Source organism: Candoia aspera, chromosome 1 (assembly GCF_035149785.1).
Source record: "Candoia aspera isolate rCanAsp1 chromosome 1, rCanAsp1.hap2, whole genome shotgun sequence".
Lineage (NCBI taxonomy): Eukaryota > Metazoa > Chordata > Lepidosauria > Squamata > Boidae > Candoia > Candoia aspera.
The window spans coordinates 281,585,285-281,694,438 of record NC_086153.1 but is presented as its reverse complement, the minus strand read 5'-3'; the positions used below and the strand labels follow the sequence as shown (position 1 = coordinate 281,694,438).

General features: G+C 40.9%; 4 protein-coding genes across 9 annotated transcripts; 2 read left to right on the top strand and 2 right to left on the bottom strand.

The window, feature by feature from the left end:
- Window positions 1–10,933: 10,933 nt before the first annotated feature.
- LOC134487858 (protein-L-isoaspartate(D-aspartate) O-methyltransferase-like) lies at window positions 10,934–91,921 on the top strand. Of its 3 annotated transcripts, none has more exons than XM_063289956.1 (9): window positions 10,934–10,942; window positions 86,635–86,779; window positions 87,671–87,775; window positions 88,323–88,354; window positions 89,037–89,141; window positions 89,396–89,516; window positions 90,147–90,232; window positions 90,648–90,817; window positions 91,659–91,921. In XM_063289956.1, the coding sequence occupies exons 2-9, from the start codon at window positions 86,668–86,670 to the stop codon at window positions 91,669–91,671; spliced, it is 744 nt and encodes a 247-aa protein (XP_063146026.1). In that variant the 5' UTR covers window positions 10,934–10,942; window positions 86,635–86,667; the 3' UTR covers window positions 91,672–91,921. The 3 variants fall into 3 exon arrangements, with proteins under 3 accessions (XP_063146026.1, XP_063146023.1, XP_063146024.1); XM_063289953.1 differs by lacking the exon at window positions 10,934–10,942 and adding an exon at window positions 84,808–85,074; XM_063289954.1 differs by lacking the exon at window positions 10,934–10,942 and adding an exon at window positions 85,590–85,731.
- Window positions 30,887–32,921, bottom strand: LOC134490411 (prolactin-releasing peptide receptor-like). Its single transcript, XM_063293440.1, has one exon. It carries the CDS (start codon window positions 32,322–32,324, stop codon window positions 31,197–31,199), a length of 1,128 nt encoding a protein of 375 aa, XP_063149510.1. The 5' UTR covers window positions 32,325–32,921; the 3' UTR covers window positions 30,887–31,196.
- On the bottom strand, window positions 74,383–85,068 carry CCDC32 (coiled-coil domain containing 32). Of its 4 annotated transcripts, none has more exons than XM_063289957.1 (4): window positions 84,931–85,068; window positions 81,513–81,771; window positions 80,213–80,369; window positions 74,383–76,080 (listed from the first exon to the last, which is right to left on the bottom strand). In XM_063289957.1, exons 2-4 carry the CDS (start codon window positions 81,757–81,759, stop codon window positions 75,936–75,938), a joined length of 549 nt encoding a protein of 182 aa, XP_063146027.1. In that variant the 5' UTR covers window positions 81,760–81,771; window positions 84,931–85,068; the 3' UTR covers window positions 74,383–75,935. The 4 variants fall into 4 exon arrangements, with proteins under 4 accessions (XP_063146027.1, XP_063146028.1, XP_063146029.1 ...); XM_063289958.1 differs by lacking the exon at window positions 84,931–85,068 and adding an exon at window positions 84,432–84,573; XM_063289959.1 differs by lacking the exon at window positions 74,383–76,080 and adding an exon at window positions 76,224–77,096.
- Window positions 91,922–100,799: 8,878 nt separating the features above from the next.
- Window positions 100,800–104,415, top strand: RPUSD2 (RNA pseudouridine synthase domain containing 2). Its single transcript, XM_063289952.1, has 3 exons — window positions 100,800–101,309; window positions 101,986–102,282; window positions 103,379–104,415. The coding sequence occupies exons 1-3, from the start codon at window positions 100,800–100,802 to the stop codon at window positions 104,147–104,149; spliced, it is 1,578 nt and encodes a 525-aa protein (XP_063146022.1). The 3' UTR covers window positions 104,150–104,415.
- The last annotated feature ends 4,739 nt before the right edge of the window (window positions 104,416–109,154 follow it).

The following is a 109,154-nucleotide window of genomic DNA, read 5'->3' as shown; positions in this document are numbered from 1 at the left end:
ATATAGGGTTGAAAAACCAATTGGTCTTGGGCCCAGTGAAGTCTGTGATTCATCCAGTGGAGTTATCTATATCTGAATCTTTCCTTATTTATATCCAACCATGGTAGGAACATCTCCTGGCAATATCTTTACTCTGCTGTGTCCCCATGGTATTGCCGTCATTTCATTCTCAACCAACATGTAAGACAGCCTTAAAGTTTCCTTAGCTATACTGGTATTAAAGTAGTATTTTCCCTTAAGCTAATAGCAACCAACAACGAAGTGTGTCAAATCTGACATCATTTGTTATCCATGCCGTCAGTGGTGCAGTCTGGTGACAAGTATGGGGTGGGATCAGCCCAGTGTCTATTGGCCACTTCAGGCTGGTGTCTTTGGTCCCCAGGCACTCTCCTTTGATGCTTTTGGGGGCCAGGCACTCTCCTCTGCCATTGTCAGCCTTCTACAGTAGACCAGACAGGAAACACAACCAGATGAGATAATTCTACTTCATTGTAAGGTTACATTAACAGAATCTTGCAAGACTGAAAGTACTTCTCTCCCCTTATCCCCTTGACAGACCAAAGAACTAGGGAGGGTCTCTTCTGAGCCTCTTGCCCTGCCCATATTCCTGCTGCAGTCTAAGCTGCCTTTTATATGACTGTTCCCTTGGCTGCACCTCATTGCCCTGTCTCCCAAGGTCATTCCCACTTACCATTACAGCCATTCTATGTTAGCCTCTCTTTGCCAAAAGAACTAGGTGCCATTGCTGTGTTCAACAGGTTTGCAGAGGTGCCAGGTATTGAAAGACTCACACGCTCCTAACAGCACAGTAAAGGAGAAGAGTGCGGTTCTTTCAAATTCTGGCTAAAACTAAGCAACTGCACCACACCACTCAGTCAACTTGCACAGATGTTTTGAAAGAGCACTGAATCCACACTCTCCTGAGATCATAGAAAAGCAGGAGAAGGAGGTTGAGCCACCTGTAATTTATAGCTCAACACCTCCCCAAACCCATCCTCACATCACTTTTGTGATTGGCAAATGGTTTCACACCATCTGGTGACCTTCAGAAAAGGGATGGGCAGCAAAATCCAAGGGCTTAACCAACTGCTTTGCTCCACACAATCTAAATATATAAAATCAAAGCACCACTATTTGGGGCATGTCAAAACAGAAGCAATAGATGCAAGATAGGGATTGGCAAAGGGGTCAGCAAAAAGCTTTGTATAATGGAAATATAAGTTGTTTCTGCTTAGAATTATAGAATGTGTTTACATAATGGTCATATAGTTTGTCACCCTGGCCATCAATATAGGTATCTTCTTTTCACTCCACTCTTCGAATTCTCTTAGCTTTCTGCCCTTATTCCATAATAAACAAGTGAGTGACCAGTTAACATTTCCTTGCACACTATTACTGTAGCAGTCTAAACAAAAGCCATTTTCAGGAAGAGTGGGAAAGACACATTATGGAACAGTGGAAAAACCAAAAACAGGGCATGGTGGAATCTTTGGCTGAAACCTTGAATGTATATTCCAGAAGGAAAACATAGTAAGTTACAAAACAAAGCAGTGGTTGCTCATAGTGATCACTGTAAAGGATATAGAACTTGAGATCCAGTTACTAACAGAAGAACAGCTATTAACAGAATGAATGCTGATGAAAACATAAAAGGGACTATTATAAGTCTTCAAGAAATCTAAGTAGATTAGGAGAAAAATGAAGAAAACTGAAAATTAAACTTCAAGACAAATCCTTAAAGCAAGAGATTCCATTCAGCATGGACCCAGCTGAGAATCAAATTTAACCTAGCACAACTGACAATGCTGTGAATGAGAAATCAAGTGAATCTACAAAAGGAAGATGATCTTGCAAGTTATCTTAAGTTGCAAAGGCAAATAAGATAAATGAGTCAGTAGCTAGGGGAAAGATTTCAGCATTGCCTAAAGTAGAAGATTAGAAATAGACTGAAGCAGCTAACAAAAATACTTTGAATACTCCAAAAAAACTAAAATTAGAATACTCGCTAAGCTGGATATAAAATGGTTAGATGCATTTAAGTTAAATGTAATGCAAAAGGGGTTGCATAACAATATAAAGCTAGGATATTCCGGCAAAAGGATATTCTGAAAAGCATTATGATAAAATATTAACTTTGAATATAAAGTATTCTGTTATAAGAATATTTTGAAACGTAGTGGCTGTAAGAAGAATACAAATAAGGCATTTGGATGGTAAAACTGCTTTTTTACATGATGAAATTTAAAATGTAAAAAGATATAAATATGGAACAATCTCCTGGCTTGATGATTCAAATAATCAGAAGCTAGTATGTAAACTTCAAAAGAGCTTTGGAGATAAGTTAAGAGCTTTCATGCTGCTTGGGAGATTTTAAAGAAAAGAGTTAAGGAAGTCTTGTAAATGTTCCCAAAGGGCAAAGGTCTATGATTCTCCAGAAGTTTCTGAGCTACAGTTCCTAGCATCTCTTATCATTAGAAATACTGGCTGGAGAGTGCCTGAGTTGCCATTAAGATGCATCCTATTTTTCTCCATCACTGAATGTAACATTTTATGAATCATCTACAAAGAAGCAGCTATGCATCTTAAGTAGATAATTTAACCAGTGGAGGTTAATGAATATTAATAAATCAATGAATAATAACAAAGTGGAAAGCCAAGATTGAAAATGCCAATCATAAGCTGTCCTAAATATATTTATTTATTTTCTGCATTTCTATCTTTTCTCTGGGGACTCAAGGCAATATACATATTACCCCTACAAGAGCAACCCTGTGAGATAGGTTGGGCTGGAAGGGACTCAGTGGCGCATCCAGTGAATTCCCGAATTGAGAACCTTATTTAGGTTTCACTGATCCAAGTTCAAAAATGATACTGGCTTTCACAACATAGCATCACCATGGGATATATCCTAGTAAAGGGAAGTCCTTTTGTTGTTGGGTGAATTTGTTGTTGGGTTGCCATTCAGAGCTGGAACATCAGCCAGGATGATTTGTGCTTGTCCTTGTATTTCTGCATTTTGATCAGAAATTCCTAGGAATACTAATCACAGGATAACCAGTGTCAGGCTGCAGCTGGAGGCTGAATTTTTATTAAGAAAGTGTCAAAAGAATTTCAGCAATCAAAGTTAAACATGAACTAGTCCTATTTCTAAAAATAAGGTTCAAACTTCGTTATGTTGTGTTTTTTGTCCCACCCTGCCTCAAATTATCCTACTTCGGACACTTTATTTATTTATTTATTCATTCATTCATTCATTTATTCAGCAGATTTGTCACTGCCCATCTCCTCCCCCCAGAGGGACTCTGGGCGGTTTACAATAAAAGTAGTCAATTAAAATAATAAATATAAAATATAAATACAATATATAAAAATATAATTACAGTTAAATAAGAATATGCGAAGACTCAGCTCTCTGGAAAAGGCTCTAATGCTGGGAAAGGTGGAAGGAAAGAGAAGAAGAGGATGCCTAGCAGCAAGGTGGATGGACTCAGTTACAGTGGCAATGAGGGCGGCATTGGGAGACGTGAAGGACCAGGTTGGGGACAGGTCATCATGAAGAAGACCTATTTATGTGGTCACTAGGAGTCAACATCAATTTGATGGCACCTAATTAATAAGAGAAGAGCAATGGCAAATCTCGATAAAATAGTTAAGAGCAGAGACATCACACTGACAACAAAGGTCCGCATAGTTAAAGCAATGGTGTTCCCCGTAGTAACATATGGCTGCGAGAGCTGGACCATAAGGAAGGCTGAGAGAAGGAAGATCGATGTTTTTGAACTGTGGTGTTGGAGGAAAATTCTGAGAGTGCCTTGGACTGCAAGAAGATCAAACCAGTCCATCCTCCAGGAAATAAAGCCAGACTGCTCACTTGAGGGAACGATATTAAAGGCAAAACTGAAATACTTTGGCCACATCATGAGAAGACAGGACACCCTGGAGAAGATGCTGATGCTAGGGAGAGTGGAGGGCAAAAGGAAGAGGGGCCGACCAAGGGCAAGGTGGATGGATGATATTCTAGAGGTGACAGACTCGTCCCTGGGGGAGCTGGGGGTGTTGACGACCGACAGGAAGCTCTGGTGTGGGCTGGTCCATGAAGTCACGAAGAGTCGGAAGCGACTAAACGAATAAACAACAATTAATAATAATTAAAAAAAACCTAACAGAGAACTTTGCTCCCTCTTTTGGGCAGGCTGGCTTGTTTCAATCTGTCCTTTGTTTCTACAATGATCAGACTTGCTTTTACCTGGTTTCTCACTGACTGTGTGAGAAAACTCTCATACTCAGCATGATTTTAATCACTGTTTATCAACAATGCTACATGTTCTCCTTGGTTGTACCTCCAGTATTTGAAGTTTATCAAGGCATCAAGGATTATTATGAACCTTCTGTCAAATGAACTGTTCTGCAACACTGGGGAGATAATTGAACACCTGACTCCCTGGGTTGCCGTTTCGTCAAATCCAATTAGTCCTTTCTGACAGAAAAGCAAGGAAGAGGGCTTTTGAGCAACCTGAGTGGTTTTGTTGTGATATACATTCCCCCATGCATTTTGTAAAAACAAGATTCCTCCTATCCCACTTGTAAGCATTTAAATGCTGTATTGTATATGATACTTATACTGGTATTGGTTAGTTTAGACTTGGTTTGTTTGTTTGTTTAGACTTACATTCTGTCTGTTGCTCAGGACCTCAAGGCGGTGTGCAGTAGTGCTCCTGTTTTTCCCTGCAACAACAGTCCTGTGAGGCAGGCTGGGCTGATCGAGAATGACTGGCCCAAAGTCCCCCAGGGAGCTTCTGTGGCTGAGGATAGACCTGAACCGGGACCTTGGTGGGGGCAGTCCAACACCTTACAGGATTTGTATTTGTATTTTCTTGTTGCCTTCATGTTGATATGACATTGAAATTGTGCTTGTTTATAAAAGCAAAAAAAAAAAAAGGGTTTAGATTCCTGTAAACAGCTTCACTGGGATAGTCTCCCAATTCTTTAGTGACAACTGAATTTGAGTGCCAAAGAAAGTGAACAAACTAGTCTTTTTAAGTGTATTGTCATTATCATTATTTTTGTATTTTTACAGTGAAGGAGAAGAAGCTGTCTTTTTTTTTTACATAGCCAAGCTGTACCCCTTGATTTAGCAGGAAAGGAAGGTACCTTCTGCTTTACCTCAGGCTGAATCCTGTCAGTACTATTATCATAGCATTAAAAACCTTCCTAAAACTAAAATGATCTGGATTCATCTTCAAGCAAATAATGTTTCTCCTCCTATTTTCCATAGCGCCATCCTCTCTGGCGGAAGGATGCCGGCTGTTAGAAACAGAAAAAGGAGAATTTGAATATAAAATATTACTTCATCGTCTGCTCTTTTAATATACAGTCTTTCATGCTTCATATAATGTCTGTCAGTCAAGTGTACATTTGCTTATGAAGCTTCCATCCAGCTAATCGTACAGTCAACAAAATGAATACACGACATTTAAAAGCAACATACATTATATTCTGCTGCAGTTCACAGAGTAATTCTTTGATTTTATATACATTTTTACTTTTATGCATGTGATAACTGCTAGAATTATGTAGGGTTTTTCTTCCCCTGTCAAACAGAGTTATTCATATATTGCTTGTTGGCATATCCATCTTGGACTAAAATATATATAAACAGAAGGTGACCTAGCCTCCAATTTCATGGTAATAGCTTTGCCAGTTTCCAAACTGCTTGTGAATTTTATCTGAGTGTAGTATTAAACAGAAACAGCTTCACTGTGAAGTTGAGACAGCTTTTGAAACAGGTAACATAACAAGAACCCTGTATCCAAAGACTGGTCTAAGGGAATCCCACCATATGCAGCTGCACTAGATCCCAGAAACTTGCCGCCCTCCCTGCAAAGCAGCAAGTGAAATGGTGTAGGCATGAGAAACCTGAGACCTTGAAAGTAGAGAAGCTGTGGCTATGCCTTCCTCCATCACAAAATTCCTGACACGGTGTCAGTTCTTTGTCTTGGCCAAAGAAAGAATTGGGTGAGCAGGTCTACCTGTAGCCTAACATTGCTCTGTGAGCCAACTAATAGATGGGGTCGATAAGGTTTTCAAGTGGGCCAGGCTACCCCTTAACTAAGTCACCTCTGTGCTAGTTGACAGGCAGATCAAGCTGGTAGAGATTTTGAGAAGGCCAGATCTACTTATGGGTTTAGATAGTCACTAGCTGGATGGGTAGATAGAGCTTGACAAGTTCATTCTCCTAAATAGGGTTTTACTGCATGGTGAGTGTTGCTTTGGTTGTAGTCAGTACAGAATGTCTTAACAGAAAGAGGATAGAAGGATTTGTAGAACAGTCCAAAGACTTATCAAATTACCAATTGATGCGAATATTTGTAGTTCAGGGTTGAACTGTGGAGTCCTTGGTGCTCTCTGAGCCTTGTTGTTTTCTTGCAGACGTTTCATTGCCAGACTAGGCAACATCTTCAGTGCGAAGAGGGAGTGGGCCTTGCTCTTAGTTTATATACCGTGGCTTGCCCTGCTTGTGTTGGTAGGGGTGTTGTTCTCTCCTTGGGAGTTCTTTGAACCATCAAACGGCACAATACACCCTAATCAAGGAACTATTAACTCAGTCAATCAACCAAGCAGCAAACAACAGCCCAATCAAAGAACTCCCAAAGAGAGAACAACACCCCTACCAACACAAGCAGGGCAAGCCACAGTATATAAACTGAGAGCAAGGCCCACTCCCTCTTCGCACGGAAGATGTTGCCTAGTCTGGCAATGAAACATCTGCAAGAAAACAACTAGGCTCAGAGAGCACCAAGGACTCCACAGTTCAACCCTGAGCTACAAATATTTGCTTCGACTGGTACATAAACAGGTGCCATAGCAAAGATGGTCAAGAACTGTTTCCATAACCACAGAAACTAGGACCAGAAATAAGTGTCATTTACCTAGATTTCATTAAACTATGAGGAAACACCCCATTCCCATGGTAAGATATGTACAATAGTTGAACAGCTTACTTGCAGATACTGTGGGTTCTCCATCTCTGGAGGTTTTTAAGAAGAGGCTGGATAGTCATCTCTCAAGAATGGTTTAACTGGTTTTTCTGCACATTGCAGAGGGTTGGATTAGATTGTTTTCATGGTCATTTCCAACTCCACAGTTCTATGATCTGCTTTCATCAATCTCCTCTGTTTCTTTTTTGCCTTGCTGAAAGAAAATTCATCCCACCATATGCCCTCAGATTTGGAATACGTCTGATTACATTGAACACATGTTATAGCTTCTTAAATTTCATTTTGATTACCAAAATTGGAAGAGCTTCATCACAAATCCTTATTTCTCCTCCTTTCTACCTGTATTTGTTCTAGTCCCTGTGAATCCTTCAGCCATTTCCATGTATGGAAAAGAGCTGGCATGTACGGTATCTCACTTGGCAATGAATGAATCAGAAAACCTTCCTGCGTACCAGAGGAATACTTCATTTTAATTGGCCTATTTGTATACTCTTTTGTTGGTGGCCTGATCTGGTGTGCAGCAATCAGTGCTTCAGAAAGACCAGCCCAGCTGAAGAAGTACAAAGAGGTACAAGACGTACAATAAGAAGTGCTTATTTTGCCCTTGTTTGCTTGGACTGCCATTTGTGCTTGGAAGTGACCGGCCTCCAAAGTCGTCTCACAAAGAAGAGAAAATAAGAGCGCTTTGGGTATCTTTCATTCCCAGTAAAAGCCATCTCGTGTGGTGATAATGATGGTAGGGTCCCTGTAGTCCACAGGAGGCATATTGATTCTTCCAGCTACTCACTGTGAAACTCAAGAGAAAGAGCAGCTCTTCAAAGGTCTGGCCTTTCAGGACAACAGCTGTCCCTGCAGTAACAGCTTTGCTGTTTTTCTCTGCAGGGGGGAAAAGGATTATTTCCTCGATATGGTTAACATTCTCTCTGGGCTGCCCAGTAGTTGTGGTTGGTACCCACAAGGCAGAACTTCTGGCTTAGCAGGCTACAGTCTCACAGCTGCCCCAGCTGTTGCTTTGCTGTTATTTAATGGGAGCTGTCAATAGTAGCTCAGCAGGTAAACATCCCAGATCAGCTCCCCCATATTGTGTGAGGCTTTGATGCATACAAATTGAGTTGGAATTTTAAACCATAAGAATACTTAGGGCTAGGGAGGCACCTCTTAGTGCCAATGGACACCTTTGATTCTTTGAAAACATGCCATGGAAGTTCTCACAAAGGTTTGCCTTCAAGAGGGCAGTCATAAAATATCCATATAGAACCACAGATTCAAAAGGGGCCATTGAGGCCCCTGAATCCAGCTCTCTGCTCCATGCAGACAACACATGAGCTCTTCCCAGACAGATGGTTGTTCAGCCTCTGCTTGAACACATTCAATGAGGAGGAGGCTACCACCTCTTTGGGTAATTCATCCAATTGCCAAACTGCTCTTACTATAGGAAAGTGTGTTTTTCCCCCCGCTAACATTCAGTTGGCATCTGCTGACTTTTTACTGAGTTGGTGCTGCTGCATTTATCAGAAAGCAAACTAGATCATCCATTATAGTGTTCCAGAATATTCCTTGCTATTTCAGCTTTCTTTCATCATTTTTTCTCCAGTTGGTTGCAATTCCAACCTGTATCCCTACATTTTTTTTTTTTAAAAGCTAAGTTCAAACCTGCAATCTAATTAAAATTTAACATTTGAATGTTAGAGGCTGGTGCCTTGCTCTGCAGTCTGGCAGAGTCCCATTAATTTTTTTAATCTAAAAACCATAATGATTCATATATTAGGCAAAGGGAACCTGGCAGGCAACAAGAGAAGTATCCATGGACACCACATTGCTCACCCCTGACTTGGGATTTAATGGAATTCTGTGAAGCACGAAAGGGGATTAAGACACATTATTTCTGATTCCTATATTTTTAAAAAATGTTAAATGAAACCAAAGTGCTTAAACATAATAAATACAAAAATTAAAAAGTTGATTAGAAAAAAAAACAAAAAAGCAAAACAACAAGCAACTTTAAAGGCAATCTAGTCTTAGAAGAGTTGTTACTCCATAAATGCTTGGGTGAAAAGGCATGTCTGAAATTATTTTCCAAAAGAATACAGTGTAGGGGTTATCTCTCAGGAAACTGTTCCATGATTGAGGTGCTGCTGTCACCAAGAAGGGCATACTCCTGGCAACTCACAGTGAGTCAAACCTGTCACTAGGACTGTGAGCAAAGCCTTCCCAGCTGATCTTATTGGGGGAGGCATTTTTAAACTAACTGGGTCCTAAAGTGCTTAGAGCTTTACAGACTAAAGTCAACATCTTAAACTGGGCTTCATAATTCCTAAGCAGCCCATGCAGTCCTTTTAGGACTGTTTTGACATGATCCCCTTTAGCCACCCTACTTAACAATTGATAACTGTGTTCTAGCCTATCATGGTTAGATCCACATGGATTGCAGTAATCTAACTGAGTGATTATTAGGGTAAGTGAAGGCATCCTGTCCCTGTCCAGACGTGTGATAGCTGATGCACCAGCCAAAACTGGACATAGGGTTTCCTTCTTGCTAAAGCTTTATATGTACCTAGTAACAGATTACTATCAAGGAGAATTTCCAAACTACCTATTCCTTTAGAAGGAGTGATACCTTATCCAGAACAGGTTACCTTCAAAACACCCAGGCCTGAAAGCGCCTATCAACATCTATCTCTGTCTGAATTCACCTTCTCTCTATTTGAACCCTGATCACAGCCTCTAGGAAACTGTCAAGGAAAATATTTAAGCTAGCCTTTCCCGCATTAATGCTCCCCTAATTTTATCAGACTATAGCACCCAGAATTCCTTGCTAGCATGACCAACTGCTGAACTGTTTGAGAATTCTGGGAGTTGTAATCCAACACATCTAGAGGATCATGTTAATAAAGGTTGCTTTGCATTCACTGTTCTGTTTATTATATGTGGCTGAAGGAAAGGGAAGAGGAACTGAGCTATGAAAATAAATTCTGTCTAGAAAATAATTGTTTGAATGAGATGGCTAGCATCACAAAAATCTGTTACCATAGAAACTTCAAAAATTGTTCATTAAAAGCCATTATCCAAAAGCAAGGAACAAGATGAGAAAAAAGATGTTATTAGTGCAAATCACTCAATATAATCACTGATGCAGCTAGGAGTTTTCTTGGGGCTGGCACTCATAGTCCAGCAGTCAAGTGAATGCCCAAAAATTTCTTGTAGAGTGACAGATGATTGGTGTATCAGTTTTTAGGCATAAACACTGAGCTGGCATGGGCATGACCAAGGCTGACTTCACCTGATACAGGACCCTTGTATCTTGATTTTTAACATATTTTCAGACAAGCAGTGGCAGGCCAGATGTGTGCGTGTTACAAATGCTCAGTTAATTATTTTTAATTTTAAAATGTGATCTCCCACAACAAAATGGTGTTTACTCACAAGTGAATGTGTTTAGACACACATGTTGATGCTAAATCATCTCCATTTTAGTCCTGGAGTTGTTATTCAGTTGAATATAAAATGTGAAACTGGACATGCCCAGAGGATTCATTACATCAGGATAATATTCTTGCTATGGAAAGGAGTACTAAAGAGATTAAATAAAAATAAACTTTTTATTAAAATTGGCAAACCACTGTTTGTTCTAATATATTACAAATATGGTGGGAGGCAGAAAAAGAGAAATACCATCAGAACTGAAGTGATAAACACAACTGAAGACACCACCACCAGCCAGTAAAACCATTTAATCCAGGATCTAAAATTACATTCTGTCACCACTGACGAGAATTAAGTCATAATTTATGTTCCACTGATGTCAGCCCTTGAAAGTAGTCCAGACAAGAAGCACAAACCATGGTACCAACTCTACATTTATTATAAGGTTGCAGTAACAGAATCTTTCAAGGCTGAAAGCATTTCTCCCCTCCCTTAATTTTACTTTCCAGAAAACTAGCAGGGTCCCTTCTGAATCACTTCCCATGCCCCTTTTCCTTCTGTGAGCTGAAATACCTTTTGCACGATGGTTGTCTAGGCTGCAGCTCTTCCTCCTATCTCCCAAGGCCATTCCCACATACCATTACTTCTAATTTTGATGGAATCTGAGGGCAGCTGACAGTCTGGAGGGAAATCTGAGATGAATGTGATTAAAACAAATCCCATCTAGCTAAGTCCCTCTGCCACTGACCCATGTCCCTCTGTCAACACCAAATTATATTCCCATGAGATCATCATTCCACAATTCCTTCTGCTCCTGCCCTCCATTTACTGTAATATCCTGCACCCCAAGCAGTGGTCTGCTTTTCAAAATCAACTCTCCAGATTTGGTTATTTTGGTTTCATTGCTCAACCCAGTTCAATTAAGACTTCTAATGTGAATTATTCTGTTACACTGAAAAGGCATTGAGTCCAATTAAAAGGTACAGAACATAAACCACTGACTGATTATCACTATCGTCAATAGTGACAAACATGTTATACTGATATACAAGGTCTGAGGTAGATATCTATTGTTACACTTCTTCTGATGTATCTGGTATCTGTTGTTCAAGGACAGAGAACTAGAGCAGTCTTTTACTCATTGATGTCAACTTCTGATTTATCAGAGTGTGCCTTGGGGTTTTCCTACATCAAGTAAGAAAATAATGCACAGAAAATAATGGAGGCATTGAACTTGGGTTCTAGTGAGTAGTTGGTTTGGTTATGAAGTTTCAACGCTGTAAATCTTATGCTGCCTCATACTGCTACTCCTTTATTCAAATACCCAGAATTTATGCACAGAAACACCAGGGAATGAATACATCACAGTGACTTCCTGTTTTACAAGTGTTCACAAGGGACCGGTTCCCCTTTGCTAAATGTAACAAGTATATGAAGTATGAAAAGGGCAGAGAGCTCTATTTCTGAGCCGTCATCTGCTGTACAGCTCTCTTGCCAGTTTGTTCAAAATGGCATGAAATAACTTTTGGCCAAGACCTTGATTAGAAATAAAGGCACACATAACATGCAATTGATGCAGAAAAAACATGTAGGCTTTGGCTGCCTGAATGCCAGGTGACAGGGCCCAGGAAGCGTGTCTTTTCTGCCACAGTGCCTGCCCTATGGAATAGTCTCCCTCCAGATCAAGATGGCCCCGACTCTGCTAGCCTTTCATATGGCCCTAAAGACCTGGTCCTGTGCCCGGGCCTGGGGCCCCAAATATGTGAAGGGTCCTGTCTCCTGGTTGTGCTAATGGCTATTGATTGTGACATCTTCCTTGGCTGCTTTGTATTTCAATTTTTCTATTTATGATAGAAATTCGTTTTTAACTTATTTTAAGATTGTTCACTTCCCAGGGTCACTTGCTGAGATGGATGGCCATAAAAATTGAATAAATAAATAAATACTTTTGTGTGTTATACAACAAAACTTGTTATAGAACATACATAAGAAAGAAACTGAGAGGTATGCAAATAAGCTAGAGGAGGAAAAATGTTTATCCTGAATCTTGATGAGCACAACAATGTTCACAATGGTTGCATCCTATTGTCTGTGTGCCAACAAAATGACAGGTCTTTTCTTTGCTAATGCAATTAATACATGCACACTTCGCTAATCATTTACAAGAAATAGCATAAAAGCTGTAACAAACCATCAAAAGAATCTCAGATGCCTAGTATATACCTTTGTGATAAGTAATGCTGCAGGTAAAAATAAAAAGAAATGTAGAAGAAAACAAAGATGTTTTCAAACTAATGGCAAAGGCCTCAATGTTGATTTAATGTGTCTTATCAAAGTCTTTGATGTTTCAGAAAGAAAAGGTAAAATAATAGACATTGCAGAGTAAATTTACAATAACCACTTTTCAGTAGCTCTTCTGAAGAAAGCAGAAAGAACCAAATTAACTCTCCCACAAGATGCCTGATAGAACATATCCTGAAGTGTTTTATCAAGAATTGGCCTATTCTGATAGCAGTTTGTGAAAGTCAAAAAGAAATAGTTGGTTCTGTTAGGGCTAAAGTTCTCAAGATTAAAGATAAAACACTGAACCTTTAATATGTCATAAAATTGTTTTAAGACTCACATTAATGAGGATATTCCTTAAACTGGCATCAGCTTTATTTCAGACTTGTACTGCTTTATTGAATAACAGAAGGTCTTCCAGCTGAACTTGCAACGAGGTCCAAGTACTGGTTCTGAATCATTTTCAAAGCATGTACCACCCTAAATAACCATCCTAAAGTCTATTTCTGGGGCCCTGAACAGAGGAATAATGGGCAATTTCTGAAGCTGTCAAAAGTAGGAAAGAACAGAGTGTAAGGAACTGAAAGAAATGGGCAATGCCAGACTAAATTTAAAAAACCCAAATGAAAAAAAGTATTGTCTCCAGCTCATTTTCTTGCCAATGTGATCACTATTCTTTACTGGAGAAGACCTTAACTTCAAACAGTGCTGTGTATGACATGGATATCCCATAGTCATCCTTATGTAGCATCCACTACTACAAATTTCAGGGCAGAGTGATCTTTTCCAGAAATATATGTTTGCTGATGCTGTTCTAAAGAAAGTCACAACAGTGAGCTTGTAAAAGTCTCTTAAATATTTGGATTCAGAGATCACTGAAAAAAATAACCATACTCTTAACATTAATACCTTCTGCTCATGCAGAAAGAGTATTTTCGTCTTTTGAAGTAATTCTTTCAAAACTGAGAAATAATTTGCCAACAGTTATAATAAAGAGAAAGGTGTGTCTTTCTTTGCCAGACTTTGAAAAAAGACCCTGTTCAATATAGAATTATTTTACATTTTTTAAAAGAAACATGTTTATTATAAAACAGTTAATTCCAAAATTCATGTTCTTGTTTTTGAATAATGTATTAATATAATATGCTTTGCATTGTTTCTTGGAGAAAGCTTGTGAGAACAAACAAAATGAGTGATACAACTGAAAATCTTTTGGTGGTTTTCTCCTCACCTATTATGGCAAAAACATCCCTTAAGACTTAATGGAACTGGGCCTGATTTTGCTGCTAATACCAACTGTGTATCTTCTTCCGTGGTACAAAGATCATTACTCCATTTTTAAGGAGAATTAATCTGAAACAAATTGTAACTGAATAATTTATATCTGTTCCTTCCAAAATTGAAATCTATATCTCTGAGTTTCTGAAGGTAAGTATTGGATTATAGCAAACCACAAGACTCCCTGTTATTAGAAATTGTAATCGTAGAATCTTCCTGAGTAGTGATTTAAATCAAACTCACTATGCTTATTTTCAAACTGCGTGTGAAGATACAGAGTCTGAGGCCCATGGGTCTCATCCTGCAGCCTAAGGAGCCTTCTCAACCTTGGCAGCTTGAAGATGTGTGGACTTCAACTCCCAGAATTCCCCAGCCAGCCTTGCTGGCTGGGGAATTCTGGGAGTTGAAGTCCACACATCTTCAAGCTGCCAAGGTTGAGAAACAGTGGTCTAGAGGTTTAAGCCATCCCCCTGGGCTTGACGGTCCTCCCCTTTCCCCTACAGGTGTGGGCATGCCAACTGGAGAGAGGGCACCAACACTCATGCAGAGGAAGCATAACTCTCCAGTGCAGCGTTAGCATTCAAACACATCCATTATGTCTATCTGCTTGTTCCTCCCCCCCACGTACTGGTTTCTATAGCAACAGGTTACTAATGCCAGTTCCTACCTGAATATAATAATAATAATAATAATACACCTACTTTCTATTTTCTGAGATTAAGAGAGATGATTCTGGACAATATGATGCTTCTGGCATTGGATCAATACATCATTACGCTCAACACTGCTCCTGCCTGGGGGGAGGGACAGGGTGGGGGGGGGCATTTGCTTTTGCATTATTTTGAAGTATAATCAGAATAAAACATGAGTGATAAACACCTTTACTTCAAAAAGCACTGGTCCTGCCCTTCCTTTCTAAGCATGGCTCCCTCCCCAGCCATTACCTTTTTCTGACTTGCTCAAAAAAAAAAAATTCAGAAGCATCCAAGATGAGAAATTGATGGGCCAATGACAATTTCTTACTCCCCTTCTGCTTCTGGAATCTCATGAGCTCCCGAAAAATGCTCAGAAGAAGCTAGCATAAGGGTCTAAATCAGTGTTTCTCAACCTTGGCAACTTTAAGACGTGATAGTAGAGAATCACTTCTGTCCATCCACAAGACAGAAATCCTGCCTCTGAAACCAAACCAGGTAATACAGAAAAAGGGTGTAGTTTGGACTGCAGTTTGCCTCATGTGCACCTCCTTTATCCCACCCAAACTGACATCTCTGTCTGAATACAGCCAGCTTGGCTGCATCCTCCATTGCTGGGAACAGAAGGTTGGCCTTTGGACTCCTTATTTTGTGCTATCCAATCCTCAGCCTTGAGGGATACTACATAACACGAAAGAAAAGTCTCTGGTAACTGAATCTCCATTAGCATTACCAACCACATTAGACATGAATACCAAGCATTGCTAAAAGCCATATTTCATGTTTCCATGGAACTGGGAATCACCAGCAAAGAATTCAAAAGGCTCTTGATGCAATTGTTTCTTAAAGAAAAGAAACTCCATCCCAAAGTCTGGTGTGGGAGACTAAAAAGTGAGTAAAATGAACTGTAAATTAGGGTGTTCAGACCTTCATCAGTGTATTTTAGAAAGAAGATACATAATCAAAGCCAGTGAGATCTTCCCATCAGCCTTCTTGTTCTAATGAACAATAGCTATTATAGCACTCAGCTAACAGGATAAAAAATCCCCCACAAGGCATTAAGGTGCCCACTGGAGTAATTTTATCAGCATGCCACCCAGTTATATATTTCATAGGCCTCAAAGAAGATGTAAAATCTACTTCTTTGGGAACTAATCATTAGCTTATATCTTGCTTCTTCTCTACCTGCTCCTATACTACATTCAGGATACCTGAACATGCCTTATCCTTGAAAACTGCATTACGTCCTTGTTTAGTCTGTACTGATACTCTGATAGTTTGGAAAGCAAGATGAGAACTTATGGTGGACACCCATTGCTGAAGGCCTGAGACTGAGAGAACATGTATAGTTTTCCTGGCTGAAACTCCTTTCTTACAATGCAGGACTGGAAGAAGGAGAGGGTTTGCATGCTCATATAAACCACTCAGAAATGTTTGATGTGTCATATGAGAGAACCTAATGAAATAACTAGGTGATGTATGCCAAGTGTGAGTAGCCTGAGTCTCTCCAGACGTTTTTGAGCAACCCTCAGCCCCAGCCAGCTTGGCCAATGGGAAGAGCTGCTGAGAATTACAGTCCTGCAACATCTAGTTCCCTCTCTTCAAGATGTAATTTAGGCAGAAGTGAGACTTTCTTCTATGTATTTCTTAATAAATCTATCTCTTACTTCAAATAAACCAATTGGAGGGCAGGAAGGGCTCTTTCTCAGTTGATATTTTGGCCTCGTGGTATACCCTTCCCTTAGAATTACAGAAGAAGGAGGAGGAGGAGGAGGAGGAGAGGAGGAGGAGGAGGAGGAGAAGAAGAAGAGGAGGAGGAGGAGGAGGAGGAGGAGGAGGATCTGCCCTATCTAATGTTCAGGAAGCTACTGAAAAGAGAACATTTCCAAAGAGTATTTGGTTGAATAATCTGTTATTGCCATCTTTAATTTGTTTCACTTGGAATTTGTCATGAGTACTGATGGTGAGCAGGAGGGGGCCACTATCCAGGGGGAAAAACACATGCGTTTTCCCTCCTGGATAGGGGCCCCCTCCTGCTCACCATCAGTACTCATGACAGAATTACTTATATTGATGTAATAGTTGGCATTATTTTATTTGGCTCTGTTATTATTTATTTTATCACTGATACAATTTATCCTTGTATTATTATAATTTTGATCAGTTATTGGTTGTTTTAAAGTATTTATATTTACCATAGACATAACTTTTACAGAAGTTCTTGTCAATTATTTTATAAACCACCATTGAGTCTACATTGATTCAACAGTATACAGTAGAACAATCATAATAAATGTAATGAATTTCTGTTAGCATTCATTAATAGTGGGGCTAAGCCCATATTTTGTTCTGCTACTTAATTATACTGTATTTTTTTTGGCTCTCAGCTTATGCTCAGGAGCACATATTCTAACAAGGGCTGCTGCTGAATCCAAATAAACAAGTTCATATTTATGTATAAGGAAAAGGAGCAAAAGATCTCAGCTGCTTCCAGGCAGGGGGCTTGTAATGCACTCAGTCATTGTACAACTCTTCAGGTTTGGGACTTGCCCCTACATTCTTATCTTCTTTGATTTTGCACATAAAAAGCAGGCATTGTCATGGCTGCCATCTTGACTTTTTTGACCCTTCCCTGTGGACACCCCTGATGCCCCCAGAATGCCCAGCCAGGTCACGGCCTCCAGTTTACCATGGAACTGTCAATAAAAGTAGTTCAGCCCCATTGACACCTGCCAGTTTTTCCTGCCAATAGCTGATGGCACCCAACAGACAGATGGTTCTCCTCTGTTGAAGGCAGCAAGAAATCAGCAATCTTGAGCAGGAATGCAGATGGGAATTTTTACAGCAGGAAATCTGCCACCTGCAATTACATTTGCTGGAATGAAGGAAGCTCTCCCTTTCCTCCTAACAGTCTGGGAGGGAGAGGAAATGAATGTATGGCTCTGTCACCTGACGTAACACTTAGGGCTAAAACCCTTGACCGTCCAAGTCTTAGAATGCGTTGGCACTAGGCAGGGAATAAGCCTAGCTGCTGTCCTAGTTTCTGAATACACATCCGAGGCTTCTGGTTTTGGGGCAATTACGATAGGCCAGCTCTTGTATAATTCAAACGGAGGGTTATTAAGTACTATAGTAGGATTAGCCACTAAGCTAAAATCTGAGTGCTTGGATGTCTGAGTGCTCTGATAAGTCCAAAGCTCTGCCACCAACAGCAGACTGAAAGAAAGGAAGAAGCACAACTTGCTGTCCCTTGTTTATTATCCTTTGCAACCCAACTGAATTTGCAAAGAAATGACATAAACGGGCTTGGAACTCTGTCTTTCCATCCATCTGTGTATTTGTCCATCAGCAGGATAACTCTCTGAAAACGTAAGAGAGCAGGACCAAATTTGCTGCAAGGGAAAAAGTTGGCAAAAGAAAGATGAAGTTTGACAATGGACCAGATCCAGCTTGAAGCTGTGGAAAAAAACATTTCAGGAAAAAAAAGTCCCAATGCATCCCTAGGGGAGAGGCACTTGGAAAGTTCATGACTGTTCCAGTCACCTCTCCCTCCTGGTCGTGTGACCCAGCTGGGGTGTAGACAGCTTGCCCTGTGTATGAGCACAGACACACAGAGACAAAACACAAGATGAAAACAGAAGCACACAGAGAAAGACAAAGAAACATATATTACTCGTTACACAGAAGAAAATGAGGAGTCCTTGGTGCTCTCTGAGCCTTGTTGTTTTATTGCAGACGTTTCATTGCCAGACTAGGCAACATCTTCAGTGCAAAGGATGAGTGCAAAGAAACCTTTGCATCTTCAGTGCAAAGAAAATGAGGATGCCTCCAGCAGCCACTCCTGGTAAAAGTGTTGGAAAGAACTCCAGAAGCCATGTTCTGCAAGCTTTCCCTACCTTGATGGTCTTCCTGGATTACCAGTTGATATCACCAGCCAAGCACTTGCTCCTTCCTAGTGTAAAACTTACAGGTTTATCAGATACTTGCAAGGTAAATAGCAATCTGAGGAAAGGTGGATTTCAATTCAGAAAATGGGTGTGAGGAAAATACATTTGATAAAAGCAAGAACACTTAATACAGCACAATGTTTCTCAACCTTGGCAGCTTGAAGATGTGCGGACTTCAACTCCCAGAATTTCCCAGCCAGCATGCTGGCTGGGGAATTCTGGAAGTTGAAGTCCGCACATCTTCAAGTTGCCAAGGTTGAGAAACACTGACTTAATACCAACAACTGCGCCTACCTCCACCCCATTAGGTCCCACAGGCTCAGTGGAATAGCCAGGTTTTAAGAGAGTTCCCCAAGGCTGTGAGACTTGGGGCCTTGGAAGGCAAGCATTCCAGAGTGTGGGGTCAGCCAGAGAAGGCATATCACCAGCCCCCCAGTTCCTTTACTTCATGTGGAATGGACAGTCCCTTGTAACTCTCCCTGCAGAAATGTGTGGGGTGGGCAAAATCTTGCTGGGAGAGATGGTTCTGTAGGTATCTAAAATCAAAGCCATAATTTACACTATTACTGTTGTTTTTAAATTGTGTGTTCTTGTTGTTTTAACCAGGACTTGTTCCAGATCTATTTTTGATAACATGGCATTATAGAAATTTGGGAAAAAAACAAAACAAAAACAAAACTAAAGAAATATTTCATAGCCTCACCTCCCCCAACAATTATTTCTGCAGATGCTTTGAGACCATCAGTCTAGAAACATTCCAGGGAAGTTGTGGGTGGCAATGTTATAGATATCTTCAAATAATCAAGAGTAAGCGAGTAATTTGAGTTGTATCTCTGTAATAATGAGTCTATTTTTAAAGAAAAAAAATCACTTTGCAATAATGCTGCTGATTGCTTATAGAGGCACAGTTCTGAAAAGCTAGACCTTGTGAGTAATTGACCAGCTCAAACCAATCAGTTCTTGTTTTCCCTTGCACATCAAAGGACATCTGGTTTTGCTATATTTGTTTTGCTGAGGACAGTGATCTTCCCAGATGATTCTTTGCTATCTCCTGCTGAAGTACCTTAGGGCAATATCTAACCCAACCAGAAGAACCGTATTAAAAACATTAATTAGAAAACAATAAAAACAGAAGCAGCAATAAAAATAACAGATACAGACTTGTTGGCAGAACACCAAAACCTTACATCAACAACTCAAAGATCCCAACTGCTCTTTGAAACCAAGAATTACACTCTTTTACTAGGTGCCACCCAAAGAATAGAGCAAAGGAACAGATTGAAATCCCCCCAGGTGTCTGTTCCAGGGCTTTGTCATTGCCATGGAAAAGGCTCTGTATTAGATGACCCCTCCTATCACAGAACGGAACCAAACCTTGGGTCTCTGATACAGAATTTAATGAATGAATGGAATCTTTTGGGGAAAAGAAAACTTTAAACAACCCTGGGCCCAGCCCACTTCTCTCTTATTCTTGACTTCATTACTGTATTTAGGAAACCTTCCGGTCTCCAGCACTGTCTTCAAGCAAACCAGATGATCTCTCCAGTCCTTTCCAACTCTATGATTCCATGAAGTATTTTCACCTAAGTGATTCCTGGATTCACTTAGGAGAAGTGAAGAGAGGGAGCAAGCCATGCAGTTAGTGCTAAGGGTCCTAGTCCAAGGGACCTTCCAAAAAACAAGATATTTTTTGCATTATGCTCGCAACAAATTAATATTCTCTCTTTCTACATGTTACTTCCTGTGATGGCAGTACCCCAGGGCAGGCAGAACTTCCATTATTTTCCTTTGTCATTCTCCTCAACAGGATGAGTTCTGAGAGGCAAGGCTTAGCTCACAGATCAGTAAGTCTACTTTGACTTTCTTTAGGATTTAGCAGATGAGTGAGAGATGCCTTTTTATCTTGGCATTAAAAAATGAATCCTAGGAAAGCAAATTTTCTCTCCTCCACATGAAAACGTGCTTTTAAATGCTTTCAGGGGAAGAACAAGGTGCTAGCAGCTAAATGCAGGTTGTTGAGTGCATTATTTTCAGACATATCGTCTGCCGCTGATTCTACTTTTAGCTGCCAAAATAAGGCATTGATTCATTCTGTCAGGGAAGAGCCACCAGGGCAAGCAGGCAATCAAGGCCACATCTTGACTTTTTTTTAGCCAATCTTGTGAATGGTCTTGATAAGCCCTATGGGAGTGAATAGAAGGGAGAGCAAAACATTCCCTTCCACAACTTCTTACATCTTAGAAATCTTTTCTGGTGATTGTGCTGAAGAAGGCTATCTTAAAATTGCAAGAGGGGAGGAAAAGAAAAGGACAACACAAAATTAGTTCCCCTAAACATCAAGTCACTATTAGAAAGTACAGTTCGTCCTGAATAATACTAAATTATACATAGTATTATAGGGTTGGCTCTCTTATTATAGGAAGAGGGAGAGAGAGTAAAAAAGAAAAATCTCCCCCATATGGGCTGAAAACTCCCTTCCTTCAGTGATACCATCCCTCCAGTCATTTAAAAAGCCCACCCTGGAAAGATTGCTTGATTGGGGTTCTTCTGACATCATCCTGTCAATGCCTAAGGAAATTTAGTCTATGGTAGCCTTTGACAACATAGACCTTTTCAGAACTTGTTCTTGTAGATATTTTAGCAATAATCAGGGGTGTTTATCTAGCCAGTTCTGTCTGGCTCATGAGAACTAGTTGATGTTGATCTTTTTTCTAGCACAGGACATCTCTTTGCTTACCTTAAGTGAAATATGGCAGACAGGACAGGACATTCAGAAAGATGAAGGGGCACCACCCTGACAAAGATGCCTGATGATGCCCATCCAGAAGCCTACCTCTCCCAGTAAAGTGGAGAGTCAAACAGGAGGAAGGGTGATTTCCACACACTACAGAAGGACATGTCTCAGCACATTGGTCCCCTCAGTCCCACCTCCTACTTTTCAGCTTGCCCCACCCCTTACTTGTTTAAGAACAAGCTGCTGTTGAAACTGACATCCCTTGGAACAGCATGGAAATGGTTAGCCCTTGCCTTCTCTTGGGATGCTTTTACAACTTCCCAAACTAGTCTAAAACCCTGGAATTTCCTGGTGCTTCCTCTTCCAAATAGCACCAAGATTCCATTTCAAGTTTTTTCATGAACAAAATTATATACTTTCTTATCCAGATTGAACTGTTCTGACAATTGTGCATAGTTAAACCAGTGACAAGTATAACCTTCCAATTCTAGTTTTTCCCTTGTTTTAAGTTTAGGTATCCCTTCTTCAAAGTTCAGCAAATCTTCATTATCTCAGCCAGTGTGGTTTACCTGTCATCTCTCTTCTGAAAAAAGCTTCTTGCTTTTTTGTTTACATATTCCTGCACCGTTTTAGCCTTTCTTGTTTCTCTTTTAGACTTGTATTCTATCGGTCTTATATTCTGCATTATGTGTCTTAATTACATGCTGAAAAATTAATAATAAATTTTAAAAAACAAATAGCGCCAAGATTTGACCTTGCTACGTTTTTTGCAAGACCAGCCAAGGTTGCCTAGGGGCATTGTCTACTGTGACTAGCTGTGGCACAGGTTTTTGCTGACAGGCTGCCATTCAGTTGCTCACATATCTGTAGAAGTCTCCTTGGAGTCTTCACAGCTTCATCCCTCAAAATGGAACTTCCATATCACACCTTTTCCTCTCCCCTTGGAACTAACTCAAGACCCAGCCCTCTACGAGAGCAGGAATAAGCAGGTGCATCAGGTGGAGTTGCTTGCCAAGCACGGGGCTCCAGATGACTTTAGTGCCATTTCTTTGTCATTAAAACAAAAAATAATAAAGCCCACAGAGACGCAGTCGGTGATTTCAGTTCTTAGCTAAAATGAAAGCAATGTTCCCAGCCAGGATTATTTCTTTTTAAACAATGTCAATATGCAGCAGCAATTTGTTCTGTAAGAAAGAAGAAAGAAAGAAAGAAAGAAAGAAAGAAAGAAAGAAAGAAAGAAAGAAAGAAAGAAAGAAAGAAAGAAAGAAAGAAAGAGAGAGAGAGAGAGGGAGGGAGGGAGGGAGGGAGGGAGGGAAGGAAGGAAGGAAGGAAGGAAAAGAAGGAAAGGAAGGAAGGAAGGAAGGAAAGGAAGAAGCTGCACTTGCAGATGCAGAGGGTTATCTCTGGCCCAAAACAAAGCAATTTAACAAACGGAAAAGCTGTTAAGCAACAGACATGGCTTGTTCCTGCTGCCTGACTAGTTCTCACTTAATGGCACATTCCTCTGGGTACATATCAATTTCTGCTACATCTAAGGGTTTCTGGTGGATCTGACAACAAATCCATCTGTTTGAACCTGGATCCACCAGTCATGGAGAAAGTGTTGTTGCTGATAGTAATGGTGGAGATTTATCACAAGCTGGGAATTATGGGAACTGATATAGCTCTGGAGAGTACAACTTGTGCTCTGTGGCTGCATCATGTGTTGCCTAAACTCTCAAACCTATCTATAGCACATAGCCTAAGGATGCCGAATACAACATGTGCTGCCAAACACTTCCGTTATGATCTCGTAGAAAAAACGCAGCCTGATGATAGCCTTCAGCAGGGAGATCAAAACATTAATTTTATACTGAGAAATGACCAGCTTCAGACTGGCTGTCGAGGCTTAGCTTTTAATTATTCAAAATCATGTTATTGTATGCAGTCTATAATTTTCATACACAAACACGCATACACCAACTGGAAGTTTTCATCTGAATGCAGCTCCAGCATTGAATGAAATCACGCTGGCACTCATTAAAATGGCCAACTGCTATCAGCCATGCTTTGCAGTCACCTTGTGTTTCCCACAGCCAAAATTCAGTTTGGTGCTTCCCAAACAAGCATCCTTCAGTTATGATGAATTATGATTCCCATCACCCCTTGATAACAGGCCCTGATGATGGGCACTGAAGTTTGACATAGACCCATCAGATTGGGGAGTGACAGTGTAATATATTATTGATGTCTGCTCCTATACTGATCCCTCCAGTGTCTGGAAAAGAAACAGAAATAGTGTCCCTGCAATTGTTAAAATGCACGTACTCTTAATAACTGTACTTATTACAGGACATGGGGAAAATCTATCTATGTGGTCACTAAGAATCAACAAGACTTGATGGCAGGTAATCAATCAATCAATCAATTATAGGGTCCAGGGATAATTTGATATAAACTTACAACTTGGGCCTTCTCTTATACATATATGCCACAATTATTTCATCCTATGCATATGATCTCATCAGTGATGAAAGCAAATGTGTCTGCTTTAATCACAAAATTAATAAACTTGTAAATAAAACTGATAGTGGGGATTGATGTTTGCTTTGCAGCATACCAGCTCCCCCTTTCTTAAAATTAAACTTTTAAAAAATTAAAATCAGGTAATGTAGGAAGCCTGATGGATGCCAAAAGTAATGCCCATGGGCACCACACTGTGCCAAATACTAGCTGTGCTCAGTCTTAATAACTATATCAATGTTATACAAATACCGCTGAAATCCAGAACTCATTCTATTTTTTTTTAATTAATGCATGTTGATCTCTACTTCCTTTCCTGGTGCTCTATGTTAATATGTTTTCTACTACAGATTAAGGTTACTATGGTAACTAAACATTTTGGCCAGGTGAAGAGGTTGAATTTAATTGTCTTCTTTTCAGATGTTAATTTTTGCACCTGGGGAGAAGAATTTGCCTGGACTTGTTTTAGTTTCAGTTTCCCTTCTGTGTAGGCTTGCAGGGAGTATGCAGCTGAGAGAAATCTCTCCTCTCAGCAAACAGCCTTTAAATATGTTTGTTTTCTGTAAATAAAATTATTTTTATAGAAATGCCTGGTGTGTGACTTTTCTGATCTCTCCTGGGTCAAATGCTTTCCTAGCACTCTGCCAACACTCTATTCCTGGGTCCTAGAGGTCAGATCTTTAGTGACCTGGCTCTCAAGTTGCTGCTGGTAAACAACAGGTCCATCTGCAATAACACCACCTTCACTGTGGATGAATGGGCACATCTGGTATGTATTAAAGAAACCTGGTTGGGCAGGGGCAGGGACATAGCCCTTTCAGAAATCTGCTCTCCTAGGTGTTGGGTCCTGCAGGAATCTTGACACCCAAGCTGGGGAGAGGTAGTAGTTTTGATCTTAAGAGACCCTTTAATTGTGACCAGGGTCTTTGCTCTGGACATGACAGTGTCCAAATACCTGCATGTGGCTTGAGGCCATAGATGCAAGGTGGATATCCTTCTGGTGTACTGGCTGCCCTGCAGCCCAATTGGTTCCCTTCCTGAGCTTCTGGATCTGGTTTCTGTGCTGGTGCTGGACTCCTCTTGCCTTTTGGTGCTGGGATGGGAGAACCTCTCACATTCATAGGGCCCATGAAGAATATGAGCTTGTCCCAGATGATCTGTGGCCCAATACATGCAGGGAGACCTATGCTTAACTTCATATCTGCCTCCAAGCAGTTGCACTGTCATCTGAGTATGAAGATGTTGGACCTAGCATTTTCCCATAGTCAGAACACTACCTAGTCCAGATAAGATTGTTTGCCACCTGGGACATCTGGGGGACTGTTGAACCAATTAAAATGGTCCACCCCAAGTTCCTGATAGATCCAGAGGATTTCCAGTGGCACTTCCATTGATTGCCTACTCACCAGTAGGCAATAAGAGGCAGTAAGAGGCTATTTGGACAGGATTGCTCCCAAGCAGCCTCTCTCAAGGAGTTCCAAGAGATGAATCAGCAGAAGTGACACTGAAGCACCAGTCCAAAGGCAATTCTAACCAAGCACATATTAGAGCCTTTTTTTAAAAAAAAAATCTGTTCAATCGTGTCCAATTCTCAGAGACTGCCTGGACAAGTTCCCACAGTCTTCTCAGCAGATTTTTCAGAAGTGGTTTGCCATTGCCTTCTTCCTAGGGCTGAGAGAAAGTAACTGGCCCAAGGCAGGACTAGAACTCACAGTCTCCTGGTTTCTAGCCCGGTGCCTTAACCACTACACCAAACTAGCCTACCAGTTTAGAGCCTACCCTGAAACAATAAGGAATGTGAAGAGTTTTTACTTCTTCTTTCTTATTGGGACACTGTTAGACAGTGGCTTTGTTTAGGGTAGTAAATTCTCTCTTAGGGAGGGATGAGCTAGTAAATCTCCCACCTGCTCACTATGACTCTTGCACAACAATAAGGTCACTCAGATTCATTGAGGTCTTGATTTTACATGGATACGTGATGATATAAACTTATAACTTGCTGGGTGTCGTCTTGCTGGGTTATCTGTGATTCCTTTTGAACTGTAGGAATTTCCATCTTTAAGATTAGTCATGGCTACATTGACAAAGAATAGAGCTATATCCTGTGGAAACTGAAAGCTACTGTTCTGTTCTTTATTGATGGAATATGAGACAAAGGTCATCAGTCACAAGCTTTACAGGCATGGCTGTCAATTTGTATACAATGAATTAAGTTATTTATTAAGTCACCTTTGCAGGGTATCATGTATTGGGTCAGCTGTGAGTAAACAGATAAGAATCCATGTGATTCATTGTGCTCATCATTCTGAAAGGTGCTGGGGGGGGATGATGGGTGGTAGAATTGGTATCTTTGTCACTTGGCATCTGGAACATACTTTATCCCAAGCAGTTCTATTAATCCAGTACTGGCCCTGTCATACACAGTGAGAAAATGGATGCATGGGATAAAAAACAAATGGAAACATCCACACTGAAGACACAACTAATTAGTTCTGGTTCCCCTCCCCCAATAATTGCTCTGGGTTGGTGTGGGGAGGTGATTTTTATTGAAATCATGGTCAGGAAGGGAAGGTTTAATTTTTTCTTACCTTGCACTGCAGTGCTCCTAACCATTTCCCACCATATTGTAAGCAGTTTTGTGAGCCCCTCAGCAGCTTCTCACCCAGGTAGGGTTGGAGCTATTGGTAGCCATTACAGAAAGAGAAAGGCTTGGTCCTCCAATGCTCTGCAATATTCTTCTGGGCGGGTGACAGCTCAAGATGTACAGGTTTACCATTCTCAGCATTAGGTCTCAGGAGCCCGTGGTGTTCTTCAGACTGTGTGATCTTGTCTTGCTTGCAGAGGGATGAGCATTTCTCCCTAGACTCTATGTTGCATTGCACAATAATTCCTTGTCAGGGAAGGAGGAGACCTTTTGGGAGGTCTCAAACAAGGAAAGGAACTCTGTTTTGCTCTGTGTCCTGATCACATAAGTGCCATCTTCTAAACCTAAATCAAAACTATGGACTCCAGAATTCAAGTTGGAGAGAACTAAGGATTTAACTTAGTGATTAAATACATGTTTTGTATGCAGAAGATCTCAGGTCTAATCCTGGTAACTCTGGATAGGGAAGAAAAACTTTGCAATTGAAAAACCCTGGAAACCAGCTACTGTCAGTTTTTCAGGACTGACGATGGACAGTAATCTGACTAGGGCTAGCAACCATTTCCAGTTGGCAGAAATGGATGACACCACTCCCTATTAATCCTCCACTCACTGTCAGAGCCACTTTGGGCTGGGGGTTTTTTTGCTCCACTTTTGAAGTATACTTTCCTGTGTTATGTCACTCTAAGGCTACTCTCTATTTGGAACAGAACATTTCAGTTTGTTGCAGAATAATCTCAGCAGATCATTGGCTGGCTGGAGAATTCTGGGAGTTGAAGTCCACACATCTGAAAGTTCCCAAGGTTGAGAAACACTGTACTATGCTTTGATTTTGACAAATAAACCTTTCTGGGAAGTTGAAGTCCACACATCTTAAAGTTCCCAAGGTTGAGACACTGGCATATTATATGGGAGCATATTGCCATCGATTTGCTTAGAGATATCCCCACACAACATTGTGGTATTTCACTTACCACATTCACTTTTTAGACTAATTAGTACCACTATTTTTCAGACTAACTTTGCTAAGTGCAAAATCTGATCATTCATATCATAGGCAGTTTGCATTTAAATATATAGAAATTAGCTCTCTAGTTGGCTGTTGCAAAAGGGCACAGTCCTTTTAATCAAATTAATAGTCATGTTCGTTTGTAATATGCTGATGGTTTATTTAATAAAGTACTTAGGGTCACATTAAGTTTCTAATGAGGTTTCCAGACCAGCAAAGAAGCATTAGTATTCATTATCTTCCTATTAAGTCCTTTATTAATAATATTTAACCATGCAAAAGTTATGTTGTGCAGCTATCAAGTTACATTAAAATCTCTGCTACTTGCACATGAAAATGCTACATACTAAAATCTGTACTAACAGTTTGTGTTTCCTGTGAAATAAATGCATTATCTATTTTCACTTTTTAAAAACAAATCTAGGGCTTGATCTTTGGAAATCCATGAAGAATATTTCAAAATTGCAGAATTATAATACTAAGGCCCTCCTCCTCCTCCTCCTCCTCCTCCTCCTCCTCCTCCTCCTCCTCCTCCTCCTCTTTTTCAGTCATAGTTTATTTAAACGTGATTTATTGAGAAAGCTACAAATGGTTGAATTCACACAAGCTATTTCCAAACAATCATAGCTTGGTTCACACATTGTCCTTAACCCGGCCCAAACATATTACATTCTGGATTAGCATAATGTGTGAACTCAGCCTTATCATTTATCAGGATGTGTCATTTTAAAAGAGGGCTCCCTGAAACATAGTTTAGCTGTATTGGCACATCACATACAGCCAATATATGATTTGTTTGCTGTAGCTTAGTATTTTGCATGAATCCAGCCGTTGTAGTTTGTCATGGTAAAATAAATAATTAGGGCTACCATCTCTGAACTGCATAAATCCAGATGGCCACTAGATGGTTCATTTTCTATGCATCTGTGGCTATCTGCCCATTCTACAGAGTTTTGCATTCTATATATATGGTAGCTCTGTTCACAAAGCCCTAGCCATAAGCTTCTCAGAAAAAAGGCCAACTCTGTAATAGCTATTCTTTATGAAAAACAGCATTTTTCAATGGAACTTATTTCACAAGGACTAGCAAAAGGGAAGACACATCTCCATTCAGGGTGACAAATAATTTTTACTGTAGAAATTTCTACTTAAAAATATCCACTATGCCTAATCACACACACATTCAGACAACATCACGACTGAAATTAAAAGATGCTGATTTCTTTTTGTGAATTTTTGTGAACTATGCATACGTATATTCATCAGGTTCAGAACTGCTGGATAGAGTTGGTGTCATCCCTTTTTAAATTAACTGCAAACATCTTCTGTGAGACTGCTTTTAGGAAATGCTTGACCACAACTTATTACACAGCTTGTCATAATGGAGTCTTTACTTATAGAGACAGTAATTAGATCACAGAAAGGTCTTCCAAATTTGCAACCAGAATAGGTAAGAACTTCTGAAACAACTAACATTTTCTTGGGATAATCTTAGTCTCCTTAACTGAAACAAAAGGACAATTATTGCTTAACTTCAACCCTATCTCCTTGAAGTAGTTTTTATTATACAGTCCCTAATTCTGCCCAAGTCAGACCTTCTTCGAGTTCTTGATCCAGAACAAACTAGAATAGGTACAAGTAAGAGCAATGAGGCTGGTCAGCGGACTGGCCAGTAAGTGATATTACAAGTGATTGAGGGAGCCAGATATATTTAGGGGGGGAAAAACTGAACAAGAATATTATCACACTTTTCAGACTGGACAGAGATTAAGGCATCTGTTGTGAATGCCTGAATTTGGAGTTCTGTAGGTGGTCGGACTCAGTGACCTAAACTTGAGAAACATTCACACTGCTACATTTATGAAGAAGTAAATTTCATATTCTGTAAGATATGCTGGATCATAACTTCTATCCCATACCCTCCCATCCTCATTTTGCAACATCTGTTTGCTTCCTATACAGAACTGTTGACCATGGGATAACCCTAACCTTTAATGTATCAGTAATTATTAATGCAGAGCCAGTATGGTGTAGTGGTTAAGGCACCAGGCTAGAAACTGGGAGACCGTGAGTTCTAGTCCTGCCTTAGGCACAAAGCCAGCTGGGTGACCTTGGGCCAGTCACTCTCTCTCAGCCCTAGGAAGGAGGCAATGGCAAACCACTTCTGAAAATCTTGCCAAGAAAACTGCAAGGACTTGTTCAGGCAGTCTCCAAGAATTGGACACGATTGAACAGATTTAAAAAATATATTAATGATCCATAAGAAAACCTGTCATCTTATTCAAGGGTTGCTTTACTCAGGAGTCTTTAGTGAGGGACTTTGAAACATTTAGAATAAATCCACTTTTTAAACTGGTGTGTGTGTGTGTGTGTAGGATCAGATTGTTCATTGCTCTGCTGATTGCTTTTGAATGGATCTGAAAGGATGCTAATGAAAATGGCTCTTGTTTTCCTAACTTTATAAGATTGTGTCTTACTATATTTCTTATTTAATGCCAAATGTTGCCATTAGCTACTATTATCTTCATTTTGATGCTTTTGTGTATATCCAATACTGTGTACAGATATTTAGAAATATTTTCTACCACTGGTGCTGTAAGGACTGTGGGAATTCTATAAGATGCCTTCAGGGAAACCAACCAGTTAATCTATTGGTTTAATACCCTCCTCCTACTCCAACCCAGTTTTATTCCTCTTGATGTTTTTTTCTCTCTTTCTTCTCACCAGCCTCATGCTTACTGTTCTTTCTGTCCCCACTCTTTACCAGGGCATACCACAGGCATTTTTTGTTTCTCTTTCCTTTTTTTAAGAGTTTGGGTACCCTGTAAAGCAAATCTTCAGTGCCATGTTTTATTTTTCCAGATGGCCTTTAAAGGAAAAAGGATCAAGACAATATAATAGGGGCAAAGAATACCTGTGGCTCTATTTAGTGGTGGGGGCTCTAGGTTTAAGGAACCTGAACTTTGCCTGGTGATGTTGCCCTGATGATACCACTGTTTCCAAGCAATTATGAATGAAACAAAAACATTTCAAGTGAGGTCATACAGGGAAATCTGGTAGGTACATGCATTTAACCTTTTTCAACACTTGCTTTATATATGTTTATTCACATATCATCTTCTGATGTGTCTCAGAATACTAGAGTGATCACTTTCTTTTTGAATGATAACACAGGAGCACAATGTGAGTGGAACTTTAATTTTAATCATTCCCATTTTTATCACTTATTCCTGACAACAGTTTTGATGTATGAGTTATAATCATTGCCATCAAATATCAAAATATTCTGTGGGGAAGTGCAACATGTGCAGCCACTTCTAACTTTCAATTTGGGTGGACTAAGGCACCAGGAAAAACAGAAGTTATGGTTGATCTTAGCCAAAAGACAAAGAAAGAATACAGAACAAAGTAACTGAATACAAGCCAATTCTAACCTGACACTTACATTTGGTGTTCAAAATATATACTGTTCCACTACATAAATCAACATGCATGCAATATATCCAAATATTGATTTTGAATGAAGGTAGAAGACAGAACTGCTTATTTCTCAGTTGATGTCCTCAGGAAAAAAGTAGAGAAAACCTCTGCTGTCCTTCCTTTATCGTGCCTTTTGTCATGGATCATAGGATTATATGGGAAAAGCTGGGACCCAGTCTTCTGGTGGCGATGAGAAGACAGCCATGTTATAAGTTTCTTTGCATTGGCCCAAAGAAATGATGTTTGGGTTCTGTTTGCAGTGCAATTTTTTCTGAGACCCCAACAAGGTTATTGTCTGCCAAAATAGAGAAGGTATTTAGCCGTGAGGCCTTGTGGGATATGAGGCTTGATTTCTTTCTGTGATAAAAATAGTTCCCAATATGGAATCGGAATTTCTCATGGAGGGAAGCATAAATGAAAGGATTGAAACAGGCTGAACTCATGGCAGTTACATGGCATGAAACCTGGATGACGTTCACATATCGCTTGTTTAGGATAGCAAACTCTTCATCAATATCTCTAATCAAATTAACCACCTGTAGAGGGAGCCAGCAAAGAGCAAAACACAGGACCGAAATCACCAGGATCTGGAAGGTCTTTTCTTTTTTTTTAGTCCATGTTTCTTGGTTGTGGCGAATGGCTCCTGGGATGTTTCTCTTCTGGAGACGATAAGAAATGGCACAGTAAGAGACCAACACGGCAGAAAGTGGGAGCATGTAAGACAGGAGGAGCATTAGGCAAGAGTACAGCTGTCTCTCCATCTTACGGTGCAGCCAGATTTCTTCGCAGATGATCATGTCATGGCCAATGCTGTTAAGATCCAGGTAATGGGTATGTAAGTAGGTAGGTAGAGAGATCACAAGAGACAGGAGCCAAATAGCAGCCACAATATAGACACAGGACTTGCATCTCACCCTTTGGCGAATGGGGTACGCAATCACAATGTATCGATCAACGGCAATGGCTGTGAGTGACAGGACTGACACAAATACGGTAGCCCCTTGCATAAGGGTGACAAAGTAGCACATGAACACCCCAAAAAGCCACCCACGGCTTTCAAAGGCATACATGGCTGTCAGCGGAACACAGAAAATGCACATAATCAGATCAGCAGCTGCCAAGTTCCCAATAAGGAAATTAGTAGTGCTATGCAGCTTTTTGGTGAAGCTGATGAGAAAGAGGAGAAGGAGATTCCCAGTGCAGGCAACTATCACCAACAGGGCATACAGAGGAACGAAAAGGGGCTTCAGCTCAAAGAGGAGATCCAGGCCAGTGAATAAGGGATCTGAGCTATTAGAACAGGAGTCATTCAATGGCTGAGAATAGGCCACCATGTCAGAATTTGATTGTGAGGACGCTGGCAAAATCTTTTAAGTTAAAACAAAAAGGGGAAGTTGTTAGAAAGAAAAAATTAATTGCCTGGTAGAGGTTGGCATTGTTCATCCATGTGGAAATGCCTGACACTCCTGGTTCAATATGTTATTATCACCAGGACATGGGGAGATTAGAAATGTAGAGGGGAAACAGTTCCTTTGCACCTGGGGTTGCGTCCAAAATAATTTCTTGTCTGTTTTGAAGCTCTTGCAGCTTTCAATCTTCATCTCCTAGCACTCTTAGGAACACTTTAAAATTCATCCCTTGAAACTCCTTGACAGATCACATTTCATTACACTTCCTTTAAAGCTATTCTTTTTCCCAGAAGTATTTTCCATAAGCTCCTGTAAGTATTTTCATTTGCAGCTAGAAATATGCCCTTTTCCCCAGTTTCTCCCTCTGTGTTCCTTTGGCTTTTGCCTTTCCCTCTGATTAATCCTGGATGGCAAATCAATCTGAGTTTGACAATTATATTGAGCTATTCTTATGTCAAACTCTTCCTTAAAATGCACTTGTTCCATGAAGTTATGGGTTTCGCTCATCTTCATTTAAGCTTCTGTTTGTCCATACTGACCTGCATAAACATAAATAAATGGCAATAGGAAATAATTCCAAGAGCATTACCTCAAAAGATTTGGTAAGGATAAGACTGCATTTTTAAAGGTTCATTTTCCTAAAATGCTAGCTTCCATTTTCAGTTAATTTTAATTACTATTCTATTGTCTCCCCCTCAGTTAAGTGTGTGTATATATCTACATCTACGTCTACAATCACATGCAGCCCATTGACTGAAATTCTTACTTGCATAAATTGCATATTTTTCACCCATTCCGTGGTTCAGTTCCATACACAGCCATATCTCCAGTGAAGAAGAGATACCATTAGGAGGTTTTTTCTAATGTCAAACTTACAATTTGCATTCATTAACTGTTGTCATGACTCATTAATGCAATAGAAAACAAGTTTGTTCCTTCTTCTAATTCCCACTTATTTCCCTACGATTTAAGCTTTAATTGTCTGGCCACAGGAATTAGTCAGATTTCAATATGTTGCCTGGGAGCAGTAGGAAGCTTTACACATGTGGGTGATGGTGAGAAGAAGCTCTGCTAGAACCTGAATCAAATTACATTCTGATTAATGTCTTGTTTGGAAGGTGAAAAAGGCAGAATGCATTTTTCTCAAGTTAATGGTCTCTACTCTGGAAGTATTTTTTAAGTACTTCCTATTCTAAAAGTAGTGATGTATCGAAGGACTTGCATTGGATTCCTCCTCATTCCCAGACTACAGAGCAGGGTTTCTCAGCCTTAGCAACTTTAAGATGTGTGGATGTCAATTCCCAGGATTCTGGGAGTTGAAGTCCACACATCATAAAGTGCTAAGGTTGAGAAACCCTGCTATAGAGAATCTTAGCCTAGGTCTCTTTTCCATACCCTTGATTTTACCCTCTACATGAAGGCCTAGCTAAGGTCAAGTGGCCTCTTGCCCAAGTGGAGCCTGTCACTGCTGCATTGCTTTTTCAGATTGTGTCATACATTAAAAAAAACCTTAGTCTATAAACCACGTTTAAAGTACCAGTTCGACACAGCTCTAACTTCTTTTCTTCGTTTGCTTTTTTCATCATGATGAAAGCGTAATCCCATTAACCCCAGGAGATCTACTGGTTTTGCTGCTGCCACCAAATCCTTTCCTGATCTGGACATTATTTTCCTTCTCTATTCAAAGCTGTCTCTGTCTCCATCATCATCATCTCTATCTCTGTATCTGTGTTAATGTGCCTAGGGGGAAGATTGGAAAAATATAGACACAGTCTACAGTCACTTTATTAACGTTTAAACATGGAATCAGAGTATTTTTAAATAGCATAAAATACACTGTAAACAGATTATCTTAATATTACATGTATCTAAGAGATACCTAGAGAGCCAGTTTGGTCTAGTGGTTCAGGCACCAGGCTAGAAACCAGGAGACTGTGGGTTCTAGCCCTGCCTTAGGCACAAAGCCAGCTGGGTGACCTTGGACCAGTCACTCTCGCTCGGCCCTAGGAAGGACCAATTCTGAAATCTTGTCAAGGAAACTGCAGGGATGTGTCCAGGCAGTTGTCAGGAGTTAACAGTGACTCGAAGGCACCAAAACAAACAAACAAACAAAAAAAAACCCTATCTATCCTAGCCTTTCCTGGCATTAAATATAGACTCCAAAACCTGTCAGTTTGATGGTGGTTTTCCAAGGTTTAGGACTCTAAGCTTCCCTTAAACCAATCGTTCCCCCCATAATTCCAAATTCTTCTCCCCTTAGTTCCCCCCTCCCTCTGGAATATATACCAGGAGGACATAAAAGTACTTATACATGCACCAGAGCCATCAAAGCTATATACTAGAAAAACGAATGTAAAAAGAAAGTAGGCAAAACCCAACCATTCTTAAAGATAACACCCAAAAGAATCTAAAAATCATCAGACACAAGTAGATGACTGACAAAGAAACAACTTTGATGCTGATCTGAAGGTCAGTATAAATTGAAGAATCATGATCTCTCTTAGGAGGCAAATTTATGTTGTGGCACTACCTCTTTTCTTCACAAATACAAAGGCCTATCTTGTGTACCCAGCAACACTCAAAGGAATATTTGAAACAACAAAGCTGTAGTTCGGGTTATTCCATATCTTACCACAAAGAGGCAATTCCCCCTCCTTCCTATTATTATAAAATCTTTGCTGAGGGAAAATCTCTCAGTGTGAGCTAATACAATACTTCACATGTCGGGTTTTTTTTTCTGGGGGGAAAAAAGGCATAGAAATTATATAACTGAGTTTTTTGTTGTTTATGTATATATCAGGAATGATATGCATTCTGTTATGGATCTACTTGTTAGCTTCTGCAGTGTTACCCCCACTGTCCAGACTTGCTAACGTCCCTCTCCTCCTTTTGTGGTGCCAGCAACAGTGGAAACAACGGTGAAAACTAAGCCAGCTTGCCCAAGGAAAAGCACCAGGTTTGGTTGATTCAACCCTAATTTGATCTACATGAGAAATTAAAAATGTGAAGAGGGAATGCTATTTTTTGATTTGAGTATGTGATTCAAGATTTAAATGCAAACATAATGGAGTTGATCCACTTCAAAATGCAATATTTGATTCTTTAAAAAAATGGCCACAAGCTATTATGGGGAAGTATAAAGCCATCTGCTGCCAGTGTGAGGAGTAGACTAGGACTGGAGAGCAACAGTTCAAATTAACCTTTAATCATGGAAACACACCGGGTGACTTTGGACCATTTCTCTGTCTCAGCCCAACATATTTTACAGGGTTGCTATTGGGATAAAATAAATAAGATTCCCATCATCTGCCTTGAGGACTTGGCAGAAAAGTGGGATAGAAATCTAACAAATGAGTGGATAATTTGAGGTGGGGGCAGAATGGGCTGAGAATAGCAGGACTGTTAGTCACTTTAGAAAGCATTAAAGCTGCTAAGTTTAAGAGTTCCACCACTATATTTTGAAATACTCCTTTCCTCTTGCACCTCTTTTCAGGCAGAGATAACAGGCAGAGATAAGGAAAGGAAAGTATAGCAACTCCAAATTGTCTAGCAAGGAATGTAGAGAGGATTTCGTGGAGAACCAATGCAGAAAATTCCCTACACCGAGTTAAAAACAAAGATGTTCAACTACTGTTGGAAAAGTAAATACTTACTATTCTACTTACTTTTTGAGGCACCAGGTTTGGCATGACGTTGACAAATGCCCCCTGACTTGCCCTTGTAGTGCCTCTGATTGAGTTTCCAAAGAGTTGGCATAGTTGGTGACAACTTTAATCCCTCCTGGGAAAGGCCTTCCATACATGGCTTTGATGAGTGCCAGGCAGCCCACAACACATTTGCAAAGCTTGGCCTCATCTGGTTAGGGTTCAGTTGTGTGAGGATTTTGGCTTACTGGCAGGACTCTGTATTAGGTAGTGTGGAGAAGCCACCAAAAAAAGGCTGGCACTTTGAAATCCAATGCCCCTGAGATAGGCCACAAAGGAAGTGCCTGACACAGAGGAAGGGGCATTTGGAGCCCTACCATACTTCTTTTCTTAAACGTCTAAAATTTAGATTGACTGAATGCTAGCTTGATATCCATTTACTTATTACTGAAATACTTAAACCTTTCATGCAGAATTTAAAACTGTCTGATCCAGTGAGTGCATACTGAATTTGACCCAAGATTGGTCAAAGCTAAGCTGAATTTCCAATAGCACTGACAGAACCAGCACAGAAGCATACCAGCCCGTTATCACAAGAGACCAGCCACATTAAGGAAGCAAGGGACTTAGAAAGTGAATGAGGTCCAAGGCAGTGTTTGTGCTGTACTCCAAAGAGAGACAGACTTTTTCTGACAGGGAGAGAGTTTGTTGACGCAAAGACACCATATTGACTGTAACAACTCCAGAACAGCAGAAGAGACACTGAATCTGCAAAGTAGCCCACAAAACTGTAAAGCTCTTTGCAATTACCTGATTGGATTTGCTATGTTAACGCAGGTTGCTGCTTCCATTTACAGATCCTCTTCAGTGGGGCATTTCAGTCAAAGCTTTGTTAACTCAAAGCAGCACCCTGAAGCTCTACCTAGACTTAAAAAAACAGAAAGCTACTAGCTGCAAGACTGGGCAGTGCATAAGATGGGAATAGTTGAGAGAGAGAGAAGGATTGGTGAGTTGGAGTAGTGGGGGACATGTCATGAAAGAGGTGTTTTCTTTCTTAATTTTGTAGATGTGCTTTTTTCACAGCCATACGTTTTACTATATTTATGGTTCTCTTTTTTGTTTCCTATACCCAGAAGCCTGAGTAGACAGCTTGATGGGGATAATTACAATGCATTCTTAAGCATGTTTACTCAGAAGTATCACTCATTGTGTTCAACAGGGGTGTGCAGAGATTCAGATTTGAAGGGCAAAATTGGATTGCATTAGCCTGTCTGGAACACCAGCCAAATACATTATTCCCCAAGATCATGAGTGAGCTGTGGAGGAAACATTGTAGCTGCTTTAAGGAATTCCCAACAAGTGTGTGAAGTTTGTGTCCACAGCCACTCTGAATCACATTTTGCCCTTTGTATCCAGATCTCTGCACAGCTATATTCAAGAGTGCTCACGGTCATGCTACACCCCAGCTTGCTTAACAATGATTTGCAGTTGTGTTCCAGGAAAAGAAGTTCTGGTGAACACTGGAACAGTCAGTGTTGTTTTTTACTGGAATGCGTAATTTCACTATTCATGGTGAGATGATAGGTTTCTAAAAGTAAATATTCCAGAAATGGAAGTGGTTTGTGGCATTCCAGAAGAAAAATGGAACATTCCATTGTTCCCTAGGATGTTGTCTCCTTGGTAGATGAATGTTGCACAATTCATTCACTGTTGAATAAGCCATATTTGCTTGGGTCATACATCATGCTAAGCCATGAACTATGGCTTACAATCTACAGTACCTGGATTTACACAACAACCTAAGCCAAAATAAAGAAAAACAAATTTTGGTTTTATATAGTATAACAACTTCCAATTCGTTGTGTATAGGATTTCAGCCTTTGGGTGTTTCCGCATATGAGAGATTGTGGGCAGAAACCTATAAGCCAAACTGGGCAATCCAGGTCTCTAAAATGATGCCACCAAAATTGATGACGACCTGATTAACTTTCACCAATGCAATTGTGAATCATTGGGGAGGGGATTTAAATACTGGTTATGGTAATAGTTTACTTCCCAGAGCCCTCCAGTTCCAATTCCCAGCCTTGAGCTCCTCCACCCACCCATGTCACTGGACAGCTTCCTCTTGTCCTCTGGTAAGTGGGGATGATGAGTGGCAGTTTTCAGTCCCTCTGAAGATGCCCACTGCTGCTCTAAACGTTTTCCTAAAATATAATACATACAGGTGGAATTTGCTCAGCTTTCCATTCATAAAATCATTTTTTAATGCTCCTCATGCTGTCACATGACATTTAAGGAACATTTGTAATAAAGACTGGGCTTACCCCCCTACATGTCTCTTTCTGGTTTACTAGGGAGACCAAATGTGGCCTTATGTCACTAGACCTTTCTGGTCACCAGACTGTAGAAAACTGCTCTTCAGATGTGAGTCTGTTTCCCAAGGAGAGAGTGCTAACAAGTTGACAAATGAGGGCACAAGATCTATCAGCCTCTCCAGAATGTTAACTAACACACATAGGAAGCTCACATCTGGCTGAGCCAGTTCCAGTTTGTTTGCAGCACAATTTTTATAGCTGCGTATAATAATAAACTTGCAAATTTCTTCTTTTCTCCTTTTAATATAAATGCAGTCTAAAGGGGAAACGTAAGACAGCTTTCCCCGAATATGTTGGACTGTAACTCTTATTTTGCACCAGCTGGAGGGTGCTACTATGGGGAAGATTGGTGTGAGGCATGACACTACTCCAGAGTTGTGGAAAATTCAAAATGATCTGTATTATATGTTTAGACTGCCAAATAACCAAAGATCTTTAGGCAATGTACAGGTAACTACAAAACAGTAAACAATGATAAAAACAGCATATAAAAAAGGAAGATAAAACCAGCAACAAGGCATAAAAGCAATCCAGCACATAAAAGCAAAGAAAGGACTAAATTGATGTATGAATGCAGAATATTTATAAAATCTGTTACTAGAACAAGACTTTTATTAGATCGGCATAAATATATAGCATAGTGGCTTGTACCCAAGCTGTTCTGATACACTAGGGCCTATGTGTGGAATCTGAAAGTCTCTGATTTGAATCTCACCTCTGACAGGAACTCCCTAAGTAGATGTGCCACTACTGTTTGGGAGTGATCTGCGCTATAGTCTAGACATCTAGAAATCTTGCAAGATTACATTCTGGAACCGCTTCCTTTAGCAAAGTTGGCTGGACATTCTGAGCGCTGAGGTTCCAGCATGTCTGGACAATACTAAATGTTTCCATGGGGGAACCCCGTTAATCACTGAAAAAATGAGCAACAATAAGAAAAGTGACTAAATGTCCTGGGCGAATCGAGAGCGCTGAAGTTTGCTTGTTCTCCGGCCCTGAACGATCGACAGCCACCTTACCTTCCCCACCCCACCGCCCATGCACCCGCTCCCTCAGCAACTCAGCACTTACCATTTGAGGCGGAATACAGCCTCGACACTTTACTCGAGTTTCCAAAGCTGCCGCGGGGGATTTGTCGGGCAGCGTGTGCAGGGGGGCTGCGAAGATCCGGAGAAAGGATCTCCGGCTCTCGCTTCTCACAATCGGTGGAGCTTTTTGTTTTTCTCTTTCACATCCCTTCGGTGTTCCGAACCGCCGGGCTGGGGGAAAGCTGGAGATGGGCTGTGGGAGGCCAGAAGTGGCCAAACCTGCTTCGTTCGCTGGGACTCGCCGTTCCGGAGCTGCAAGAAGGAAGCCTCGCTTCTTAACCGACGCGCGGCTCCAGGTTGGGCTTCCCAAGAACCGAGAAAAGGCGGGGAAGGGAAGCTCTGGAACTGTCCGCAGCTTGTGGTTCTGAAGCTGCGCGCTCGCCCGCTTTACCCTGAGAAGTGAACAGAGGCCGATCAATCTCCTCCCCCCGCCGCCTACTTGACAGGAATTTAAACGATCTCCCCCTTTCTCCTCCCATTTCATCTCCTGGCGCTCGAACTCATTCTGCCCATCTTGGAGGAAAAGTCACAATGTATGGGGCAGTGACGCTTCCAAGGAAGATAGTCCTTGTAATCTCCTGCTATGATTACTTCTTCCTAACATTTTTCCTAGGCAGCCTTATCTAGCCTGGTGCCCTCAAAAGAAACTGACCCATAGTTTCTGTCATCCCATCACGGTGCTGTTGGCTACTAATGACGGGGGCTGCAGTCAATATGTTTGGAAGACATCACATTGAGGAAAGCTGCTTTATATCATGCTAGTATCTTACAGATACCATTCTATCCCTATGAACAACCTCTGTGGATTTAGTTTTTGCAGCAATAATTCGTGGCAAAACTTTAAAGGTATATCTCATTTATAAACCATCAATTTTTAAAGCCCTGATTTCTGATATATTAAAATACAAGTGACTAACTTCCAACATCATTTTTCATTGTCAAATAAGCCCTCAGCCATTATTAAAGAATTTAGCAAGCTTCTTTGTTGTTTATTCATTTAGTTGCTTCCGACTCTTCATGGACCAGCCCACGCCAGAGCTTCCTGTCAGATTAAAATATGTATTTGCTAGACTGCTTTTTCCTGGGATTGTTTTTCTGCAGCTGGTTCCTCCAGCCTTACTTATTGGGATTCTTATGTTATTTTAGAATATGATGAAGTTCTGCTTCAAGGTAATAAAAATTGGTCTGGTGTGTCTACTTGTCTTTTGGAGGGGGGTATATACCACTTTGTGATGACTTGGCTCCAAAAGCAGCCTATAGATTCATTAAATTTATAGATGGACCAGATGGATTAAATTGATGGATCTTTCAAACCCCTGTGCCCTTGTTTTATTAGTACCTAATCTGTCCATCAAGTCTAGACATGGGTGTATAGGGATATATATCAAATTCCGTGAGTGTTTCAAGAAACACATACTACTGCCATCAATTGGAAATAGTGAACTTTCACCATTCCCCTTGTCTTGTGTATCAGCACGTCATCCACCCATTTTAAAATGGAAATTCACCTCAATCTTCTATCACTCTTATGTGTTCTCCCTTGGTAGGTAAGCAGTGGGTCTTCCAACCCTTCAGGAAAAAACATGGAATGAACAATATTTTAGGGAAAGAAGCTAATTGTCTTATCCTATTGTCCAGCAACTTGGCTATCCTGTCTACAGTTTATGAGAGTTGTAATTAGAAAATCTTGGGAACATACAACTGTCTAGCCTTGCCAAAGCCAAACATGTCTTTTCCTATTTATTTCCTTGCCTCAGAGCATCTTGCAGAACATATAATTAAAAACAAATGCAAATATTAACAGCACCCAAAGTGAGCACCTCTCCAGCAAACTTCTTTGATGTGGGATTTGCTCAAAGCAAAACAATTATTTCCTAATATTTTAAAATTATATTTCTGATGAGGGAGCCTTTTTTGCAATCACATTGCTGACTCATATTCAGTTTGTATTCCATTACTACTTCATTTTTTAACAAGTACTATTACCAAGCCAGCTATTCCCCATTCTCTATCTTCCCATCTGATTTCTGTTTGCTTTTGCCTTAAATTCCATTTTTCTATTTTCAGTGCATTTTTTAAGTTTATTGAATAATAAGGTATTCTCTGTCCATATTCCTATCAACCTCATGCTTCAGTCTTGCCCCTTCACCCTACTTTTCACAATTTATTGGAATGGGGTTTTTTTTCCAATTCTGCTTTTAGTATCTTCTTCTTTAGGAATTCCCACTCATTTTGAGTTCTTTTTTCGATTGGCTTCTCCAGTCATGGCCTCCTATTTGTAATTGCTCTGAGTTTATTAGAATCAGCTTTCTTGAAGTCTAAGATATACATTCAACCACCCTGAATTGTAAGTTCCTTTAATGATATAAACTCCATTTCCTCCTCCTCCTCCTTCTCCTCCTGCATGTGTATGTTTATGTGTGTGGACCTTTCAGTCAGTGACTCGTGGTGTATTGCCTGGAGAAGTCCCTGCAGTTTTCTTGGCAAGATTTTCTGAAATGGTTTGCCATTGCCTTCTTCCAAGGGCTGAGAGGGAGTGACTGGCCCAAAGTCACCCCGTGTCAGCCCTTCAAGTTAGTTCAGGCAGGAAACCAAAACCATGAGTACTAATGCTATCTTTATGGTAAGGTTACAGTAACAGAATCTTGCAAATCTGAAAGCACTTCCCCCCTCCCCTGTCTTTCCAAAGAACTTGGGATGGTCCCTCCTGAGACATTTTTTCCACCCCCATCTCTTTTGGACTCAGATTTCTCTTAATAGACCATTTTCTAGGCTGTGACTCTTCTTCCTGTCTCCAAAGGTTATTCTCACAGCCCATTACACCCATCTGGCTTCAGGCCTAAGGCAAGACTAGAATTCATGGTCTCTCAGTTTCTAGTCTGATGCTTTTAACCACTACATCAAATTGGCTCTCATTGCCTATTACTTCCCCAAATATTCCAGAAACTTCCACTTCTTGATTCAGTCCTTGTGGAGCAATGCATCATTCAGGTAATGCATCATTCAGGTAATGCATCATTCAGATAACCACTCAGAGTCCCTCTTCGGGGGGAGATGGGTGGTAGTAAAAATTTGAGAAATAAATAAATCAACAAACTCAGACTATGATCCCAGAAACCAGATCTCTCCTGCCAACATCATTTTTATAACCAGTCATTCATGTGTCTTCTTTCTCTTTCTGGTCTTCTTCTATGGATTGAAAGGATGAACAAGAAGGCCATGTGAGTCCACAGGGTCTTCAATTTTCTTCCTAGATCGTCAAAGTCAATGGTCATATGGTTGTTCTGCAGCTGTTCTTTGCAATATAATTTGTCATAGATTAGCAGGAAAAGATAATTGTCAGTTGACTTGGTAAGTCCTGGAAAAATTTTTGTCACATCTTTGCTCTCTGCTTCTGGCAGACATCACCCTTATATCAGCCCAAACCAGTGAAGCTGATTGGTGCACATTTGCTTCAGTTTCTCATAGTAGTGTGTCACCTACTAGCAGACGTCTTCTCTTTCTCATCTTGCAGGGTTTAGTTGCATCCACTCTGACTTTCAAGAATCCACTGTATTCTACTGATTAGAGCCTCTTTTTGTTCTGAGCTCTCACAGCCTACTTTTTTCTGTGAGGACCAGAAAGCTGTTTCTGAGTTTCAGCAGTGTAGAATAACCACTATGTCTCTTGCTTTTAGTTGCTGGTCTTATCCATTGAGCTTGTAAATAAGGGACTTCCAGTGATGGGTTAATGGCGGAGTGACCAATTCTACTGAACTCCAGGGCTAGGATCGACACCGTGACATTCATCTAGTGGCTCAGGCAGGACCTTAGAGTCCCAAAATATTCTCCAGGAAAGGAGAATTCAAGGAATCATTCCCTATGCCCTCTGGACAGTGGTTACTTGCTGGAGGATCATGAAATGGAGTTCCAGCAGTTGAACAGTGAGTGATCAGCTGAGAGGCAGGAAGCCGAAAAAACTATTAACTCTGACCACCCCACTTCTAAAATCACTTCTTCACTTTTGAAGTACTGAATCTAAAGAGGCTTTTTCCAGTACAGAAATACTGGTTCTCTTGGTTGAAACTTCATTATTTTGGGGACTTTTTAATTGTATGTCTAAACCACTTTAAAGGATTACAGTCTGAGCAAGAAAGCTGAAAGTTGAACCACTTTATTAAAACTCTTTTTTAAGGGAATAAATGTATTTTCTATTTTTTTATTTTTAAGTAAAAGATTGGGCTTGGGATGAATTTTCTTTTAGTCACTGTGAGAAAGTATTTGCTGCGGTTGTTTTTTCAAGCTGGGATTGGCTGCTATTTCTAAATACTGATAAAGAAAGACTTTTGATTTTAACTAGTGGCTTTTGTTATTGGATACTTTGTAATTGGAAACTTTCTCCCCCCCCCCCCCCATCAACCACTTTCCATTATTGGAGTCATATTTTATTATATACTGTTGTTGGTCACTAGAGGGAGCCAAAGTATCAAATTTTAAACTAATATATATTATAAAATATATATGAAAACGTGGGGAGAAATAGAGATCATGGCCACTAGAAAAGCACAAAGGCGAACCTCGGGCAAATTTGAGGGACTAAAGAGTATGTGTGAGGACTTCACGGAGAAATGTACAAGTCTATTGCTCATCTTTTGTGGAACCAGAGAAAAAGGTGGATATAAAATTTACTGACTTTGAAAAAAGATTGGAGCAGAAATTAGAGAAAATGGAAGGAACTGTGAAACAAGTAACCAGCAGAGTTGACAGATGGGAAGATGAAAGGGACAAGGACCTTGACAAAATTGCACTGCTTGAATTAAGAGATAAAGAGTTCTTCATAAGGCTTGGGGGGATTCCCGAAGCTAAGGAGGAGAGCCTTAAAGATAAGATTTCACAAGCTCTGGCAGCCTTAATTGAATGGGAGGATGAAAAAATGATGGAAGAAATAGAGAACGTTTTTTGCATTAACTCGAGGTGTTGTTGTTTCTTCGTTTAGTCACTTCCGACTCTTCATGACTTCATGGACCAGCCCACGCCAGAGCTTCCTGTCAGTCATCAACACCCCCAGCTCCCCCAGGGACGAATCCATCACCTCTAGAATATCATCCATCCACCTTGCCCTTGGTCGGCCTCTCTTCCTTTTGCCCTCCACTCCCCCTAGCATCAGCATCTTCTCCAGGCTGTCCTGTCTTCTCATTATGTGGCCAAAGTATTTCAGTTTTGCCTTTAATATCGTTCCCTCAAGTGAGCAGTCTGACTTTATTTCCTGGAGGATGGACTGGTTTGATCTTCTTGCAGTCCAAGGCACTCTCAGAATCTTCCTCCAACACCACAGTTCAAAAGCATTGATATTCCTTCTCTCAGCCTTCCTTATGGTCCAGCTCTCGCAGCCATATGTTACTACAGGGAACACCAATGTTTTAACTATGCGGACCTTTGTTGACAGTGTGATGTCTCTGCTCTTAACTATTTTATCGAGATTTGCCATTCTTCTCCAAAGGATTAAGCGTCTTCTGATTTCCTGACTGCAGTCAGCATCTGCAGTAATCTTCGCACCTAGAAATACAAAGTCTTTCACTGCTTCTACATTTTCTCCCTCTATTTGCCAGTTCTCAATCAAGCTGGCTGCCATAATCTTGGGTTTTTTTTAGGTTTAACTGCAAGCCAGCTTTTGCACTTTCTTCTTTCACCTTCATCATAAGGCTCCTCAGTTCCTCTTCGCTTTCAGCCATCAAAGTGGTATCATCTGCATATCTGAGATTATTAATGTTTCTTCCAGCAATTTTAACTCCAGCCTTGGATTCCTCAAGCCCAGCACATTGCATGATGTGTTCTGCGTACAAGTTGAATAGGTAGGGTGAGAGTATACAGCCCTGCCGTACTCCTTTCCCAATCTTAAACCGGTCCGTTGTTCCGTGGTCTGTTCTTACTGTTGCTACTTGGTCGTTATACAGATTCTTCAGGAGGCAGACAAGATGACTTGGTATCCCCATGCCGCTAAGAACTTGCCACAATTTGTTATGGTCCACACAGTCAAAGGCTTTAGAATAGTCAATAAAACAGAAACAGATGTTTTTCTGAAACTCCCTGGCTTTTTCCATTATCCAGCAGATATTGGCAATTTGGTCCCGAGTTCCTCTGCCTTTTCTAAACCCAGCTTGTACATCTGGCAATTCTCGCTCCATGAATTGCTGAAGTCTACCTTGCAGGATCTTGAGCATTACCTTACTGGCATGTGAAATGAGTGCCACTGTTTGATAGTTTGAACATTCTTTAGTGTTTCCCTTTTTTGGTATGGGGATATAAGTTGATTTTTTCCAATCTCATGGCCATTCTTGTGTTTTCCAAATTTGCTGGCATATAGCATGCATTACCTTGACAGCATCATCTTGCAAGATTTTGAACAGTTCAGCTGGGATGCCGTCGTCTCCTGCCGCCTTGTTATTAGCAATGCTTCTTAAGGCCCATTCAACCTCACTCTTCAGGATGTCTGGCTCTAGCTCACTGACCACACCGTCAAAGCTATCCCCGATATTGTGATCCTTCCTATACAGGTCTTCTGTATATTCTTGCCACCTTTTCTCGATCTCTTCTTCTTCTGTTAGGTCCTTGCCATCTTTGTTTTTGATCATACCCATTTTGGCCTGGAATTTACCTCCGATGGTTCTAATTTTCTGGAAGAGGTCTCTTGTCCTTCCTATTCTATTGTCTTCTTCCACTTCCACGCATTGCTTGTTTAAAAATAATTCCTTATCTCTTCTGGCTAACCTCTGGAAATTTGCATTTAATTGGGCATATCTCCCCCTATCATTGTTGCCTTTTGCTTTCCTTCTTTCTTGGGCTACTTCTAGTGTCTCAGCAGACAGCCACTTTGCCTTCTTGGTTTTCTCTTTCTTTGAGATGTATTTTGTTGCCGCCTCCTGAACAATGTTGTGAACTTCTGTCCATAGTTCTTCCGGGACCCTATCTACTAAGTCCAGTCCCTTAAATCTATTCTTCACCTCCACTGCATATTCCTTAGGGATATTAGTGAGCTCATATCTAGCTGATCTGTGGGTCTTCCCTAATCTCTTTAGTCTGATCCTAAATTGTGCAAGAAGAAGTTCATGATCGCAACTACAGTCAGCTCCAGGTCTTGTTTTTACCAACTGTATAGATGTCCACCACCTTTGGCTGCAAAGGATGTAGTCAATCTGATCTCGGTGTTGTCCATCTGGTGAAGTCCATGTATAAAGCCATCTCTTAGGTTGTTGGAAGAGAGTGTTTGTTATGCAGAGTGAGTTGTCTTGGCAAAATTCTATCAGCCTATGTCCTGCTTCGTTTTGTTCTCCCAGGCCATGCTTACCTGTCATTCCAGGTGTCATTTGACTGCCCACCTTAGCATTCCAGTCTCCCGTGATGAAAATAACATCTCTTTTAGGCCTGTTGTCCAGTAGGTGCTGCGGATCCTCATAGGACTGCTCTACTTCAGCTTCTTCAGCATCTGTGGTTGGGGCGTATATTTGGATCACTGTGATGTTAGATGGCTTGCCCTGAATTCAAATTGAGATCATTCTGTCGTTTTTTGGATTGTATCCAAGCACTGCTTTAGCGACTTTACTATTAATTATGAAGGCTACTCCATTTGTTCTGTGGTCCTCTTGTCCACAGTAGTAGATCTGGTGGTCATTTGAGGTGAAGTGGCCCATTCCAGTCCATTTCAGTTCACTGACGCCCAGAATGTCTATCTTTAATCTTGACATCTCACCAATAACCACATCCGATTTGCCCTGGCTCATAGATCTTACATTCCAGGTTCCAATGGTGTGTTGATCCTTAGAACATCGGATTCGCATGGCATCATTGAGGTGCTCAAGCTCCAGCACCACGACAAGGTAATGATCCTTTGCTGAAGAACTCGAGGTACGCAGCTATAAATAACAAGCCAAGAGATGTCCTGGTCCAGTCTGCTAGGAGGAAAACAAGAGAATTGGTTCTACAAGGTCATATTGATTCTAAACTTAATATTGGTAATGTGGATATAATTGTTCTGAAAGAAATTCCTGTGAGAATTTTAAGAAAGAGAAAATATACTTTTTTAACTGATGTTCTGAAAAAGAATGGGATTCCTTTTCGTTGGTAAAAATTGGAAGGGGTAAATTTTTACTTACAAACAACAAAGGTTCAGATTAACCTCAGTTCCTAAAGCCAAACATTTCCTTATCAAGCATGAAACTAAGTTGGAGCAGGATACAACTGAAAAGGCTGCATTTGGAACCAAACAAACAGATTCCACAATACAAGATGAAGAGATGGCTCCTACATCCAAAGACTTTGGTGGGTTGTTTTCATAAAAATGGCCTTGAACTGTCTTACATGGAATATAAATGGGCCAAATGCCCCTCAAAAAACAAAACAAAACAAAACAAAAATCTTTCATTATTTGAAAAAATTGAAAGAGGATGTGATATGTCTACAAGAAACTCATATAAGGAAAAAAGATACAAAATATTTGTTAAATAAAACTGTGGGACAAGAATTTATTTCAGCAGGTTTGAAGAAAATTAATGGACTTGTATTATATGTTAAACCACATTTGAAACCACATTTATTATCAGCTGATGAACATGGTAGATATGTAGCAGTTGAAGTGGAATTTTATGGAACTAAATCTATTATTGTGGGAATATATGTACCAACTGAAGATAAAAGTAATTTTTTATGCAACTTTTGAATGAGTTGTCATCTTTTTCATATCAAAGTTGGTGTTTAATGGGGGACTGGAATAGAATTATTTGCCAGTTGATTGACAGAACATCTGAGAAACAAATTAAAATTAAACAAGGGAAATTACCAAAAAATTTTTTTGATTTGATGGACAATTTGGCATTGGTGGACTCTTGGAGATATAAAAATGGACTGGCAAAAGTTTATACTTTTTATTCTGAGATATATAAATCTTTTTCAAGAATTGATATGCAATGGATTTCAAGGGACTTGACAAATAAAGTTTCTAAAGTGGATATTTTACCAAATACTTTTTCTGATCATAATTCTGTAAGTATGACAATAAATAAAATATTTAGGACATATAGAGACTGAATGAATTAATTTTACAGAAAGAAAAGGTTGTGGAGGGTTGTAAGACAAAATTAAATGATTTTTTTGATATTAATTTGGACAATGAAATAGATTTTAAAACTGTTTGGGATACTGGTAAAGCAGCTATGAGAGGGCATTTTATCTATCTTAATGGTAGTCTTAAGAAGAAATCTCAACAAAAGTTACAAATGATTTTGGATCAGATCAAGCTGAGTTACAGAAAAAACCAACAGATAATAATACTGTGTACCAACTTAAGTTATTACATCAACAATTATCAGTGTTGACTGTGATAGAAATAGAGACAAAGCTGAAATATGCTAAACAGAGACATTTTGAATTTGCTAATTAACCAGGAAGATGGCTAGCATATAAATTGAGGAAAGAAAGAGAGAAGAAAATGATATTAAAGATTCAAGAAGGAAATGTGGAATTATTGGATAATGAGAAGATTAAGAAAGCATTTTATAGTTTTTTCTCTAACTTGCATATAAAACAAGAAGTCTCTCCGGAGAAGATAGACAAGTATTTGAATAAACAAGATTTACCAAAACTTTCACAGACACAGAAAGCAATGTTGAATGATCCTATAACTACTTTTGAAATAGTCAGATATAAAAAGAACTAAATTTGGAAAAGCACAGGTCCCAATGGTTTACCTGCATTAAATTATAGATGTTTTGAAGATCAGATTCTTCAACCTTTTAAAAGACTGATGAACTCTATTTTGTTAGGTTCCACAATGCCAGATTCATGGAAAGAAGCTAACATCACACTTTTACCAAAGGAAGGACAAGACCCCTCTCTAATTAAGAATTACAGACCAATTTCATTGTTGAATAATGATTATAAAATATTTGCTTCAATATTGGCTGAAAGAATGAAGAAAATTCTACAGGAATTTATTCATCATGACCAATGTGGGTTCTTACCCAAAAGACAGTTAAAAGATAATGTAAGAATTGTTTTGGATATTATAGAATATTTACAATATCATAATGAATGTCATGGGGCTCTTATTTTCCTAGATGCAGAGAAAGCTTCTGACAATTTGAACTGGAGCTTTATGTTTAAAGTCTTGGAAAATATGGACTTTGGAGAGTATTTTCTTCAGGGAATTAAGTCAATTTACACACCTCAAAAGGTAACAATCATTGTGAATGACAAGTTAACTGAACCATGTCATATACCAAAAGGGACAAGACAAGAATGTCCTTTGTCACCTCTGCTCTTTATTTTGGTGTTGGAAGTTTTTAATAGAAACATTAGAAGTGATGAACAAATAAAGGGATTAAAGATTAAAAAGGAGGTCTTTAAATTGAGGGCTTTTGCTGACAATTTAGTTTTGATATTACAAGACCCTCTGTATACTGTGGAACATCTGATGAAGAAATTGAGAGAATTTGGGTCATTGGCAGGACTTAAAGTAAATAAACAAAAAACTAAGATGTTGACCAAAACTATGACTTTGTGCAATCAAGAAGTGTTGATGGGTAAGACTGGTTTTAAGATTGAAAAAAAGGTTAGATATTTGGGGGTGATCTTCTCAAACCAAAATAGTATGTTGTTTCAGAACAATTATGTTAAAATTTGGAATGACATGAAAAAAGATCGGAAAAATTACAATTGTCTCTTATGGGGAGAATATCTGTGATTAAGATGAATATTCTGCCTAGGATGTTGTTTCTTTTTCAGACCATACTTTTTCAGATTTTGTTGACAGTTTCACCATTTAAACAATGGCAGAAGGATATCTCTAAGTTCATTTGGCAAGGCAAGAAACCAAGAATTAAATATAAATTGTTACAAGATGCCAAAGAACAAGGAAGTCTAGGTTTACCTGATTTGAAGTTGTATTTTGACGCTTGTTGTTTGCTTTGGATGAAGGAATGGATAACTTTGAAGAACAGGAAATTATTGCAACTTGAAGGTCATGAATTGAGATTTGGGTGGTACTCCTACTTGTAGCATGACAAAATTAAAGCTAATAAAGATTTTAAAAATCATTTTGTTAGGAGTGCTATAATGAGCTTTTGGAATAAATATAAAGCAAGATTGTCTCCTAATGTACCATTGTGGTTGTCACCTCATGAAGCATTTGTTAGAAGAGAAAATGTGGGGGGAACCAGTTGGTTAACTTATAAAGATCTGTTAAATTTTCAAGATGGTGAACCAAAACTTAAAACAAGAGAATTGTTAGGGTTGGATGATTTTACATGTCATTGGTTTACATATTTACAAGTATCAGAATGTTTTAAAGTGGATAAAAAGAACTTCACATTTGTTAATGAAACAACTCAATTTGAAATGGAACTTTGTATAAATGATGAACATATCATTACAAAGATGTATAAAATATTGCTACAGATGAATTTAGAAGATGAACAAGTTAAAGAATGTATGATTAAATAAGCTAAGAATTTGGATATAATATTATGTTGGAGCAATGGGAGAACATGTAGAACAAAGGCAAGAATTTTATACGCACAGAGATGGAAAGATCCACAAATTCCTACAGTGGAAGAATGGATGATTAAACTGATGGAGCTGGCCCAAATGGCCAAGTTAACAGCGTTGATAAAATACCATGTCTGGATTTGTCTCTATGTGGCAACCACTGTTAGACTATTTGCTTGTGTCAGAAAAAAATGAAGTTTTGATTTTGGGTTTTGATGATTAAATGGTCTGATTTGATAGAGATAATGTTACTGAGGTTTAACTAATGATAAGAGATTATATTTGTAAATGTGTTTATATCTGTATTGGAGAAGGTTGGAAGTCACTTTCTGTTTCTGTTTTCTCCCTAACTCTGCACTTCTATAGTTTTTCTTTTTGCTTTAGTTCTGTACTCTAGCTTTTCTATATTCTATATTCTATATTTTGTATTTTAATTATATTCTGGAAAAAATAATAAAGTTCATTATAAAAAAAAAAGAGTAAATGAGTAAGTAAATTTGTGCCTAACCAATATGACTCACCCTGCCTTAGGTTTTTGCCAAAGTCAGAGCACAACTCTAGTAAACAATTCAGCACTGGAGCAGTTCTTTGATTGTATTTTCCATAAATCAATGGCATATGGTAGTTTCTTCTGCATTCAGTGGAAAATTGGTTGTTCAGTGGAAATGTGTTCAACTATAATGGAAGCTGAGGTATCATTTGTTTTTCTTTTACGAAGCCTTGGCTTTAATACACTGACTTGCAAGCTTCTTAGATATAAATACATCCTTCTATGCTTTTTTTCTTGTTTTCTTTTGCAGAATGTTGGACAAAATTGATACTGAGTCTGGGTTTGCATATATTGCATATGTTCTGGTATTATTCAAATAAGTGATTAGAACTGTTAGTATCTAGACTTTGCAGTCTACACAAACACTTCCAGTCCCTCAGGCCATGCCCATTTCTACAGAAGGATGCAAGAAGGATGCTGACCAAGATTCCCCAGTACACTCACATTCAGATATAATATCACTGTGGAAATAATACAGAATCCATATGACGCCAAGTTCATTCAGGAAGCATTTTCTACCTTTGGCCTTTGGCCACAGTCCACTGAGATGGCAAAGGAGTGGGACTTAGCAGTTGAAATCTCTCATCCTGTAATAGAAGCAAGTCTTTTCCAACTGGAAAATGGGATAACAGCTATAATAACACTCAGACTGAACTGGGTCTGAGCTCTTATACTCAGCAATAAAGCCTGAATTACATTAGTCCATGTCCAGGATCAAAGTCTTATTTACTTACTTGTTTGTTACATCTTGCCTTTCCTTCAGGATCTGGATGCAGCATACATAACGCTCTCTCCTCTCCTTTTTCCTCATACCAATAACCCCAGGAGGTAGGTTGGGCTGAGAGAGTGTGAGTGGCCCAAAGTCAACCAGTGAGCTTCCATGACTGAGGATGAACTTCAGCCAGGGTCTTGTTGATGCTCGTCCAATACCTTAACTAAATTTGCACACAGTAGTCTTGAGCACAGGACTATTGTGAAAGGTAAATTGAAAGAAAAAATGTTCCGAATAATTCAGGAAATAAAACTTAGAATAGTATACTTGAAAATAATATCCATTTAGTGGAGATGATAACTAGGGAAATATTTGGTTGTATTCCCAATGTATCATCATCATTTGTCACAGAGCAACAGAGATTATAAATGGTTCATTGTCATCTCTGAGATGGCAACAGCACAGTCCAACCAAAGTTTTAGTTTCAATAGAATTGCAAAATAGTTTGAACCAATCCAAGAGAGGAAAGGCAAAGAGGAGAAGTTTGAAAAATGCCTTCCTTTCAGTGAAATTTAACTGGAAAATTCTTACTTAACTGCAGGAAGCAATACAGGGTAGAACAATAGCCATGTGGAAATCCATGCTCGTATTTCTTTCTCCCTATTTTAAAATATGAAAATTGTCATGTTCCCCGTTGCAAGGCATAAGTGCATCACAATGGGGAACATGCACATCAGGAAAGAGGAAGGGATAACCATTATCCTTTAAACACACACATCATCCCTTAAGCACCCAAACCCATAAATAAATCACCAGGACAATAGAAGCGCACCTCAGACAGGATCTGGAAACCATTAACAGATCGGGGGAACTCCCACCCATTACCCCGAGGGACGCACCTGCACCGGACGAAGGCAAGGGGACAAAGGGGAACGTCGGAGATCGCCCGAATCACCCATCGTCGGACCCATACCAACACTAATCACCCATCCGGACCTGGCTTGGGGGATGTCATGAGTGCCGTTGAGCTGAAGACATCAGCGCAATGGCACACATGACAATAACAAGGAAACAGGGGAAGGGGCTCAAGATAAGCAGCCATCAACTCACAAAGACTCAAGAACAAGATACAATGGCTAAGCGGATCGCGAGGCACACCCAAGCTGTTAGCGCTAGCGCAACGGAGATCGCCCAGCTGACAGCAATCACCGGAGGAATGGGGAAACCGATGATGGGCGATCCCGGAGCGCCAGCGGGGCCTCGCAACCCCTCACCTACCAGCAAGACAGCATGTTGGACAAAGGGGGGGTGACGTAACCTCGAGTGAGGGGGCGCTGACCGGCGCGGGGTGTTTAAACCCCGCACCGGCGCGCTCCTGTCACTCTCAGCTTTTTTCTACCACTGTATCTACACTACGAATAAACCAGAGCCTGCTTCAACGGAATCAGTGTCTGTGTGTTACTCGGAGGTAGGCAGCGCATGACATAAAGCTGAGAGTCACAAACTCAGCCTCGCCGAGCCCCACCGGACGACAACGAGCCGCGGGAGGAGTAGACGGCGAGAAGACCAGGAACGATGAGGCCGGCGCGACGCGGACAAGGGGGGCGAGCCGCACGGCAAGAAGCAGAGGAGGACCGATCGAGGCCAGAGGCACCGCGGACTCCCGGAGCCATGGACGCCCACCCGGCCCAACCCGAGCCTCAGCTCCAACCCCAAGGGGAGATGGCGACGGAGGCAACCCGGCCACGGGAGGGAGCAACATACCTCCCGAGACCAGCGGAGAACCCCGCGCCCCACATCGCACCCCAGCCACGGGCGTGGAGCGGCAGCCCAACGGCGGTAAGCACAGGGGAGGACGAAGAAGCAACCCAACCGACGGCGGAGGAAGCGGGCCAACAGTCGGGAGTGCCTGAACCCCACCGGCGACCCACCCCCGCTGACACACCAATGGAACCGGCCCCAGCGGCGGCACGGATCGCGGACGGGGACGCACAAGCTAGACTCGCAGCCATGGAGACCCAACTGAAGGAACTCCAGACCATGCTTCAGTCGTTGATGTCCCCCGCGCCGCCCAACGACGTCCCCGCACAGGTCCACGCCCCGAGCGAGGCGCCGAACTCCCACGGGCCAGATGACGGTCAACAAACGGCCCAGGCGGACGACGCCACAGGCCGGGAAGCAAGAGGAAGGGGCTCACAAAACGCCCGGGCCCCAAAGGACTTCCCCATCTTCTTTGATGGGAACCCCGCGAAACTGTCGTTCTTCATCACGAACGCCAGGGAGTTCATGGGGAGGCACGGACACTCCTATGACTCTGAAGCGGACAAGATCGCAGCCGTGGCGATCAAACTACAAGACCGGGCGGCGGACTGGTACATCCAACTGTACGAGTCCAGCTCCCCCGCCCTTGCCAACTTCCACGCCTTCATCAACGAGATGAAGAGCTACTTTGAGGACCCACTAGCCAAAGTGAGGGCGAAAAGCGCACTCCAAAGACTTAAACAGGGCGCACGCACTGTCCCGGACTACGCCCTCGAGTTCAAAGCCCTCGCAGGGAAGGTCAACGACTGGTCCGAGACCACCCTGCTGGAAATGTTCAAAAGGGGGCTCAACCGCGACGTACTCCAATGGGCCCTCTACCGCGACGACCCAGAGACTCTACACGGGTGGATCCACCTCGCGGGGAAAGCAGAACACGCGCACCGCACCTTCCTCATGGCAATGACGGAAGACACGACCAACACCTGCCAAAAGGTACCCGCGCCACACGTGGGGACGGCCGGTCCCACATACCCAAGGAAGAAATTTAATCGCGGGCCCTGCGGGAGGTGTGGAAAACTGGGGCACAAGACGGCAGATTGCTTCGCCAACCGACCGCCGGCCAGTGTGCCTAAACCCGCCCCGAAAACTAGCCTCAAACCACCTAACCCGCCGCCGCCCCCTCACCGCCGAATGACCGGAGCCACAGCGACACCAGAGGAAGGCTGGGACGCCTACTGGGGGGGAGAGGACGCCGTAGACCCAGACCAGCCAGCGGGAAACGCTCCCCGCCTGCCCTGAAACGCGTTGCGAGGCAGGCGGTGGGACAGCAGCGCGGACCACCTCGACGGAACGGCGAAAGCTCCGTTATAATGGCGGCAATCAAACTCTCTGCCGGCAACGGAGCCACCACGGCCGCGGCACTAGTGGACTCGGGGTGCTCGAAAAACCTCATCCACCCCGACTTAGTCGCCAAACTCGACCTCCGCTGCTCCCCCCTCCCCACGCCGCTGGCATTCCACCAGCTGGACGGCTCAACAGCGGGAGGGAAACCAGCCACGATGCAGACCGAGCCGGTCACCCTGCAAATGGGCACTCACACCGAACGCACATCGTTCGTCGTCACCCACATCGGACGACCCATTGCAGTCTTGGGAATGCCATGGCTCGCGACAAACAACCCGCGCATCGACTGGGAGACCCGCACCTTCACATTTGGCGACGGCGAGTACCGGGCGCCAGTTCCGGCGGGCAGAACCAACCCCACTGTGGGACGAGCAGAGGCGGCTACACAGGACAATGCAGCTACCACAGCAGACCTACCGGAACAATACGCTGACTTCTCCGAGGTCTTCGGAGAGGCGGAAGCTGACCAACTACCCCCCCACCGCAAGACGGACTGTCGGATTGACCTGCTGCCCGACGTCCCCTTACCTAGACCGAAGATCTACTCGATGACCCCGAAGGAGATGGCAACCCTCCGGGAGTTCATCGATAAAAACCTAGAGAGGGGATTCATAGAGCCAGCATGCTCACCGGTCGGAGCCCCCATCTTATTCCGGGAGAAGAAAGACGGCACCCTACGGCTCTGCACCGACTACCGGGGCCTAAACGCGGCTTCCCTGTCCAACAAATACCCCTTACCCCTGGTAAAAGATATGCTCGCCCACCTATCCACGGGCAAGGTCTTCTCCAAGCTGGACCTTCGCGAGGCATACTACCGCATCCGAATCAGGGAGGGGGACGAATGGAAGACTGCGTTCAACTGCCCCCTAGGCGCCTTCCAGTACAAAGTGCTGCCGTTCGGACTCGCGGGGGCCCCGGGGGTGTTTATGCAGCTCATCAATGAGGTCCTGCATGAACACCTGTTCAAAGGGGTCCTCGTCTACATAGACGACATCCTTATCTACACTAAAACGCACGAGGAACATGTGACCCTAGTCAGACAAGTCCTCGATAAGCTCAGAAGGGCGCAGCTCTATGCCAAACCCGCAAAGTGCGAATTCCATAAAGCGCGCCTAGACTACCTGGGGTACCGAATCTCCGGAGATGGCATAGAAATGGACCCCGCGAAAGTCGAGGCGGTGCTGAACTGGGAACGCCCCCACAACAGACGCCAACTCCAGAGCTTCCTCGGCTTCGCGAATTTTTACAGATCATTCGCCCGGGGATTCGCGGAGATAGCCCTCCCCCTAACGGACCTCCTCAAAACCAAAGGGGTGGGGGACACCCGACGCGCCAAGAACCCGGGCACAGTATTGAATTGGACTCCCGCGTGCCAGACCGCATTCAATAAGTTGAAAGCGCTGTTCACCACAGAGCCAATCCTCGCGCACCCGGACCCAGAATGGCCGTTCGTGGTCCAAGCCGACGCCTCAGACTTCTCCCTGGGGGCCATCCTACTCCAAAAGGACCCCACAGGACTCCTGAAACCATGCGCCTACCTGTCGAGGAAATTCTCCGAGACAGAAAGGCGATGGCACGTCTGGGAGAAGGAAGCCTTCGCGGTAAAATCGGCGCTGGAAACATGGAGACACCTACTCGAAGGAGCCGCCCAACCATTCGAGGTCTGGACCGACCACCGGAACCTTGAGGCCCTCCGAACGCCCAGACACCTCAGCCCAAAACAGGTCCGATGGGCCCAATTCTTCAGCCGCTTCAACTTCCAGCTGAAGTTCATGCCGGGTAAAAAGAACTTCCTGGCTGACGCCCTTTCCCGACTGCCCCAAGACGAAGAGCCCGCCCCAGACACCATTGGGACGGTCCTATCCGCTTCTCAACTGGGGATGGCCGTGACCACCCGGAGCGGCGCTCGGAGGCAGCTCAACTCCACGGCGCAACCGACGGCGGGACAACCTGTGACCAGACGATGCCAACCGCAACTACCAGGGGGAATACGCACGGACCTCGCCGCCGCCCTCAAAACCGACCCCTGGTTCCTGGCAAACCCCGACAAGGTAACGATGGCACAGAACCTGGCATGGGGGGAAGGCAGAATCTATGTCCCGGACTCGCAACTCCAAGCGATCTTGCATAGATCCCACGACACCAAGCAAGCGGGACATTTTGGGTTCCTTAAGACCCTGCACCTAACAAGGCGTCAATTCTGGTGGCCCACGCTAAGACGGGATGTGAAAGCTTACGTAGCGTCCTGCCCAACGTGCGCCAGAGCCAAACGGGCACCAGGCAAACCCTCGAGGCTTTTATAACAGGTGACAGAACCCTCCCGCCCATGGAAGGAAATCTCCATGGATTTTATAGTGGACCTCCCACCCAGCCAGAAGAAAACGGCCATTTGGGTGGTGAAAGACTATTTTTCGAAACAGGCCCACTTCATCCCCTGCACATCGGTCCCGTCCGCACAACAACTAGCCAAACTCTTCCTCATCCACGTGTACAGGTTACACGGATGTCCCGCACGTGTGGTGACCGACAGGGGCACACAATTCACTTCTAAATTCTGGCGGGCCTTCCTAAAGCTGACGGGGACCCAACAGGCCCTATCCACTGCCTGGCACCCCCAGACGGACGGAGCCACAGAGGTCCTCAATGCCACCCTAGAACAATTCATACGCTCATACACCAACTACCATCAAGACGACTGGGCCGAACTGCTCCCGTTCGCCGAAGTCGCATACAACAACGCCGTTCACACGAGCACGGGGAAAACTCTATTCGAGGTAGTCTCGGGGCACGACTTCGTCCCCATACCGGAGCTACCACAACCCCCGGGACCCCAGGTGGACACTAGTGACTGGGGACGGAAGATTGCGGAATCGTGGCCAATAATCACGGCAGCGCTGAAGGAAGCACAGGCGGCCTACAAAGAGCAGGCCGACAAGCACCGGCGCCAACAACCGACGTTCCAGGCTGGGGATATGGTCTACCTATCCACCAAATTCCTAAAGTCGCCCCAACCCTCGAAAAAACTGGGGCCTAAGTACATCGGGCCGTTCCGAGTCACGCAGATAGTGAACCCGGTGGCAATACGCTTGGACCTGCCACACAACCTACGGAGACTCCACCCGGTATTCCACACCAGCCTCCTGAAACCGGCAACTACCTCCCGATGGCACCCAAGCACGCCACTGCCCTCACCGGTGATGATCGACGGCCAACATCACTTTGACGTAAGGGACATACTCGACTCCCGTAGGCAACGGGGAACTTTACACTATTTGGTCAGGTGGAAACACTTCCCCCACCCAGAATGGGTGGCGGCGCACAACGTTAACGCGCCTGACCTGACCCGGGCTTTTCACCGGGCGTACCCCGACAAGCCTAAGGCAAGACTAGCAAACCGGCACCTGCATACCCCCTCCCCCGCGGCCCCCCCCGCCTACCGTGCCCCAAGGGAAAGGGCCCCAAGCCCGCGACTTGGGTGGACCTCCCCCCCCGGGACTCACCCCCCCCGCCCCGGGCCCACGAGGCAGTGACAAGCGGTCGCCAGCACCCTCCCCCCGCCCCGGGCCCACGGGGGAGTGGCAATCAAGTCAACAGTGCATCCTGGGGGCAACGCCCAGGAGCACACATAACAAAGGCGACGCACTTAGAATAAAAATAAGGGCCCTACCTGGAGCTGATAAGCACCCGACCAGCCACGCCTCTCTCCTCGCCGAACTGAGCCAAACAAACAGGGTGTGGCCGGAGCATGCGCACGCCCAGTGTGTGACCGGGGCATGCGCACTGAGAACACACCCTAGAGGGACACGTGGTAGAGGGCGGAACAAAGGGAGGGGCGAAAACACTCCGGCGGGAAATTCAAAAAAAACAAAAAAAAAAACCATTTTGACAGCTCTCCTGGTAAAAAACCAGAAAGCCGGGGGGGGGGGGGTACTATTCGGACAGGGGGCAGTATGTCATGAGTGCCGTTGAGCTGAAGACATCAGCGCAATGGCACACATGACAATAACAAGGAAACAGGGGAAGGGGCTCAAGATAAGCAGCCATCAACTCACAAAGACTCAAGAACAAGATACAATGGCTAAGCGGATCGTGAGGCACACCCAAGCTGTTAGCGCTAGCGCAACGGAGATCGCCCAGCTGACAGCAATCACCAGAGGAATGGGGAAACCGATGATGGGCGATCCCGGAGCGCCAGCGGGGCCTCGCAACCCCTCACCTACCAGCAAGGCAGCATGTTGGACAAAGGGGGGGTGACGTAACCTCGAGTGAGGGGGCGCTGACCGGCGCGGGGTGTTTAAACCCCGCACCGGCACGCTCCTGTCACTTTCAGCTTTTTTCTACCACTGTATCTACACTACGAATAAACCAGAGCCTGCTTCAACGGAATCAGTGTCTGTGTGTTACTCGGAGGTAGGCAGCGCATGACAGGGGACAATAGGGGGTGGAGGAGGACAAGGTCCATCACAGGGGTATAAACGGGAGACCCTGATACCATACCCGCATTCCCATCTTTTTCTCCGTATGCATTCTGCTTCAATAAACTTGGAAATCCTTAAACCCTTTAAGCGAGTCCGTGTCTTATTCGGAGCAAGGCTACCCTGACAAAAATGAAATTAGTCAAGATTGAAACACACTTTTCAATTAAATATGTAATTTGCACAGCTTTTAGATGCTGATGATTTCTATGGCAATTCGTATTCTTTAAAAGCAATCAGCATTCCCTATCTCCTTTTTCATTAAACAGCATTTTAGGAGGAAATTACGGCTTTCTTTTCATACTGTCTTATAAAATGTCAATCTTCATCACTTGTATTTCTTTTTGTTAAAAACACAGGCTTCATTCATTTAACACAATTTGTGTGGGTGTATTGAAGAAAATATTTATTTTTCAGAGTGACCTCTTTTCAGAGTTATTTACTATTGAGTTGCTACTAAAATGTTTTATTTCTAATAAAAAATGCTAACTCTTCTTTTCTAACAGAATGGATATTAAGGAGCGCTTTTTTTTTTGCTTTGGACTATATCTGGAGAAATACTTCTTTTTCTCTTTAGGATAGAAGCCATTACAGGTAGTACTTGACTTACAACAACCATTGGGACCAGAACTTCCATCGCTAAGCGATGCGGTCATAAAGTGTGACCACATCGCTTGGCGATGGTGATCCCTGCAGTCCTGGTTGCTGTTCACTGAATCCCACGGTCATTACGTGAGGCAAGTTCCTGCTGGCTTCCCACAACCAAGTCAGTGGGGAAGCCAGCAGGAAGTCCCAGGTGGCTTGCAGGAGAGCTGGCAGGCAGGCAGGCAGGTGGCTGCTGGCGGGTGGGAAAGGGTGCAAGGGAGGTGCAGCAAGGGTCAGGGTCCAGGGAGGATGTACAAGAGTGCAAGGGAGGCACAGCGAGATTTGGGGAAGGTGGCAGGGGTGTGCAAGTGGCCGGCATAGCACGAGTGCAGAGGAGTTGGGGGAGGGTGCATGGGTGGAGGAGACTTAGACTTACCCCAGTGACTTGCAACCTTCCCTGCTCACTTCCCTACTGACTTTCTGGGGAAGCTGGTAGGGAAGGTCACAAATGGCAATCGTGCGATCATGGGGCACTGCAACCAGTCATAAGTGTAAGCCAGTTGCCAAGCATCCAGATCGCAATCACATGACCGCAGGGTGCTGGGTTGGCTGGAACTCCAAGGACCAGCTGAAACCACCATTCGTTCAACAGCGTTGTAACTTCAAGTGGTCACTGAACAAATGGTTGAAAGTCAAGGACTATCCGTATGGCAATAAGAGAAAAAGGAACAGGTGGCAGAAGTGGTGGTAGTGAGAGTGATTATGATGATAGCAGCTACAAGTTACTTGGATTGATCTTGACCTGTTGGAAACATAGGCTGGATTACTTATACAGTAGATGGGCAATCATCTTTAATTAACCATCATTTGGCAAGACAGACAAATAAATTCTAATTGATAACAGGCAGTAACTGTTTATATGTTCTTTCCTGACTTTTTTTATTATAGTGCATCTCATAAAAATTGAATTATTGATTAGAAAGCAGATCTTATTTGAATCAACCCTTTGCTATGCAGAACAGCATGAGAGATGACCCATCTGTTCCCAGTTCTTCTTGGAGAAAAAGTCTTCCTCTTCCTCTTCTTCCTCCTCTTCCTCCTCCTCCTCTTCTTCTTCCTCTTCTTCTTCTTCTTCTTCTTCTGTTGTTGATAGTTGTCTTACTTTTTAAACTCTTGGGTCACCTGGGTTACATCTGAGTCTCAGGTGCACGGATAAAGCATGGAACTAAAATATGGAATTAATTTATCCTCCAAATAAGTTACCTTTAAAATGAGTGGATTGTCTTAGATTCACTGAGAATATAATTAAAGCAGATAAGTTTTTTCTGTCTAAACTTCCTTTACTTACATTTGAGCTGGATCATCCTAAATTCTTAAGATCTTTTTTTCAAGTATGCAATATACTGTATTCCAGATTACTGTATGGAATTCAGTGTTTATTTTATGACACATTTCTCAACAAGCTTTTCTATCTTATCATCATCCTTGCATTTTGAATCTTTTCCAGGATTCATCTGCTAGAAAATCTTTGTTCAGGACAATAAATTCAAAATATTGGCTGTTTTCTTGCTATTGCTTCTACCCTTGGCATTATTGCCAGTTGATAGCTGTTTTATTTATTTTTAATAAATAGAATAAATGTATTGATTGGTTCATTTTGTATACTGCGATAATTCTAAGCAATCCTGGTGGTTAACAATGGGCAATAACAATAAATAAAGGAGTGACAAAATCACTTGAATCATTGGCAAAAAAAGAAAGAGAAAAAAGATCATGCCTTCCCAGTTATTCCCAAAATGCTCTGTGGAAGAACTCTGTCTTCACCATACCACAAATACTAATGGGGTGGCCTCCAGTCTGTCTTCAGGAGGTCCTCTATTAAATACCATGTAATTCCACCGTACAACCTAAAAAGTCTGCCCAGCATGGCTAATATGAATTCTGTTTCTTAAATCAAATGTGAAGACAAAACCCTTTTAATACCACATAAAAGTGTGTGTGTGTGTGTGTGAATTAGAACTAGAGTAAAAGAGGGATTAAGCAAGATATAATGACTTAACAGAAGCTGTGGAAGAAGAAAAAGTGCTAATCTATTTTGAAATCTGCTTTAAGAAAAAATATTGTGAGGTAAAGGTAAAGGTTTCCCTTGACGTTAAGTCCAGTCGTGTCCAACTCTAGGGGGCGGTGCTCATCTCCGTTTCAAAGCCAAAGAGCCGGCGTTTGTCCGTAGACACTTCCTCCATGGTCATGTGGCCGGCATGACTACGCAGAACGCCGTTACCTGCCCGCCAAAGCGGTACCTATTAATCTACTCACATTTGCATGTTTTCAAACTGCTAAGTTGGCAGGAGCTGGGACTAGCAACGGGCGCTCACCCCGTCATGCGGATTCAAACTGCCGACCTTCTGATCGGCAAGCTCAGCTAAGGACAGGATTCTGCCATAATTGAAACGTATTGTTTTCATGACATTGTCCCACTGGAGAACAAATTAATGGTATTGCTTGTTTTTCCTCCTCCAACTGCACGTATCATTCCCAAACCCGACCTCGAGAACCGGGGATCATTGGCAACAATCCTATTATACAAGGGCTTCTGATTGCTACCTTATACCCACTTACATGAGAATAAGCCCCATTGTACTCAATGGATCATATGTCTGTACAGTATGTCTATCCTTTACTTCACCTGAACCTGAAAAATCACAGAGCTGGAAGGAGCCATTTCTGTCATTGATTCCAACCCCCTTTTCAGTATAATCCAGTCCTATGAAGGAGGGGAAGCAGAGCCCACTGGGGGCACTTTTAAGACAGTAGCTGATTAACTCTTCCTTCCCTGAGAGCCAAAGACTGAATACTGCTTTAACAAACTATAATGGGCTGTCTGAACAACTCAGCCTTCCCTGAGAGCCATGGATTTGCCATCCCTCATACTCACATGAGGAGACAAATAAAATCTACAACCACTCCTGGCTGCTGAAGGAGGAGGAGGAATTGGATGACCATTGTGAAGTCAAATAAGATGGCCAGATGATACCCAAACCTCAGGTTGAATGGTCGTCACCTGTTCTGTCTCTCACCTTTCGTTTCATGATCCTGATTTATAGTTAATGCTGTTTTCTCAGAACAATCTTTCATGCATCTGATGAAAGATTGTGATCAACCAAAGCTTATGGAATCATAAACTGGTTTCTCTTTAACTCAGTTATTACTCTTAATCTTATTTCTAGTTGCAAAATACACAAATAAATACATTTGTTGTCATATGACTACACACTTTTGGAGTGTGGCCATCAACATGCTAGGTCGGCCTTTGAACCAACAAAATGTGCAGCCCTCTGGTTTAAAAGCATTTCATGACTAGATGTGCAAGGTTGGGCTTCTAACCTAAACCCTCTTATATCCACTTGCAGATATTCCACAACTACTATCACCTTTCTCATAAAGGTGGTCATAAAGGTGACTGTTTTATAGGTGGAGCAAGCCTATGCATGTTGATGCAGAAGTAAGTCCGGCTGTTTCCTTTGTTCCTATGTGGCTTACTTCCTCATGAGCATGCTTAGGGCTAAAGCTCAATTTTGCTTATTTGTTTTTCCAGAGTGCCTACATTTATTATTATTTCATAATTATTTTGAAACCTAAATGCTGTCAAATTATAATTAATTCACAACAGAACACATTAAAACCTTCATCACAAAAGCAAATGAGTCTGCTTCATCTTCCAACGGCCCTTCAGATATTTGATGACTGCTGTCATTTCTCCCTTTAATATTCCCTTCTCCAGGCAAAACAGGCCCAGCTATTTCTGCTGCTCCTAAACTTCACATACTGTAGCTCAGATTGGGAGGGTTCCAGCCTTGATCAGGAAATATTTGCAACCAGGCTAGTTCATTAGAAAAAATATGGCTGTCAAGAAATTATATCAATTATACCTAGTATCCTAGAAGCCCCAGGATACACTCCCATGTTTCCCTATGAGTAAGAGGGTTTTAACTAGACATAGCTAACATTTCACTATTTTGTCTTTCTGTTCTGCAACCTCATATAGCTAAGTACTAGATATACCAGCCATTTAATTCCCAATAAATTTAATAGTCTGCTATGCCAAGCATGTCTTGAGTAGCAGTTTGTGACATCAGGCCCCTGTGTCTCAAGGATGGGCCAGCCCAGTCAACCCAACGAAGTTACATATTGCCAAAGCTAATAGACAGTGCCCAGACATGACCAGGCAAACCCCAAATCTGGATCTTTGGGTGCCAGTCTTCCAGAAATCAAGAACAGACCGATTTTTGACTAGAAAAAATATTGAGAGTTTAGCATCACTTGTATTTAACCCTGTCATAATCTGCATAATATTCAAACTGCTGAACACAGGAAGCGGTCCTGAACTGGCTATATCATTCATCAATTTCAGCAATCTTATGCTAAATAAATAAATATGGTATTTATTGCTAAGGATATTACTGGATATGTTTTGCATTAGATATCATCATCATTTCTTCAATGTAGTTTGAAAAGGAAATGCACAATATAATTAAAATCTGTGATAAATTTATTATGTGTGCTTAGAATGACTTCAGCAAAGGATCGTTACCTTGACGTGGTGCTGGAGCTCGAGCACCTCAATGATGCCATGAGCTAAAGCATGAAGAGCCACCCAAGACGGGAAGGTCGTGACAGAGAGGTCAGACTAAATGCGATCCCTGGGGAAGGTAATGGCAACCCACCCCAGTATTCTTGCCGTGAAAACTAAATGGATCAGTACCAGAGATATGTCGGTATACCATTGGAAGATGAGACCGCCAGGTCGGAAGATGGTCAAAATGCTACTGGGGAGGAACAGAGGATGAGTTCAACTAGCCCCAGACGTGATGATGCAGCTAGCTGAAAGCCGAAAGGACGGCTAGTGGCCGACGGTGCTGGTGGTGAACGGCAAATCCAATGTCCTAAGGATCAACACACCATTGGAACCTGGAATGTAAGATCTATGAGCCAGGGCAAATTGGATGTGGTTATTGGTGAGATGTCAAGATTAAAGATAGACATTCTGGGCGTCAGTGAACTGAAATGGACTGGAATGGGCCACTTCACCTCAAATGACCACCAGATCTACTACTGTGGACAAGAGGACCACAGAACAAATGGAGTAGCCTTCATAATTAATAGTAAAGTCGCTAAAGCAGTGCTCGGATACAATCCAAAAAACGACAGAATGATCTCAATTTGAATTCAGGGCAAGCCATCTAACATCACAGTGATCCAAATATACGCCCCAACCACAGATGCTGAAGAGGCTGAAGTAGAGTAGTTCTATGAGGATCCGCAGCACCTACTGGACAACAGGCCTAAAAGAGATGTTATTTTCATCACGGGAGACTGGAATGCTAAGGTGGGCAGTCAAATGACACCTGGAATGACAGGTAAGCATGGCCTGGGAGAACAAAACGAAGCAGGACATAGGCTGATAGAATTTTGCCAAGACAACTCACTCTGCATAACAAACACTCTCTTCCAACAACCTAAGAGATGGCTTTATACATGGACTTCACCAGATGGACAACACCGAGATCAGATTGACTACATCCTTTGCAGCCAAAGGTGGCGGACATCTATACAGTCGGTAAAAACAAGACCTGGCGCTGACTGTAGTTGCGATCACGAACTTCTTATTGCACAATTTAGGATCAGACTAAAGAGATTAGGGAAGACCCACAGATCAGCTAGATATGAGCTCACTAATATCCCTAAGGAATATGCAGTGGAGGTGAAGAATAGATTTAAGGGACTGGACTTAGTAGATAGGGTCCTGGAAGAACTATGGACAGAAGTTCACAACATTGTTCAGGAGGCAGCAACAAAATACATCCCAAAGAAAGAGAAAACCAAGAAGGCAAAGTGGCTGTCTGCTGAGACACTAGAAGTAGCCCAAGAAAGAAGGAAAGCAAAAGGCAACAATGATAGGGGGAGATATGCCCAATTAAATGCAAATTTCCAGAGGTTAGCCAGAAGAGATAAGGAATTATTTTTAAACAAGCAATGTGTGGAAGTGGAAGAAGACAATAGAATAGGAAGGACAAGAGACCTCTTCCAGAAAATTAGAACCATCAGAGGTAAATTCCAGGCCAAAATGGGTATGATCAAAACCAAAGATGGCAAGGACCTAACAGAAGAAGAAGAGATCGAGAAAAGGTGGCAAGAATATACAGAAGACCTGTATAGGAAGGATCACAATATCGGGGATAGCTTTGACGGTGTGGTCAGTGAGCTAGAGCCAGACATCCTGAAGAGTGAGGTTGAATGGGCCTTAAGAAGCATTGCTAATAACAAGGCAGCAGGAGACAATGGTATCCTAGCTGAACTGTTCAAAATCTTGCAAGATGATGCTGTCAAAGTAATGCATGCTATATGCCAGCAAATTTGGAAAACACAAGAATGGCCATGAGATTGGAAAAAATCAACTTATATCCCCATACCAAAAAAGGGGAACACTAAAGAATGTTCAAACTATTGAACAGTGGCACTCATTTCACATGCCAGTAAGGTAATGCTCAAGATCCTGCAAGGTAGACTTCAGCAATTCATGGAGTGAGAATTGCCAGATGTACAAGCTGGGTTTAGAAAAGGCAGAGGAACTCAGGACCAAATTGCCAATATCCGCTGGATAATGGAAAAAGCCAGGGAGTTTCAGAAAAACATCTATTTCTGTTTTATTGACTGTTCTAAAGCCTTTGACTGTGTGGACCATAACAAATTGTGGCAAGTTCTTAGCGGCATGGGGGTACCAAGTCATCTTGTCTGCCTCCTGAAGAATCTGTATAATGACCAAGTAGCAACAGTAAGAACAGACCACGGAACAACGGACTGGTTTAAGATTGGGAAAGGAGTACAGCAGGGCTGTATACTCTCACCCTACCTATTCAACTTGTACGCAGAACACATCATGCGACGTGCTGGGCTTGAGGAATCCAAGGCTGGAGTTAAAATCGCTGGAAGAAATATTAACAATCTCAGATATGCAGATGATACCGCTTTGATGGCTGAAAGCGAAGAGGAACTGAGGAGCCTTATGATGAAGGTGAAAGAAGAAAGTGCAAAAGCTGGCTTGCAGCTAAACCTCAAAAAAGCCAAGATTATGGCAACCAGCTTGATTGAGAACTGGCAAATTGAGGGAGAAAGTGTAGAAGCAGTGAAAGACTTTGTATTTCTAGGTGCGAAGATTACTGCAGATGCTGACTGCAGTCAGCAAATCAGAAGACGCTTAATCCTTGGGAGAAGACCAATGACAAATCTCGATAAAATAGTTAAGAGCAGAGACATCACACTGACAACAAAGGTCCGCATAGTTAAAACAATGGTGTTCCCTGTAATAACATATGGCTGCGAGAGCTGGACCATAAGGAAGGCTGAGAGAAGGAAGATCGATGCTTTTGAACTGTGGTGTTGGAGGAAGATTCTGAGAGTGCCTTGGACTGCAAGAAGATCAAACCAGTCCATCCTCCAGGAAATAAAGCCAGACTGATCACTTGAGGGAATGATATTAAAGGCAAAACTGAAATACTTTGGCCACATAATGAGAAGACAGGACACCCTGGAGAAGATGCTGATGCTAGGGAGAGTGGAGGGCAAAAGGAAGAGGGGCCGACCAAGGGCAAGATGGATGGATAATAAAATACTGAAATGGCAAACAGTGATCTCATCTCTTGGGGTTTTTTACTGTATAATATAAAGAGCATTATTGTTTCTATCTTCAACTATTTACCACTTATACAAAAAAAAGATTTCATTTATTAAAAGATATTTGTCAACTGCTGCAATCCATGCAGACTCTGGGCATTTTAGAACAAGGAGCAATTAAAAATGAACAAAAGCAATAATGAAATGCAAAAATAAAAATCCATCTACCTCTAATGGTCACCCAGAATCAATCAGAACCAAAGGCACAGTGGAATAAAAGGGTCTTAAGTGCTTTGTGGGATGCAAGAAAAGGAGAGAGCAAGTCTAATGGGGGTCTGTGTGTCCATGTTCCAAAGCATGGGGATGACCATGGAGAAGGTCTGTTGTCGTGCCCACTCCTCAGGAGCATCACAAAATGTAATGGGAGGGATATAAAGGGTAGCAATGACAATAAAACAGAAAATATCAATAAAAAGAAGGCAGTGGCGTTCTTTAAGAAAACAGCCTTGCTCAACTGAGGAGGGACTGAAGCAGAGTGAGACCTCTGTTGCTCTGCCTTGGTCCACAGCTCTGCATTAGGGATTGGTACACCTTAGTTGAATGGATTGGAATGACCTCCCTCCCGGCCCCCCTCGACAAAACAAAGGGCTCTTCAGAGCAGACGCAGGGGCCTCAACAGGATTAACGTTTCCTAGAATCAAGCAGAGGACATAAGCCTCATGCTAATTTTGCATAGATCTCAGCCTCATTCCTAAACCCTGTTGCAAGATATTAGTTCAGAGCATTGGTGAGATTTCACTCTCTCTTTCCTGGGAATGAAAGGAGAGTTTCAGAAAGCAATGCATTGGAAAGTTGTTCCCACTTCTTCTGGTTCTGGCCTCACCCACTGCTTGTTTCACTCTCACCTACTGGTACCATGCACACCCTGCGAAAGATCATCCCAGACGGACAGTAAGTCCCCCATCTTAGTCTAGCAGCTATATATTTTAATCAACCTGTCAATATTTAGGATCCCTATGTCTACATTTTAGCTTTATATCATTTATACAGAACATTTGCATAATTTATATTCCAAATTAAAAATAGCAGAAAACTGGAATTACTTTAAAGTCACATCTCAGAAATTGTCCATAACAGCAAAAAACAAAGCATTAAAAGCATTAGGAAATCAACACTTTAACCAGGTGTCTGAAATGGAACAAGATTATCAGAAAGGGTGTGTACAGATGACATGATTTGATTCAACCACAACATGCCATTTCCAAAAACAGCCTTAGCTGGAATCAAAGGCTGTCTGTCTGACTTGGTCTGAAATGACAATAATGTGCAGATTATTCCCATTAACTAGCATGGGAAAACATCCATGGGAGTTACTTTTAAACTTTGTCACAAAACAGGTGAAAATTGCAAGCTCATGGCCTTCAGAGCAGATGAAGCTATCCAATATCAGAGAAAGGTCCAGAATGTATAAGTTCTTTGCTTTAGAAAGAACTAGATGGCAATGATCATAGTGGTTCATCCTCCAAAAATACAATCTGCCAAATTGCAGTCATTTAGGCACAAGGATTTGGGGGCAAAAGAAGCATTTGCAGTGGTTTTACGGTAAATCTACACTGGAAATTATAAAAATCCCCCTCCTGTTTGAGAGGTAATGTCTATTTAAACTGCAAATATATTGGTGCCTTTTGGTGCCCAATTACGGCAGAAAGGCAAGAAGCTGGAACCATGTGAATTTAAAGTGTTTTTTTTAAAAAGAAGAAAGTAACTCTAAATTTAGGTGGAGGCAAACAACTGTCTTCAAAATACTCTAACTCAAGAAGCCCTGCAAAATGATTTCCTCTGTTTAGAGCTAGACCTGTCAATTATTTGACAGAGCCAGCTGGGTGATCTTGGGCCAGTCGCTCTCTCTCAGCCCTAGGAAGAAGACCACTTTTGAAAAACCTTGCCAAGAAAACTGCAGGGACTTGTCCAGGCAGTATCCAAAAATCAGACATGATTGAATGGATTAAAAAAATTCCTGATGAGTGGTTTAAAAATGCAATTAGTCAATCAATAATTTGGTGTAGGGGTTAAGGCACTGGGCTAGAAACTGCGAGACCATGAGTTCTAGTCCTGCCTTAGGCACAAAGCCCTCTAGGTGATCTTGGGCCAGTCACTCTCTCTCAGCCCTAGGAAGAAGGCAATGACAAACCACTTCCAAAAATTTTGCCAAAAAAACTGCAGGGACTTGTCCAGGCAGTCTCTGAGAACCAGACATGATTGAATGGATTAAAAAAAATTCAGCTTCAGTTCTCAGCCTTCCCTCTCTTCTGATATTTTATGGAGAATCAAAAGTTTTTTTTTTCAAATTCTTTTTCAAATGCTTAGAAATGCCAAGGCAGGGACCAAGTATTTTGATGCTCCCAATTTGCTTCAAATCTTTTTGCGGGGACCCCTTCACTTTGAAAATCCAAAGCAAACCAAAGATAGGCCAAATCCAACATACACCTCAACTAGCAAACATCCCCTAAATGATATATTGCAGACACAGTAATACTGTACAATCCTGTAATACTGTACTGTACAAAGACTCTGTATTTGGTTGCTGTATAATCCACCCAACTTCCAAAGGCAAGGACTCCAATATATTGGAAAGATTCCAGGCTGCAAAAGGCTGGGAGGCCATAAGGACATTTAAGGTGTAGTTTTGTCATTTCTTAAAATGATAAAGTAAGAGAATGTGATATTCTCTTACTTCATCATTTAAGAACATAAATTATGGCAGCAGTCAGGGGGAAAGTTGACTTCATACCTCAAGGAACAACTTAACTAGTGTTGTATTCAGGACAGGGAAAAAAGGAAGTGCTGTTTCACACAATGCTTTATTCATATATGGAACATTTATTTATTTATACGTACATACATAATTTTTTTTTATCCATTCAATCGTGTCCAATTCTCGGAGACTGCCTGGACAAGTCCCTGCAGTTTTCTTGGCAAGGTTTTTCAGAAGTGGTTTGCCATTGCCTGCTCCCTGGGGCTTAAAGAGAGTGACTGGCCCAAGGTCACCCAGATGGTCACCTAAGGGGGGACTAGAACTCACAGTCTCCCGGTTTCTAGCCCGGTGCCTTAACCACTACACCAAACTGGCTCACATACATACATACATACGGTTTATAAGCCAACCAACTCCCAATGACTCTGAGAGACTTATGTTTAAATGTAAAAGAAAAAAAAAGAAGTATATGAATAGCCCCAGAAACAACATATAACCAAAGAAAATCCATCTCAACCTTCACTCTGCCCCAGAGCCTGGAAAAATAGCCACGTTTTTAATAGCTTTCTGAACCTCATCAGGGTCGGAGCTGTCTGTATCTCTGGGGAGATATCATTCCAGAGGGCAAGTGCCATGACAGAGAAGGGATGCTTTCTGGACCCCACAAGGTGACATTGCTTAGATGAGGGGACCTGGAGCATGCCCCCCTGCTGGATGGGCGGAAACAACTGGAGACAGGCAGTCCCTCAAATAACCAGGCCCTGTGGCATGAAGGGCTTTCTGGTAATAACCAGCACTTTGAATTGCACCCAGAAGCCAGGAACCAGTGGTAACCAGTGCAGCTTGCAGAGCGGTGTCACACAGGCATACAGAAGCATGCCCATCACTGCCCACACCACTGCATTCTGGGCCAGCTGTAGCTTCTGAGCTTCTTCAAGGGCAGCCCCACGTAGAGTGCATCACAGTAATCCATTTGATGGGTTCCTTGCTTCAAAAATATCTTTTGATGGGTGTGAAAGGAAATTAGATAGATTCTTGATACCTTTTTCTAACTTTAAACTAGTCAGCAGGTATTGTCTACAATCACTATTTGGAACTGCCAAAATAATATGTTTCTAAATATTCATTTCTGGTTGGCAAATATCGGGGAAGTTGAGCCTTTTTACCAGACTTTCTGGAATGCTTGGCTAAATATCAAGGATTCTGAAGATATAGAACATCCATCAACAATAATCCATGTGGGGATTTTAATGAATGTTTCTTTTCAATCTGCCTTAATTACTGTCATTACTTCTAACCTTATATATTAAATGGGACCAACTAATCATTTGAAAGAGTCCTAGTTGACTTGTCAATAAAGACAGCAATTTCTCAGTGAATTTGGAAGTTGCTTAGTTAATTGCTATGCCATTTACATTTAGCCACAAATCATACCACAACCCTGTGATGCAATCATACCATAAATGTCATAGCCATATAGAGTACTTAGGGCACAGGGACCTTGTTCTGCTCCTTTTCTCTTATGGCATGTATGGAACATTAACAGAAGCAAAGTCTCAATGTTTTTCATGCAAGCCACCTACTGTGTTTCTAATTCAGACAGCTTTTCATGCTACCATAACGTTCAGATTATGGAAATGAGAAGCCTAAAGATCCCAGTGTGCCTTTTTCCTTCGCCAATTTCTGATTCATGTAAGATGCCCACAGCACTTACTGGCTGGTTCACATGAGTTTAAGCAGCAATGAGATTCCCACAACCAACACAGTGACTGTCTGGTGGATGACCTGCATTTTTTAATTAACACCTGGACCTTTAGTGTCCTCCTGCTTCAGTATCCATCTTGCAAATTCTAAATTATTTGGCAACACAAGAATTTCTGAAAACAGTGACAATTTAAAAATCAGATCCACGTAGGAATATCCAGAAGAAAAGGATCTTACCTTTTCTTCTTCTCAGGGTTGGCCCCATGACCCTGCTTGCTGCATTCATTGCAGAGGTGCCCATAAATAGTGAGCTCTTGCAATAAAACTTGGCCTTGCATAAGGCAGGCAAGAAATAAAGAGGTTTGAGCGAACTCATACTCTAGAGCAGTGGTTCTCAAGCTTGGCAGCTGGCTGGGGAATTCTGGGAGTGGAAGTCCACACATCTTCAAGCTGCCAAGCTTGAGAACCACTGCTCTAGTGAATATGAGCCAGATCCAGCTTCCTGACTGGATTCAGCTGACAAATTCTCACGGACCCAAAGTATGCAGGGCAAATCCAGGGCATGCATAGTTCATGGCTCTTTGATGCAACTTCTTCCCAGGCTCCTGAAGCTGATGAATGTAGGGATGGCATTCTGGGTTCAGTATTGTTCAACATTTTACCATTAAGCTAGTGTGCTGAACTTATGGGAGACAGCTCTCCCTGTGCAGGAATCTTGGTTGCATCAGGACTGGATGGGACTTCATCTGTAAGTATTTGTGAGTATATATAAATATCTGTATAAAGAGAGATATATTTAACTGCCCAGTCTTGAAATATGTTACTGACACTTCATTACCAAAATTAAGTCAAGATTCTAAGATTACATGAGTGATTACATTATTAATACTATTATCATTCCCCCTGAGCTGAGATTGGCTGCAATCCTATTGGCCTTCTGGAAGGCCCTCAAAACTTAGTTTTACCATCGGGCCTGGGGATCCCATGGAAGTGTGAAGCCTGTTAAATGACTGCATTGTGTATAAGTTTAAACGTACTCTCCTATGTCCTTTTGTTGTTATAGATTTTAACTGTTTTTGGATGGTTGTGTTTGAACTATATTTTTTATCTATGAGTTTTAATTGTGTACACTGCCCAGATTCACATGCATGAGATGGGAAGCTATATAAATTCAGTAAATTAATAATTTCAATAAGTAAATAAATAAAACAGGGCACACAATCCTTCAGTTGCCAGGGTAATCTCCCCTCAATTTTAGTTAAATATTTTTGTGTCTGAAAGCTGCGGTGACACAATGACATCAGTGAAGAGGGTAAGTTTCCTTCAGAAAGTTTTGTGCATTTGGGTTTCTTTCTTTGATTAATAGCCTAAACAAATGTTTACATGCTTTGTTTTTGCTATTTTCCACCAACCAAAATGCTCCTATTTCTCTGTGGTGCAATATCCTTGTGAGCTATCCCTGTTCTAAAACAATGCAAAGAGTCACCAAGACACACCAAATTAATCTACACACCAATATATATTTTCACTGGAGACAGAAGTCATCACAATCAACTTTTTGAAAGGGTCTTACAAATAGACAGTATACAGACTACAGACAACGCAACACCAAAATACACAATCCACCATCCATAATGTGGATCCAGACTCAGAAGCATCCAGTTATGCTAAACTTGAAATCAATTAAGTAAAGAAATAATATGTAAACTTCTCAAGTTCTTAGACAGTTTGTCTAATAAGTTTGTTGGACTCTTATTTCCTGATCCCTTTAGAAAAACTAGATATCTCAGCAATTGGAGAAGAAATAACAATGATACACATTTAAAGAAGACATCAGAACTGCCAACTTGTATTCTTTAACTGGGGTGCTCCAACTATTCTCCAGGCTTGAAGTTCAGCACTAAAAAACAAAAAGTAAAAAAGTGGGGGTATCATAGCATTTCACCCCCTTCCCCCAATATAATTATGCGCAGTCTTACTGCTGAACCAACACAACTAATTTTTGCATTCTTTTAAAAACTGAGTTGTTTTTCTGCTTTCTTAGACCAATGAAAGTAGCATGTAGCCTCTCAGATTTGACTACATAACATTGCCAATTGTAAACACTGAGATTCAGAAGGCACACTTGTCTTCAATTAGTTCCTTAAACAGCTGTTCATGATAATTTACTTGGAAATAGAAAGGAAAAACAAAAAAGACAAATTTAAAAAAAGCAGCATACTGTATAATAGAGACTGCAAACAGATGTTAAGAGGTATTGGAGGGAGAAACGCTAATGGCTTGGTGATAAAATGGGGGAGGTGGAAGGACCAAAGCTACGCTATGGCATGTAACTGGAGAATTAAATTTTTCATGCCTTCTGCATGCACCAGTGCCCCCCTCCACCAAAAAAATGAAATGGGGGCATGTCGGGAGGAATACTACTAAAACTCACCCAACTATTTCTGTTCTGCTCTTATATCATACTTTGTCTTCCTCATTCAACTGACTGCTGCAGTCTTTGTTCCACAAATGTTTCATTGCACATTGTCTTTTACTTTTTGCAGCAAGGGAAATAAAGAGGGAGGGAGAAAACGTGGATAGGTATCTATTGGACCAAACAGAAAAAATTATTTGAAAAGATGGTAACATGAATGGTGAAAAAAGTAGTAACCACAATAGAAAAAGACTGCACAAAGCAGCAGTACAATTTCTGAGTCACAGCCTCTGCAGAAAGGGTGGAAAAGACACATTTCACACACACAGCACTTTTTGTGTTTTTGCTAGGAACTGCTTTCCCCGTCTAATGCTTGGCTTGGCTTGGCTTGGCTTGGCTTGGCTTGGCTTGAGCCAGAAACGATGGTTGTAAAGGACAGACATTTTTCACTTCCCAGGGAGCAAGGTACAGGTCTTCAGAGGGCTTTTTTTCAAGTTGGGAAAAAGAGACATGTGGCTATATTAGGGAAGCTGTGAATGAGGAAATTATATTCTGCAAGGAAAGTATTGCTAAGCATTTTTTCATAGATGATCATTTAAGTGCAAGTCTTCTTGGCATTTCAGGGAAGAGGATTTAAAACAGTCTTCCAAATTAAGCTTACCTACTGCATTTCTGTTTAGTTATCTTAACAGAACACATGCAATTAACTTTAAATCTGCAACATTGTATGACTTCAAACCAGAATCTGTACATTACAAATTTTGGTGGAGGGAGAACTGCACAAGGTCTACCTCAACCAAACCCCGTCAGAGCAGTTCTTTTGGTATTCTAACCCAAACTGCCAACAGACACCTGGACTGGAGGCAAGGTCCAAATGCATTCACTGTTCTACAGGCATCGATTCTTCATCTTCCTCAGCCTCTTGCTTCTCAGGAGGAGCTCCAAGGGGGATCAGATATTGTATCTCCTCACGGCTGACTGCCACTTTCTCGGGTTGTAGCCAGCGTTTCAAGTATTCCAAAGCACTGAGCAGAAGCAGAACAGACAGGTTAAAAGAGCAGTTGACAGTAAATAAATAAGCCAGGTGCAGGCAATATGGGGCCTGCAGGCCCCAATAAGGACTCTAGACTCTTCCCTTAATGTCTCTCAGGCTTCCTGCATCAACTTTTAAAAACAAATAAACAAAACTACAGTTAAATCGCTAGTATGCTACAGCAGATCAAGGTCTGACAAAGATCATAGAAAGAGTTTCCTTCAGGGAAGTAAGTGGTTTGTGACTGTCCATATCCACCATTTTTGTCACTAGGCAAATCTCCCAAGGCAGCTATTTTGGGGATATGCCCACCATGTGCTCTCAAAATCTCAAATGGGCCTGTCGCTGAAAAGGGCTAATTACCCCTTGAAACAGGCCCCAATTAAACTATACACCCATGTAAGCAAGGGCAGAATCTTCCTCTGAATCTTCCTTCTCTGAAGACCCCACTGGAATCCCCATTTTGTCATGCTAACCCATGATAATGGGAATTCAGCCATTATGGTTTGGAAATGATGGTTAATGACTTATCACAATCCCAACTAATCATAGTATATTCAGCAGATTATCACTTGGTGAACTAGGTCAGTTTCTCAACACAAGTTAGCTCACAGGGTTCTTGTGTGAATGCAATAGGGAGGAGAAGCACATTAAATGCCTTGACTCTTTTGAAGACAGGCAGGTTATAAATGGAACCCTGTAAGTAAATAAACAAGGTAGGAAAAACATGTAGAACATGGCTTTTGGAATTCTTTCCAGTCCCTTAATACTGTAACAGGTCCACTGTGGGTCATATGACCAGGAGTAAGGCAGGCTTAAGAATGGAACAGTTGGTAGCCTTCCAAGCTGCTGCACAACTGCTTCCCCCTAGAGATGCATTGATGAATTTTCTTCTGGATTTTTTTCTGCACAGCTCTTGGCCTGATCAAGTGTGATCTTTCTTTTGTTGGTTTCTACCTCTGCAGGAAATCTGTACTCATTCTTTTCAGTGTTCAGAGAATTAGCCTGCTGATGGAAAGAGAAAGTCCTGAGCCTCTTTAGATAATTTCTAAATTATCTAAATATAATTTATTTAGATATTCCATTGGTTTGGAAAGCATGAGAACATAAGCAGTGCCCTCCTGGATTCCACCTCTGGCCCATCTAGTCCAGCAGCCTGTCCTCACAGTGGCCAACCAAATGCACAAGGAAGCCCCCTAGTCTCCCAGCAGATGGCCTTCAAAAGCAGTACCCCTGCCATCAAGGCTAATAGCCATGGATCCCCATGACATCCATAAATTGGTCCAACACTTTTTTGAAGCCTGCCAAGATGGTACCAGCGCCACATTTCGTGGTAGAGAATTCCAAAGTTTAATTGCATATTGAATAATGTCCTGGTTCTTCCAGGATTCAATTTCATTGGGTGACCTCTGGTTCTAGTATTTTGAGAAAGGGAAAATAGTTCTCCTTATCCACTTTATCCATACCATGCGTAATTCTGTACACCTCAATCATGTCCCCTCTCATTTGCAACCTTTCTAGACTAAAAAGCCCTAAATGTCACAACTTTATTTTATAGGGCAGCTGCTGCAGCCTTTTGATCATCTTAGTTGCCCTCCTCTGAACCTTCTGTAACTCCTCAATATCATTTTTGAGGTGTAGTGACCAGAACTGCAGCCAACATTCCAAATGCAATTGCATCATTGATTTATATATAGGCAGTATGATAATGGCATCTCTATTTTCAACAACATGCTGTTGGCCTTTTTTACATCAGATGCACACTGTGTTGACACTTTTATTGAATAAGAACGAAAGGAACGTAATCTGTAGTTGAATCTTGAAGCTACAAATACAAGCACAATTTATTTGAGAATTAGTCTCAAGAATCATGAATTGAATGAATATTAAATATATAATGCAGTATCTGTTGCCACTGGCATCTGACTTGATAAAACGGAACTGTCAACAGCTGACAAGAATGCAGCAAAAATTTAAATGAGACTAAAATTATTTAAAGCATTTTTCTTCAGCCAAAGGGACAAAGTAGATTACAAAAAACTCAATCCCTGCTTTCAGATCAGTCCTACCTCCTAAAGACAGAAGGTGCAAGAAAAGGAATGAGGAAGCATAAGATGATGATGATGATTGGTTCAGTTGCCCAGAGGGATGAAAGATATGCATTCTGATCTAACTATAGTTAGCATCTATTCACAACCAGTACTGACTTGTTTTTTTCTAGCCAGCTCCTTTCTTTCTTCACTTGTCCTGTTTCTCTTTTTTGTTTTCTGTTCTTGACAGCAAGCTTATCTTATTCTTTCCCACTTCCTTTAGAGAAAGATGGCTCCTTTGAACTCTCCCTGGTACCAGTAAAATCCAAACTCCTTTATGGTCCATATGATTAGGACAGGATTCTGGTCTGGCAAATTATTTTCTAGGTTTTTTTTCCAGGGGGTAGTGATGCATACATTTTTCCCATGCAAGTCTTTAAATGTATATTTTAAAGGGGGAAAAAACAGCCACTGCTTGGATACAATTTCCAGTAGCGTATTTCCTTTTCAAACACTAGAGATAAGGCAAGCACTAAGACAAGACAAACACTATCAAGGCTTTGCTTGATATTAGTGTTGTTTATGCTGCTGCAAAGTCAGATGCATAATTTAACAATGTCCATAGAAAAGTGGGGAAGAAAATGTTCACTTTTGAAACTAGATTTCCCAGGTAACAGGAACATAGTAACTGTACAACAAATCAAAGACAAATGACAGAACTGGGTTTTTGCAAGAACAGAAGCTAACAGCTTGCTCATTATTTCAACTGTCTTGAACAAAAGCTTCAAGATGTAAAATACAAATTGAAAATGTGCAGTTTTTACCCATTACATGTGCTCTCATTTGTTATTCACTAGTTCAGGGGCATGTTCCAGGTTTAAACCCATACGGGAAAAAGAAATTATTTTAAAAGGATACAATAAATTAAAACAACCTTTGGCTATTACAGGCTAGTACAAACAGTCTCACTGGCTTTGAAAATGGTAGCCAGCCCTCTAACCAAAACTGAAACAAGGAGATATCAACCTAGTTGCTTAGGATTGAGGAAGGGCAGTAGGGAAGCAAACAAAAACATGCCAGAAACAAAGAAAAGCCAGCAGTATATTGAGGAAAGATGGTGTGTGTTTTTTTCCATAACATGTAAATGGAAGTGTATAGCTGTATGCATAATTGGAGATATAAAAGTGTTTTTATTTTTAAAAAGAAAGAATTTAGGAAAAGTCCAGACTAGCAGGTCCTGTGTCTCCTGACCAACTGGAATCTCCACTTCATGTATAGGACTAAAGTAAAAGGAAGAGGCTAACCCTACAGGAAAAGGCAACAACATTTAGCCAAGTTCATGAAGGGTAAGGCTATTTTGAAAATAAGTATCAGAACAGTTAAAGCAACAATCTTTTCAAAAGTTTTCCCGTAACTGAACATTGAGAAAGAATGAAAGAAGACAGATATCCTTGAATTACAGATTTGTAGTCAATTTGTAGTTAGACTGCAAAAAGAGCCAATCAATCACTCGCTAGTCACCTTGAATTAATGAACAGCAAGCAGAAACTTTAACCTTTTGGGCTTGTGTTGTGAGCAGGCAGTGAACTAGACAAAAGGCTTTGCAGGTTTGAAGGAAAATAAAAGGGGAAGATGACAGATAAGATGGATGAAGAGAATCAAAGAAATTACAGGAATGTCCTTGGAAGAGCTACAAGTTATACAGAAGCATGTGAGATGGTGAGCATTTGTCCATATAGTCACCAGGAGTCAAGCCTGATTCAATGGCATCTAACTTACAAAGTGTCCAAAGCACATGCCATCATTCCACCAGACTACCTACAAACATTAGTCTCTAATCTTACACATGTGGAGATGAGAACATACATTGGCTAGGATAGCCCAATAAGCCAGACATATTCTTTGAATTCAACTGGGAGCTCCTTCTAAGCATACTTTGAGCTGACCTTTAGTACTAAATACATCCTTAGGTGCATCAGGAGCCCCAATATAAATTAAGCCCCAGGACATCCTTTCTCCCATAATACTTGATGTTTCTGTAAGACAAATATTTCAAACGGTTGTATGTATCAAATCTTTATTACACAGTATTACCTCTCATCAGAATCAGTTCCCTCCATATAAAAGTCAGATTCAGACTTCTCCTGCAGAAACCTGTCCCAACTTTCTTTCTTAGCCTGAGAAAGCGTATGCAGCATATCTTTGGATGTCACTTCCTGAGATAAACCCTTTATTCTCATTAATCTTCTCTCTGAGGAAAGAAACAAACTAATAAAGGAATAATGCATCCTGTAGGGAAATGAAAACCAGTGGCCAAGTTAAAGCCAGAAATCTTCAGTCAGACTCTTGAGGTTTTGTATAAACTGTAATCACCATTTTAACACTGTGTATCCTGACAGACCTTTTTAATGTCACAGCTTCATGTCAAAGTTTTATTTTGTTGGGGATTGGATAAAAAAATTAGCATGTAGCAACTGAGACAGCCATCTTTTTAAAAATTTTCTTTCCCTGCCCGAAATCCAGATTAGAATATGCTTTGAGAAACCTGTGCATCAAAGTGGCATTTATATTTAAATAAGAAGCAGGAAGGATTTTACTTTCCTTCAGGGATCATGGCTCACCATTATGACTACAAATATTTGAAATGAGAAAACTGACAGATAATTACATGCAGAGCAGGCAAGTAGGAAGTGGAATGGAAATCTTTATATTTTTCTGGAAGTTCATCTGCATTAAGAAGAGTGTCCATTCTTCTTTTTCCCAATTGGCTGATTAGATTTCCCTCTTTCAATATGTAAATTATTGTAAAGAATAACGTTATATTCCTCGCAGGGTTTCATCAAGGAACAAATTAGATAAAAATGGACAGTGATTTTTCTCTCACATGCTCTGTAAAATCTCAGGTAGGGAAATATGATATATCTTATCACAAACTTCTTAAAAATAAAATGGGAATCTTTTTGATATCTCCAAATATCAACCATATCCAGAAAACAATGAGAATAAGCATTTATGCAACTCATGAACCTCACAGATGTATTTGTTTAAAAGGTACATCTGAATCAGGCTTTTTGACTTTGACCATAATCTTTTAAAACAGTGTTTTTCAAACTTGCTGGCTGGGGAATACTGGGAGCTGAAATCCACACATTTTAAAGTTGCCAAGTTTGAAAAACACTGCTTTAAAATAAGTGGCTTTTTATTATATACGAATAAATGTCAAAGTAGACAGTTGACATATGGGTAGACTCACTGTTCTCTATCCTATATGATCCTCCCAATAATAAAGTTAGCTGTAGCTGGGATTATAGGATTCGAAGTCTAGCACATCCAAGTTGAGGAAAGCATCAACTCCTTTGAATATTCCTAGATCAGGAAGTTCTCACATACTGACCTAAAGATGCCAAATAGAGCTCTGAATCTTTCAGTGGTATCCAGGGCTTCTCATTCACTTGCAGAGAGGGGTCTGTTACTTCCATCTGATTCTCCATCACATGAACATAAGAATCTGCAAAGGAATCTGCAAATGAATTACTGGACTCTTCGTTCTGGTCTGGATGTGGCAGAGATGAACAGATTTTGGTCCAGAGGTCCTGGCTGGAAATAGCAACCAGAGAATCAACACGTTCAGTCATGATCATGATGAAGCAATCCTGAAAAAAAAGAAACAGCAAGAAAGATAATGATGGGTGACCTACAAGGTATATAACATCATATTGACATATATCCTTTTCTTTTACTTTGAGACCACAAGGAGAGTAACTTTAAAAAAAAACCTGAAGTTTAAGTTCTCAAAATTCTACTCATCCAAAATTCTTGGGGTCAATTTCTCTGCTGTAGTACATAAAAATCTTTGCTGACTCTTATATTTGCAAGTGTTTATAATCAAGATTCTCGGGGAATTTTCTACAGAAAAAAATTCAACTTTAAGCACCTGGGAAGTTCAGGGAATATTATAAACAGAAAATAAATCCTTAAAACATTTATGACTCCACTGCAAATCTGTCATTTTAGAGCAGGACTAACTGTATAATAAGCTATTATATATTTGTTGTATTAAATTTATAGAGGAAAAGGTGCAGCAAGGAAATTCTACCATATATCTGTGGTTGATAGGCACAATCTGGCCTTTGGGCCAGATTGTTTTATCTAAAACACTAGTGGGTGAGCAAAAGCAAAAAGATACTGGATACAAATACATATGGTGATGCAGAGAGTTTTAAAAGTTAACATTCAGATGAAACGAGAACTTTTCTTATTAGGACTTATGGACAGTTAACTGTCATAGAAAAGGCTCAGGGACAATTGGTTTTATATACTGTAACTGCAGTGAGGCTATTATATGCACAAAGATGGAAGACTACAGAAACACAAATAATGGAGGAACGGATTGTGAAGACGGCTGAGTTTGCAGAAATGGCTAAACTGACTTGTGTGATTAAGGAGGGAACTTCAACTACTTTTATAAAAGGCCGGAAACCCTTCATAGAATTTTTGCTCAAAATGGATAAAAATGAACTGCTGATTTCAGGATTTATTGATTTAAAAGGTTTGTTTATGGGAAGAAGGGAACTATGATATGCAATATGGGAGAGTGGAGATGGTAATTGCTATGTCTGTAACTGCTGCAAAGAAGATTGGAAGTCACTTCTTTAGGTATCTTTTTTTCTTGCTTTTTTGTTATTCTTCACTTTTTCTTTTACCGTTTTATAATTTATAATTTCTTTCTTTTTCTATTTTTTTTCCTTCTACGTTTCTATAGTTTTTAAAATCTTTGTAAAATCTTCTTTTAATAAAAATTATTCATTAAAAAAAAAACACTAGTGGGCCAGGGGACAGAAGGGAGCTGGGCTTCAGGAATGGGAACCCCAACCTGTGTCTCTGCTCTGATTCAGTACCTCCATCTTGCTGGGCTTCATCCTAGCCTTGCTCTGTCCCATCTAGCCCCTCAGTTTTCCAGCATTGGTCAAGATTCCCACCACATTGCCTGTTCAGCCTGGGCTGGAGATATAAAGCTGAGTATCACCAATGATAGTCACCCCAAACTGGTGGATGACCTCTTCCAGGGATTTCATAAGGGAGGGAGAGGGTTGATCCCTGGGGCATCCCTCACCGATTGCCACCACCCACTCAGGAAGGAGTGGAACCACTGTGAAACAGTGCCCCTGACTCCCAACGTTCACATGCAATCTAAAAGGAGATCACAGTCAATAGTATTGAATGCCACCATGAGATCAAGCTACACAAGGAGGGGCACACTCCATCTAAGTGCCACTACAGGTCAACCACAAGAGTAATTTATGCCCATGCCTGAATTCAGTAAAGTCCCAGATAATCTACTTGATCTAGGGCCCCCTGTAATTGTTGCCCAACCACTTTCTCAACAACCTTTTCTAAAAAAGAAAGGTTAAGACTAGTCAACTGTTGTCCAAAACATGGTTTGAGAGCCATCTTCTTAAGCAGGGCATCTCTCAGTTCTGATAGCACCATACCACCTCCTCCCTCAAAGAGAAATTATGACCGCCTGAACACCGTTTTTCATCCCCTCACAGGTAGCTTGCACAAGATAGGAAAGACAAAGATCAAGCACATGTGTGGCAGAATTAATGTCACAGAGAACACTCAGAGTTCACTCCCAGATCCCTTGCAAGGTGTCACCTCCTACCATCTCACTGGATTCCACTGAGTCATCATGCAACATATAATGCAATTAAATCCTGAGATTTAAATCCAAGTAAACAGGTTACAGACCTGAAATTAGTAAAAAAAAAAACCTGATTACTACCTAGATGAAAAACAGCCAGAAACTAATATATATAATCCTTGGAGGAAAAAAACCTGACAATTTAAAAATATGTTTTAAAGTTTAAAATAATGATTTTCTTCTGAGAAAAAGAATTGCAAAGTATATTGCTTACTGCAAACTGGAAAATGTCAACCCAGGAACTGAGAATACTGCAAAAAATGCTGGCATTGCCCTCGCAGTGCAACTTACAGGATCAATCTGAACTTTAAATTAAATATGGATCTACTTTTATTCTGTTATATTGGCTCTAGGGATAGCACCATTGAGTTGCAGGGCAAATGTGTGCTGTAATGTAGGTATCACAGTCTGTGACAAAATGTTGGCTACTTAAAAAATATATATTTAGGAATTATGGCAAGCTGTTGAATGTTCTGAATGAAAAATTTAGGAAAGTTAGGAGTATTCAATGATATTGCTTCCATAGAACTGGAAGCCATCAATTCCAGCTTCTGTTCCATGCAGAAATCCAATTTGGAGCATCCCCAGCAGATGGCTCCAATAACACACCTGAGCATCTCCAAAAAGAGGAGTTCACCACCTCCCTCAGGAATTTGCTTCTGCTATGCAAGTAACTCTTACAGTTTTGAGGTTTTTCCAAATATGCAAGCTACTGTCCTCCAGATGCATTTAGTTCTCCAAAAGTCCTAATCAGGCTGACCGGGAAATGAGTTTGCAGTCCAAAACAGCTGGAGACCGTCCACTTGGGGAAGGCTGGCTAAAAGCACTACCGTAAAAGCCTTCCAGCTTAAAAAATGGCTTGAAGAACTATACCCTGAACGACTTGGACAAGAAAAACAGGATACAGACACACGGCGTGCCCCACATACCAAGAGAGGCGCATTGCCAAAATAGCAGTGACGAGCCAATCTCGAGACACAGAAACGGAAGGCCTTTAACAATGGTCTTTCCAGGTGACCGCTGGAGGGACCCCTCCGATTCTGCACCGCGATGGATCTTTCCCCCTCCCGCCCCGCGACGTGATCTGCGGCTCCAGCTCTCCTCCTACCTGGAACGCCTAAACCTGCTTTCGCCCCTACTGCCAGTCAGAATCCGCCAAGACAAGGAGACGGAGCGAGCAGGTCTCTCTCGCCGCCACCTTGGCCAATCAGCGAAGAGAGCGGAGACGCCCCTTAACTTTCTGTTTCTGCAGGTAAGAACCATCAATCTCGAACAATTGAAGGTGGGGTCACGGTCTAATGGTTCCCCCCTTTAACTTCCGGTTCCGTATGGCCCGTTGTAGCATCGCTCGCCTGCGGGGCAAGAATGCTGGAAAGAAAGAACACAAAAAGTGGGGGGGACACCGAATGCGAGTGCTATTCCCACAGGTAGGGAGAGAGCAGATTCATCCAGGGAGAACAACGGAGGTGGGAAGAGACCAGAATTATTTAATCTTGCTAACGGGCTTCACTTCGTTTGTTGATTCCAGCGCCGTCACCCCGCATATGGAGACGCCTAAGAGGAACGGAAGTGGAAACGTCACATTTTTATTTTCTCTCTTTAAAGTAATGAGAGCAGTTAAAGGCGACATCTTGGAACCGGGCATTATTTAGGGCGTTTTATGTAACCCCTCGGGCAGGAACCCGTAGTTCCTTCTCCCCCCCCCTCACCCAGTATCTTGTAACAAACAACTGAAAAGGGCGGGGAAAGGCGGGAAGTGTCGCCCGAAGGTTTACTGCGTTTGCGCAGAGGAGTCCGCCCTGTCACTTCGTGCTGGTGGGTGATTTGAGAGCTCGCAGCTGCTATGGACCGCTGGGCGCAGGGGTACTCCGCGGTTCAGCGTGTGGTGTGAAAGCAGAGAACTAGCTTAGTTGAGTAAATGATGCGCAAGCATGGCATGAGAAGACAGCTTCTGTTTCAGCAATACGTCTTTGAATTTACTGTGCTAAAAACCATGCTTTTTCTGGCTTTCATGCATGAGGAGAAAGGCCTAAAGCAGTGTTTTTCAAACTTGGCCACTTTAAAGTTGCCAAGTTTGAGAAACACTGGCCTAAAGGATACCATCAAGGACAGTAGGTGAGGTTTCAAGGTGAGCAGATGATCTCAAGATGAGCAGATGAGTTGCAAAGGAAAGAGCCACTCTGGAAGACCTCTCCAAAGAGTCCTCTGCTGTGCTGGGGGAAGACTGAGAAAGGCTCACCTGCTCTGTCACAAGAGAAGGGGTGCCAGCAGGCATTCGGCCTCCTAAACCAGATCAACTTAAGATGAGTAATTGGAGCAGAGTCTGGAAGCTGGGACAGAAAGACAGCTGAGTTGTTTTCGTACAAATTCAGTATGATTTTTGTGGGGTCTGTGTGTGTTCATGACTAGCTAGAACTTTCAAATTATCTCCTATAGCTACTTGGCATAAAATGATCCGGTTGCATTTATAAAACTGCACAACGCTTGCTGAAGTGATATGATGCTAAAGGTCTTTTATTACTGTGATGCAAAATCTAAAATTCAGAGTTGGATTATTCTGTTGTTATGACCAATCAAAGGGCTACGAGTGAACAAGCTTTTGAATTTATCACCAGTCTCTCAGGCAACGTGAAACTGTACTAACACTGAACTTTAGCAGCAAATGGGTTTTCTATTACTATTTATGCATGCCTCTGGGCATCTGTTCTTAATCTCAGCTGCTTTCTGGTATAGGTAGGATTTGGTTTCTACGAAGTTTTATTTAAAAAATCTTTTTGTCTCCTCCCCATTTTTTCCCACTGTGACTGGCTAGGGAGGATTGGGAGCCCCAGTACGTTTTTGTGCAATGAGCTGTTTGCTGCCTTTTTCTGTTTTGCTAATGGGACTACTGCCGACGAGAACCATGGCTTGGACCTCAACTGGGAAGACCCATGCTGAACTGATCAACAATCTGTATAGTGAGTACAAACAGCAGCTTACATTCACGACAGACTTCTAAAACAGCTGTTGAAATACCTGGACATTTTTGATAATTAACAATTCTGATGGCATTTAATTGAGAAATAATTAAATAAAAACATATTTTATCAGATGAAACAGTACAAGACTAAAATCTTAAATAGACTAGGGGGAGTTATGTGGCAGACAATCCACCATTCTAAGGTGTATGACTCTCCCCCACCCTCCTTTTTTTAAGGACAGAAAGTCTCAACTAGGTTAGGCAAAAAGCCTTCCTATTTTGCTCTTCTATACTTGCTATGGCCAAACAGATGGTGATGGGATGCCCTTTTGTGTTTCCTAACAATTAGTGTTGAAGACACATCCTGTAAAGTGCTGGAGATAGTATGTAACTATTATGAATAAAGGTACTGATTGCTTTATTATCCATTGACTTATTTAATTTGGGGTTAAATGATCCAAGCTGATAGTCATTGGTACGTCTTGTAATGAATTTCAGTTATCTATGTGCTTCACAAAAGAAGAATATTCTTTTTATGCTAGTTCTAATATTATGAAATAGAGGGAAAATCCATGAAGCTGAAGTGTAGAAGGTTCAGGTACTGGATTTCAGATATAGATCATATTCTTTGGTATATACCTGATAGATGTTTATACAAGAAGCTTGTATATCTTTATACAAGAAGCTAAGAAAACTAAATTGTTTTCTTAGTTTGACTTCTAAGAAAATAATTCAGTTTTCTTAGCTTTCTGTAAAAACATTCATAAGGTATATACCAAGGAATATGATCTATATCTGAGTTGTTGCTGGCCTGAGCTGGTCTCCATTGTGTGACACATATGAATTTTATACTGTATAACAACTTGTATTCACTTCTCTGTTCCTATAGAAAATGGTGTGATTAAGTCCCAACGTATTTTTGATGTGTTGCTGGCTACCGATAGAGCCCACTATATCAAATATTTTCCATATATGGATTCTCCTCAGTCAATTGGTAAGATTGCAGACTATTGTCAGTTAATAAATAATTGCATATATTAGAGACCACATATGTTGTTTTTCTGCTTGGATCCTCATGTCTGTCCCAGGCCACTAAAAAGTATGGTTTATTCTACAGGCAATATGAAAACTTAAAACATGAACCGTAATTCAGAAATGGCCATATGACTTCTTGAATCTACTTTTGGCAGCCTCAGAGCTGCTTTTGAACCCCACTGCTAAAGATCAGTTGGATGATTTCCTGCCAGTTTGAGGTGAAAAATAATAGTACCGTGGACCCTAGATCAGGCTTCAAAGAGTTTTTTTTAAAAAGTCCTCAAATATAATTATGTGAAAAGCCTAGGAAAACAAAAAAAAATCCTGCCCTCTGCAGCCCTCACCCTCTTAAAAACTATTATACTGTATCTGCACTAAAAGATTGCTCACCATCTTACACTTTTAATTGCCTAGGAGAATTAAGAAAGTGAAGGGTTTGTAATATTGCTTGAATGATAGTTCTTAACATGGGGGAAAACCTCATTTTATTTATGGTTTTCTTTCAGGATACAAGGCTACCATCAGTGCACCTCACATGGTAAGACACATTTTTACATTAAACAGTACATGAGGACACTCTTGCATTGAAGGTGTTTACTCAGTAAAGCAGAGAGACCACAAATGTAAGGCTTTGCATTACCAGTCTGTTTACTTCCATGCTACTTACTCTGGCATTGCTATACGAGATCCTTTGTAATAGGATTAAAAGGAGTTATATTTATCATGCAGTTGTAACTACAGAAGGTGCCAGATGATCTGACCTTAACTGAGTTATGAGACCCTTCCTCGTGTCTTACCTACATCATTATTAATCTGTATCTTCTGGACAACTTTGTGTTCCACACTGGTACATCTCACATTGAGATATGTGACACAAATCTCTACTTTGATCATTCATGAAATTATTATCTATGCTATAGGAATCTCCCAGATGAAATATCTGCTAGGGTTAAGTTGGTAGGCGCTAACTTGTTTGTTCTTTTGCTTGAAAGAAAAATGATACTGGAATATGGTACAACTGGAGTAGAGATGAAGAAGTGTCATGGTTATTTCCACCTTGCTGCTGTCCAAATATATAGGACTACAATCTCTTCCTTTCTCAGCCCAGCATGGTTGAGAATGTGATGGAAATTATCACCCAACACATCTGAAGACACCAGGTTGGGGGAAATAGTTACCTTGAAAATGTGTAATGTTATGTATAATGGTCATTTCTACAGCATGCTCATGCTCTTGAGTTACTAAAGGACCAGCTAGTGGAAGGAGCAAAGGCATTGGATGTGGGATCAGGAAGTGGATATCTCACTGCTTGTTTTGCCAGGATGGTAAGCAAAATGCAGCACTCGATAACAAAAATATATCTATTTTTCTTCTTGCTACAAGTAAAAAGGCACATCTGTGAGCCTTTTTTTACAGTCAATATTCTGTAAATTTGATGTAACTGGTACTATTACATCAAATAGAACCTTTAGAATTAATGAATCTTTATTAAATTTTCTAATTCATTCGTTCTATTTTCTCTATAATAATGAATTTGAAGTAGTAATAGAGCTTCAAGTATACCTGACTCCTTTTATAGGTGGGCCCCACAGGCAAGGCAGTAGGCATTGAGCACATAGAAGAATTGGTTCATGAATCCCTTAGGAATGTCAAAGAAGATGATCCAAATTTGCTTAGCTCTGGACGAGTGAAACTTTTAGGTAAGTTCTCTGATTTGTAGCCATGGTACAAAATCTGTACAGTATTGGTAAGGGTTTGCTGTTTTCAACAGCAGAGAAAGCATTCTACAGATGATTCTTAAAATACATATTTGAAAGCTACATGGGTGAGTTATCTCTAAACAACTAATTATGTCAACTTTGTATAGTAATTCTTTTTATGGTAAACTGAACAATCTGGATGTTTTGGTACTTACTGCTTCCCATATGAATTCTCTTTCATTTTACTAAGAAGTTATTTATTGGATCCTTTTCAGAGCTCCTTCTTAACTGGAGACTAAAGAGACTAGATAATAATGAATGGAACCTTTTCTCTAGTGGTGTCCACAATGTGATGCTTCTACTTCAAAATACTTTTTTTTTTTCAGGAAGTCTTTGTGGTAAATGCGGCCTGGCCCTGATGATTAATCAGCTCGCACACATCTTATTCTTTATCTGTCATTTTGCTCAGCTGTTTTTGTTTTTTGTATTACACATAATTTCTGTATTTTAAACTAGATACTGTATTTTTAGCCACCTGTAGGTTTCATAAAAAAGGATGGATTGCAAATGAGAAAATAATCATTTTCTTCCTCTCATAAAGCCTTCACTGCCCACATTCTCTTTCCACAGTAGGGGACGGTAGGAAGGGATATCCTGAAGAAGCCCCTTATGATGCCATCCATGTTGGAGCAGCTGCACCCACTGTGCCAGAGGAGGTAGGTAACAGAAGCATCCGTCTCTCAGCTCTGTTTAGCAAACCATAATTGTGTCTGCTGTTTTCTAAGCTTAAAAAAATGCTGTGGAACTGTGGAAGCTTAGCCCCCAATAGAATGAACTCAGAAAGAATACTTCAAATATAGAGGCTTCTGATAAATTCTTTCCTTACATTTTGAGATTTAAACTTTCATGTTTTAACAAAGCAAACTAGATGTTATACTTTGCTAGGCATCTAGCATTTTCAGAAGCAAAGTATCACGTAGAGCAAGTTGAGTTAGAAATAAATAGCCAAGTTCCTGATTCTCAATAAATACTGTATTTTGCTACACCTCCTAAAATGCTCAATCTTTCGCTTAATTTTTTTATTTTTAATTTGCCTTACCATGTTTACTGATTATTTTTCTGTATTACCAGTTGCTGAATGAGCTGAAACCTGGAGGACGACTGATTTTGCCAGTAGGGCCAGAAGGTGGAAACCAGGTTATGATGCAGTTTGACAAAACTAAGGATGGTCAGATTGTGGAAAAGCATCTGATGGGTGTGATATATGTTCCTCTGACAGATAAAGAAAAACAGTGGCCTCGGTAAAATATTAATACATTTTTATCCTTTTTAAAGTTAGCCCAGAGTAGTGAAAAGAATTCCTGTGCTAATTGGCTTTTGTTAGGCAAAGTAAAGATACTAATATGAGAGCAGTATCTCTGTAATGAAACCACTATAAAAACTAGAATTGTTTTCCCTTAAGTAGACAAGGAATGAATATCTTAGAAAACAAAATGAAACTTCAAATAGTTTGAGTTCATTATCATTTTGCCAAAATCACTGTTCAAAAATTTTAGCCCAAATCATGGTAATTTTAGAACCTCTTTTTATTGTGCTGATATGTTACTGTTTTAGTTTTCCAACATTTAATGCTATTTATACATGCAAACCTGCAAGTTAAGTCCTATTAAGCTTCATGGAACTTGCTTTCCCAAAAGCATGCATGTGACTGGATTGCAGGTATATTTGTAAGTGTGAATTTACATATGCTTCAGTTTAATATTGATGTTCTAAAGGATTTTGTTATGCTTATTGTAACTGACAAAATTTAATAATTATTCCTGTACATTACTTTGAATTAAAAGAATGGCAAAATCAGTTTGAAAATAAACAAAAGACTGAGTGTTCCTGCTTTGCCCCTCCCTTCATTCTTCCTTAATTATGCTCTACTTTAATCACAATTAATTGTTCAATCCAAAACTGGAAAGCGTGATTTAGTATCAATTTACTACTCAGAATCTTAAATATTCTGATTATTTATATGACAATAAAAAGCCATCTTTGATAACATTTTTTCATTCACAGCCAATTATTAGCACTGGATTTTAGGAAAAAAGCATGAATGTGTGATATAATAAAAGTCAATTATTTCTTTTTCTCTAGGGGTGAACTTTAAAAGATTTAAATTGCTTATACAGGACCTTTTGAAAGCCTATGAACTGTGTTTGGAAAAATTGATATTTGCAATACAGTATATATGAACACTCATTTCTGCTCTTTGAAAGTAACATTTGACCTCTAACTATAAGAACTTGGATGGCATTTGGAAAAAAAGCAAATTGGTTGATTCAAGATTAACAACATAATTCACAATTACAAATAAGATCTTGTGTGTACCAAAATAGAATAAACAATGGAGATACAAATCTGCACTTTCTGTGACTTTTACACATGTGATAAGAAATGGTTTATGTGTGATTTAATAATTGGAAAGTAGTTTTCACATGTCTTGTTAATGCAGAAAACAGGAAATAACTCCATTTGTAACAATTTTGTCCAATAATATGTGGATCGAGTTTTAGAGACATCAGAACATGTCCTGACCAAAAGGTAAATAACTATACTTAATGGCCCACTTCCCTGTGGTCTGTACATATTTTTAGCTGGAGTTATATTACACTGGACACCTGAAGGCACTTTATGTGAAAAAGGGAAAGTATATATTAGAATAATGACATTTCCTTGAGATTTAAACATCAATAGTTGCTGCCTGTACCTAAGCATATTTTAGGGGATAGGTGGACAAATAGAAATCCATGCCCAGAGTCAAGAGTTGAACTTGCTAACCTAAATGGCTCCTTCTATGATACTGTGTAGATTTAAATAACTTCCAGAAGTTCTGTATTCCCAATTTTCTGACAGCTGAGAAAAATGCTTGATACTCTTTTCATCCATAAACTAGACTGCTGAAAGGAAAATGGGAGTGGGGGGATGAACCAAATTTTTGTATAATGTGACTGCAATCTCAGCTGTGATATTGACAATACTATTAACAATCTGTTCAGAGATACCCTAATTCTACATACATACATACATACATACATACATATTTATCAACCCTTCAGGATAAGCAACAATATTGTAAAAAACACAGAAAAGGAGTAAGAAATAAGGGAAAAGGTAATATGACTGAATTTGGTTTACCCCAATTCTATCCACTATACCCTTCCATATCTTTCTTTCCTGCACACTATTCTTGGTTCCACCATGCCCATACACCAATACACACATTGCCTTTTGTTGTGTAAAATTCTTACCTCTCTCACTTTACCTTCCTCTCAACCCATTCACTCTTCCTTTATCTATATGTTTTACAATAAAGTCCTCATTCATTTTCTGTGCATGACCAACCACCTCAACAACCTTTTATATTGGTTGCTCCTTTTTGTATTCAATCCACATTCATTTAGCATCATTCATTCTTAATCTTCTCTCTCTCCTTGTTTCACCACACATATTTAACTCATCCATTCTCAGTTCATTCAACTCACTGTGACAACATACCCAACTCATTTCCATACTGGGCAGAAATATGCTCCTATGCACAGCTATTTTAATATCTTTCAATACAGTAAACATTCATTTCTTCTAACAGATCATACTAAGTTACCTTTTTTTATTCCCTTAAAGACTAGAACCTGGATCTCCTAGTCTATCACCTTAATTACTATCCCAGCTCATGTTTGTGTGTGTATGTGTATGTGTAAAATTATCCCCCCTTAGACCACTTCATTCACTACTTTTGCAAAATAGTGAAAAACATTAACTACTTCTGTAAATATTACATAAAGCAATTCTTCCCTTCTCATTTCATTGGTTAATTCATGTTCTTTACAACTTACTCCCTTATTCCAAGTTACAATTTCCCATAGACCAAATCAAATAAAGCTTTATTACAGACCAGGTTATAGACCAGCATATGGGGATAGGGTACAGTCATTAGGAAGAAACATAAAAAATATAATAGGTAAAACGCTTATGTAAGTGCCATATAAAATAAAAAGCTAATAGGTGAAACATAAAAGATATAAAAGATACAAAAAGTGAGAATGCTAAAGAGTTGTATACAACAGCCACATCAAGGGTAAAAAATATATATATATATATATATATATATGAGAGACATAGAAGGTATAAAAGATACAAAAAGGAGGGATAGGAATGTAGAACATCTATGTATGTAGTATGTGAGAGACTATACAGTAATAAGGCAGACTAGATACACACTGAGTTTCGTTTATACTACCAAGTCCCAAGCACAAGCCAGAGGCCATCATCTGACAAATTTTGAGTGCTGCTGCACAAAACCTGGCAACACTCTACGTTGTGGCAGGATTAATATCCAAAAGCAAATTTGTCCAATGTGTCCTGGATATTAATGTAGTAATGGTAGGATGAGACTAGTGTGAATCTCTTTGTCGTACGCGCATTGGAGAAGCACATGCTCTGACGTTTCTGTGTCCAGAGTTGCAGGGGCATTGCTTTTCCAAGCAGGGAGTCTTCCTATATCAACTCTCAAGGACAATTAAGGGGAGGGCATGACACTGAGCCAGAGTGAGGGCCCTTCTGTGCTAATGGACTTCAGCTTAATTAGATATGCCAGGAAGGAGGCAGAGTACCTGATGGATGCAGCAGCAAGAAAGTTTGGGCCCTCACTAGGTCAGACAGGTGCTGTATATGTTATGCATTGTTTGTAAGGGGGTTGGCCTGATCTAACACATGCTGACTAGAAGACCTAGAGAGAGGCCCAAGGATGAGATTTTAGCTGCCACTGCCTGTTTCCATACCAATTGGAAGTCATCACTCATTGTTAGTGGGGCAAGGCCAAGGGGGAAAAAAGATAGTCTGAGCCAATAGTTGAGCATGGGCAGCCACACTCTAGCCTCCACTTTCATGCAGCCTGTCTCAAATTGCAAGGTGGCATTTGAGGCACAATTAGGGACTTGAAGGGGTGCTCTTAGAGATTTGTACAAGTTCTAGTGTGAAATTGGAGAAGGGACCCAGATGGAAAGTTATTTTCAACCTCTCAGCCAAAATCATTGTAAGCAACTTATAATCATTATTCAGTAATGGTATCGGTTGATAGTTTCTTGCTGAAGTCAAATCTTGGCTCTCTCTAGGTATTAATGCTATATTAGCCTCTTTCCAGCTATCCAGCATCTTTTCCCTCTATAAAACAGAATTCATCATATTTTGTAAAAGTTGTAAGAGTTCATCCTCAAAACATTTGGAAACTGGTAAACCATCTGGTCCAGGCACCTTTCCTGTTTTAGTCTTTTCTATAGCTTTACAAACTTCCCTTATTCTTACAGGTCTGTTCACGATCTGTTTCTGTTTCTCTGTAATCTTTGGTAAATTTTGTTTCTTTAAATATTCATCCATTTTTTCCAGGAAAATTTCTTGTCCTTTATATAAATTAGAGTAATCTTGATAAAATATTTTTACATGTTCACATTATCTGTTATTATAGTATTTCCCACTTGTAATTTAGTATCATTTTTTTCTCTTTTCGTAATTGTAAGCCAGCCATTTCCATGGTTTGTCTGCAAACTCAATTTTTTTTTGTTTCGCAAAACAAAATTCATTTTTATTTCCATTTCTCTTACTGTTAACATAAACAATTATTGCTGTAGAAGCTTAATTTGTTAGGTAATACTTCTCTGGAAGCTTAATTGTTCTTTTCTTTTTATCTCATCCAAACAAGCTTGCCTGTCCTAACAGTCAGGAACCACGCTGAGACGAGGAGTAGGTCTCTAGTGTTTATTACTGCTACATAAAACAGAATCCTAACAAACTGAAGAAGCGTGGGAAAAACCCAGACAGATAAACCCCAAAAGTTAAGGCGGTCTGATCTGTGTCTCTTTGAATGGCTGCTTAATTCCTCAGTACTACGCATGCGTTTTCCCCCCTGGATAGAGGCCCCTTCCTGCTCGCCATCAGTACTCATGACATTGCCTCTTCTTTTAGAGTTCACTATTACGTTGTGTAAAATATCCTCTCATGAAAGCTTTACTTGCGTCCCAAACCATCCTTACATCTGTGCCTTTATCAAGATTTTGAAAAAAAATCTTTCCATTTCTTTTCACAGTCCTCTTCTGTTATTTCTTTTTGTAACAGCATTTCATTTGAACTCCATCTGAGAGAATTAATTTTCTTATTAAAAACCAAGCTCACTGGGTTATGGTCTGAAAAAAGTCTTTGGTAGTATCTCTACTTTATGTACATTAGTAGCCAAATTGTTCAAAATCCAAATCATATCTATTCTTGAAAAAGATCTGTGTCTTTCAGAGAAATAAGCATATGCTTTTGAATTGCAATTTTGAGTCTCCATACGTCAACAAGCTCTTAATTATCCATCAAATCAAAGAAAACTTTTGGTAATTTACCTGAAATTTTAATATTTTTCTCAGAAGTTCTGTCTTCTTGTGAGGAAACCACTCCATTCCAATCCCTATTAGATACCGATTTTCATAGGAAAAGTCCATTAGTCTGTCCATAAATCCTTTATAAAACATTACTTTGTCCTCATTTGGGGCATAAATTCCCAATGTCAGAGTCTTAACCCCATGCAAATTAACTTCTTAACATATCTACCAGGTTCATCAATCATAAGTTCTGGTTGTAGCTGGGAGTTTATATACAGAACAACTCCATTTCCTTTCTTTTTTTGTTTTGTTCCTGCTGAAATAAATTCTTCACCCATCCAAAATTTCCACTTTATCATTAATTTGTTTTACATCTCCAGTCAATTGTCCTACAGATTCTTTAATCTTAACTTCTTTCATTTTCTCTTTACAAATCTTTCTTCCATTCTCTCTTCAAAAGCTGCCAAATTAGCATTAACTGATTCAGATACCTTCTTGCCCAATTCCTCAAACATTTTCTGCAACATCTTTGGGGTAATCCCCCTTTCTGTAGGTTGCTCTAACGATCTGCTCCTCCCTTCTCCGGCTTTTGCCGCTTTTCTGGTGGCTGCTATTCTAATAGTATAATCCAAAAGTAAAACTGTCTCAGTTACAAGGGAAAAAATAAAAGGCAGGCTTCCTCCCCACTTCTTTTTGTTTTGCCTTCTATGTCCTTAATACTTTAGTCTCATTTGACACTCTGTAGTTATAGTCATATAGTCTATCTCATGTTAGCTTTACCTCCTTATTCTGTAAAATCCACCAATTGTCTGCATTCTTTAATATTAAACAAACAACATTCTCACAAAAGTCTGGTCCATTTATCTATTTAGTTCTAATATTTTCAAAAGCACTTTTGCCAAAAATTAATCTTTTAAAATTACACTCTCCTTTATCCATTTATATTTTCTTACATCAAATCCTTGTTAAGCTTTTCGCTAGTAGTTTAAAACCGTTTAAAACATTATTTCTTTCATTTTCTTTGATCCAGAAAGACGGTTGACTCACCAAGTGGTCTTCCTTTATCCTGCCAATTGGAAGATCTCTCTTTAACTTTAAACTGATTATATCTGATAGTGATTAAGAAAGCGAGGCTTTTGTGAACCTTAGGTCTATTACAAGCAGTTATGAGACCAACTGAAATCTCTCAACTCACAAGTCGATCACAAAAAACATGATTCCTGCGGTCTCCTCACAAGCAACTGTCTGGAGTGCAGGTGGGTGATCTCTCAGTCTCCATTTGTCCAGAGAGACTCCGCAAACCAGAATTTGCCATCTGGCCACTAATCCCTACCACAATGCCTTTCCTGCTCCTTCAGGGATGTCTAGCTCTCCATTAGACCTCACCCAGAAAATAATTTTGCAAGAATTTATTCACAAAGATCAATGTGGGTTTTTACATAAAAGACAGTTAAGGGATAACATTAGAAATGTCTTGGACATTTTGGAATATTTGGAGTAACATAATGAAAAACAAGCTGCACTGATTTCCTTAGAAGCAAAGTAGGCCTTTGACAATTCGAACTGAGCTTTCCTGTTTAAAGTTTTAGAAGATATGAACTTTGGAGAGAATTTTATTAAATGGGTAAGACCAATTTACAGCAAACAGAAAACACAAATAATTTTTAATGAAGAACTAACAAAACCCTGTGTGATACAAAAAGGGACAAGACAAGGATGTCTGTTGTCTCCTCTCTTGTTTATTTTAGTTCTTGAAGTATTGAACAGAGATATAAGACAAGAGAGAATTCTGGGAGTAAAGATTAAAAGAAATCTTTTATATATAAATCTTTTATAAGCTGAAGGTATTTGCTGATGAATTGGTGCTAGTTTTGGAGGATCTGTTAAAGGGAATAGAAATAGTAATGGGAAAATTAAAAGAATTTGCTAGAAAGTTTTAAGATTAATAATCAGAAAAGGATGTTAACAGAATACATGAAAATAGATGATCAAACAACTGATGGAGAAAACTGGTTTTAAGATTGAGAAAAAAGTCAAATATTTGACAAATATGAATTGTATGTTATTACAAAAATTATGTTAAGACATGGAATGAAATTAAGAAGGACATGCTAAGATGGGAAAACTACAATTGTCACTGTTGGGGAGAATTTCTGCGATAAAAATGATTTGCTTAGAATGATGTTTTTGCTTCATACAATACCTGTTTTGACAACTGTTGTACCATTTAGACAATGGCAAAAATATATATCTAAGTTTGTATGGCAAGGGAAAAAGCCACAAGTTAAATATAAGGTGTTAAAAGATGCAAAGGAAAGAGGAGGATTGGGTACCTGACTGAAATTGTATTTTGCAGCCTGTGTTTGGTTTGGATGAAAGAATGGGTGTTGCTGAGAAATAAAAGACTTTTAGAGTTAGTAGAACATGACCTGAGATTTGGGTGGCATGGATACTTGTGGTACGATAAAGTCAAGGTTAATGTAGATTTCAAAAATCATTAGGTTAGACATGCCATATTGAGAATATGGAATGGATACATCTAGGCTGTGCCCGAAAACACCTTTATGGCTCTCAGCACAAGAAGCATTTCATAGACAAGAAATTACAGACAAAGATAAATGGTTAACCTATCATGAGATACTAGAATTTTACCAAGGGGAATACAAAATAAAATCAAGAGAACAACTGATGGCAGAGGGACATAGTTGTCAATGGTTTTCTTACTTAGAATTATCAGTAAGATTTAAAGTAGATAAAAGAATTCATGGTATTGAACAATGAAAGACACAATTTGAAATGGAATTGTGTACAAATGACAAACATATAATTGCTAAAATGTATAAACTTTTATTGAAATTTGAAACAGAAGAATAGGTCAAAGAACGTATGATAAAGTGGGCCAAAAACTTTGGTTATAATATACAGATGGAACAATGGGAAAATATGTGGTTGAAAGGATTGAAATTTACATTATGTTATAATCTTAAAGAGAATTTTTATAAAATGATGTACCGTTAGTATATGACACAAGAAAAAATATCTACAATGTATAAAGGTACTACAAATTTATGTTGGAAATGTGAACAACAAGAAGGGTCATTTTATCATGCTTGGTAGTCATGTAAAAAAGTTAGAAAATTTTGAGCTCAAATAAATACAGTGATTTAGAAGATTTTTAAAGATTAATGTTCAATCGAAACCAGAACTTTTCCTTCTGGGGCTGATGGATAAACAGAAAATAGCCACAGAACACTGTTTTTATATATGATAATTGCAGCAGGATTATTGTATGCGTAAAGATGGAAAGATTCCACACTACCCATCATGGAGGAATAGTTGGTGAAGATGACCGAACTTGCTGAAATGGCTAAATTGATTTGTTTGATTAAAGAAAAGACAATATCTACATTTATTGGTGACTGGAAACCTCTTAGGGACCTTTTGCATAAAAAAGAAAAAAAAACTTGTGATTTATAGTTTTGATGATTAGACAGGATAGAAGAGAGTCATGATGTAACCTTAGAGAGGTTAAAATATAATTGTACTTACAACTGCTGAGAAGAAGATTGGAAGCCACTTCTTTATTTTTTAATTTTTACCCACCTTCATTATTTTTAAAACTAACTCAAGGTTGCAAACATACCTAGTACTCCTTCCTCCTATTTTCCCCACAACAACAACCCTGTGAAGTGGGTTGGCTGAGAGAGAGTGAGTGGCCCAAGGTCACCCAGCCAGCTTTCATGCGTGAGGCGGGACAGAACTCACATCTCCTGGTTTCTAGCCCAGCAGCTTAACCACTAGACCAAACTGTAACTAGACCAAACTATATCTCTTTTGTATCTTCTTTTTTTTTTACTTTTCTTCTTCTTTTTCTGTTTTGCCTTCTATGTCATACTTTAGTCTCATTTGACACTCTGTGGTTATAGTCATACAGTCTATCTCATGTTAGCTTTACCTCCTTATTCTGTAAAATCCACCAATTGTCTGCATTCTTTAATATTAAACAAACAACTTTCTCACAAAAATTCCTCCTTGCAAGTAGCAACAGTAAGAACAGACCACGGAACAACGGACTGGTTTAAGATTGGGAAAGGAGTACGGCAGGGCTGTATACTCTCACCCTACCTATTCAACTTGTACGCAGAACACATCATGCGACGTGCTGGGCTGGATGAATCCAAGGCTGGAGTTAAGATCGCTGGAAGAAACATTAACAATCTCAGATATGCAGATGACACCACTTTGATGACTGAAAGCAAGGAGGAACTGAGGAGCCTCATGACGAAGGTAACTTAGTATAAACTTGAATTTATTAAAAAAGCTTCATGTGGAAGTCTCACTTGATTAGCGCATAATGGGTGGCAGAGATCAAAATCTATGGGCCCATCTGTTGATGAGTATGATATGTAGTCCCACCTGGGTCCCTTCTCCCTTTTTAATATAATTTTTATTGAGAGTTTTAACAACAATAATAAGAACTAAGTAGGACGAGAAAGGAGAAAGAAAATAGGAGTACAAAAAGTCAAAAGTAATAGAAAGGTAAAGAAAAAATAAACAGGATGTCTACTCTAGATGCTACCTTGCAAGCCATCGTATTGTTGCTCGCATCCCCCACTAAGAAGTACCTGGAGTGTACCAACAGACGGGATATTTTCCTCGTTCTAGTCATTGTAAATCTGTTCTCAGCATTCTTCCTTTGACCCTCGAGGGTCCAGCGTCATCATCACCGCATTTGTAGCAGACAACGTATTCGTTCCGTCGCTTACTTTATTCGCCAGAGAGACAGAATACAGTGATTGGGTAAAGGTGACTGCAGTCGCGTGGGGGCGGGGCTCGACAACGCAATGTGGTTGGCTGCTCGAGGATTATGCGTCTCAGCATGCGGCCCACGCCGTTTTGGCGATCGCTGTCCCGACTTCTCTTAGCACGGCCGGACGCAGAGCGCGCCTCCTTGGGTATTCTAGCCGGCCTTCTGCCCAACAGAAGCATGGAGGGGAAGCCGATCCCTGAGCCTAAAGAGCGGGGAAGCTCTCCTCCGGTGGCGAAGAAGAGGCGGCTGTCGAGAGGGCAGGAGAAGAGGCCGGGCCCACTCGAAGAGGGAGAGAAGCGGTACGTGCCGCCCCCGAAGAAGCGGAATACCGGCGTCAGCTTCGGCGAGGCTCATTTCGCCGAAACCAGCTACTACTTCGAGGGTGGACTTCGCAAGGTGCGCCCCTACTACTTCGACTACAAGACTTACTGCAAGGGACGCTGGGTGGGAAAGAAGCTTCTGGACGTCTTCCGCTCGGAGTTCCGCGGTCGGCCCATCGAGTACTACTGGGCCGCAGCCAAAGCCGGGCGCCTGCTCCTCAACAAACAGCCCGTGAAAGACCTCAGCGTCGTACTCAAGGTGAGGAGGCCGGGCGTCAGGTGAAAGGCCGAACGCTTCTGCCTTGGACCCGACGCACGCGGCGTGCGTCCCGTGGGGAAATGCGGTCACGCGGGGAGAAAAAGCCATGGCGCACTGAAGGTATTGGAGAAGGATAGCAAGCTTTCTGATCTTAGTGATCTCTCCACCTTCCCCTCCACCTTTTTAATTTGATTTTTTTAACGAACACCTAACCTATGTTTTGTAGTAACAGATATTTGGAAAAAACACAGGTGCTCACAGTGCCTGAGTTGGGTGTTTTTGCACTACAGTGAGGCCCCGAACTATTAGAAATGTGTCATGACTCATTCTGGGAGGACAGCTGTGATCTGTAATGTGACATTGGTTCCATGTAGATCTATAAGAATCTGCTTTAAGTTGTTTTTGCATCTCAGGAGCAATATAATTTTGTGGCTGATTTCAGGGTTGTGGTCTACAATTTGATGGCAGTTTATGTTTATCAGCATAAAAATCAGTGCTATTTGTCAGATCCTTGATTGTTAGAGTTCACTCTATGAATGCAGACATATTACTTCATAGTGAATTCAGGTAGCTCCTGTAAAGAATTATATGGAAAACTACAACTATACATTACAAACTAACTGTTCCATAAAATTATCTGGCTAAAACTAATGTATAATAATTGCTTTGTTTGCAGAATAATGACTTCCTGGAGAATACCATACATCGCCACGAGCCTCCAGTTACAGCACAAACTATTGAGTTTCTGGAGGACAACGATGAAGTTGTGGTTGTAGACAAGCCCTCATCTTTACCTGTTCACCCTTGTGGTGGATTTCGGCACAACACCGTCATTTTTATTTTGGGCAAAGAGCATAACCTGAAAGAGCTGCATACTGTTCATCGGCTTGATCGCCTGACATCAGGTGTCCTCATTTTTGCCAAATCTGCAGAAGTGTCCAAGAGAATTGATGAGCAAGTTCGACAGCGACAGGTCAAATGGCTTTTGTTACTGATATCTTGATATTCATAATCTACGTTTCCTCCAACAGCATCAGTATGATATACAACCATCCTCACAGTAAGGCTGAAAGTAAGTTAGTCTGAGAGAGAGTGATTGCATGCTCAGTGAACTTCATAGCCCAAGCAAAAATTCTAATAAAAGCAGGTCTTCCAAGGCCAGAACTTTAAACCCTATGTCTGGTAGCTATCTGGAGGAGAGCCAGTTTGGTGTAGTGGTTAAGGCACCAGGCCAGAAACTGGGAGACTGTGAGTTCTAGTTCCTCCTTAGGATGAAGCCAGATGGTTGACTTTGGATCGGTCACTCTCTCTCAGCCCTAGGAAGCAGGCAATGGCAAACCACTTCTGAAATCTTGCCAAGAAAACTGCAGGTATTAGTCCAGGAAATCGCCAGGTATCAACACTGACTTGAAGGCACCAAAAAAAAAATCTGGAAATTGCTAAGAAGCCATATATCTGATACCTTGTATTCTTTGATAGATGAGCTATAAATGTAATAACCACCCAGAGTCCCTCTTGTGTGGGGAGATGGGCGGTGGCAAAAATTTGACTAAGTAAGTTTTGGCAGTTAAAATAATGTTTCCTTAGCTAGTAAACAAATTAATATCAGTCTCTGTGGCTTTTGAGGTGCTTTAAAGCCAACTGAAGGTGCTTCAGGCTTACTTTCTGTCCACCTTAATGTTGATTAAGGTGGTTAGTCAATACAGAACATTAGTCAATACAGAACATGGTTAGCACATGTCTAACAGCTTCCCCCTTGTAGATCTGGATGGCCCTGATCCTATTAGCCTTTCAAAAGGTTCTGAAGACCTCTTTCCCTAGGCATTCAGGTGAGGAGATTAGGCCAGCCCTGTTGATGATGTGGTTTTTATGATTGGCAGATGTCATTCCCCAAGGCGTCATGGGTTATTGTTTTTAAATGTTGGGTTTAATCTTTGTATGCCACCCAGATTCACTGTTGTGAGATGGGTGGCCATATAAATTACATAAATAAATGTCATTCTGAAATGCACATTCATTCTGCATTCTATGCCAAGAATTGTTACTTTTTCTTTCCCCAATTCTAATAGCTGGAGAAAGAGTACGTATGCCGTGTAGTTGGAGAGTTTCCAGAAAATGAAGTGATCTGTGAAGAACCTATCTTGTCTGTGTCTTACAAAATGGGCTTGTGTCGAGTGGATCCCAAAGGCAAGCTGTGTAAAACGGTCTTCCAGCGGCTCAGTTACAACGGCAAGACTAGCGTAGTGAAGTGCTTCCCGTATACTGGCCGTACCCATCAGATCCGTGTCCACCTACAGTTTTTGGGGCATCCTATTGTCAATGATCCTATCTACAATAATGAAATATGGGGTCCTGAAAAGGGCAAAGGGGGCAAAGTTCATAAAACTGATGAGGAGTTGCTTCATTCATTTGTGGAAGAATATGTCTCAAAAGAGAGTCTGGGAATCTTGGACATGGTTGAGGAAGACCTGAAAGCAGTCTTAGTAGATAAAAAGCAGGAGACTCCAGGAAATGGTACCAAGTCTCTGCAGGTCACTACTGCAACTGATAATTCTGGCAATACTGAAGAATCAAAAGACAAAGAGAAGAGTCCAGTATTGATGTGTTCTCGTAATTCTGTCCTTCAAGCACATGTGCACAAAACTGAAAGTGGAGAAATGTGTTTAACTGAATTCCACAATGAGGTGGACCCACTGTGTGAAGAATGCAAAACAGCAAGGCCTGATCCATCACCCAAAGATTTAGTGATGTATCTCCATGCTTTACGCTATAAAGGAATGGAATTTGAATATTGTTCCAAAATGCCTGCTTGGGCACAGGATGATTGGGAAGAGACTTGAACTTTATTTTATAAAGCAAGGAGTGGGTGAGAAACTTTCTGCAGACTGAATGGAAGAAGAGTCCGTTAAAATAGGTGTGAAGAAACTGTTTCAAAGAATGAATGCGTTACCAATTCTCTTTATTGCAAAAAACAAATAATTATTTGGAGAAATAATATTTCTTACCAAGTAAGAATATACTTAATTTGGATTGTCTTTTCTAAAAAATGAAACACTTACTGAGTGCTGTACAAAGATTAAAAATAAACACCTGTTTGCAGCTCAAATTGGTGAATTGCAATAACAAATAAGACTGATTAGCTTACCGACAGCCATAGGGAATAGTTGTGTCAGTGTTTAGTTTTTCTTCTGTATCTATATAAGATATAATACTAAGATCTTTGTAAATCATTTACATCATATCTACTATATTTTGGTCAAATATTTTACAATCTGGTGGAATTTGAGACTAAATGGCCATAGTTTAATCTTTGTCTTAATCCAGGTGTAGACAGTTCTGAAATAGCTATCAATGAGATTTGTTTGTCATTAAGAATCCTATCTGCAGAATTGTGGAATATTCAACATATTGCATTGTAAATTTGATTTTGCTACTTCATGTGGCTTCATAGCCAATGTAGGATCTGGATTGCATTTACAATTTCTGTGTTTTGTGTACGTGCCATAGGATAGTTCACAGCTCAGAGTTCTGATATGTATGTATGTAGTACTTATTTTCTATCTCGCCTTTATTATTTTTACGAATAACTCAAGGTGGGGAACATACCTAATACTCCTTCATCCTCCTACTTTCCCCACAACAACAACCCTGTAAGGTGAGTTGGGCTGAGAGAGAGTGACTGGCCCAAGGTCACCTAGCTGGCTTTCATGCCTATCATGAAGTCTAAACGTAAGTTTTTGTCTTCGTTTAAAGAATATTCCCTGCAGGAAAAGATTGCTGGGTTTACACAACACAGTATTACAAATCACTGGCAGGGTTACTACTATAAGCACCCACAAGAGGAGCAAGTGACAAAGCATACGTTGGTGACATCACAGTGCAACTCTGCCCTTTATGTATTTGTGTGCTGTCACAGTGAAGCCATCGTCACCTGATTCATACGGCATTAAATCATAAACCTTTTTTATTATTTCCAACCAAACAATATGTTAAAAATAAATTATAAAAGGGGCTTAGGTCTGTCAGGATAATTCTCCAAAAATGGAACAGAAGTGGATCACATTTGGGTGGGGTAAGGGAGAAACTAGCAAAAGAGAAATCAAGTTTGAATATGGGCAGGATCTGGCTGGGGACTGCAATGAAAAACACTCCTTTTTACCCCTGTGGGAGAGGCAGCTGGGCAGTGGCTTAGTATGTTGCTGACTTCTCCACTCCTATCTCTCCCATCACATAATCCAGAGTGGAGCTATGCTATCAGGATTAAGAAGAATTGCACAAGCCATCCTGTGTGTACTTTCCCTGTCTTGTTTTCATTTTACAGGCTACAATTGTTAGATTTATACCCCTGTTCAAACAAGCTACAGGATACTGTAGCTTATGATGTATGAGCTCAACAGCTTTGAAGGTTCTGAGGGAGCAATGCTTAAAAGTATTAATTGAAATCTGGACAGAATAGAGACTTTGGTGAACCTGATTCCAATTTATGAGTATAAATTGTTTGCAGCCATTGTCCTCCATATAAGCAAATGTTCTTTTCGGATGCCACTTAGGAATTCTTTTAAGAGTTAAGCGCAAACTTCAAAATGAAGAGGTACAATTATGTTCTGGAAAGCTATCTATCTTGAGTAATTGTCAAGTTCATAAGATTATAAAAACACAAGGATGCTTGCTGTCCCTGAGATATGCCACATAATTGTATGTCTACATTGCCCTTCCCCGTTTGCTACACAACAGTAGTTCAGCAAAAGTCTAAGCCTCCAGAGTTGACCTGCCAGTTTATTAGTCCATCATTCCTGTCTCTCCAGTGGTCTCCAAACTTTTTTTTGATCATGCACCTTTATTAGTAAAAAAAAAAAAAAAAGCACCCCAAATCTATGTAGATTTAATTTATAAATTGTATACATGTACTTCTGTACTAATACATTATGTACATTATAAAACATCCCCCAAAAGTGCATACACCCCACTTGGAGATTTCTGCTATATGCCACCCAAAGCATTTTGAGTGAGGTTTCTAAATTTAAAATACTGTAGGCAGGATGCCATCCTGGCAGAGCTGCAACTATTTCAGTGCTATATATTTCTGTATTCAGTGGTCCATTTCACCATGACTGTTTGCTACTTGCTGCTCTGTTCCTTAATGGAGCTGCATAGCCTCACCAATAAATTAATAAAAGGGCTCATTAAACAGCTGCAGTGATAGTTAACTTGTCTTATGGGGAGCTCTCACTGCCTATTTCATTGCTTTAAAAAGCTGTGTAATGTTAAAGCTGTTTCAGTTTCCTGGGAGCAATAATTGGTTCTAGAAACAGGTAAAACTGAACCCTTTCCAATAAATACACACATTAAAAACATACGTTGCTCATTACTTGTGCAAGGTTATGGTGATATAAAATATCTGAAGCATGAATTCTGGGAAGGCATGGTGTGGTTGAGTTCCAGATCTGGAAAAAAAAAAAAAAAGGCAGCTGTAATACCTACATAAAGTGAGGGGTAGAGGAATCACATTTTCTAAGTGACAAGCTATTGTCCTTTGAGTGGTTTGTATGTGGGAAATGCTGGCCACTTAATTACCAATTTTGTTTAAAAAAATAAATCTGCACAATGGTGGAACTATGCCAGAATCTTGGAAAAGGCACTCTGCTCTGCAGACATGAAGTGTAATCGTGGACCATCACTCTGGGTGAAAAGGAATACAGTGTGAGATATTTTTCATAGTAAAGTGTTCTACTCAGTCTGCTCATTCAAACAGAGAAACAGGAATCCCGTGAAGATTTCTGTTCATACCAGTGCTTTTGATGGCTTTCATAATGAGATAGTAGAAATGAATGGAGTTAAAGAAATGTAATTAATTTAGCTCAGTAAAATTCAAAGCAGGCTGGAAATCTCTTTGGATGACTAGAAACAAGAACATTCAGCACTGGCAAGTGTGAAGGTAAGCATAGAAAAATGGTGTAAATTACATGTGTATACGCTAGTAATTTCTGACTTTGTCATGAGTTTCACAATATAGAATATTGCTGAGGATATTCAGGAAGATGCTCAAAAATAAGTCTCAGGTGTCATGCTGTCATTACGGGTGTGTGGGTATCATATATTTGGTAACAATACCTTGCAAGATGAATATAGAGCCACTTATTCCCAGGAAAATATCCTTGTTAGAAGATCTAAGTATTTCTAATTATATAATGCAGATTAATAGTGATACTAATAGATGGTTGAAAATACCTGTTAGTCTATGGGGAAGAAAAAATGTTGAGAAAATGAATGTAGCATTACAATTGGCATATATTTTAACAGGAATGTCTATGTTAATTCCATATGTATTTTAAAAAACCTACAGGTTAATTTTCAAATGTTGATGGAATGGTCAGGCTCCAAGAGTCCCTCTTTAAACATCACGATTCCCTGTGGTGATAACAGTGGCAAAAGGTAATTATTTTTCTGCTCTTATCGCATCTCAGATAGCCAGCTGTTGGCTCTGTCCAGGGTGACCCGGATCCTCCTGGGGAGAGAGAATTTAGAGGACCATCTGCAGGTCTGCTCTGAGGAGTATTCAAGGCATCTGACAAAGTTGCTCAGATCTGCTCTTGAGTTGGATTCTGGCTGGGCAGATCCTACAGGCCTGACTGAGGCCGTCTGGCTGTGTTATCTGGGAGGAGTCTGATCTTGCTTGTCCTAAGGCAGTAGACAAGAGTCCTTGGCACCGTAAGCTTATCCACCTGTATATTAGTTCCATGTCCCTTCTGGCCTGTTAGGACTGCCTGGGAGGTGATGTGTGAGTGGGTCAGGTGGTGGTTAATTTATCCTTGAATGAGAAGGTGGTCTTGGCTGTAGTTAAGGAGGCAGTGGTCCACCCTGTACTGGACCTGATGATACTGGGTAATTTTCATCCAGTTCCCAACATCCCATTTTTGGAGAAGGTGGTGGTTGGACTGCAGCTTCATAGGGCTCTGGAGGAAATGGATTACAGTATCTGACCCTTTCAGTCAAGATTCAGGCCTGGATGTAGTACTGAGACAACATTGATTACGCTTTTGGATCACCTCTGAAGGGCTCAGAATGGTAGTGGCCATCCCTGAACTCTCAGCTGCTTTCAAAACCATTAATCTTGATATCCTTCTGGACCAACTCAGGGGATAGGAGGGGAGGGCACAGTGTTATGGTGGTTCTGCTTCCTCTAGGGCTGGTTCCAGTTGGTGTTGGTAGGAGGAAAGCCTGATAGCCCTGCTTTGTGGCGTATCTTAGGGCTTTATCCTTCCAATTCACTGATGAAACCCAGTTGTACATCTCCACCCTTGGTCAACCAGGTGATGCTGCCAAGGTTCTCTTTCAGTATCTGATGACTGGGGGCGGGGGGGACTTCTTCTGGATGGAGAAGAAAAGGGTTAGACTAGTAAGACGGGCTGTGGGCTTAGAGCCCCCCGTACTGGGGACTTTGCATCTTTAGTTTGGATGGGGTAGTACTCCCCCAGGCAGAACTGGGGTACAATTTGGAGGTCCTTTTGGACTCAAGCTCCTGCTTAAAGAGCAAGTGGCAGCTGTGGCCAGGAGAGCCTTTGTAGAAATTCATCTTGTGTGCCAATTGTGTCCATTCCTGGAGCAGGAGGTTCTGCTCATAATCACACTTTAGTCATCACCCATTTAGATTATTGCAATGTGCTTTACGTGGGGCTGCCCCTGAAGACCACTTGGAAGCAGCAACTGGTTCAGAATGCAGAAGTGTGGATAGAGATGGGCGTGCCTCAGGACATCCACATCACACCACTACTTTGTGAGCTGTACTGGTCCCCAGGTGCAATTCAAGGTGCTGTTTGTCACCCATAAAGCTGTTCATGGCATGGG

Coding starts and splice junctions, on each gene's coding strand:
- LOC134490411 (XM_063293440.1), bottom strand. CDS start 32,324: ATGGTGGCCTATTCTCAGCCATTGAATGACTCCTGTTCTAATAGCTCA.
- CCDC32 (XM_063289957.1), bottom strand. CDS start 81,759: ATGATCATGACTGAACGTGTTGATTCTCTGGTTGCTATTTCCAGCCAG. Junction 80,370..81,512: donor GCTCTATTTGGCATCTTTAG/GTCAGTATGTGA, acceptor TTCTTTCCTCAG/AGAGAAGATTAATGAGAATA. Junction 76,081..80,212: donor GGAACTGATTCTGATGAGAG/GTAATACTGTGT, acceptor GCTTCTGCTCAG/TGCTTTGGAATACTTGAAAC.
- LOC134487858 (XM_063289953.1), top strand. CDS start 84,823: ATGGTCTTTCCAGGTGACCGCTGGAGGGACCCCTCCGATTCTGCACCG. Junction 85,075..86,634: donor TTAACTTTCTGTTTCTGCAG/GTAAGAACCATC, acceptor GTGACTGGCTAG/GGAGGATTGGGAGCCCCAGT. Junction 90,233..90,647: donor CACCCACTGTGCCAGAGGAG/GTAGGTAACAGA, acceptor CTGTATTACCAG/TTGCTGAATGAGCTGAAACC.
- RPUSD2 (XM_063289952.1), top strand. CDS start 100,800: ATGCGGCCCACGCCGTTTTGGCGATCGCTGTCCCGACTTCTCTTAGCA. Junction 101,310..101,985: donor ACCTCAGCGTCGTACTCAAG/GTGAGGAGGCCG, acceptor CTTTGTTTGCAG/AATAATGACTTCCTGGAGAA. Junction 102,283..103,378: donor AGCAAGTTCGACAGCGACAG/GTCAAATGGCTT, acceptor CAATTCTAATAG/CTGGAGAAAGAGTACGTATG.